Here is a 144,179-nt window from a genome sequence, read left to right as displayed (position 1 = left end):
ATAAACCCACATCCCACTACAGAAAATACATTAATACGATTATCATAATTATCAAATATTTAATTAATACAAAATAATTACCAATTAATAAAAAGTAATTGCCAATTAATAGAAATTAATTACCAATTAAAAATTAATTAACAATAAATTTAAAATCAATACCAATAAATGAAAAAAATTATTTACTTAATTACAATTAAATTACTTCCCACCCTATTCCCCTATAAACCCACAACCCGCTACAGAAAATAAATTTAGAAAATTAACATAATTAACAATTAATCAATTAATACAAATTAATTGGCAATTAATAAAAATGAATTACCAATTAAAAAATAACAATAAATTCAAAATGAATACCAATAAATAAATAAAAATATTTAATTAATTACAATTAAATTACTTCCCACCCTATTCCCCTATAAACCCACAACCCGCTACAGAATTAAATTACGCAAAAATTAAATAACATAAAATTCATTACTTAAAATACATTAAACATACATTACAAAAATTAATATACACTTTTCACACATATACTAACATACAAAACACTTTAAAAAAATTGATATTATTAAAAAATCGATATATTTAATGCCTATATTGTATACTTCGATATTTTGACTTCTATATTTTGAAAATCGATATTACTTACCTTAAATTCGATATTTTTAACCACTATATTGTGTCCATTCGATATTTTGTCCATTCTATATTTTTACTTCGATATTATGTCCATTCTATATTTTGGAATCAATATTATGACTGTTTACCGGTTTGTGCAAGCGGGGTTGCGGGCTTGTTGGGACATTTCTCCACATTCTCTGGGAGTGCCGTTATGTAACTGTTTTCTGGAACAAGGTGCACAAAATAATGGAGGAGGCTACGGGTATTGCTATTTTGCCTGAAGCCAGGCGCTGTTTGTTGAATGTGTGGGAGCCAACAGATTTCAATGCTGCGCCGATCCAGTGGGTGACCCTTGGAAATATGATCGCTAAAAGAGACATTGCGCAGCTGTGGGGGTCCCAGCGGCCACCTACAGTTGAAGCATGGAGGGAGAATATGAATTGGGCGATGTTTAAGGAGAAAACTGTTTATGTGGCCCGGGGGAGACCCCGGAAGTGGAACAAGATATGGGGTCCATGGACCAGTTACCGTGGTGACATTAGCACTCCCCCTGTGACAGCTAACTCTGATGTATCCTTCTCCCCTTCTCCCCACGTTCCTGCGGATGTAGCATCATAAAAACGCACTGACTTGTGTTTCCCCGTCTCCCCCTCATCCCATTGCCGATTGCATATGATTCTGTATACCTTGTGCCTCCCTTGATTGACTTGGTACTCTGTAAATGTTCCTTATTGCCTCGTTTGTTTATAATTTTTAATAAAAAGAAACTAAAAAAAAGAAACATAAAACAACAGACACATCCCATAAGGCAACATATTTAGGGCAAGGAGGTTTTCCCATCCGGATGCCTCTAAGTAACTTAGAAATCAAGGGATGTTCCCCAGCGGGTTTGCCATCAATGGAAATATGACCCGCGGAAATCGCAGAGCGAAAGTTGTTAACCGTTCTGTAGGCCAAACCAGAAGAAGCCATGGAGGCCAAAAAATTTATTATCAAAGCAAGATCTGCTGCAACGGGATCCACCGACCGTTGTGCGTACCAATCACACCAGCGTTTCAAACTTGACGCATAACGCTTGCGTGTGTTGGGGGCCCAAGCTTCACTGATAAATCGGGAAGCGTCCCCCGATAAACCTGGGATTTTCCAGCGTCCCCCGATATCCTCCATGCCACCAGATGGAGTTGACCCGATAGAACCAAAGGATGGGGTTCGTGAAGAGGGTCCAGCAACAAGTTCCATTTGGGAGGGAGAAGGAGCGGCGTCGAGCAGCTCATCTCCAGAAGAACTGGAAACCAGGCCTGAGCCCACCAAAGAGGAGTGATGAGAATGAGCTCCGAGTTGAACTGTCTCGCACGGGCCAGAACCCGTGGAATCATCACGAACGGCGGAAAAGCATAGCACAGGAGAGGAGGCCAAGACTGGAGAAACGCATCCGTGGCCAAGGCCTCCGGATCCGGACGTCAACTGTAGAAGCGGGGAACCTGAGCATTGAGGCGAGAGGCAAACAGGTCGAGGTGACAAGGTCCCCAAATCCTGGACAACATGCGAAAGATGCGAGGATGAAGCCTCCAATCGCTGTAGTCCCTCAGATGAAGAGAGTTCCAGTCCGCAATCCGATTGTCGCACCCTGGTAAGTACTCTGCAATAACAATGATCTGTCGTTGCAGACAAAGATGCCAGAAGTCTTTCGCAATCTCTGCCAGAAGTCTGGACTTGGTACCCCCCAGTTTGTTGACATAACGCACCGCCGAAATATTGTCCATTCTGAGAAGAGTGCAACAATTTGTCTTGTGCGGGGACAGACACCGAATCACGAAAGAGCCCGCTAGAAGCTCCAGGCAATTGATGTGAAGGGACAACTCTTCCCTAGACCAACGACCTCCCGTCGCCACCGGACCGCATCGGGCTCCCCAACCCCAAAGGCTGGCATTGGATTCGATCACTACATCCGGAGTCCTCCCGAACAGTGCACGGCCGTTCCAAGACTCCATGTGGTCCAGCCACCACAACATCTCTGCCCGGGCATCGTCCGAAAGAGGAATGTGATCTGAATACCGAAGACCCCTCTGCAAATGCTTGATCTTGAGGCGCTGCAGCGCATGATAATGTAACGGACCCGGAAAGATCGCTTGAATCGAAGAGGACAGAAGACCTACTATTCGAGCCACTGATCTCAAAGAAACAGTCTGATGAGCCAGGAACAATCTCAAGTCCCTCTTGATCGACCGGATCTTCTGACCGGGAAGGTGGAGCTGACAAGAGACCGAGTCTATCCGAAAGCCCAGGAAATCCATCGAGTGAGATGGAGTAAAGTCGGACTTCAGAGGATTCACCAGGAAACCCAGAGATTGCAATCGATCGATGGACCACTGTAAATGAGACTGAAGAAGAACGGGACACTGAGCCAAGAGAAGGATATCATCCAGATAGACAATCAAGCGGACCCCGCGTGACCGCAAAGACTCCATCACTGGACGAAGGAGCTTTGTGAAAAACCACGGAGCTGAAGAGAGGCCGAATGGAAGAACGGTGTACTCGTACCAAGTCCCGAGCCACTGAAACTGTAGATAACGATGATGAGGGGCAAATATCGGAACTAATAGATATGCATCCTTCAGGTCCAGGCGAACCATCCAGTCGCCCTCCTGAAGCAGGTCCCGCAGAAGATGGATACCTTCCATCTGGAAATGACGGTACACAACTCCACCATTGAACTCCTTTAAGTTGAGGACCAAACGAGACCCTCCCCCTTTTTCCTCGACGAGAAAAACATTGCTGACGAATCCATGAGGATGAGGGACCGTGGGGATGATGGCGCTCTTGGCCAGAAGAGAAGCGTTCTCCACTGAGATGACTTCCTGATCGTGTTGGGAAAAAACAAGAGGCCGAGGCCGATGATGTTGGTGAGGGCGAGCGTAAAACTCTATTTTGTACCCTTGCACCGTCTCTAACACCCAGGCATCTTTCGAGATCAATAGCCAATTGTGGAGAAAATACTGCAATCTGCCCCCCAGAATCACACCGGAAGCAAGAATCAAGCTCACCTGAGGTGGAGACATCTTGACGTCCTCCTTGGTTACCGTTGTAACCTCCTTTTCCATACTGTCCTCTGCCTTTTCTGGAAGGATAGAAGTTGGATTTACCGGAGGAGTAACCTTGACCACCCCTTTGGGACTTGTTTTCACGTTGAGGATTGGAATCTGAACCACGGCCGAACGAACGTCCCCTTCGTCCGGCCTTGGCAAAAACCGGGTGAAATGCCCGGCGTAGGTTGGATTGGGCTTTATCCAAACCGCTGAATGTAGATACAAATTTAGTAAGCTCCTTAAGGAAAGGAGAACCAAACAGCAAACCCTGGGCCAGAGGTCCCGACTCGGAAGATGCAAAGTCGGTGAGCTTAGGATCAAGCTTCATCAAGATAGAGCGACGACGCTCCGAAGACAGGGCACAGTTGGCATTGCCCAAGATACAAACAGCTCGTTGGGACCACCCCACCAATTCGTCTGGATCAATAGGGGTTCCAGAATCTTTGGCCCGAAAGGCCAAATCAAGAATTTTGGTGAGAGGACCAAGCAAATCCAATAACTTGTCCTGGCAGGACCGCCAGGAACGATCCAATCCTTTCTTCGGGTCCTTGGAATATTTTTTCATATAGGTAACCATAGTAGGGTCCACTTCAGGGGTGTTGGCAAGTTTGTCTGCGAGGTCCAGGCGAGGACACTCCGAGCGCAAACGCGCTTTCACCTCTGGTTCAAAGGGAAGGCGGATGTGGGATTGGACATACTCTGCCACCTCTGGGGAGGGTAACCAGGAAGAGGAATTGGGGTGAACAATATCTGAAGGGTCAAAATTAAGCAACTGGGGCGTAGAAGAGGCATCCACAAAATGGTCCTTGTGTGCCTTCTTAGAAGGAGGAGGCTTAGCAGGTTCCGAGGACGAAGTAGAAGAAGAAGACCCAGCAACAGAATCTGTAGGAGGAGAAGAATGGTCAGACGCAGCACGTTTTTTGGCCGAAGGTGCAGAAGACAAGGTTTTCGCCAATTTAACAAAATCGGAATGATGGGGAGTCTTGGGAGACTTTTTGCTGCGCTTAACAGAAGAGGGGGGCAACCACCCCTGTTGCGCAGCATATTCTGAAAGATGTCTCTTCAAAGGAGCTATGGCCTGGAACAGAGCCTGACCCATGAACTCATCAACAGAACCAGAAGGTTCCTCATCATCCTAGTAATATCCTTCCTCCTCATAGAGGTATCCCATGGCGACAAAAATACGCCAATTAGTGCCCACAGGAAGGAGAAAATAAGTATATATACAGCCAAGGCCAATTCAGGGGGAGTGGAACCCCAAGTGCAAGCCAGAAATACAGGTAAAACCTGTCAAGTAAATAAATAGTGGAGGGAGGGCTTGCACAGCAACAACAATATGCCACTCTAGGCAGAGCCTATGCGAATTTTACAACCCTCTAATTCTGTTATTAAAGGGCGTGAAGGAAACAAAAACGACAGGCAAAGGGGCACGCTTTGACAAGCAAGTCCAATATTCTTCCTGAGGCGAGCGCCGTAGAAGAAACAACGAGCTAGATAGAGCTCGCGTTAACAAGGCTGCCGCGCATGCGCGAACAGCCGCCTGCCGAAATGGGAGACGCGCAAGACACACGCGTGTCTTCCGAGCTCCTATCTCCCGCTCTACGGAAAACAAAGCAGACGCCGAGCAACACGCGTCTGTCGAGGGAGGTGCCACACGCTCCCCAAGCCACACCGGCAAGAGCCGGTAAACACTGCAAGGACGCGCTGAACGGGAGCGTGGAAGTACAGTAATGAACGCCGAAGCGGCGGAAGGCAATGAAATAAACACACAAAGCGGCAAAGCAGCACAATGAGCAGCGCACACAGCGGCAGAACAACAAGTGAATTAGCGCACAAAGCAGCAATAAAGACACTAAATAGCGGTAACAATAATGTAAAAAGGATTAAATGCACTTAACTGGCTGCGAAGCAGCAAGGAAAGAAGAGGTTGTGACCTCTATGACTTTATAATGTTATGTACTCTATGGTCACCCAGGGTTTCTGGGTAACGTAGTTCGTTTTTTCTTTACTGTGTGCTGATTGGCTGCTGTTTTTTTCAGTAAAGAAATCGAGAAAGCATAATCGGAGCCTCCGTCCTGACATAGAATTGACAGAACCTGTACAACGCATGCGCATTCATTCAAATGCGCTTTGGTCTGTTAAAGGAAAGGTTAAAAGGCACAGACAATGGGCGTAGCCTAAATCTGACACCCAGTAGCGAGAAACTCTATTACAAATGGTGTTGGGAAGCAGGAAAATAAATAAAGCAGATAGCTTTCTTTACAACTTTCAAGGAAAAGAAAAGAGAATTATCAGTCAAGTACAAGAACAAAAATAACAGGAGTAATAAAAGTATATCTGCAAGGAAACATTATATGCAGCGTTTTGCAAGCTGAGCACAACATGGCTAGTTCTAGTTCATTTCAACAGCCACATTTATTTTTTACAAACTCCTGGAAACACAACAATGAAATTGAAGAATTGGCATAGGTAATTTGAAAAGTATTTAAATAGCAATAGATGGAAAAAAATATGATCTGAAAGGAAAACAGCATTAATGTATGGGTTACTTGGAGTTGCGTGTCAAGATGTTTTTGACAATTTGCCAGAGTATGAGGCAGCAGCTGGTCAATTCGTACCATTAAATGAATATGAAGCAGCTGTAAAAAGGTTGGAGAAGCACTTCACGGAAGCACCAAGTGTGGTGGAAGACAGACATACGTTTTATATGAGAAAACAACATGAACATGAAACAGTTCATGGTGTCGGGTGAATTTGGAGACATGATGTACATTTATCTTGGGTATCAATTTGTATTTCATTGCTTTTCAAAAAAAGTACAGGAAAGAATTCTTGCATGCACAGACCGATTTTGAATGAAGTCATAGACATAGCGAAGGGAATCGAAAGATCTCTTATTTCAACAAAACTTTTGGCATCAGAAAAAACACTCGGAGTCAAGCAAGTGTATGTGCTGTACAAGAAAAGAAATATGAAATGAGAAGTGGGGGCCCATCTGTAGCTGCAGTTTCAGAACAAAACAAGTATGCCAAACCAGGTTATAAGAAAAATATAATGTTACAGGTGTGGTTTAAAAGTACATGTAGGACATTTTGCTGGTTGTCCAGCGCAAGGAAAGAAATGTGTGAAATCTCATACAATTGGGCATTTTGTGTGAGTTTGTAGAAATGCTAAAATGTATAACAAGGTTAAAGTAAATTCAATAGAAGAAATAAATAGAAGAAATGTGCTCTAACATAGTGCTTACAGTTGACAATAAGCAGGGTGGATTTAGAGGGCATCTAGGTATAGTGCAATCAAAAATACAGAAAAGTTTGAAACATGTTCATAAATTCAACATTAATCACCGACTATGGATCTCGAGTACTTATATACCAACATACCTCAACTTGGAGCCCTAAGAGTGATTGAAAAGATTCTTGAGGATGAAACAGAAGTCCAAAATTCCCTGTTCATTTTACAGTGTTTGAGAATCGTTCTCAGTAAAAACTTCTTTGAATTCGAAGGTGAATTCTACCAACATGTCAATGGAGTCAGCATGGGGCCAGCGTGTGCCCCCAGTGTGGCATGCCTCTATATTGGTCACTTCGAATCTTTAAACAGCTACAATGAATTGGCACCCTTCAGTGAAAATGTTTTTCTTTGGTCTCATTTCATAGACAACATTTTTTTAGGCAGTAAGGGTGACCAGGAAACATTAGAAGAATTCATCCTTTGGATTAACTTGGAAGATTCAAACCTGAAGTTTACTGCTCATATGAGCAATCAGAAATTGGAATTACTAGATGCCTGGTTTGAACAATCGCCCACCTGATCAACCTGCACTGGCTCCCCGTCAACAAGAGGATCACGTTCAGACTCCTCACCCACGCACACAAGGCTCTCCACGACACGGGCCCGAAGTACCTCAACAGCCGCCTCACTTTCTACACACCCACCCGCCAGCTCCGATCCGCCAGCCTCGCCCTCGCCTCCGCCCCACGTTTTCGGAAATCCACCGTCGGAGGTAGATCCTTCTCCTACCTGGCAGCCAAGACATGGAACTCCCTCCCCACTCACCCTGGGCTGACCCTGGACCATCTCTCCTTCAGGAAACAACTCAAGACCTGGCTGTTCGAGCAGAAACGACCCCACCCCTAAGCGCCTTGAGACCCTTGCAGGTGAGTAGCGCGCTATACAAATTTCATGATTGATTGCTTTATTGATAGTCACTAAGATCTCTCTTTCCGGGTCATATAGAACACCTTCAGTTTTGGATATAAAGTGTCCCGTGTCCTTAACAAACGATGGAAGTTTAGACACTAAAGGTTGAAGGAAGCGATCCACATATTTCGATAATGGTTCAGTGGCAGCCCCTATCATCAAGACAATAGGTCTCAGAAGGGGATTGGACTCATTTTTCTTAGTCTTGGGCACACCATAAATGATAGGTATTCTGGTGTGGCAGGGGGTGAGAAACTCTGCTTCTTTTTGGCAGATCTCGCCTCTATCATTAGCTGATTCAACTATCCTGAGTATTTTAGGTTCATGGTTAGATCTGATCTTCTTGTAATGGTTAGGTGTGCGGAGGAGGTCATGCATTTTGGTAGACTAAATGTCAGTATCAAATAAAACAATGCCTCCCCCTTTATCACACGGTTTGATGGTAAGAAGTTTATTATTCTTCAACTTATGAAGGGCCATGTTTTCCTCATTGGTGGTATTAAAAGGAAGGTTTATGGACACATTTGATGGCCTTTTGTACCCTACTGAGGACAGACTTCTCAAAAATTTCTACCATGTCTAGGCAAGGATTGAACCCAGACGGGGGTTTTAGACCAGATGCATTATTGTCATTATTGGTTTGATGATTTCTGCAAAGAATTTTCTCAATCTGATCCTGCGGAAGAACGCATAGAGGTCTGTCATAAGTTCGAACTTATTCAGGGTAGCCGATGGAATGAAAGAAAGTCCTTTAGATAGAAGGGTCTCAGTAGAGGCGTCCATAATGCAGGACAACAAGTTAAATACCGGAATGGACTCTACTTTCTCCAATATTGGTTGTTCCGCGTTCGAATGTACTTCTGTGGTTGTTCTGGACCTGCGTAAAAGCCCCTTTGTTGATGGCCCCTGTATCTGGGGGGATAATTGCCCGATCGGTTGCCTAAAAAATGGTTGCTAGTTGATGATGGTCTCTCAAAATCTTGTCTGGGTTGGTAATCTCTGGGAGAGGGGCCCTCACCCTCAGAATCAGGAGTATCTGGAAAGGTGGTGACCCTCCTGTTGCCCCAATTGCTATTATTGGGGGTGTCCTGATTGATACTGCTGGATGTATAGAAGTTCAGTAAGATAAGGGTATGTTTTCTCTTTCGAGAAGAGATGGATATCTTTTCTGAGTTTGTCCGTCTTTCTTTTTAGCAAATAATCACTAAAGGAGTCTAATTCCAGTGATATTTCTTCAAGTTTTTTCTTTCCCTCCTCTACGCTGTCACTTTGTTTAAGTTTTTCCTCAAGTTCCTGGATTTCCTTGTTTAATAAGTTAATAACTTCCCTGGCTGTTTCAATAATCAAAATCATCCAGTCCCTGGAACACCTATTGGAGATAAGTACCCATTTTTCCACAAACTGTCTGATTTCGACAAACAAGCCAGGGATGTTTCTCACGCTTAGGCCTATCGGGATAGTACCGACGTTAAGATATTCCAGCATGAACTTAGCATGCGACTCGGTACGTTTGGATTTCTTTTTTAAATTGAAAAGTTTTGTCCATTCATCGTTAAGTCCTTTAGATAGAACAAAGGGTTTCTCATTACCTGGGACTTGACCTAGAAGTCGGGCAAAGTCCTCGTCTGAGTAGCCAAATGTTTTGATACTTTCCATGGAGATGGAACAGCACTAAATGAGAACAAGAGGTGGAGAACAAAGAATCAAAATGGAGAAAAATAAAGAATAAAGAAAATAGAGAATTACAATACTACACAGATTAATAAGAAAAAAGGTAAGTGTGTATACAATGGTCACAAAACAATAGGGTAATAAACCCAAAAGGAAAGAATCCCCCACAGCTCAAGGCTGTGACAACAATTCCACTATAACAAGGGGGTCCCTGAGGTTTGATGGGGGCGGAGACGCAGGGGGATGGGGTAATTAAAAATACAGAAAAAATCTCCACCTGTATTGAATCAAAAAGGTGCTAAGGAGTTGCCAATAACTAACTCTCCCTCCCAGCGAGCACTGGCCTAACAACAAAGATAAAACGTGTTCATAAATTCAATATTAATCAAAATTTGTTTAGAAATCAGTTCATTGGTATTAATTGATACAATATAACAGAAAAAGATAAACATCCCCACAAATCAATCATTCAACCATTCAAAACAAACACACTCATCACTCAATCATTCGCATTCGTCCTGATCCTAGAGGATCCTATCATTCCAGCAGCAATTAAAACTGTTTTGAAAAAAGGAGGGAACCACAATAGTAAATAACAATCATAAGTAACAATAAATGTCCTGAATGGATATCAATTTATCGAGGTGTCTTAAAAATCGATCTTTCAGGATGTCTCTAGGGTTCATTCAGTACAGATTATAGAGTCCAACAAGCTGACATGGATATAAACAATATAAAGAAAACAATATAAAGAAAAAAGCAACAGTTTATACAGATATTTATATATGAGGTCACTCCAAGACTTATCTTTGTAGCGGTGCCGAGGCACGTTTCGGTGTATGACCTATTACAGGTCTCACCTTCCTCAGGGCGGATGTCTCCGTAGAGACAAGTGTGGGGTGTACCTAAAAACAATAATGGTTGGGATACAAATGAGAGAGGGTCATAAATACTCAGAGTTCAGTTATTTTAGTAGAAGGCCCGCACACAAGGTGCTAATTTATAATACAGGGTATAGGGGCTCAGCCAGGAGGGCCCTCTTAAAAGGCAATACTAAGAATAAAAAAGGGACCAAAGTACAATACACATGTAAGAAGGGGTGGAACATAGGTCAAAAGTGATAAACCTATCACCCACCAAAAGTGTGCAAAACACATATCTATTTCAAAAGGTGTACTGAAAAATGGTGAATTGAAGGAAATAGACAACAGTGTCTAGTAGAAAGAAAAACATTTCCCAGCAGAGAAACAAATAGAATAATCTGGAAACAGACATACATTTATGGATAGTTAAGGGGAAGGGGGGACAAACAAACAATATAGGTGTTAAATACCTTAGGGCAGATGCATAAAAGGCACAATAGCAAATTAAAGCTCAGTAGGCTAAAACACAACAAATCTGAAAAACACATAACAAACAGAATGGTTAAAAAAGGAGGAGGATTGATAACGGATAGAAGGAACGAACACTGTCGGAAGGAGGTAGAGAGAACAGTATCTTACTGCTCTGACGGATAGAGGTTCTGCAGATTAGAGAATGCAGGGTAGAAGCAGTATCCACAAGAAAAATGGGATGAATGCAGTTAACATCTGGGTAAGTGACAGATCAGGGTCGCCTGAATTGAAGGTTAAGGATAAGGTATATGGCTAAAAAGAAAAATGACAAATGTGCATGTATAAATAAATAAATAATCCACACAGAGTGAGGGGGCAGGACGTAAGTGGGCCAGCACTCAATTAGAGGGGTAAGTAAGCACATGACGGAAACAGAGAAAACTAAGGAATCTAATGTTTGAGGAAAAGAAAAAATTGAAAAGTCAAATGGGTAAAAAGATAAACTAAAAATACTGTCAATTGCTGAAATGTTCACCTTAGTATGGACGGGTGAAAGGACGCGACTCCAGGCATATAGAAAAAAGCACGCAATGCGCGAGGAAATGAGTGGCCCAGGGCCGCTGGGGAGTCTATGCGAAATCCTCAAAGCCCCAGGTTTTGAGTCTCCGGTCTAAGAGCGAATAAAGGAACAAACAATAGGGCGTAAGGACCAGAGCGAGAGATAACCCTGAAAAAGCAAAGCTGAAGGCGGACACTAAATGTTTTGAAGTCGGGAGCCGCTTACCTACTGATGAATCATCAGGCGTCTGGGGGCAACTGGATTCTATTGCAGGACCGGAGGCTTCAGATTATGCTTCTCAATCTTTACTGAAGCTCACAGCAGCCAATGAAAAGGCTTGCTTTTCATTGCATAAACGTTAAACAACTACACATCCCATCATGACTAGCACATAGGCACGCCCCCCCTAGTCCATAAGAGGCCTCTGCCTGCCGCCATCTTCCTCTTTCTTTGCTGCTCACAGCAAGAGTTAAGTGCACGTTGTTTCCTCCCTCTGCTGCTTAGCAAATGTTAATTTGATAACTACTTATGTTATTGATTTTTCCTTGATTTTTACTTAATTGGTGCTGATTGGACGAGTCCCTGGTTGGGCTATGGGCAAGGTATTGTTCATGCTAATTACCTGTCTGTTGGTTTGATCAGCGTATCGGGGGGTGTTCTGTGCACAAGCGCTAGCGTCGCAGCGGCGCCTAGCGACTTAAGATATCGATTCCTCAGTGGCTTTCAGAGCGCCTAGCGGGGCGAGGGAGCAGCGGTCGCTGACCGGGGGCAGACGGACACCGCATTATTCATTGTGAGCCTTGTTGTTTTGTCCCGGCTTCTCCCAGTTCGGGCGCGTCTCGCGCATGCGCATACAGCACCCCTAGTAGGCCGATGATGCGAGTAGGGTCCGGGTGGCTCTCGGCCGCAACGTGCGCCTAAACGCGCCGAAATTGGGCTACTTTTTAGTAGGATTTCAGTCGCGTTTGGGCTGCACGTCGCAGCGCGAATCCCTGACTGATTTTAATAGCGGTTTTTGCGTGATTGCATACCGGTGGTCCCTCTGCTCTGTTGAATCGCCTGAAAAGGTGGTAAAATATATTTGGCCAGTGTTTGAGTGGGCACACGCTCTCTGTATCTTTGATTTGGTCTGGGTCTCTGACCCCTGTGACTACAGCTTTGCTGAGGGGGTTGAACTTCTTTGAATTAAGTGTGCTATCAGGGCTGACCCCCCCCCCCTTGACCCTCCTTGTGGCTGGACAGTGTTCAGACGAACCTTGAGTGCTAACTTCACTGAAGTGCATTTTAGATCAACCACCCCTGCAATGTCGGAGTGGGAGCAATACAATGAAGAGTATGCTGAGTAGGAGGTATATGATGGATGGCAGGGAGCTGTCCTGGAGGACAATTTGGTCAACGCTTTGGACGCCTCTGTCCAGTCTTCGGTCAATAGGGCTATGGAGACTACAGTCCCACAGACAGTGCAGCAAGCCCTAGCCACAGCCCTTCGCCCTATCAGAAAACAATTGGAGGGCTTCGCCAAGAGGCATGGCTATGACAAGCCACAAAAGAAAAAAGCTGAAGCATCCACTTCTGGTCAACCTTCGGTTGATACTGCCACATGGCCTCATGCTCAGGCCCTAGCTACCTTACCAGACACGGCGGAACACTCTTATTCCGGCAGCAAGGCCAAAGCAAAGCGTAAAATCCATGCTGACACGGACACTGACACTGACACTGACACAGACACTACCACAGGCACAGACACGGATACTTCAGAGGAGCATCCTCCTCCAAAGAAGGCGAAGAAGGCGCAGGCGGATATTACTCCGGTTAATACACCTTTTACCTTCGATCCGTCTGAAATCAATCATGCACCCCAGGTCACAGGACTGGGTGCCACCACCGGCGGTGGCAGCATGTATCCATGACAACCTTAGACGGAGCTTCCCCAGGGAAGTGAGGAACCGTCTTAAGTCTGAATGCCCTCGCCCTGACATCCCGGACAGGGTAGCGGAAACACCAGAGATTGACGCAAGTCTCTTGACCTTCCTGAAGAAATTCTCGAAGGACCCCAAACGAGGTTTGGATAGGGCATGGACAGGATGCCAAGACAAAATGTTGGACGCAATCGGACCGTTGGCCAAAATTCTGGAGATGGCTCTAGCGGCCAAGGAGGCTTCCTCTCCTGTGGACCCGTACATGCTGGCCGGATGGACCCAGCGAGCCATCTGCTTTCTGGGCAACGCAAATTGTGCCATTTCATCGGAAAGGAGAAAATCACTACTCATGAAGATGGATAGTAATTTGACCGAGCTATTGGATGCTGAGCCAGGACCCCTAGCAGCGGCTCAATTGTTTGGAGACAAGTTTGTGAAGGACGTCTCCAAATATGTGGGGACTTTTACGGCTCTGGATAAAGCGCAGTCAGGCATTAAGAGAGCTCTCAGCCAAGGAGTTTTTAACAGGGCCGGACGGGGCGGGGCCGCTCATCGGGCCGTGGAGGTCCACAAGGCTCCCAAAGAGGCGACGTCGGCAGAGGCAGGAACGAGTATGATTCCACCCGTGGTGGGACCTTCTACCCCTCCCGTAGGAGGTTCAACAGGAGCCGTTATCAATCGAATAACAACAGGGAGAACTTCAAACACCAGCAGAACTCAGGTGAGAGTAGCAGATATTTATCTTCTTCCATTGGGGGGACGGACACAACACTGCCTGGCGCAGTGGCGGGAGCTTACACAGGACGCCTGGGTGTTACAAACAGTTCAAGGTTTTCACTTAGAGTTTTATTCTCGTCCTGTTCAATCAGGACTTCCTACAGGTCTCCATTTTTCCCAACAAGATCTCAGTTTTATAGACGAAGAGATCGCCGGGTTGCTGCAGAAACACGCGATAGCACCGGTTCATCAGGGTCCTCACGGTTTCTGCAGCAATATCTTTGTTATACAGAAGAAGGGAGGCGGAAACAGACTGGTTCTGAACCTCAGGGATTTCAACCAGTTTCTCACATACAATCACTTCAAGGTGGAGGGCATCCATCTTTTGACAGATCTAGGGACAGGTAGGAGACTGGATGGTCCGGCTGGACCTGAAGGACGCTTACCTCTCTGTTCCAATTTTTCCCCCGCATCCCAGATACCTCCAATTCCGGTGGAAAGACCAATGGTACGAATATTTGGTTCTGCCTTTCGGGCTCTCCTCGGCTCCTTGGTGCTTCACCAAGGTGATGAAGCCAGTGGTGGCATACCTCTGAGAACGGGGTATACGCCTCATAATCTATCTGGACGACATCCTAATAGTGGATCAGTGTCAGCAGACCCTCTTGCGACACCTCACTCTGACGACAACGTTGCTTCAGAATCTGGGCTTTGTAATCAACACCAGGAAATCGGTCATGGTACCCACTCAAGTGATAGACTTCCTAGGTTTCACGATCGACTCCATGACAGCGCAGCTATGCCTCCCGAAGGACAAGCTGAAGGACCTGAAGAAGGAAATCAGGAGACTGCTGAACAGTCAGACAGTTTCACTCAGGGTGATTGCCAGAGTGGTAGGAATATTGGCGTCATCAGTACAAGCGATATTCCCAGGCCCTCTACATTACAGGGCCCTGCAACAGTTAAAGATCAGACATCTGCAGAAGGGACTGTCGTATTCGGACAGTATCCCTCTCACACAAGAGGTGAGAACCAAACTGCAATGGTGGCTGGGTCACGTAGATGCCTGGAACGGCCGAGCTATCTTCGGCTCTCTCCCAGAAATAACAATAGAGTCGGATGCCAGCCGTTGGGGCTGGGGAGCTCCTTGCGGAGACATCTCCACAGGTGGCAGATGGTCTCCGGAGGAGCTTTCGCTTCATATAAATTGTCTAGAACTGCTCGCGTGGTCGTTCGCGGTGCGGACGTTGTCCCCGAGGCAGACATCTTGTTGTATCCTCCTGCGCTTGGACAATGTGTCAGCAGTGAGATACATCAACAAGTTGGGCGGCAGGAGGTCGTCGATGCTTGTGCAAATAGCCAAGGTCTTTTGGCATTACTGTCTAGAGAATCAGATATCGATAATTGCGGAATATCTACCGGGTCAGTCCAATCAGGTGGCGGACTGGAACTCGAGATACCTCAGGGACTACAGCAACTGGAAGTTGCTCCTGAGGGTGTTCCAATGGCTGCAGAGAATTTAGGGTCCGTTCAGGACGGACTTATTTGCCTCCAGACTAACGTATCAGGTATCCCGGTTCTTCAGCTGGAGACGGGATCCGGTGGTGCAGGCAACGGATGCATTTCTCCAGGATTGGTCGGAGGGGATGCAGTATGCCTTCCCCCCCCCTTCTTGCTGATCCCCAGAGCGATGTCTCAAGTGATCAGGCAACGGGCGGAAGTAGTCATGGTGACCCCATGGTGGACGTCACAATCATGGTTCCCCAAACTAATGCAGTGGAGTTGCGATCGTCCCAGACTCCTCACGGAATCTGAGACGCTATTGCTGGGCCCTCATCTGGAACAACATCCCTTGATAATGGAAGGCAGACTTCAGCTGATGGCTTGGAGGCTTTCAGGGAACAGTGGCACTTGCCAGGCGTTTCGAGCAGGACTTGCGCTTTCATCAAGCAGGCCTGGGCACCATCCACGCGGAAAAGATACTCTTCGGCCTGGAAGAATTGGGTGGATTGGTGCATGGAACGACATCTGGATCCCGTGGGGGCAGACTTACCCCACGTGCTGAATTTCTTATCGGATAAGGCTTCCGAGGGTTTGGCTTATAGATCGGTCAATAATTTTAGGTCAGCCATATCAGCAGGCCATGCTCAGCAGGATGGAAAACCGATAGGCATGCACCCAGTGGTGTGCAAATTGCTTAAAGGAATTAGGGTGGCTAACCCACCAAAGCCCAAATACACCGGGTTGTGGGATGTGTCTTTGGTTTTAGAGTTATTTAACAAGTGGCCGGTAAACTCTCTTTTATCCAGGAAGCAGTTGTCAGCTAAGTTAGCCATGTTGCTCTGCCTTTCGGCATGCAGGAGGTCGTCGGACGTGCGGGCGCTGGAGGTTACAGGTAGAGTATTTACTCCGGAAGGAGTTTCTTTTACCATTTCAGGACGCACCAAGACATTATCTTGTCATATTTCGTATAATGCTTTTCAAGAGAATGACAAGTTATGTGGTGTTAAATGTTTGAAAACTTATGAGGAATGTACAGCGGCTAATAGGCCGCAGGGCTGTTCTCAATTGTTGATTGCAATACAAAAGCCTTTTAAGGCGGTGGCAGCTGCCACCATTGCCAGATGACTTTGTTATGTCATGAAGGAAGCTGGTGTTGACGTCACCATTTTTGGTGCTCATTCAGTCAGAGGAGCCATGGCGTCAAAGTCATTTATGTTGGGTTCCAGTATACAAGATATCATGCGTAACGCAGATTGGTCATCAGAATCGACCTTCAAAATGTATTATTATAAGCCAGTGGGGGATATTACCTCTGTTGTTTTTAATAAGCGTTAAACAAGCATAATCTGAAGCCTCCGGTCCTGCAATAGAATCACAAATTTGCTAGCATTCGCGCCAAGAATTTGCAATTCTATTAAGGACACGGAGGCGAAGATTATCCCACCCGGCATGTTATGTATAAATGCTTGCCCACCCAGTGGTTATGGTGGTTACGGTCTCATATCCTTTATTGCAGGTTCAGATAAGAAAAATGACTGAACGATGACGTCTGCCAGGATATTACGCCTGAGAAGTTTATGTTCTTCCACGTTGGAGGAGTTACAAGGTTATCCAAGTTGTTGTTGGAGCTGTTCGCCTTAAAGAAAGAGGAAGATGGCGGCAGGCAGAGGCCTCTTATGGACTAGGGGGGCGTGCCTATGTGCTAGTCATGATGGGATGTGTAGTTGTTTAACGTTTTTGTAATGAAAAGCAAGCATTTTCATTGGCTGCTGTGAGCTTCAGAAAAGATTGAGAAGCATAATCCTCGCCTCCGTGTCCTTAATAGAATTGCAAATTCTTGGCGCGAAAGCTAGCAAATTTGTGATTCCATGGACAGAGTCCGACAGGGCGGACTTCCGGGAGGTTCAGGGGTTATAAGTACCACCTGACTCAGGGGATCCAATCAGGAGCGGAATCCCAGAGCCAACCGCGTTATCGTACATAGAATGGACGCCCAGGGGAAAAGGGATAGTCTGCAAACTCCAAGTGTAGACAAGATCATAAGGGATAGAGGAAAAGGAACAAAGTGTTCCAACAGGTAATCCACAATGGGGAGAAAGAAAAATAAAAACAAAAACAAAAAGAATCCAAGCCAAATTCGGAAGAATACTTAATGAGGCAAAGAGAATCAAGAGGTAACGATAAGCACTAGGAGACAAGAGGGGGAATAACACGTATGGAATAAGAGACCAAATGTATAAAAAAAAAAGGACATGAGACGGTGAGATGCTGTCTATATAAGAGAACACGTATCAGGTAATGCCTGGTAGAGCCCCATCACAGCAAGAGAATAAATTAGATATAGGTATCAGATAATGGCATTCTCCCATGGGCGGTTCTCATTGAGTCCCTCGTTTTTAGTGTTGAGGGTATAGATCCAAAAAACCTCTCTCTTCTTATGTATGGCTTGGGTGTCAGTCCCCTTATGGGCATGGACTCACTCCAGTATAGTCCATTGGAGGTCGGATTCATTGTGTTTGGTATCTAGCCAATGGTTAACTAGGGGGGCCGCTCGCTTGCCGGTCCTGATATTTGATTGGTTTTTGCACATGTGAAATCTACATTTCCTGCCAGTTTCTCCAATGTAGGCCAAACCGCAGGGGCAAAGAACGGCATAGATAACATTGGCCGTTCGACAGTTGGTAATTTCTTTAAGAGATATGGTGCGATTGTTGACAATAATCTGATCATTGACAATGGCATTGGAGCACAGTTGGCATGTACCGCATCTGTGAGGAGGTCCCTCACCCTCAGAATCAGTAGTATCTGACACTTCTGTTGCCCCAATTGCTATTATTGGGGGTGTCCTGAGTGATACTGCTGGACATATAGAAGTTCTCAGTAAGATAAGGGTATGTTTTCTCTTCCGAGAAGAGACGTATATCCTTTCTGAGTTTGTACGTCTTTCTTTTCAGCAAATAATCACTAAAGGAGTCTAATTCCAGTGAGATTTCTTCAGGTTTTTTCTTTCCCTCCTCTACGCTGTCACTTTGTTTGAGTTTTTCCTCAAGTTCCTGGATTTCTTTTTTAAAAATTTTTTAAATTATTTTTATTAAGAACAATAATAGGGCTTCTGATAGACAAGTGGTACATACAACATGAAAGGCAGTTCAATGTAAAAGGCAGTGTCAGTACAATTTGCAAAATATTCAAATAACATTGCCCCAATTCTATTGGCACGTTTCCTCATCTGGCCTCGTGGATCGCGCAGATGCCCCCTGTATTCATTCCAGGCACCCCAAATCTTATCCCATTTTCGGGGACAACCCCGGTGCAGGTATACCACTCTCTCTGCCAGCATGGCCGCATCTAAATCTGTGCACCAGTCTCTCAATGCGGGTACCTCCTCAGCGCCCCAGTATTTGGCGATATTTCGCTTGGCAAACATTATAACTAGCGTCACCCAGTCTTGAGCAGGGTGGATAAGGGCATTCGGGTCCCAGATGTTCAATAAACAACACTGTGGCTCAGGTAACACAGATGCATTCACTACCTGCGACAACGTCCTCATGACCTTAGCCCAGTATGCAGCGATCCGGGGGCATTGCCATATGGTATGGAAGAATGTTCCCTCCTCCCGTAGCCCCTTAGACAAAAGCGTTGTGTGGCGCGACCTATGGTGTGCAGAGTAGTCCTAGTGTAGTACACACGATAGAGTATTTTTAACTGTATCAGGCGGAGCCTAGAGGGTATGGCCACTTCTCTCGGGGAGGATAGTGCTGTCTGCCAGTCCGCCTCATCAAAGTCCCCCAAGTCTCCAGACCAACTGTGCCTTAATTTCAGGGTGGGCTCAGGCAAAATATTGACTAGCTTGGGATACGTAAAAGACGTTGCTTTTTTATGCATATGTTCAGTAAGTAGCCTGTCTTCCAATGGAGTTGATTCAGGCAAATCAGTATTTGGTGGGATAACCGACCGCAGGGCATGGCTGACCTGCAAATACCTAAATCTTTCAGTGGGCGCTAAGTTGTACTGGGTTTGAAGCTGGTCAAATGGTATGATTGCACCCCTCTTCCATAGGTCGCCTACCGTGGAGATTCCTATCAGGTCCCATTCTCTAAACCCTTTGCTATTGTGTAGTTTGCCCAGTCTGTGTGTGGCCCATAGTGGAGTCATTTGAGTAATTGTGTCCTTGCACTTGAGACGAGTCTGCGCAGAGTACCATATGCCCACTGTGTGTGCTGTTTGGTCAAGGAGGGACAATGTGCTCTTTTTGTCATATAGTACAGAAAGAATTCCAGCCTCCCCAATCTCATATCTGTCAGATTGGAATGCCGGTTCTGTTTGTGATGCATGCAGCCATTGATTTTTTATTTTTAAATGGGCAGCCCAGTAATACAACGGGATATCTGGGAGGGCAACGCCTCTGTCATACCAGCTCCTAATTAACTTGCCACTTGACATCCGTGCAGTCTTATTATCCCAAGGTAGACCTGAAACTAGGGTATCTATTTGTTTGAAATACTTTACAGGAACAGGGAACGGGGTGTTTTCCAATATATACAACAGTCGTGGAAGTGTCATCATCTTGTAAAGGGCCGCTTTACCCAGAAGCGTCAAAGGCAAGGTATGCCAGTGCTTTACATCAGACCCGAATCGCTCAAGGGGAGGCTCCAGATTTTTTAGGACAAAGACGCTAGGATTAGGCGTTACCCACACCCCCAAGTATTTAATAGACTCCTCCGTAACCCTTAGGGGGCATTCCGTCGGAAGTTGTAGAGGTGGACCCTTGAGGACAAATAAGATAGACTTAGACCAGTTAATGGTATAGTCAGACACCCATCCGCAAATCTCACAAATATTTAAGAGCACCATGATAGACCGCTTAGGGGAAGTTAAGTATAGAAGGATATCATCCGCATATAAGGAAATGCGGTCCTCCCACGTTGCGGTCCATGCAGTCCCATCAAATCCAGCCTGCCAATGGCTCCAATGCCAGAGCAAATATGAAAGGAGACAATGGACAGCCCTGGCGCGTGCCACGACCTAGCGCAAAGTCCCTAGAGATATGGCCATTGGCCACTACGTGAGCCAGGGGGCATGAGTATAATAATTTCATCTAGGCACAGAACTTGGGACCAAAACCCAGATGCTCGAGAACTGCGAACAAGTAAGTCCACTCCACCATGTCGAATGCCATTCGAGCATCCAAGGGAAGAATGACTGCTGGTTCTTGGAGACAGGGCATGCCTGCTACAGCCGCGTGGACTCTCCGCAGGTTAAGTGCAGTACTTCTATTGGGCATAAACCCGGATTGATCCGGATGGATTAGTGTTTCGAGGTGTGGGGTCAGTCAGGCAGCAATAATCTTAGCTAAAATCTTTGCTTCAACGTTACTGGATTTCTTTGTGTAATAAGTTAATTTCTTCCCTGGCGGTTTCAATAATCAAAATCATCCAGTCCCTGGAACACCTATTGGAGATAAGTGCCCATTTTTCCACTAACTGTCTGATTTCGACAAACAAGCCAGGGATGTTTCTCACGCTTAGGCCTATCGGGATAGTACCGGCGTTAAGATATTCCAGCACGAACTTAGCATGCGTTAAGTCCTTTAGATAGAACAAAGGGTTTCTCATTACCTGGGACTTGACCTAGAAGTCGGGCAAAGTCCTCGTCTGAGTAGCCAAATGTTTTGATACTTTCCATGGAGATGGAACAGCACTAAATGAGAACAAGAGGTAGAGAACAAAGAATCAAAATGGAGAAAAATAAAGAATAAAGAAAAAAGAGAATTACAATACTACACAGATTAATAAGAAAAAAGGTAAGTGTGTGTACAGTGGTCACAAAACGATAGGGTAATAAACCCAAAGGGAAAGAATTCCCCACAGCTCAAGGCTGTGACAACAATTCCACTATAACAAGGGGGCCCCTGAGGTTTGATGGGGGCGGAGACACAGGGGAATAGGGCAATCAAAAATACAGAAAAAATCTCCACCCGTATAGAATCAAAAAAGGCGCTAAGGAGTCACCAATAATTAACTCTCCCTCCCAGTGAGCACTGGCCTAAGAACAAAGATGAAACGTGTTCATAAATTCAACATTAATCAAAATTTATTTAGAAATCAGTTCATTGGTATTAATTGATACAATATAACAGAAAAAGATAAACATCCCCACAAAACAATCATTCAACCATTCAAAACAAACACACTCATCACTCAATCATTCTCATTTGTCCTGATCCTAGAGGATCCTATCATTCCAGCAGCAATTAAAACTGTTTTGAAAAAAGGAGGGAACCACAATAGTAAATAACAATCATAAGTAACAATAAATGTCCTGAATGGATATCAATTTATCGAGGTGCCTTAAAAATCGATCTTTCAGGATGTCTCCAGGGTTCATTCAGTACAGATTATAGAGTCCAACAAGCTGATATGAATATAAACAATATAAAGAAAAAAATATAAAGAAAAAAGCAACAGTTTATACTGATATATATATATATATATATATGTGGTCACTCCAAGAGTTTTCTTTGTAGTGGTGTTGACGCGCGTTTTGGTGCATGACCTATTACAGGTCTCATCTAGGTATAGTGCACATTGGAGATAAAGAATTAACTATTATGGTGGATTCAGGGTCACTCATTTCAATACTAGCAGATCAAACTTTGTATAGATTTTGGAAAAATATGAAACTAATTGAATCTGATGTTAATCCAAATGCGTTTGGAGAATTTGACATAGATATGTTAGGGTACTTCAATTACACTTTGGAATTTAAAGGACGCAGCATCTAAACCAAAATATATGTGGCGGTGCAAGGCAGGGACATTGTGGGATGGCAAAACCTTGGCAAACTTGGTATTTTGCTCAAACAAGGTACACAACAGCCAAATATATTGGGTTATTTACCTGTACTCAGTGTAGAAGAAGATGTTGAGAAAACGAGTGTTGAAGACATTTTTTGAAAATCATTCTAAGGTATTTTCCCAACATGTTGGGTGTGTAAAAAGGGTTTAAGCACCATAATAAATTAACGGACAATGCCATTCTGCTTACAAGTTCCATTATCAGTAACAGTAAGACACGAACTGAAAGAATTGTTGACTAAGTTATGCAAAGATGGTATTATTGAACTAAACGAATCTTCAGAATGGGTGTCAGCTGTAGTGATTGCTAAAAAAATTGAGAAATCAGATTATGTGCAGATTTAAGAACATTAAATAAGACTATTGTGATTGATTGTCAACCTTGCCAAAATACATGAAATGCTCAATTCCATCAGTGGATCATCATATTTTTCAATTATTGACTTGAAGTTTACATACCACCAAGTAAAGTTGATGGAAAGCTCAAAAGATTTGACAACTTTTGTACACCTTTTGGAGCTTTCCAGTATTTAAGGTTACCATTTGGATAGGCATGCACCGCCAGCGTTTTCCAAAAATTAATGGACCTTTTACTTAATGGTATGCAGGGGGTTCAGAGTTTTCAGGACAACATTATGATCCATGCTAAAAGTGTGAAGGAGCATAAGGAATTGTTGGATAAAGTTTTAAGTATCATCAAAAGCAGAGGTATGTCTGTGAGGAAAGCCAAGTGATTTTTTTTAAAACAGAGGTTGAGCATTTAGGACATAGTGTGTCATCAGCAGGCATTAAACTAAAGGATGATTTGGTTAAGGCAATCAGGGAAGCACATGTTCCCAAAACCAAAGAGGCTTTGAAGACATTTTTGGGGATGAGTGACTATTATGCTAGTTTCATACATGGAAATGCATTCCTTGTGGAACCATTAAGAAGGCTGCTCAAAAAAACTGAATATACATTAGAGAAAGATCAAGACAAAGCATTTTTGGAGGTTAAACAAGCTATTTTAAGGGCACGAGCACTTAGACCATACGATCCTAATGGAAGAAACATAATTACTGTTGATGCCAATGGTATTGGTTTAGAAGCAGTCTTTAGTCAGGTGGTCGACCGTAAAGAATATAGTAAAGCATTTATATCGGGAAATTAAAATGAAGTTGAGAAAATTTACAGCCCAATAGAAAGGGAAGTTTTGGCTAGTGTTTGGGCTGTTGAAAAATTGAAGAGCTATTTATGGGACAAAAGTTTTGAAATAGTAACTAACCACAAACCATTAATCTATATGTTTAACCGCATCGCTGCTGCGGCGATTTTTGTGCTGTGCGGCTTTTTTTAAAAAGCCGCGTTACATGACGAGCTCAGCTCGTCATCAGCACACGCCACCCGTGGCTGATGACGAGCTGAGCTCGTCATCAGCAGCGAAGGGGTTAATGGTTGTGGCAGAGGCACAGCTACTGCTTCATTCAGAATGATCAGGTTAATATCTAGACTACAAGAATACACTTTTGAGGTAAGGCATATAGCAGGAGGTTTGAATAGGAGGGCAGATTGGCTATCAAGAACAACAATTTTGGATGTTCATGAGGAAATTATTGCATTAGAAGGTAAATGTGTAGTTGCAGCTGTAGATGCCATTGATTACTGTGAAGGAATAATAACAGAATGAATGGAATGAAGCAATGAAAAAATACACTGTTTTGCAACAAGTTACTAAATATGTGATTAATGGTTGGCCACCTATTTGGAATTTAGACCAAACAATGAAAAGTTATATACAAGTAGCTGATGAACTGAGTATGGAGGGAGAAATACTGAAGAGGCGTGATATGTTTGTACCACCGTTCATCTTGAGAAAGAAATTAGTAAAATTAGCTCATCGTGGACATCCCAGTGCAACTGCTACCAAGAGATTGTTACAAAAACACTACTGGTGGCCTGGAATGGACTTGAATGTAGATGAAAATATTGACAAATGTGTTGAGTGTGTGAGATCGTAACACTGAAAGAAAATCGAGAAACAAAATATCGACCTGCCAAAATATTGTGGAAAAAATATAGAATGCCAGAATATCGACTTCCTATCTTCAAACAGGTAAGTACAAAAATATTGACTCCAAAATATTGTTGTAAAAAATATAGACAGTCAAAATATCTGATTTTTTAAATGTCTTAAAGGTAATTTAAAAGTAATATATTAAAAAATATAATTAATTTAAACATACTTAAAATACTTAAATAAACTTAATATTAATAAATAATTAATGTAACTTAAAACATTTTTTAAATAATTTTAATATATATATATATATATATATATATATATGTATTTTTTTTTTTGGTTTTGTTTTTTTGTCGGGGGTGCTGGGGGGTTTGGAAATAAAATAATTGAAAGATCACGACATCGGAGTGCTGGCCGTTTCTTTCCGACACCATTGTTTGGGAGTGTGTGACGATATATATATGTATATATATATATATATATATATCCAACACACAGGTAGCCCAACAAGTTGTCATGAATAAATGAAGGTGAACAAATTATCTGCCTGAGGCTACACTCTGTTTGGGGCTACCTGTGTGTTGGATAAGTAACGGCCGTTGCCCGGTCGTAGAGTGATGCCCACCGCTTGTCTGCAGGCCCCCATCGGCATCGACTCAGCGCTGGTGAAGAACGAGAGGCAGGCATGTCAGTGCCAGTACAGGGCTGGAGCTGGTGCGATGTTCGTACATGACACCTACAAAGCAGAACAGGCATCACAACAGGACAGTGCATCAACCCACATGGGTATTTAACTGAGTTTTAATTTACACGGAAAGGGAGAAGCAAACCCACTTGGGACAATAACGCGCACTACATCAACCAGAAGGCTGCAGGGCGGCCACGCCCACTGAGGCAGGTTGTGGACTATACAAGGTGCACAAGCAACGTTGCTTCCTTTTCCTGTCACCGCCACTGAAGAAGGGAACAAGGAATCCTGAAACGCGTTTGGCGAATGGAAATTAAGCTGATGCCCGTACTTGTTGGATTGTCTGCCAGCGAGCTGTCATGAATAAATGAAGGTGAACAAATTATCTGCCTGAGGCTACACTTTGTTTGGGGCTACCTGTGTGTTGGATAAGTAACGGCCGTTGCCCGGTCGTAGAGTGACGCCCACCGCTTGTCTGCGGGCCCGCATCGGCATCGACTCGGCGCTGGTGAAGAACGAGAGGCAGGCATGTCAGTGCCAGTACAGGGCTGGAGCTGGTGCGATGTTCGTACATGACACCTACAAAGCAGAACAGGCATCACATCAGGACAGTGCATCAACCCACATGGGTATTTAACTGAGTTTTAATTTACACAGAAAGGGAGAAGCAAACCCACTTGGGACAATAACGCGCACTACATCAACCAGAAGGCTGCAGGGCGGCCACGCCCACTGAGGCAGGTTGTGGACTATACAAGGTGAACAGGCAACGTTGCTTCCTTTTCCTGTCACCGCCACTGAAGAAGGGAACAAGGAATCCTGAAACGCGTTTGGCGAATGGAAATGAAGCTGATGCCCGTACTTGTTGGATTGTCTGCCAGCGAGTTGTCATGAATAAATGAAGGTGAACAAATTATCTGCCTGAGGCTACACTCTGTTTGGGGCTACCTGTGTGTTGGATAAGTAACGGCCGCTGCCCGGTCGTAGAGTGACGCCCATCGCTTATCTGCGGGCCCGCATCGGCATCGACTCGGCGCTGGTGAAGAACGAGAGGCAGGCATGTCAGTGCCAGTACAGGGCTGGAGCTGGTGCGATGTTCGTACATGACACCTACAAAGCAGAACAGGCATCACAACAGGACAGTGCATCAACCCACATGGGTATTTAACTGAGTTTTAATTTACACGGAAAGGGAGAAGCAAACCCACTTGGGACAATAACGCGCACTACATCAACCAAAAGGCTTTAGGGCGGCCACGCCCACTGAGGCAGGTTGTGGACTATACAAGGTGCACAAGCAACGTTGCTTCCTTTTCCTGTCACCGCCACTGAAGAAGGGAACAAGGAATCCTGAAACGCGTTTGGCGAATGGAAATGAAGCTGATGCCCGTACTTGTTGGATTGTCTGCCAGCGAGTTGTCATGAATAAATGAAGGTGAACAAATTATCTGCCTGAGGCTACACTCTGTTTGGGGCTACCTGTGTGTTGGATAAGTAACGGCCGTTGCCCGGTCGTAGAGTGACGCCCACCGCTTGTCTGCAGGCCCGCATCGGCATCGACTCGGCGCTGGTGAAGAACGAGAGGCAGGCATGTCAGTGCCAGTACAGGGCTGGAGCTGGTGCGATGTTTATACATGACACCTACAAAGCAGAACAGGCATCACAACAGGACAGTGCATCAACCCACATGGGTATTTAACTGAGTTTTAATTTACACGGAAAGGGAGAAGCAAACCCACTTGGGACAATAACGCGCACTACATCAACCAGAAGGCTTTAGGGCGGCCACGCCCACTGAGGCAGGTTGTGGACTATACAAGGTGCACAAGCAACGTTGCTTCCTTTTCCTGTCACCGCCACTGAAGAAGGGAACAAGGAATCCTGAAACGCGTTTGGCGAATGGAAATGAAGCTGATGCCCGTACTTGTTGGATTGTCTACCAGCGAGTTGTCATGAATAAATGAAGGTGAACAAATTATCTGCCTGAGGCTACACTCTGTTTGGGGCTACCTGTGTGTTGGTTATATATATATATATATATATATATATATATATATAGGATAGCGAGAGGGTTACATTTACTATTACCTCTCCAGTGAGTGCAACAGTAGAGAAAACATTGGATAGCGTAAGGGTAAAAATTACTATTCCCACTACAGAGAGTGCAACAGTAGGGAAAGCGTTGGATAGCAGGAGATTAAAAATTACTATTCCCACTCCAGTGACTGCAACAGTAGGGAAAGCATTGGATAGCGTAGGGGTAAAAATTACTATTCCCACTCCAATGAGTGCAACAGTAGGGAAAGCGTTGGATAGCGGGTGAGTAAACATTACTATTCCCACTACAGAGAGTGCAACAGTAGGGAAAGCATTGGATAGCGTAGGGGTAAAAATTACTATTTCCACTGCAGTGAGTGCAACAGTAGGGAAAGCGTTGGATAGCAGGAGATTAAAAATTACTATTCCCACTCCAGTGACTGCAACAGTAGGGAAAGCATTGGATAGCGTAGGGGTAAAAATTACTATTCCCACTCCAATGAGTGCAACAGTAGGGAAAGCGTTGGATAGCGGGTGAGTAAACATTACTATTCCCACTCCAATGAGTGCAACAGTAGGGAAAACGTTGATAGCGTAGTGGTAAAATTTACTATTCCCACTCCAGAGAGTGCAACAGTAGGGAAAGCATTGGATAGCGTAGGGGTAAAAATTACTATTCCCACTCCAGTGAGTGCAACAGTAGGGAAAGCGTTGGATAGCGTAGGGGTAAAAATTACTATTCCCACTCCAGTGAGTGCAACAGTAGGGAAAGCGCTGGATAACGTAGGGGTTAAAATTACTATTCCCACTCCAATGAGTGCAACAGTAGGGAAAGCGTTGGATAGCGTAGGGATACAAAATTACTATTCCCACTCCAATGAGTGCAACAGTAGGGAAAGTGTTGGATAGCCTAGAGGTAAAAAGTACTATTCCCACTCCAGTGAGTGCAACAGTAGGGAAAGTGTTGGATAGCGTAGGGGTTAAAATTACTATTCCCACTCCAGTGAGTGCAACAGTAGGGAAAGCGTTGGATAGCGTAGGGGTAAAAATTACTATTCCCACTCCAGAGAGTGCAACAGTAGGGAAAGCGTTGGATAGCGTAGAGGTAAAAATTACTATTCCCACTCCAGAGAGTGCAACAGTAGGGAAAGTTAATACTTCATATATGAATGAAAATTTATTAAATATTATTACCAATAAATATTTTTTTTTAATAATTAATAATTTGTTATAATAAATTAATTAATCAATTAAAAATACAAATAAAAAATAATTTAACAAAAATTACCTACTAATACAAAGTATTTAACAATTAACGATATATTAATTAACAATTACAAAATATTAATAAATTAATACAACAAAAACCAATACATAAATTAAACAATGTTATATTTTTATTAAATTACTTCCCAACCTATTCCGCTATAAACCCACAACCCACTATTGAAAAGAAATTAAAATAATTAACATAATTAACATTTAATCAATTAATTTAAATTAATTACCATTTATATTTTAATTACTTACCAATTATAAATTATTTAACAATGATTTACCAATTATATTTTAATTAATTACCAATTAATCAATTAATTAAAATTAATTACCAATTACATTTTAATTAATTACCAATTAATAATTATTTAAAAATTAAATCAAAATAAATCCCAATAAATAAATTAACATATTTAATTATTTTTATTTAAATTACTTCCCACCCTGTTCCCCTATAAACTCACAACCCGCTACAGAAAATAAAGTAATATAATTAACATAATTATCAATTAACCAATTAATTAAAATTAATTACCAATTTTATTTTAATTATTCACCAATTAATAATTAATCAACAATTAATTAAAAATGTATACTAATAAATAAATTAACATATTTAAATAATTATAATTAAATTACTTCCCACCCTATTCCCCTATAAACCCACAACCCACTACAGAAAATAAATCAATATAATTAACATAATTATCAATTATTCAATTAATTAAAATTAATTACCCATTTTATTTTAATTAATTACCAATTATTAAATAATTAACAATTAATTCAAAATAAATACCAATAAATAAATTAACATATTTAATTAATTATAATTAAATTACTTCCCACCCTATTCCCCTATAAACCCACAACCCCCTACTGATTTATATTAGGCAAAAAAAAATACCATATAATTAATTATTTAAAATAAATTATAAATTAAATATACACTTTTCACACATATAGTAACATAAAAAACACTTTTAAAAAATTGATATTAACTTACCTATAATTCGATATTTTTGTTGTCTATGTTCTGTCCATTCGATATTTTGTCCATTCTATATTTTGGAATCGATATTCTTGCTATTCTAGTCGATATTTTTGTAGTCTATATTCTGTCCAGTCGATATTGTGTCCATTCTATATTTTTGAATCGATATTAATGTAAATCGATAAGAAAAACTCGATATTTTGACTGTACTCCTGTGAGATCAGATAAAAACTGGAAAATCAGTAAAGAAGAAATGCCTTAGGTTACTATACCAGAGGTCCATGGTTAAAATTAGGCAAAGATTTTGTGGGATCTTTTCATGTTCTTAGTGAAAAGATGCGATATTTAATTGTACTCACAGACTATTACTCAAAATGCATACATTATGCGTTTCGTGCTTATATTACAACTGATGTGCTTATTGAACTTTTTATGGAGAATTTTTGCAGTAGAGGGAGTACTGAACATCATTGTATAGGACAATGGTACACAGCTTACATCAAGAAAAATGTTGGAGTATCTTACCAAGAATGGTATGAAAAAACCCCCACTATTGTATAGTCCATCTTCTAATGGTCTAGTAGAAAGAGTCAACAGGTATCTAAAGGAATGCATTCAGATGGCATTAGCGTCAAATTTAAGTGTATCAAAAAAAGATTTTGTAAGAAGGTTTCAAAGTATAACAATACACCACATTCTATTATTGAGCATACTCCATTGCGGGGAAGTGTGGCTCAATGGTTAGAGCGGCAGACCCTGATGCAGAGGTCTAGCCCGGGACCAGGGTTCAATTCCCCGCCTCGGCGGGTCTTCGGCTTAAAATTCCACGGACCTGATAATTCTTGCCTTGGTGCCTATTCTAATCATAGAGTCCCACTCTGCAACTCTGGGCAAACAGCTTGCTTAATCTCCACAACGCTAAGAATGCCATGCCTTCACCCTGGGGGTGCCCAGGAGTGGACGTCTCACAGGGAAAGCCAGGACGGGTTCCACAGCGGTATTCGTATAAGCGCCTTGAGACCCTTGCGGGTGAGTAGTGCGCTATACAAGTATTTACAATTTTACATTTTACTTGATGAGAGGGAGGGATGGTTGTAATTTATTGATCCCCCAAGTTAAGGAAACAATATCATTGTTTCAAAGAAATAAAAGATTTGGAGTCAAAAGCAAAGGACAAGTTGACACAAAAACAATTAAAAATTTGCTAACATTCGTGCCAAGAATTTTCAATTCTATTAAGGACAGGAGGCGAGGATTATGCTTTCTCTATTTCTTTACTGAGAAAAAACAGCAGCCAATCAGTACACAGTAAAGAAGAAAACTACAATACCCATGAGTACTCAGATAGCATAAATAGGATCACAGAGCTCATAACTTCCTCTTTCTTTGTCAATAACAGGTAAGTAATAAAGTCAAAAACGTAGAAGGAAAAACCAAGGATCCATGAAGAACATCCGGCCGCAGGACATCCACAAGGCAAGCAAACAGGCAAATCCAAGGACCAGAGGGACAAGCCACAGCAGCAGCCGCAGACGCCGGATCCAAAGCTCATTTGAGGTCGGAACCTGAAATAGTAAACAAAGTCGTAATATCTACACCCAAAACTTAACGAAGGCAAAAATCAAGAGAGGGCGGGACATATTGCATAAAACACTTCATAATAAAGACATAAGCAAGTCAGATCACAACAGTAGAATAATGCAATATCAATTAGAATAGCAAGGGTGGGATAATCCTCGCCTCCTGTCCTTACTAGAATTGAAAATTCTTGGCACGAATGTTAGCAAATATTTTATTCTATGGCAGGACGGAGGCTCTGATTATGCTTGTTCAAAGCTTATCCACCACAACAGATGCAACATCAACAATTGGTTTAAAATAAAAAGTCTTGAACACTGATTCAGAGGACCAATCCGCAGCCCTCATGATGTCATGAAGGCTAGCACCCATTGAAAAAGCCTTTGAAGCCATCGCTCCCCTAGCGGAGTGAGCACCAAACATGGCAACATCAATGCCCGCCTCCTGCATGAGCCAACGAAGCCAACGTGCCAGAGTTGCAGGAGAAACAGGCCTGAAAGGCTTCTGCAAAGCAATAAGAAGTTGACCCTGTAAATCATGTCTTAAAGTTGCAGTGCTTACCTCGTAATCCTTGATACACTGAACCATGCACAATTGAGGATTGTGAGGAAACGATGGATAAGAAACGGATGAGGTATTACATTTCGTCCGTCTAGAAATAACAAAAGTGACACCCTCCGGTGAAAAAGTGCGACGGGGGAGATCTAAAGCTCGCACATCAGAAACCCGTTTGCAAGAGATCAAACACAGAAGCATAGTCAGCTTGGCAGAAAGATGTTTATGGGTCAAGAAAGAATTGGAGGGCCAAGACGAAAGAAAACGCAAAACCACAGACACATCCCATAAGGCAACGTACTTGGGACAAGGAGGTTTTAACATCCTAATGCCCTTAAGCAATTTAGAAATCAAGGGATGTTCTCCCGCAGGTTTGCCTTCAATAGGAATATGACCTGCCGAAATGGCAGAACGGAAATTGTTCACAGTCCTATAAGCCAGACCCGAAGAGGCCAAAGAAGCCAAAAAATTACTAATCAGAGCTAGATCTGCTGAAACAGGATCCACTGACCGTTGTGTGCACCAAGCACACCAGCATTTCCAATTGGACGCATAACGCTTGCGTGTGTTGGGAGCCCAAGCTTCATTGATAAATCGGGTAGAGTCTCCCGATAATCCCGGGACTTGCCGGCGTCCCCTGAAATCCTCCAAGCCACCAACAGAAGTTGACCCGACAAAACCAGAGGGTGAGGATTGTGCAGAGGATCCAAAAGTAGGTTCCACCTGTGTGGAAGGATGAACGGCATCGAGCAACTCATCTACAGAAGAACTGGAAACCACGCCTGGGCCCTCCAAAGAGGGGTGATCAGAATGAGTTCCGACGAGAACTGACATACCCGGGCCAGAACCCGGGGAATCATCATGAATGGGGGAAACGCATAGCACAGAAACGGAGGCCAAGGCTGGAGAAAAGCATACGTCGCTGGATCCGAGCGCCAGCTGAAGAATTGGGGAAGCTGGGCGTTCAGACGAGAAGCGAACAGGTCCAGATGACAAGACCCCCAGATGAGAATCAATTTCCGAAAGACCCGAGGGTGAAGCCTCCAATCGCTGAAGTCGTGGAGATGTCGAGAATTCCAGTCCGCAATCTGATTGCAGGAACCCGGCAGGTATTCTGCAATAACTGTGATCCTGCGTTGCAGACACGGGTGCCAAAAATCTTTCGCAATCTCTGAAAGAAGCTTGGACTTGGTCCCCCCCAGTTTGTTCACATAACGAACTGCAGAAATGTTGTCCATCCTGAGAAGAATGCAGCAATTTTTCTGTTTGGGGGAAAGGCACCGAATCGCAAAGGAACCCGCTAGAAGTTCCAGACAATTGATATGTAATTCTTCTTCAATCAATGGGGGTGGGGAGAAGGAAATTAACGATCCAACCAGTTTCCTTTGGCTCAAATCTTTAAATCAGTGGGGGGTTGGATCACTTGTCCTGCCAACCTGGATTACTCAGGTATTCGGTACGTCCCTCTGTAAAAAACCCTCATACACTCGAGATGGAATCGTGGGTAGCGGTATATCTTGATTCTTCGCTGAATTTATCGAGTGTCTTCATAATCACAGGGTTCTTTGGTATGCAGCCTCCGCCCGGAGGTAGTCATCCAAGGTTACACCCTCCCTTAAACTGACACCCCCCTTTTTTCTACAGGCACAAAAATAGACCTCATAAGGAAGGGGACATAAAAGATCCCTTCTCACCTCCTCACCTGGTCCTGAAGAAAGCCCGACGATCACTTTGACGAATAAGGGCTGAAACATGTCGACCTTTTAACTCACGAAAATAGGTAGCGAAGAGAACCCTAATAATTCTCAGAAACACATACCAACGATATTTTCAACATCACTGGCTCGAACCCAGAATAATAAAATTCACGCTCTGGCTCTTCGAGTTATTTTAAATTCACCACTTTCACTAATCACTGGACACTACTGCACACAACCTTGGATGACTACCTCCGGGCGGAGGCTGCATACCAAAGAACCCTGTGATTATGCAGACACTCGATAAATTCAGCGGAGAATCAAGATATACCGCTACCCAAGATTCCATCTCGAGTGTATGAGGGTTTTTTACAGAGGGACATACCGAATACCTGAGTAATCCAGGTTGGCAGGACAAGAAATTGATATGTAATGACAGCTCCTCCTGCGACCAACGACCCCCCGTTGTCACTGAACCGGATCGGGCTCCCCAACCCCAAAGGCTGGCATCGGACTCGATCACAACATCGGGAGTCTTCCCGAACAGCGCCCGGCCGTTCCAAGACTCCATGTGGTCCAGCCACCACAACATCTCTGTGCGAGCATCCTCCGACAGGGGAACATGATCTGAATACCACAGACCCTTCTGTAGATGTCTGATCTTGAGGCGCTGAAGCGCCCGATAATGCAGAGGACCCGGAAAGATCGCCTGGATGGAAGAAGACAGGAGGCCTACAATGCGGGCCACCGATCGCAAGGAAGCAGTCTGTTTGGCAAGAAGGAGACGCAAGTCCCTCTTGATGGACCTGATTTTCTGTCCGGGAAGAAGGAGTTGGCATGAGACAGAGTCTATCCGAAAGCCCAGGAAATCCATCGACTGAGATGGAACAAAGTCGGATTTTTGAGGATTCACCAGGAAACCCAAAGATTGTAACAGATCGATGGACCATTGCAAATGAGAGCGGAGAAGGATGGGACACTGCGCCAAGAGAAGGACATCGTCCAAATAAACAATCAGACGGACTCCGCGAGATCTCAGAGATTCCATCACAGGACGTAGAAGCTTCGTGAAACACCACGGAGCTGAAGAAAGGCCAAAAGGAAGTACCTTGTACTCGTACCAATTTCCTATCCATTGAAATTGTAGATAACGACGATGAGGGGCAAAAATTGGCACCGAGAGATAAGCAACTTTGAGATCTAGACGAACCATCCAGTCGCCCTTTTGCAGCAAGTCTCGCAGAAGATGGATGCCCTCCATTTTGAAATGGCGGTAGACCACCCCGCCATTGAAATCCTTTAGATTGAGGACCAAACGAGACCCGCCCCCTTTTTTCTGTACGAGAAAGACATTGCTGACGAAACCTCTGGGATGAGGAGTCGTGGGCACAATGGCCCCTTTGGCCAGAAGAGAGGCGATCTCTGCGGAGATAACCTCTTGATCGTGTTGGGAAAAAACAAGAGGGTGCGGCCGAAGACGCTGGAGAGGGCGAGAGTAAAACTCTATCTTGAACCCTTGTACCGTCTCCAGCACCCAGGCATCTTTGGAGATCAATCGCCAATTGTGAAGAAAAGATTGCACTCTGCCCCCCAAAACCACATCTGAAGCGAGAATCAAGCTCACCTGAGGCGGAGTCTGGACGGCCTCCTTGGTTACCGTTGTAACCTCCTTTTCCGTAATTTCCTCTACCCTTCTTGGAGGGATAGAAAGTAGACTTGTTACTGGAATAGGTCTGATTTCTACGCTGGGACTTATTGCCTCGCTGCAAGGCTTGATCAGCTCCACGGCCGGACGAACGTCACCTTAGTTCGGCCCTTCCAAAAAGTGGACGAAAGGCTCTACGGAGTTTGGCTTGGGTCTTATCCAACCCACTGAAGGTGGAAACAAACTTTGTCAACTCTTTCAGAAAAGGAGCTCCGAAAAGCAAGCCTTGAGCATGGGGACCTGATTCAGAGGAGGCTAGGTCAGTCAACCTGGGGTCTAGCTTCATGAGGATAGAACGGCGTCGTTCTGAAGAAAGTGCGCAATTCGCATTGCCAAGAATGCAAACTGCGCGTTGGGACCACCCAACCAGCTCGTCGGGGTCAATTAATGCTCCTGACTCCTTGGCTCGGTAGGCCATATCCAGAATTTTAGTGAGAGGTCCCAACATATCCAAAAGTTTATCTTGACATGAACGCCAAGAACGATCCAAACCCTTAGTAGGATCCTTGGCATATTTCTTCATGTAGGTGATCATTGTCGGATCCATCCCAGGAGTAAGAGCTAGCTTGTTGGAAAGATCGGGACGAGGGCACTCAGAGCGCAAACGCGCCCGCACCTCCTTCTCAAAAGGGGTGCGAATATGGTCCTGAACATACTCTGCTACCTCAGGAGAGGGCAGCCATGAAGAAGAATTCGGATGGACTATATCCACAGGGTCAAAAGTCAAAACTTGAGTTGAAGGGGCATCCACAAAATGTTCTATTCTAACCTTTTTTGTAGGAGGCGGCTTCGCAGGTTCAGAAGAAGTGGATGATGAAGACTAACCGTCGTCTGAATCCGAAGAAGGAGAGTCACGTGGTGGAGCAGAACGTTTTCTAGCTGTCGGCGCAGAAGATAAAGACTTCGCCAACTTAACAAAGTCAGAACGATGTGGGTTTTTTGGCGACTTCCCACTGCGCCCAGAGGAAGGAGGCAACCAGCCCTGTTGGGCAGCATACTCAGACAAATGTTTCTTCAAAGGCGCAATCGCCTGAAACAATGCCTGACCCATGAAGTCATCCATGGAGGCAGACGGTTCCTCTTCATTGTAATACTCGTACCCATCATCATCATAATAGTCAGCCATAGCGTCAAAATTATAACAACAGTGCCCACTGTATGAAAGGAACGAATTCCAAATTATTTGAAAGGCCAAAGCCGAATTTTGGGGGAGTGGAACCCCTAATGCAAGCAAGAAAGTCAAACCTGACAAGCAAGGTACAATTTGTAGAAAGTGGAGGGAGGACTTGCACTAAAAACAAGTCAACCACTCTAGGCAGAGCCTATGCGACAATTTTACAACCCCTGTAATTCAATAAATCAAATAGGGGCATAGCTGGGCTCAAGCGGCAGGCAGAGAATAGGGCACGCCAATATAGAAGCTCCAAATTCTTCGAATGCCTCAGGGTATGACAAGCGCCTCAGAAATGCGCGTCGTCAGAAACCAAAACAACCGCTGACACGCATGCACGAACAGCAGCCAGCCGATAGGAGGGACGCGCGACACAAGCGCGTCTCTCCAGCCCCAGAAAATCTCCCGCTCTACTGAAACAAGGACGCGACTCCGCGCGTCCAGAAAAGAGAGGCGAACACACACGCTCTCACGGACAGCGGCCGAAACCGAAACCAAACACAGACGCGGAAGACAGCAGAAAGCAACACACCGCACGCGCCGCAAAAGAACGAAGCAAGCGCGAAAGAAAGCCAAATAAGCGCACAAAGCGTTGGCAATTACACAACAAAGCAGTACAGCAACAGTGAGTAAAAGAAGTAAATGCACTTAACTGGCTGCGAAGCAGCAAAGAAAGAGGAAGTTATGACCTCTGTGACCCTATTTATGCTATCTGAGTACTCATGGGTATTGTAGTTTTCTTCTTTACTGTGTACTGATTGGCTGCTGTTTTTTCTCAGTAAAGAAATAGAGAAAGCATAATCGGAGCCTCCGTCCTGCCATAGAATTTAAGGACAACATTTACCATGATAAAATGCACAGAACGAAAACCAAAATATGTTCTGTTGGTGATTGGGTCCTAATTAGAAAACCAATGAAAGTACGGAAAGGGAATTCTGTATATTATCCACCTAAACTGATCATTAGAATTTCTGATAGTGCAGTATTACTGAAAGAAAAAGGTTGGTGGAATAAGAGTGCTATTGTGTTGCTTAAACCTGGGCAGGAACTATTGTTTGATAACAAAGACACTGAAGAAGATGAACTTAATGTGCACAATTGTGTAAATACGTCTAATACTAAACGGTGTCAAAATGTTTAAAATGTATTGGATCAACAAAACAGAGATAGAACAATAGGTACATTGGGATGCGCATGAGCCCAGTGATGACGTACAAAATGAAAATGTGAATTCGTATTCACAGCACAGTAGAGATGTTAAATAACAAAAGGAAAATAGTGCTACCTGCTAAATGTAATGATTACATGTTGTACTAAAAGGTTGTTTAAGCAATATTGTTATTCACATTTCTGTCAGAAATTTTGTGAATGCTTAATTGCATTATTATTATTTATTTATTTTTAGCAAGGGTAAGGAGGTGTTGCATGGGGTAAGTATGAGCAGCTGATGGAAATTCGTAACATTGTACATCACAGTACCATGGAATGCTAGGCATGCATTCGAAGGGGTAGAATGTGTGGGACTAACGACCAAGAGGTTGGTGTTTATTTATTTATTTATTAATGCATTTTTATAAAGCGCGGACTTTACCCGAAAGTGTCAGAGCACTGTACAATAGAACCATTTACGTTACACGAGAGAACTGTTACAGGAATGGAACAAACAAAAATAGCATGTGTAGTTGGCTTGTGGGCCTTTATTTATACTTTGTGAACAAATGTATATTTCTGATAAGATTCGGTTTCCGAGCCATCATCTCGTCTCAAAATCAAGCACGACGCTGTCAGTTAAGTCCTTCTTCCTTGCCAGTAGCCGCCGCTAAATTGTAGTTTTATTTCTATGTCAAGCGTATGTCACGGCTTTACGGCACTTGCTCTCGCTTTACGGCTTGCTGTATAGCTCCCTTCGTGGCCGGGGCTCCTTCCCTCCTCCCTTTCTACGCTTCACCAAGATGGCCGCCGGGGTAAGAATACGGAGCTGAGGGCCTGGATTAGGGAATCGGTTGCCATCCGCCTCCGTGAAAGGGGCAGTGGGTTCAGAAAAGTGTGGCGGTCACTCAGGGTAGTACTGATAGAGTATTTAGATCAGGGGTCCCTCTGAAAGAGCAGGCAGACTGGAAGATTTGAGTTGTTTCTGGGCTGGGAAATCACAAGTTAAGCTTAGGGTCTATAATGTTGGGTAGGGTGCGCGAGACCACCGGTATACCGGAGGGCGCCTGGTCCTGGAGACCTTCTAGTTTGGTAGAATTTTAGTAAGTTTTCGCTTAGGAGATGGAGCCGAGCCATTCAATCTTTGAAGATTTCGTTCCGGAGCTCCAGAATGCATGCGTGAAAGTTAACATTTTCCGGTGGCTTGTAGATGAAGCCACATACACAATATATGGTAATGTGCTACACGCTGTGGTATCAAGTTGATGGACACCGGCACTTTAGGATACGATGGTTGTACACCGGTTCTTGAGGTGGCGTACCTTTAGTTGTTACTCCCCCCTTTTAAAAATAGTCCCTTTAAGCCAGTACTAGATTTTCCCAGTTACAGAGGACGCAGGAAAATTTAGTTAAACCTTTCTCAATATACTTGTAAGCTTGTAATTCCCAACGTGCTCAAGGGGATTGTTTGAAAAGACGGGACTGGCTGAAAGTAGCCATCATGACGTGGTGGTAGATCGCACCATCAGTAAATGTGTGTACACGTTTTCGTTTGTCAGCACGAGAAATGGAGCTCTGCGCTGTATCCTTTAAGAATATATATTGTCGCAAGGCGTTCAGCTGTGCTATTTGGCACCCCATATGTAGGGTGACTAGATTTAGTTTATTTTACCGTAAAGGACATAGCACACTAGTGAAACCAGGCGCTGTATGTAGCACACGGACATCCCAATAAAGGGAATTTAAAACTGCATAGCGGCCCTGGAAGATGAATAATTCAATATGTATTCTTAAATTGCATGTTTGTTTGTGCTTGTTTAGCGATATTGGTTGTGTTATGGATTGGACGACAGGTATGATGTGTGGGGTTGTTGAAAAACGTGGATGACCGATTTTGAGATTGAATGTTATGATGTGGTTGACAGCAGGGTGCTGATCGGTGTTGATTGTTGGCGTTTGTTTTGAAATGACCTGATTGAGTGGCATTAGGGTGCGGATTGTGATCAAGTGTGTTTGATTTAGTAAATTGGTTTGGAAGGAGAAGGAATTGGCTGTGGTGTAGGTATTAACTAGTGAACTACCAAGTACATTATTTGGGTAGACCTTGCTGTGTGGTCACTGGTCAAACTTCGTTCTCCTTATTTTTTACAGACTCTTTATACATACCCTGACAACTGGAGGGCATTCAAGGCCCTTATTGCTGCTCAGTACAGTGGCGCAAAGATAACTGTCAAGTCTGGGCCCCCCCAGTTCCAGTTCGGACAAACCAACAAGACCCCCGAGTTTTTGAAGAAGTTTCCTTTGGGAAAGGTGAGTGTTAAGTGTTGTCCTGTTTTCTGTTTGGTTGTTAAATATGTAAGTTTGAGAAGTGTAGCACAGTCGTTTGTTTCACCGAGTTACTTAAACAGTTATCCAATATTGACGCCCGGTATTTAAATAATGGTTTGAAAGTACTGGCCTGGTCAGGTTTTTGGCGCTGACTTTGTTCACAGCAATATCTCTGGATGCACAATACTCCTCACAAGTGCATGTGAATTGATTTATTAAAGCAATATGCCGTTTGAAGCTTTGTGGTGACGACGACAGCAGCAGAATTCGCAGTTGAATTCAGTAATTCAATAGGCTGTTAAATAGTTTGATCTTGTTTGTACACCTTCCAACTTGCCTGGATTGATGTCAGAGGATCTTAAGCTTAATTGCTTCCTAATTGCTGAGTAATGTTCGACTTAAGAAACCAACAGTACATACCAGAAAACCAATTTCTACCCCAGAGATCCGCATCTCAAAGTAAAGCTTGCCGGATCCAGGGCTTAGTGTCTGGGAGGGACATGGGGAAGCATGGATGGGCCATATAAAAAGTGGGTTTGTCCAGAGTCTCCCTTGTTTCTGAGAGCTGGGTCTGGGCATACCGGATGGCCTTGTATGGATGAGAGAGGCCTAACACACATACTGTCTGCTTCTGTTCTCTCGTTTTAACTATATTTGTAGAGGTTTAAAACTAGGGGCTGTATCTCTTCTTCCCTCTCCACCTTACCCTTTCTCTCTGTCCCTCCCCAAATATTACCCTCCTTACTCTCTGCTTTACCACTTACCTCACTATTCTCAACTTCTTCCCACCTACTGTCTCTCCATTTTATCTGCTCTTTTCCCTGCTGTGACCTTCTGGGATTGTTCCAGGTTTAGGACCATGTAGCGAAACTTATTCATTTCTTACATAGTCCTCTCTTTTTAACAATAACATTTAAACTGTGAACTTTTGTACACATTTGCATACACAACAATTTCTGATTTCGTTTCACTGAAACTAAATTCTTTACAGAACTAGTTTTGCACAAGATTACAATGTCTCTAACATAGTGTGCAAGGCCTTGTTAAGCACCATCTACAAATGTTGCCCTATCTTCATTCACTGGGCGTCAGAGCTATCTACATAGCCATAAAATTGTTAATCTATAACATACATCGCAAGGCTGCTTTCTATTATAAATAATGAGCCTCCCGATAGATGAGCAGAGGAGGCACTTCAGCTGACACCGAGGGTCCCTGCATGGTGGGATCTCACCACACAGTGGTCTGACATCTCATAAGGGGTGCCCAGTTCGTGACCAAGACAAGGTCCTTAATTCTCTCCCACCAGGGAATGGGGTTGGATCGTCCCTTGTGGGATTCTTGGCTCTACATTTACACACGCTCTAGGTACAGTTGGGTTTGCATAGTAGTACGCCAGATTACTACCCTGGTGTTGAAGAAATGAAGGGGGGGGAGAGACTTGTGGGGGCGTGGGTTGGATTCAAGTTATGACATGGAGGTGCGCTGTGGAGAGACCAGTTAGGTCCAGTAAAGCTCACAGGGAAAGGTCCTTGTTGAATCTAGACTGTAGGAAGTATGAAGTGTCCCATTCCTGGGAGACTGTCCTTGTGTAGGTGACGTACCTCTTCCTAGCTAAGGGCTTCATCTTCTGCTGCCTCAGTTTACGCATTGCCCTGTACTATGCTGCCACCGGTGGTGCAGAGGGGGCCTTCCATTGGAGAGTGGGTACCCTTTTGCCACGTCTGCGAAGCGTGTCCTCTCCTCATAGCACTTGTTATGCTTAAATATGCCTAAAGTAAAAGCCTCCTGTGTGAAAATGTCAGTGAGCGCAGTGACCTTGCAGTGCGTCCTGTATTGCCTGCCAGTATGTCACAAGGTCCTGGCAGAACCACAGCATGTGGTGGAGATCTGCTTCCACTGAGCCTCCTTGGGGGCAACGGAGACACTCTGTAGGGGGAAAGTAGTTGTGTGTGTGTGTGTGTGTGTGTGTGTGTGTGTCGGATAAGCTGTTTGAATGGTGCTGAATTGTATACTTCGAAGACTGGTGTTTCTAGAAATTGTTAAGGAAATGCCAAGGCTTGTTCCATTCACCACCCTCTCAGAGTTGTCCTCCCATTTGTCACAAGACCATTTGGGCAGTACTGGTGTGGTCTCACAGTGCCCTATAGATTCAAGTGACTGTCCCCCCCTCCCATGTGAGCAATGTTTGGAGAACAGTGTGTTGCAGGTTCTTCGTCCTGGGTGAACCAGAGAGCCTGATATGTTTTGCATATTTGCTGATAAGTGAGGAATTTGGACATCAGTCAGCTTGGAGTTGATCAAAGGAACTGAGGCGCTCATTGGGAAAAAGGTCACCAGTTATGACCAGAGATCGTTCCTACCTGCTTCGCAATTCTTTGATTAAGTATGGGCCAGGGATTCATAAGAGGCCTAGCAATAGAAATGTTGGTGCTTTTTTGGGGAATATTGCATGTGAGGAGGTGTACCCGTGCAATACATCTACGGGCCATTAGCACCTTCAAAGACCAAACTGATGGAGGTATGACTTTAGGAAGCTTCTAATCGTGGTTGGTGCTAAATGGCCCGGCCAGCGATTGTGTCCTGCCAGTGAGCCACCCATTGCAGCTGAGCTGCCAGGTAATAGGCATCGAATGACTGTGCACCAAGGCAGTCCCCTCCAGTTGGCATTTTCAGTTTCTTCAGGGTTATTCCGTGGTGTTTTTTTTCCCCAGATTAGATTCCCAAGTAACATATCCCGGTCTCAGAAAAAACCCTGTTGTGGGGGGTTCTCATTCAGGTTCGTATAGTTGTAGAGAACCCTGGGCAAGATCACCATTTTAAATAGTGCTGTCTTTCTTGTAGTAGCCAGCAGTCGGGGTGGTTTGCAAGTTGCCGTCCATAAGGTCTGTCAAGGAGTGATAGAGGCGAATGCCAAGGTACTGAACGGTGGTCTCCTGCTAAGTTAAGCGGGGTACTTCGCCCCAGGTGTATTTCCAGTGGAATTGAGCTGGGGCTGAATGGATATACAGAGGACTTTGCCCAGTTGACTCGGACCTGCTGCATTTGCAAAGGCACGGAGCGTATTGTTTGGTGAAGCGATCGATGCGGGCCATGGAGGACAGGAGCAAGTCATCAGCATGGAGGGATAGTGCATGCGCGCTGTCCCCAGGTAGATCCCCAGACCTGTCTTGCCACTCAGTCGGATGGTGAGCGGTTTCATTGCCATCGTGAACAGCAGGGACGACAAGGGTCAGCACCACTGCCAAATACATCATCCCACAAGAAAGGTTGGTGAAATAAGCCGACCTAAGCAGATTTGGGTGAAGGGCTTTGTCTAGTAACAGCGTAACCCACCCCCATTCGATCCAGTACTTGAAAAAGATAGTCACAGGTTAGCGAATTAAGCGCTTCCTCCAAGTCCAATAGCTAGAATGATGCGTGATGGAATCTCTCTTGTTTGATCCTAGGTGTGAAATAGGCACCTGATGTTATGAGAGGTGCTCTACCCTGGGACAAAGCAGTTTTGATCTGGATGAAGAGCTCTGGGAGAGTAAACATATCTGCTGGATAAAATATATACTGGGAGCTTGTAATCTGTTCCTAGTATGGCAATAGTCCACTGTGAAACAGGGTGCTAAGCTGTTGACAAATGTGCTATAGTACTCCATTGGCTATCCATCAAGGCCTGGGGTTTTGCTTTCGGCATGGTCCTGAATAATTGTTTGACATCTGTGGCTGTGATCACACGATGAAGGCTGTCTGAGCATCAGGAATCCTAGAAAGGGCACGATTTGACAGAACCGGCTCCACCATGTCCGCTGTTGCTTGGAGAGGTGCCTCTTATATGGCAGAGTTTTACCTGAGGAACGCCTGTAAGATTTTGTGTTGCGCATAAAGGTGACATTGGACTGTGAGGCGAGTTCCAGAGTGGGACTCTGGCGGCTTTCCGGATTAGCCTTGCAAGTGATCCAGCGGGTGTGCCAGGGATAAAATACTCCACACAATTCAATAGGGCCCTCACACATTTACCAAATTTTCATCACTTTTCCTGGGGCCCGCTGGGGGTCCAGTTTTATAATTCACTCGGTCGATTATTTACTTTCCTGTAGTCCTTGAAATTTTCTTAATCAAATATATAACCTAACTAATCTTTCACGAATCGACACACTTTCCTCTGGTCAATGGACCATTAGTTGGGTTAGTTGATGGTGATATTAACAGTTTTCTAACTAATTCATATATCTTAGTGATATAAACACAGACTCTGGGTAAGTTTCATAAGATTTATCTAAATTTCAGTCCTAAAGGTGAACGCTCTTTCAATACAAATTCACAGTGCAAACGCCATCATTTTCACATGGGAGAGATGAATGATTTAGCAGATACAGCCAAGGACACAAACTCATTCAATAAATCCATGCAAAGGAGTCGATAGATGAAGACGAGTTCAAAGGCAAAAATGCATTTGGAGACTGTAAGGCTGCAAGCAAAAGATCTAGTCTGGATGGGCCGTCCTAGAAGGAGACAGGCCGGTAACAAGGAGGGACTAAAAAGCCTCATTTACAACCAAAAGCCAGCGTTTACCATAAACGCTGACGCCAACCAATCAAAAACATGCATTTCACTCTAGTACAACAAATTAGATCACTGCATTGCAAGGCATTTATTAAGTGATAGTTCGTAAGGCTGAGTTTACAAACATTCATGCCCCCTACCACAATTATCTGTTAACTAAGAGGCAAGTCAGCTGTCGTATGCACCTTATGTGGCCTAGGAGCTTAAACATTGAGCAATATTATAGTTATTAAATAAAACTAGCGTTACCATAAACGATGGCTCCAACCAATCAAAAACATGGGCGGGTCTTCAACCCCCTCTTTTAAAACCTACCCTACTCCAATATGCCTTGCAGAGCGAACAGCACATGCGCGCTGCAACGCAGGTCTGCAAGACCTAAAAAGAGGCTCGCCGCTGGCAAGGATCTTGAGATGTGCTGGGAGAAGCGAGAATTATTGGATTTCCATTTGTCAGTCACCTTTTGACCTCCCGAAAGGAGTTACACTGCCCTTGTACTGCTTGGGTATGGCCAGGTTAGAACAGGACTATTTTCTCCTAAATTTTAAGGGTCTGGTAGCTCATAGAATAGCATCCTCGTCCATGAAGTGCAGAAGCTTGTCCAGCATGGGCCTTGGGATGGGGGCAGGGTGGGATGGCACACCCGGTACCTGGTGGATCTCTCCACAGAAGGAGGTGAAGTCCAAATTGGGGACGAAGGACCTAAAGCAGATTTTTAAAAAGGGCAGAGGGTCCCGGACTCCCATCTCATCTTGCAGGGCCAGGGCATTCTGCGTCCTCTACCCCCTCCAGCGTTCCCACAGTCTTGTAAGTCCAGGAGGGTACGCTGATTGTCGATAGCTAGTGGATACAGTGAGGCCAGAGTTTATCCCCTTTGTTGACTGTCCACAAGCTTCCGATGGTGAGTTTGCAGGGAGCTGAGCTTGGACTCCATAGATAACAAACTCTGCCAGCTCTGGGAGGTGCTACGCAATTCCCTGAAGTGGGGAATTTGGTATTGTAGATGGTGGGAGTCAGTCACTGCCTGCTTCGATGTCCGAGCTAACGACTTCAGCCTGCCCACGGTTCTGTCTTGGAGGCTTACAGGAAGCATGGGGCCAAAGCAACCCACGCTGCAAGAGTCAGTGTGCCAGTGGCGGTGGACAGGATGTGGGTGCCTTGTCTCTTGGTCCCCCTGGATCGCTGTGCAAGTTGGTGATGGGCCTTATCAGCGTGTCCTGAGACTGCTGGTCAGGTGGGTGAAGCAATGTAAGAATCGGGTCGTCTACGAATGATTTAGCACCGGAGGCCCCACGAACATGCGGTGCACTAAGGGCAATGGAGGCGGCTCCCTTCCGTCCGCGCTTCGGTCCCCAAGCGAGCAGCTCTACGCACCGGCCCCCCGAGAGAGGCCGGCTATCCCAGGCCAACCGAGGCTCCACGGCATTTGTAGTGTGATTTTCTCCACCTCACTATTTCTGAGGCCCTCGCTGCGTGGGTCTTGCAGGAGCAGTGGGAGAGAAAGGGAGACCTTGGCATCGCCGAGTTCGGGCCAATGATGTGACCGGCTGTGGCTTTCATTCCTCAGGGGACGATCCCCCTTGTAAGCAAGTAGTGCCTGGTTTCCCTACTACCAGGTCACACAGCTGCCACTTTGCTGCAACCGCCGCGCCTGGTCAGGATGCCAATTCCTCCCGAGGTCAATTCGATGCAGCACCTTGGTCTCTCTCCACGCTCGGACACAAGCAGCCCCTCTGTCTGTACTCGAGAGCTCCCGGGGTCACATCAATCTTTAAGTGCCCTCCCCAAAAGTCCAATAAGAAGAACCAGAGTTTTGAGATTTGTACGTTTTGGTGCAATTTTCACCTAAAATTTTAAAAGTGGTAATGGTAGTCAATGGTCGCAGTAGACTGAGACTTAGGCACAATTTGAGGCCAACCGTGGTGGAGCTGGTCAGATACACCAAGTGGGTTGGTCCTGATGAAGTCTGGAAATTGAAAAGTTTTATTTTTTAAAGGGGGGCTCGCTCACATTTTTGGGGGTAAAACATCCTCTCAGTGCAGGCGTCTGTGAAACTGTAGTCACTGCCATGGATATGAATTCCAGATACCTGAAGCTTTTGAAATTTCATTCTGAAATTTTTTAAAGTCCCACCTCACATGGGAGTTTGTTTTTTCGGTGCAGAGATCTCTGCGGGGGATAAAGCTAAAATGTAGTCTGATGCTGTGGAAGTGCTGGTTAGATTCTAACCTTGGTGGGGCACCCTACAGCTCTGGAGTGCTGAAGGAAAAGTTTTCTGAACTGTTATGGTGTCCAAACAACCATAGGAGCACATTTCTAAGGCCCCCAGGACTTTTGGGGAGGGCACTTGAAGACCGGAGGGTGTCAGTCAGAGACCAACTGCAAAGTTCATTCCTTATCCAATTGGAACTGGTCAACTGGGCCCTTCAGGGAAGGGCCTCTTGCAGTTTGTTGTGTCCCTGTAGCCACAGAAAGGTCAGCCACCTGACTCTGAGTCAATTTGTTTGACCTCTGCTCAAGATGGAGCAACTCTAGTCCTTCAGGGCTCCTCTGAGGCCACAAACAGCAAGTCCAATCCTTTATTGATCTTTCACTTGAGTAGACATTGTTCAGAGGAGGGTTCCATGGGGTGCCACATTGATTGCCACTAGCTAATGGGTGGGAGTGATTCCTGGGTGGGGTAAGAGTTGTCAGGTTTTGACCCAAGTTGTTCCTGTTTGCCTTACAGTAAACTGGCCCAAAATGGTGTTTGAGCAATTCCAAGGTAGCCCAAGTCTTCAGCCACATTAAACGTGTCCTCCCACATCTAACACCAAAATCCACTTTGAAACCGGCCCTGTACTCTGACAAAAATGAGACACAAGTTTAGTAAGACCAAGCAGGGACCTTCAGTAACCAAATAGAGAAACACAAGAATTATAATCTGATCCCTTTCAAGGGTGCAACATGTTTGTGCCTCAGTCTTTTCAGACCAGAGTTGACACTGGTGTGTCAACAGGAGTAGCAATCCTCACCCTGAATGTCTAGCTCAGCAAAGTCCTAACTGCCCATTGAATTTGACCTGACTATCAAAGTGGTCTGTTGTGTGGCTCCTGAGAAGGATTTAACACCTCATTAACCGCGGCATAAATTCCGCCGCGGTGCAGGTGATTTCTTGCGCGGGCGGGCCATGTCAGCCAACGGACGTGCGCAGCCCTACAGAGGTGGTGCTTGCGACGGCCGTAGCAAACTGGTTAAAGGCTAAGTGCTGAATGGGCAGCTGCTGGAGAGCTAGTGTAAACTAGCCTCCAAGAGCTTCAGGACTGGTAAATGTAACTTTCTGAAAGTAACTTTTCCTTAATACTTATCAATAATCCAAATTAAATTAATATGGATTTTTAGTATCTATTAAAATAATGGTTTAATTTTCCTTGCTAATCCTTCTAAGAAAGATAGCAGTACTTTTATTTCAAGCTGTACTTTGTTATTGTGTATACGACTGGCCTGCCTCGTTGAAGGTAACTTTTGGAGCCTATTCATTGTAGGGACATCGTGACATTTTCTGTGTGACCCGCTTTTAAAAAACCATGTAAGGAATAAGACCTACAAAGGGCATCAGTGTTTCATATTTAAAAGAGGTCTTTGCCTGTAAAAAAAGGTTCTTTTAACAAGTTGCACAGCAGCAGCAGGTTACTGGTAAGCCTGAAGCCATGTTTTGTAGGTCCACTCTGGCTTGCGCAATAGGTGCTGCAGTCCACAAGTGACATTTAATTTTCAAGCCAAAGGCTTATTTTCTAGACCATATAGTAGGAGCATATTGTCAAGTTAAATGTTTCAATTGGGTACAAGCCAATTTAGCTATGTTTAAAGGGGGTGCAAAGGTACTTAATTTCTGCTTAACACTGGTAAAGCGTTCAGAGTTCAAAAAGCAGCAAAATAGTTTCCTGAAAAAGGCAAAGTCTAGGGTGACCATGCAAAAAGGCCGATTTCCTACGCTCTGTCTCCTTTTTAGGTTTTGACTGGCGATGCGCTCGTAGTGCGCATGCGCCAAAAAACCTTATGATTTCTGTGTGGGGGTCGGGTATCTGCCCCAGTCTCCCATTGGCTAGCTCCATAAATGGAGGCTAGCCATTGGGAGACGGCTCTGTCCGTCCATCCCGGACCAGATTCGGGGGCGTTCCCGAGAATTTTTGGCTTTTGGCGACGTCACGCTACGTCAGCCAAAAGCCCTCGAACGCCCCCGAATCTGGTCCGGCATTGAGCTGGTACCCGCCTTCCTGCTCGCGTGGGCGTGGTCGCCTTTCCCGCCCCTCTCCCGCTCCTCTTCCATGCCGACCACGACCGCCGGAAGAAGTCCAGGTGAGTTTTTTTTTTTTTTTTTTTTTGCCTTATGTCCGTGTGTGTCTGTTCGCGCGCCCCCCCCCCCCCTCCCTCCCCCTCCGCTGTCAGTGTGTGGCCGTTCCCGCCCCCCTCCCGCTCTCCGTGCCTTTCCGCCCCCCCCCCCTCCGTTGCATTGTAAATGCTTGTTGTTGTTGTCTTCTTGTGACGAGTGTTTGCAATAGAGCTGTAACTTAAGTTGCAGCAACTTGTGTAGACGTGTAGGGGCTGTTTGGAGAAAATTGAATCAAGAGCAACTTGTTCGCCCCCCCCCCCCCCCCCCCCCAGTCAACCTCTATTTAACCCCGTTAATTGCTTACTTCCTCTCACAGCATATTATTTTGTACGTATTTTCGACTATAGGTAATCTCTCGGTTTGAGCTGTCAGCTGTTTGCTTTCTTCACGCTCATTTGCTGCACATTTTTTTTAAATGATGGGAGGATGTTATTAAGGTTCGAGTCAAGCGGAAGGTTGCGTAAAGACATGGGAATTCAAACGACAAGCACAATTAAAGTGAATGCACTAAAAAAATAACCTTGTGCTTCAAACGTAATTCTGCTGTCGCTTCCTTTATTTGACTTTATGAACCCAGCTTTAGTTTATACATTTCCAGTGGCTAGTGCTGCATTTGGCAGTGACTCTACCCTTCTGCATGTACATTACATATTTCGCGTTTTGCTAAATGTGCTATTACCACTAAGGGGCAATTACAACACTGTGAGCGAAAATTCAATGTAAGAGCAGCCCTACTGGCTGGCACGTTACAGGCTGGCACTGCTTCCTCCCCGTAGACCTAATCCAAGGAGTATCACTATCGTATTCCCAGCTCTCCCATGCAGCTATTCATTGCGGTATTCAGAAGATAGATGTGTGCACTCGCTATACGCAATGACACATCCATTCCCAGTTTTCTCATTAGCACAGGTCAGTCAGAGCTACTTCCATCTAGTGTTATTGTTAAGAAAGGCCACATCATGATATTTATTTACGTTCCCTCCTCTGTCCACAGTACTTGCAGTTTATTATCCCGTTTCTGGGTCTCACACAACTGCAAACTGCTGTTAACTCGGAATTCCTCACATTTTCTGCCTCTGACTTTACAGTTTCACTGGGGGAATTACTCGGGTTTCAATGACCCTAAATTGCCACGAAATTAACGTGTCCTCCAGACAAAGACAGCGCGAGGAAATTAGGCTCAAAGGCCCAGCAGGTGAGGAATGTTACACAGTTAGGTGATGTCTTGTTTTGTAGCCGTGGTTAAATGAACACAAGTGGGTGAAAATGGTAAACGTTAAATCACAGTGCCAGCCAAGGGCCTGTCCCACCAGCATCCGCCTCCTTCCCCTAGTTATGACTATTACATTGAAACAATTTTCGTTAATGTAAATCTTGAGAATTCTCGTGTTTTTAAAGTATTCTATTGTGCAAAGGTTTTCACGGGCATAGATCACACGATGTTTGCCTATTGTTTTTAATCTCAACATTGCACTACTTGTATGTTGACAATACCTTCTGTGTTTTTTGGCAAACACAAGGGCAACAGGGAAATCTTTCTCCGGCATATAGATTCCGAATATTTTTGTGCCAGTGGATTCTGTGGCACTGAATAACCAGTGAGGCTTGACATCCAGTTAAAACCATATATTTGTAATGAATAGCAGTTCGGTTCATTTGTAATGTACATAATTACAATTCAATATGAATTGCATTTTGCAGCGTGAACAATTGGTTCTACTATTGATCAATCATATTATCACCTCAGAGTGAGAGTCTGCCTGTTGTTGTTTTATAGCCAAAACTATACGCTGATCATTACAATAGTCATGTAGTAAAGTGAAATATTTTACCGGCACTACAATGCGGTATAGTGCAGAATGCAATATCATATTTCCAAAGGAGTATTAGCTTTGATGGTTCTATACAACAAATAACACACACCTTATAAAGAAAGCCATCTCCAGATGTTGCCCATGAAATTAGCACAATTGTTTCAAAATCCATCCACTTGGTGAACAAGTTTAGTATTTTGTTCCTAAATGTTTTAATTTCATTTTCTTCACCGTGAGAGAAAGGAGATCATGCATGATTAGAAAAATTTAGAGAGAATGTTACTTTATTACAAAGAAATACAAGCCGTGTGTGCTTTACTACATCCACAGAACAAAAATAATGCCCACAGGTTACCCATAGTCCAGGTTTTAACTTTTTGTTCTTCTGTAGCCGTCCAATTCCTTATGCTCAAAAAAGAAGTTTGGTTACATATGACCACATTCCCTCTATGGCTTTATTATATTCTATTGTTAGAAGTGCATGGAATGTCTGCCTGAACAGTGCATATATTTTTCATGATTAGAATATTTTTTGTGCTCTTGGATTTGTTAAAGATGAAGTGATGGGGTGTTGAGGTGGTGGTTTCCCAATGCTTGCATAAGCCAGAAATTCACAAACACCTGCCCTCGTACTAAAAGCATGACCGTGGCGTTTAATCAAGAGGCTATGATTGTTATGTTTCATTATTGGTAAGTTGTTATATTTTTGTAGTGGTGATTTTCATTACAATCCTGTGGCTCGATCTGCAAAAAGCAGGAGCAAAATCAGATTTCAAAAAACCTAATGCTTTAGATTTTTGTTTTGGTCAGTCCTGTTTGGTGCTAAAATGTGGAAATGATTAACATAAATAATGATACGTTCAAAACGTAGTAAACAAAAATAGGCCAGTGGGATGGTACACACCATAACCGTCCATACATAAAACAGTATCTTGTGACCCTGTTTTCGTTCCTCTGTTGCCTGCTTGTGACCCTGTTTTCGTGCCTCTGTTGCCTGCTTGTGACCCTGTTTACATGCCTCTGTTGCCTGCAATGTGTGGGGGCTCGCAGTGTGTGTGGGGGCTCGCAGTGTGTGTGGGGGGCTCTGTGTGGCTTTGTGTGTGGGGGGCTCTGTGTGGGTGTGTGTGTGTGGGGGGCTCTGTGTGTGGGGGGGGCTCTGTGTGGGTGTGTGTGGGGGGGGCTCTGTGTGGGTGTTTGTGTGTGGCATTTGCGAGAGATTAAGCTATTGGCATTGTAAAGGACAATGCCATTTATTTATGTTAAAAAAAAAAACATAAATAAAAATGTCAAGAGCAATGCCAATAGCTCTAACTTTAACAAAAGGCAAAACCATTGCATTGTAAATGCTTGTTCAGAAATGGAAGGTTGAATAAACAGATTTGAACTTGTGAAGCCACTGATTGTAGGATCAGCAAGTACTTTAGAGCAGTACATTATATCCGTGAAGGACCACAGGAGGAACAGCAGCACTATAATCCAGACTACGAGAAATATGGTATTGGGGAGAATCAAATTATGCAACAAGATTGACTAAATTATGCAGCGTAGTGTGAGATGGTATTACTTAATTTTGTCGCGATCATTTTTTTACAAGTTTATGCGGTCTTGAAAGAAAATTCAGCTCATTGGGTCTTGTTTAAAATGCAACTACAGCAAAAGGCAGCTGGAAGGTGACCAGTAAACCTTTGTGGAGGGCCTTCTACTGTGCAGCAACAGGTTGCTTCCTTTTTTTGCAACTTCTGCTCTGTTTTTAAAATGTTTTTTTTGTTAAAATCTGCAAATTGCGCTGCAGATGTATTGTCAAATGTTACAATTTCATAATTGCATATAAAGCGCTACGCCCGCAGTCGCATAATTGCAGTGGCCCTGACTATAATCTATTTCGGTCTATTCATGTGACAAAAAGAGAATTTGTTTGGAGGGGAGAAATGCATTCACACGACTGCCAAATACTGAAGTAATACGCTGAACCAGCCGAGTCGTATCCAACTAAACATTCTAAACTTCGATTGGGATCTGCCACCTGTCGGAAGTAGCGGCTGGCGGTCAGTAGGAAAACTGTGCAATATTTATTGCACCTGATGTATTCCAACTCTCCCGGAATCAGAATTTATCAGCTGCAATTATTGCTCGAAACCTGGGGTGTAATAGTGGGATTTTGGTGCCGATATTTACTTGTCTTTTTTTCACCCAGATCAGCGTAAATGGGTTAAACTTTGTTCCAGAGGAATGTAGAAGTGGACGAGCGCTGTGTCCCGGTAGCTTGTCTCCTTTCTGGTGAAGAATTGGCTTGGTAGTTTAGTCTGCCCTGTTCCCATGATGCACTGGGCCAGGGACAGACTGATTTGCATATAGCCAGGTTCTGAGCTGGGATGGGGCAGTGAGATAAATAACGGTGATGGATCAAGCCCTGATCTTTGGACTGGGTAAGAGTGGTCTGCTTAACTCAGACACTCTGTTCATCACCACCCCCTTTTCTAAATCGATCTAGGGCTTGGCATTCCAATCCCAGTTTGCCCGCTTGAAGGAATCTGCCCTGGTCACTTCGATCATTTCATGTGCTTCTTTTATCACAGCAACCAAACGCAGGCTGCAGCTCCCCTGTTTGCTCTTTAATGGCACTATACCACTGGAGTCCCAGCGTTTGGAAAATCGGTTTAGCTCCACTTCTGTCTGTCCCTGAGAAGTACATATTGTAGGGGTGGGCTGATTTGGTTTTGTATTGGTAGGTTCTTTATGGATTACTGTTAGCTGCCCATATCACTGGTGTCTGAGGAAAGAGGGAATGTATACGTTGCACCAGATTATGGGTTTGCTTTTGGACTGTGGTTGCTGCAGTGTTGTCCCAAATCAGACCCTCCAGGATTTCGCGATACCGCGAAATCGACACTTTTGTAAAAAGTCAGCGATTTTTACAAAAGTACCCAGGAATGCAGGGAAATATTTATGAGGGGTCATTAGGGCTTATGTAAATATCCCGAAAGCTGTGTTGCATTGGCAGGGGAACCTTTTTTAACATCTTGTTGTTCACTGTTTTTACTTACCCTTTTTGGCTGACACTTTGTTGGGAGACTGTTTTGGGGCTTTTGTGTTGCACAATTTTTCCCTCTTCCACAGTGTTAGCCAGGTAGAATAGCGAGAGTCCATCTTGGGGATAATATATCAAAACAGGTGCGCTCTAGTTTCTAGGCCTCACAATCCTGTGGAGGGTTTGCACACTATGAAAATTCCATCACAGTGTGGGCATGCAGTGGAGAAAATACACTATGCCATGTTTTTTGAAGGTGCACATTATGGAACAAGGATTGGGAGCTACTGATTGCGAAGCTTATTATCTGGCCTTCCTGCTACAATGGGGGTCCAGATGACTAGATTGGCGTGCCCTCGCATATATATCCTGAATGATGGGTAGAGATCATATCAGATACCTGCTCCTGTTTTCACTAACGAGGGTAATGAAGTAGATATAGCCTCCTAGTTAATGGAATGTAGCAATGAGGTGTTGGCACAGATGCGTATTTAAAATCAGAACCACCATCAGCTATGCTTCCGCTGTCAGACTAATTGCAATGATCTAAATTTGGACCTTGACACAGCTAGATTACCTATATCGGTGGCATGGGGTGGACTCGCTTAATATAGGGGATTGGTACAGGGAGGGTAAATTCCCATCTATGGAGCAGAGGATAGCGGAACAAAGGTTGCCACCTATGCAGTTCCTCACTTAAGGCAAATATGAAGGTCTAGCTCAGCGCTACAGACGAAGCTCCAAGACACAAAACGTTACTCCTCCTCTTCACTATGGGAAGTGGGAGCAAACTGGTCTCTTGGTTAAATATATCTCTGATCCACTTGCTTATACACAATATGCAATCAGCCAAGCCCCAATGGGAAGTGCGCACTGGCAAGGAACTCCCAATCAAAAATTTGGGAGACAGACAAGGGATTTTTTCAGAGAATCTCACACACTGTCAGGCTCAAGTATAATCAATATAATTGTCTACATGCAACATACCTATTTGATGCCTAGGTTACTGGATTTTGTAATGGGGGGGGGGGGGGGGACACACAAATGTACACAATGTAAAACTAGAGACGTTGACTTTGTGCACATGGTATTATACAGAAGAGACTTAACTGATTTCTGGGAGAAACTAGTGAATACACTAAACAGGACACGCAATAAGGAGATCTGTTGTATTCTTGAAAGTGTGTTTGCTGCGGATGCTCCCCAAACCTAAAGCACAAAGAGCAGGTTTATAGATTTATCTTTCACTCTGGCTAAACTGTGCACCACAATGCACTGGAAGGCAGATATTACACCGACATTTGATCTCCAGAAGAAAGACGTACACAAATGGGCTAATAATCCTATAATCCTGAAGAAAGAGGCGAGTAAAGGCAGCTGGAAATACAGTAAAAGGAGAAATGGGGACATACTGATATCATTTGAGTATCAGCTCAGGGCACATATAATGCACTTTCCCAATAAAAGAACAGTCAAGTTAGAACCGCAAACGAAAGGGCTACGGACAAGTTATGCTGACAACTAGAGCAGGGGCTACCAACAAGATAGAACAGGAGGCCAGGGGCTACAAACAAGATATATTGACACCTATGGCTGAGGCTAGGGACAAGATATGCTGTTATCCATGACATGGGCTTCGGACAAGATATGCTGACACCCACAGCTGGGGTTACGGACAAGATATGCTGACACCCAGGGAAAGGGCGATAGACAAGATAAGCTGACAAGGTAGAAAGCATAAGAGGATAAATGTAAATGTATAGGCATTTATATAGCGCACTACTTACCCGGAGGGTCCCAAGGTGCTTCGACCGCTGCGAAACCCTTCCTGGCTTCCCTGAGAGATGGTCCCTTAAAGGGTATCTCCAGGGTGAGACCAGGCATCCCCGGCGGTCTGGTGGGGCCGTTAGTGAAGATGAGGCAAGCTAATGCCCAGAGTTGCCGAGTGTGATCGCTGATCAGAGTGGGCACCCAGGCGAGAGAATTATCGAGTCCGCTGACCCTGGGGGCTACCAACAAGATAGGACAGGAGGCCAGGGGCTACAAACAAGATATATTGACACCCATGGCTGAGGCTAGGGACAAGATATGCTGTTATCCATGACATGGGCTTCGGACAAGATATGCTCAGACGCTATATGCAAAAATAATCCTTGCTGCATGACGTTTTACATACATAGTGAAAAGCTCAAGTAGACTGACAATAGTAGGACTGTTCTATGAATTTGTATAGCGCGCTACTCACCCGTTAGGGTCTCAAGGCGCTGGGAGGAGGGGGGAGTCACTACTGCTCGAAGAGCCAGGTCTTGAGTTGTTTCCTGAAGGAGAGATGGTCCTGGGTCATCCGTAGGGGGGTGGGGGGTGGGGGGGGGGGGGGGGGGGAGTTCATGTCTTGGCCGCCAAGTAGGAGAAGAATCTTCCGGCGGTGGCTTTGCGAATGCGTGGGACGGTGGCGAGGCTTGCGGATCGGAGCTGGCGGGTGGGTGTGTAGAATGTGAAGCGGCGGCTGAGGTATTTGGGGCCCATGTCGTGAAGAGCCTTGTGTGCGTGGGTGAGGAGTCTAAACGTGATCCTCTTGCTGACTGGGAGCCAGTGCAGGTCTTTCAGATGGGGAGAGATGTGGCTGTGACGGGGGATGTCCAGTATGAGTGAGCTTCAGTCTATCCAAAGAGTAAGGAATGGAATACATAAAATAGATTACAGATCCCAATCTCAAATAAGAAAAGAAAATTAACAAATGGAAAGAAAAGAAAGAACCGGCATTGCCCCAGATTTTCTGTTTATATCAATCTGAGACGGACTGCTTTTGGAACCTTCCGACTGCTATTCCATACTGCCCTGTCACGACACCTTTCATCTCCGTGACATCCTACCACCAGGCCATCTTTGTTGGGCTTCTCAGAACCTATACTAAAGTAAATGGAGGATTGAATTTCCAAGGGATAGCAGCCTTCACCTGTGGGCTGCTTCCTCTGTTCCATATCCCAGGTTGCCTATTTCAAAGCGTACTACTCTGCTAAAAACAGTTTCCATTGATTTAAGGCTGAGAATGAATGATTATGAGTAAAATAAAGTGCCTCAAAAATGCCGCTTAGTTTCCATATTTGTGCTGCTAAATTTTCGAATCCATGCCGCTATATCCTGGGGGGGGGGGGGGGGGTCTGTCAAATGGAGACAGTGCCTGGTTTGTCCACGTGCAGACGGGCTGCGTTTCTTACTTGGCTCCCCCTAAGGGAGTTGTCCAAGCACAGTAAATTTGATTCAGTCCTCTAGCGTAGTAGTTTAGCCTATTTGCTGATATTTGTGTTTCTTGCTGAGTGACAGTGTAGATTCTGACTACATTTTTTTTTTCCTTAGGTTCCGGCCTTCGAGGGAAATGACGGATTTTGTGTGTTTGAGAGTAACGCCATTGCTTACTATGGTAAGTCCTTTGCTCGGCAGTAATGATTGCGGTGAAAGCCTGTGCTCTAGTGTCCTTTTAACGCATGGCTACTCTGCCTTCTTCCTTCAGTCAGTAACGATGAGCTTCGCGGCATTAACCGGGAGGCAGCTGCCCAAGTCATCCAGTGGGTCAGCTTTGCCGACAGCGAGATCGTCCCTCCCGCAAGCACCTGGCTGTTCCCCACCTTTGGGATAATGCAGTACAACAAGCAGGTAGGGTGGGGTGCTGCTACTCTCTTGATCGTCTATCACCACAGCATCATACTCGCCCCTCAACAACCCTCTTCTCTCCCCCCCCCCCCCCCCCCCCTCTCTCCCTCCAGTGTTGCACTTGGTATTCATTTAGCTTGTTGTTGGTTTTTCCATACTCTCTGATTTCTCTTACAGGCCACGGAACATGCCAAGGAGGAGGTGAAGCGTGTGCTGAGCACCCTGGATGAACATCTTAGGACGCGCACATTCCTGGTGGGGGAGAGGGTCAGCCTGGCTGACATCTCGGTGGCGTGTGCGCTCCTCTGGCTCTACAAACAGGTGAGGACCTTGTCTTCGATCTCCTCCTTCCCTGCGTACCTTCTAGGGAGGGCCCAGGATCATGTGGTGGTGGGCAAGATTGCTTGCTGGAATGCGCAAAGGTTGACTGGTAATTCTGCTACCTTGTGTTGAGGGCATGAGATCATGCATAAATGTCTGAGGCTCTACTGTCAAGGCCCGGGAGAAGGCTTGACAATGTTTGCCTCTTATTATTTTACATTTTAAGTTAACCTGATCTCGGCCACTAATCAGCTCATTAATTCAGTGGCCAGTTGTGGTGGGTAGAGTATGGTGAGCCCTATGCCTTTAGAGACCCCTGCTGGTTTTTAGGGGTGTGCCAAATCGAGGGCTTTGCAACTTTGTGTACTTCATTTTATATTTTTAAGTTGTCTGCTTGGCGTGTAAAGATTGGAGCTATAAAATAAATCTCTGCACAGCAATTTGAAAATATTCCCCTTGATGCACTGGGCTGAGATCCCCCTGCACCCCCAACGCAGCTGACGCACCGCAACATTCCCCGCCAAAGTATCTACAATCTGTTCACAAAAGACCTTGTTTGTAGGGTGAAGTGTGTACTGGAAATGGAATCGATGTGGTGCAAGTATTGAGTTTTTCCTTTCCTGTGCTAGGCACTGCCATGGACAGTTCTTGAGTGGTGGAGGGTAACATTGCTCCAAATGTGCACTGAGGTGCCTGCAGCCCCCACCCCATTGAGCAATACAAAAAATGTGATGGGGCAGGAATAGTGCAGCCTGAATTGCAAGATCAGGTCCTCTCTGAAGATGAACAGAGTCCAGCCCAGACTGACAATGGCCTATATGGTCCTTGTCAGTAGTGTTGCTTTGTTACAGTAGTACAGTGAGCACTGGACCCATGTTTAGGCATAGCTGTCCTGACCAATCCCTGGTGCCGGAAATTAATTCAAGCATTTCTTCGATCACCTTGTTGCTTCGATTGGATACCCGAAGTGCGACAGGTATGCTCAGATTAGGACTCCTACGCTCACTGTACCAAATGTCTGAACCTGCACCCTACTGACAAGGCCCACGTGAGCCAAACGAAATGGGGGTTGCTTGTGTTGCCTTCTGAAGGTAGACTTGCTTCCCAGTTTGGGATGTTGTAGTCCCATGAGAAGCAGCGTGTCTTCTGATTTAGGTATGGCGACTGTTGGCTAAAGTGCCATGGTGGGTGGCGATCGCTCTGAACGCATTTCACTCATAACATTTGTGTGTTGCAGATGTTTGTCAGTGTTGTTTGAGGAATACAAAATAATCCCCCATCCACCTCCAGGCTGTATAGCAGACCGCTTTCTCTCCATTAAAAAGCGTGAGCCATTCTAGTATTTTAAAAGGGGGCCGTATAAATAATTAACTGTTGATTCCTTATCACTGTTTTGCGTTTTTTGGTACATATTTTGCAGTCAAATTGGACTACAGGTTAAGTACCATGCAGAAACAAGAGAGCCTGCATTTGAATGACACCTAGTCCATGTTTGTTTTATCTTGCTGAGAACCCTCCATTTTGTTTTAGGTCATCTACACTGCCCTGGTAAAACCTATTTGTCAATTGTTTACCTCTCACTCCAGGTCCTGGAACCATCTTTCCGACAGCCATACGTTAACACAAATCGTTGGTTTGAGACATGTGTAAACCAACCACAGTTCAAGAGCGTCCTTGGGGATGTGAAACTCTGTGAAAAGATGGCACAGTTTGATGGTGAGATTGGGTGATGGTGTTACAGTTGCATGGGTCCTATGTTCATAGGTTTGAGTTAGTAATGACATGCTAGCTCTGACTGCACAGGTGCACATAGTTGGCAAGCTGACCACTCGCAGGCAGTAGTAATAGAAGAATAGGGAAATGGGCAAGGGCAAAGTCAAATTGAGTTTTTTTTCCCCCCTTCAAGTCTTTTCAGCAGGGCCAGTGGAAGTATGGGTACGGTACTTTAAACAGCGTCTCCACAATAACAAGAGGCCTTTACGTTTGGCTTTTATCTTGTCACACTTGCTATGAGTTCCGTAACAGAGGTCTAGTGTCAGGCGATGTCTTTTGACAAACTTCTGCTTATTTACAATGATATTAGTGTTTAAAGTTTTTTTGTTGATTGCAAAATGAGAACTTTTTTTTTTTTAATGTCACCAAGTGACAATTCTTGCTGAAGTACAAGAAATTTGGAAGGAAATGCTACAGTATGTCAAATGTTTTCCAGCATACAACCTCTAAATACCCGTAAATAAACTTTGCAACTACTTCAGAATGTATCAGTAGCAACAAACATTTGAGATTATGTTTTTTTTTGTAACTGAGGTGTTATGGAAACAAATCCTTTAATGAGACCAAAACTTACCTAGACGTTGTACTTGCGTAATGCACAAATGATGCATAGGCGCAGACACTTTATTTCATCATGTTTGTGCACCACATAGGTCACACAGTAAAGCTGAGTTACTGATGGAAATTTAGTGGCCATTTCAATGGAAAATGTGCTTTATGTAAAAAGCTTTACCCTAATGCACTGTGCTTTATTCATTTATGTTGGAAAATGTGCGGCAAAATACACCACTGGGCATAAACTATTCACAAACCCTTCGGTTTCACGGATATAACATTGATCGCACACCCAGTTTGTAAATTGTTCCAGCACAACTACTTGTCAGCCGAACAGCATTTGGACCTCATTTTTGTATCCTTTAACATAGAGAACCAATGCTGTGGTACTCCTTTTAAAAAAAATAATAATAATAATTTTTAAGCTTCATCCAATGTTTTACATTTCCCTGGCAGCTAAGAAGTTCTCAGAAGCACAGCCCAAGAAGGAGGCCCCCAAAAAGGAAAAGGAGCCCAAGAAGGAAGAGAAAAAGGAAAAAAAGAAGGAAGAGAAGAAGCCTGCTGCTGAGGATGAGCCTGATGAGTGTGATGAGGTGCTAGCTTCAGAACCGAAGTCAAAGGACCCCTATGCCCACCTGCCAAAGAGGTGAGAGCGGCCATGCTAGCAGTGTTGGCTGATACTAGTATTGCACCCAGGGAAGAGTTGGCTTTGTGGAATGGGGGTGGGGGGGAGAGATATGATCTTTAATGGTTTATCGAAGAGCATTGTTTGCTGGGCCTGATTGAGGACTATGGTGGTCAGCAAGTGTGAGATGGGGAGAAGTGACTGACTTGGTTGGGAAAGCGAGCTTTCAGTGCTTTTACTGTAGGATGCTGGAGGGGTTTGAAACTCAGGCCTACTATAATGCAGTAAAGAACATGGATGTAAACCAGTGCTTGTTAGAAAAATGGCTTTCTACTTGTGAGGTTTGTAGCTGGATCAGGTAAAAATACGATTTTTAAACTTTTTATTTTATTTGTAAACATTAATAAAAAATGGTTTCTGACATGTTTGGTAGCAGTTACATCATACGTCTATGAACAAGTTCCCCCAGTCCCCCACTTGTCCATTCAGTCCCTTTCCGTCCACGCCCTTTCTTAGTCTGAGGTCAAATAAGATTTATACAGAATACGTGATAGTAGTTTGAGGTGCAAAGATACCTCCTATGTTAACCGCTTCTACACTAGGCAGTTCATTTTCTAGAATATTGGCCCAACTGCCCTGTTAGCCTAGGGTTAGCTATGCTCAGGTAGTCTCTTTTCAACAGACATGCCTCAATTTGTGGTCTTCCGCAGACTTGTCCTCTCTTGGGATTTGCTTTTGTGCAAGCCCTAGAACTGTAGATGCCGTGTTATCACATCTGCTACTGGTTTAAGCCGTTATCACCCGGGACAGCTGTTGGTTAACAAGTACAATAATGGCTAAAATCCTAAAAAGAATTTGGTCTTGAGAGAGTTGCTTAATTGACAGTATTTTGCTATTTGGTGTTTATTTTTGTTTCAAATCTTTCATTGTCCTTTTACCACCAGAAACTAAAAATAAAGGCCTTATCTTTAGTAATGCCAGAAACCGGTCCCCGGAAGCTTGTTTCCTTTCCAGTATAAGAATTAGCTTGGTAGTTTGGTCTGCCCTGTTCCCATGATGCACTGGGACAGGGACAGACTAATTTGCATGTAGCCAGGTTCTGAGCTGGGATGGTGCAGTGAGCTAAAAACCGGTGATGGATCAAGCCCTGATCTGTTGACTGGGTAGGGGTGTTCTACTTAATTCAGATACTCTTGTCCATCACCACCCCCCTTTTCTGAATCAATGCTTCAGGCAGCAGATACATGAGGTACATCTTGGTGTTAAATGTGAAGGCAGTCTGCTTCGAGGAGGATGAGATGGAAATCCGGCGGACCAATCAACTCTTTTCCCTGAAGAGCTGTCCTCAAACGTATCGGAGGGAGAAAACCAAAGTGGGGTATCCTTAGCGCCAAATCCTACAGGGCCCTGGACAAAACTCCCAAGGGCCTGAGTATAGCTCCCATCATAGCAAAAGTAGGCAATTAAACTCCACTCTGCAAATTGTCACCAGGTTGAGGCAGAGCCTACTCTAACTGGGGATTGTATTAAGCAGGCGGGCATAAACGTACAGCCTCTGGGTCACTGCTGACCTCTGCCTACAGTCCGCAAAAATACGAGGCTTTTAAGTAAAGCATGAACATAGTGAAGGGTGTCTAGCTACAACAGTTGTCCACTCACACCTTGACTGAAGGGTGCAGGGCGCTCTGTTTCAGAAGCACGGTCACCGCCAGAGGACCCCCACGATGCAGAAATTGGAGAAATCTTGGAGAAATCTTAAGACCCCCATCCTGGAAAAGCAGGTGTAGGAACTCTACAGTGGCATAAGCACCTCCTAATGCACCCATAGCCTGGCAAGATCACTGCAAAGCATCCCAGGTGCGCCTGACAACTATTGAGTCCCGAATTCCAAAGAAATTGAGTTAACCTTTGAGAAAGAGCAAGACTTGCATTCACAAAGGCATCCGAAGGACAAGGCTACAACCACCTACACCCAGGAAATCACCACTACCCTCCTCCACCGTAATGACACCTGTACTCTTTGCCCCTTTAATGTCACCAGTGTTTTCTGACGTCAGTGTATTGTTACTCGGACATTTTGGGAGCGTCCCCTTTATGACCCCTGAATGGGGAACAGTCCCAAGGATAATTATAGGCACTATGATCTACCCTGACCTGCACCTATTCTCTGCCAAGCCTTCCCCGCCAGGTTGATAACGTCACGTATCCGCTAAGCACAGCATACTTCTGCCAGATGACATAAAGGTGCAAGAGAAGAAATGTTATGTAACTAGCGTAATCCAGAAGTACACACATTACCCTGTTGTATTTAAAATTTCACAAACTTTTCAACCACTTATTCCCAGTCAAGAGATCAGTGTTTTTTAATCTTTCTTTTGCTCCTATGCTACCCCAGTTTGGATCCAGCTGAATGCAAATCATTTGTGGCCCTGCTTCTCATGGAAACAGTCCAGCCTGAACTGCCAGGCCATGTCCTCCTTGGACTGGAAATGAGCATCCTGGGACACGTTTCAGGGTATCACTCAGTTCTGTGACTGGGGTGGGTATTTGAAAAGTTTAATCGCTTTCCATTTTATTTTCTGATGTTGCTATGTGCACCCTAAGTGTCTAAGGGTATTCCCAGATGTGGGTCTCTTGCTCTCCGCCACTGGATTCAAGCTAGCTTGGCTGCTGAAAGGGGGATATCTTCCAGGATGCTTGTTTCCAGTCCAGGGAGGATCTGGCTTGGCAGTATGGGCTGGACTGTTCCCATGGGAGCAGGGTCAAGACTGATTTGCATATGGCTGGGTACAAATTGAGGTGATATGGCAAGCAAAATGATGGATTAAATACAGGTCTGTGACTTGCAGTAAGTGTTTGAAAAGTTTCATCACCAATAATGTGTTTTGTAAAGCGCACAGATACGTCCATAGACTTGTACCAGTGCTGAGGTTCAGTACCTCCTTTTTGAGCGTAAAAGCTAGAGAGCCAAGCTAGATGGAACGAACTAGCCATGTTTTCTTTTTTTCAGAAAGAGATCTAACTTGTGAATTCCACAATTTTTCAGTCTTAAAGCTAAACTAGCATCCTCATAAGCACGTTTTTCAAATCTAGGGATGAGTTGTTGCAAGTCTTTGGCTGATCTCAGATCTTTATGGGGAGTAGGCTGAGATCATAGGATGCAATTAGCTAGGACCTTTACCATTGAATTCTGTAGCAGTAGCAGAGAGCTTTAAAGGAAACTCGTTCTTTCAGAGGTAACCAGTGCAGTTTGGCTAAGGCAGGTGCTGATGAAGTGTCTAGTCAAATTCAGCAGTATGCATGGTGCCATGTTCTGTACCTGCTGGAGTTGCATAATACATGCTTGCGAGATTCCTAGATATAACACGTTGAAATAGTCCAGTCTAGATGTGACGAGGGACGGGACCATTGTTTTGCAGCATGAATCTTTTCTGGATTCACATGCTAGGCATTCCGCCATCTAGAGGTTGATTCCGGAACTGTTGTATTTGTCCTTGTGTTTTTAGGTCTCGCCTACGCAGCATGCAATTGCTGCTTAGTAGGGGACCTTTTGCCATCTCTCACTACTTTTGAATAAACGTGTGCACGTTTTGCATTGCTTCTTATTCCAATTTATGCACGTTGGGTGTTTTCCTTGCGGGAGCTAGCAGCAGCGCCATCTGCTTTTAGTTATCTTCAAAGCAGATGGTGCCGCTGCTCGTTCCTGCAAGGGAAACCGTGTGGGTGCCTGGTCCCCGTTAGCAAACATTTCCTGAACGAAGAATGCAGTGTTCTGAATCGGACTCTCACGCTCCAGGTTGTTGTCGTTTTCACTTTCTGGTTTTCCTCGACTGAGGTGGAAGGTGTGGAGTCAAGGTTGGTGAGTGTGCTGCGCTGTTCCGATGCCCATCCCATTGTACGCTTGTGGGCTGCTCTGTTGGCTTGTGCGCTCATCTCAAATGTTGCTCCACCTGACTGAGGCCAGGCGCTCTCTGCCCTCTCTGGGCTGAGCCACCTTTTGTGCAGGGCACCGTCTTAAGGCGAGGAGTCTGGAGCTGCACGTCAGTCCGGGAGCCCGGCTAGACTAGCACAGGAAACAAGGTCCCGAAACACAGGATGCTGCGGGACGGTTGCCCGTTGACAAGAGCCGCCTGTTGACTTTACACACCAGCCGAGCCTGTGCCTTGTCTGACTGAAATGTAAACATCCGACTCGCCCCTGTGACTTTATGGGCGGGTTGTATGAAAGAACGAGGCATCCTGATGCCCATGGTGACCATCTCAACGGCGACAGGCTATGGTGTAAGGCGTGAATATGAGAGATACTGCATACACTATTTTTTTTTTTCGACAAAAAATTATTGCTGCTTTATATGAAAGATTGGTACACTTTCTGTGAAATACTTTATATTTTGTGGATTTTGCACTTGAAGTCAGTTTTTAGTTATTACCTATTCAGTGCGTAAGCGCTGCTTATGAGGGGACCTTTTGCTAGCGACTTTATTTTGTGCATCTAGGGGGCTGAAGGATAGGTGTGCATTGGAAGATACTTATGCGGTTTTAAGTGTTTCTAAGTTTTAAAACTAGCATTTTGGGACCTTTTATAAGTGTTTAATTATGCAGCACAATACCCTTGGTGCAACAAACTGTTGCATGGCTAAACACTTATAATGTCCCAAAGGCGAGACCAATTTGCTATGCCAATGCTTGTTTCTCTTAGTTTGGACTTGGGCGTTGGAAGAGGTTCTAAAGTATCAACCCACCACGCTGTGAACCAAATAGAAAGTTGTATACAGAGGATGAGAACCTATTTTTTACAATCTGTATTACCCCCGTGCGCACTCGGTGTTTTGAAAATTATTTTCCAAAATTCTTTCAGCGTTCAGGTTGGTGCTGTATCTGTTGCGCGTCGTCAATCTGTGCCTTGAGAAAACAGTGATCTGGAGTGAGAAACAGATCCTCACAAGATACGCGCTCAGTATTACATGGAACTGGAGGTTCCTTCAAGTTTCATCTGATTGTAATCCAAATCATTACTCCATATTTATGATTTCAACGTTTTATTTTCATCTTTCAAATATTCATGATATTCATCTGATATTTTCTCAGCATTAAATTCATTTCTCAATCTTCCGGAAAAACCCAATGCATTTCTGGTCACAACAATGGACCCTTCCTCAGGGGTCTGTAAGGAAATCATACAGGACCAGGTTAGTAACCTAAATTGTATCTAATCTGCATTGTTCATGAGTTCACAACAACAATGGACCCTTCCTCAGGGGTCTGTAAGGAAATCATACAGGACCAGGTTAGTAACTTAAATTGTATCTAATCTGCTCTGCATTGTTCATGAGTTCACACACAACAATTTACTCTCTGCAATGAACATATGGTACACGAAAAACTCAAATATACACGACCTAAAACATGAGAGCTCTCCTTAAGTGGCATACCGCCCAACGTGAACTGATCGTTTTCTAATGAAGCAGAGCTCTAGCTCATATCGCAGCGATTATATAAACAAGTTATCGGCATATTTCATGAATTCAACACAATTACATGAGACCAGAATACAAGTCGTAATATGAGTCATTCAAATCGCATGCGTTAAAACGCAGAAGTGTGATATACAATTTACTGCAAGACTGAGAGCAGAGCTTCTCCGTGGACGCTTCGACGGCCATGATGGACAGCTTCACTAACATTATTAACCTATAGCTGACAAGAACCTTCACACGTGACACAGGTCACATGATATGGGTATAACTGCTTCAACGCGACAGCATTAATGAAGATGTTGTATATTACGGTAACCCCACCTGGATTAACAACATAAATCATCACAATGTAAACTTATATCCCAAAACTTCAAAGCAAGGATGTCATAGAAAAATAAAAAATAAAGATACAAAATGAAATATAACAGAATAAAACGAATAATTTCTTTCTGCATTTTTGTTAAAAAACGATTGTCTGTTGTATGCTGTTAACACTCTGTGGGAATAAAGCACACAATTATTAAAGTAGATTGGAATAAACGGTTTTCAAAAAAGTTCTCAGATGTAAAGAACAGTCCTGCTACCAATGTCTTCTGTGATTGTATGATATTATAAAAAGCAAGTATACTCAATCCTATCATTCATTCCAGCGGGCTGAAGAGAATTTAGTTTTTTGATCCCAAAAAACTCTGCTTGTAGTCTGTTTAGTGGGATCCATGTCTCCGCGCTGTTTTATCACCTCGAATCGTGCATCTCAATTGTGAAATCTGGTGACGGGCCTCTATCCAATGGTTCGCCACTGAAGATTTTGTATTTGAAAGTCTAATGTTACTTTTGTGCTCTGTAATACGCACTTTTAATTTCCGTTCCTTTTGGCCCACATATACTTTCCCACAGGGGCATTCAATTGCATATATAATGTTCTTGGTATCACATGTTGCCGAATGTTGCAATTCGATTTGATGACCTTTCGTGGATGTGTAAACTGATTGCCTACAATCATGTTACTGCAGTGAACGCAGTTTTGGCATTTAGACATTCCTCTGTATGTTCTTTTTTTCTTTGTTAGGGCAATTTAAAATTTCTTTAAGATTACTTGATCTTTGATATGCGAACATGATTCTTTCACTATATAACTCTTTCAGATCTGGTTCTCTTGAAATTAATGCCCAATGATGGTTCAAAATTCGTTTAATACATGTGGCTTCCGTGGAGTATTTCAATACACATACAGTTTTGTTCATGGTGCATGAAACGTTAGGCTCAAGTAACTTCTCCCTTGATTTGATTTTCACTCTTTCTAGAGATTCCTTCAGGATGGTTTCCGGATATCCTCTTATACGATATTTCTGAGTCTGTGTCTCTAATGATGTTGACAAATCACATTCATGAGTGGTTATACGTTTCAATCTGGTGAATTGTGATGTAGGAAGATGCTTTTTGAGTGGCTCTGGGTGAAAGCTTTGAAATAATAAACATGAATTTCGATCAGTGGGTTTCGTGTGAACCTTAGTGCTCAAAGAGCCACTCAAAAAGCATCTTCCCACATCACAATTCACCAGACACAGACTCAGAAATATCGTATAAGAGGATACCCGGAAACCATCCTGAAGGAATCTCTAGAAAGAGTGAAAATCAAATCAAGGGAGAAGTTACTTGAGCCTAACGTTTCATGCACCATGAACAAAACTGTATGTTTATTGAAATACTCCACGGAAGCCACACGTATTAAACTAATTTTGAACCATCATTGGGCATTAATTTCAAGAGAATCAGATCTGAAAGAGTTATATAGGGAAAGAATCACGTTCGCATATCAAAGATCACGTAAACTTAAAGAAATTTTAAATTGCCCTAACAAAGAAAAAAGAACATACAGAGGAATGTCTAAATGCAAAAACTGCGTTCACTGCAGTAACAGGATTGTAGGCAATCAGATTACACATCCCACAAAAGGTCATCAAATCGAATTGCAACATTCGGCAACATGCGATACCAAGAACATTATATATGCAATTAAATGTCCCTGTGGGAAAGTATATGTGGGCCAAACGGAACGGAAATTAAAAGTGCGTATTACAGAGCACAAGTAACATTAGACTTTCAAATACAAAATCTACAGTGGCAAACCATTGGATAGAGGCCCGTCACCAGATTTCACAATTGAGATGCACGATTCTCGAGGTGATAAAACAGCGCGGAGACATGGATCCCACTAAACGGAGACTACAAGCAGAGTTTTTTTGGATCAAAAAACTAAATTATCTTCAGCCCGCTGGAATGAATGATAGGATTGAGTATACTTGCTTTTTATAATATCATACAATCAGACGACATTGGTAGCAGGACTGTTCTTTACCTTTCTTGACTTTTTTGAAAACAGTTGATTCCAATCTACTTTAATAATTTTGTGTGCTTTATTCCCACGGAGTGTTAACAGCATACAACAGACACGATCGTTTTTTAACAAAAATGCAGAATTAAATTATTTGCTGTATTCTGTTATATTTCATTTTGTATCTTTATTTTTTATTTTTCCATGACATCCTTGCTTTGAAGTTTTGGGATATATGTTTACATTGTGGTGATTTATGTTAATCCAGGTGGGGTTACCGTAATATACAACATCTTCGTTAATACTGTCGCATTGAAGCCGTTATACCCATATCATGTGACGGGTGTCACGTGTGAAGGTCAGCTATTGGTTTATAATGTTAGTGAAGCTGTCCATCATGGCTGTCGAAGCGTCCACGGAGACGCCCTGCTCTCAGTCTTGCAGTAAATTGTATATCTCGCTCCTAGATCACACTTCTGTGTTTTAACGCATGCGATTTGAATGACGCATATATTACGATTTGTATTCTGGTCTCATGTAATTGTGTTGAATTCATGAAACATGCCGATAACTTGTTCATATAATCGCTGCCATATGAGCTAGAGTTCTGCTTCATTAGAAAACGATCAGTTCACGTTGGGCGGTATGCCACTTAAGGAGAGCTCTCATGTTTTATGTCGTGTATACTTGAGTTTTTCATGTGCCATATGTTTTCATTGCAGGAAGTAAATTGTTGTGTGTGAACTCATGAACAATGCAGGTTAGATTAGATACAATTTAGGTTACTAACCTGGTCCTGTGATTTCCTTACAGACCCCTGAGGAAGGGTCCATTGTTGTTGTGACCCGAAATGCATTGGGTTTTTCCGGAAGATTGAGAAGTGAATTTAATGCTGAGAAAATATCAGATGAATATCATGAATATTTGAAAGATGAAAATAAAACGTTGAAATCATATAAATATGGAGTAATGATTTACAATCAGATGAAACTTGAAGGAACCTCCAGTTCCATGTAACCTATTTTTTACCCCATATTAAGTCTGACACGGCTATGACTCATCCATACTGTTACCTATGTCAAGCATGAGCGAAGTCTTGCAGCAGAGTCTGCAGATTTTTGGGACAGAGTAACTGTCCGCGTATGAACCAGTAATGAAGCCATATCGCTCGACCATGTCCTCTAAGAGGCGCATATACAGATTACAAAGTGCCTGGCTCAGAGGAGCCCTGGGGCACCATCTGCTGCAGTGGAAGGGCCTTCGAGATAAAGGGTTTAAGAGCCACCTGGAAGGTGCTGTTCTGCAGAAAAGATGCCAATAATTCTAGAACCTTGATGCCAATTCCATAGTTTTACAACCTTTCTAATAAGAGGCCGTGGGACGCAGTATTAAACCAGGCGCTGTGCTCCAGCAGGAGCAACACAATCTTCTCTATCCCCAGCTTGGTGTGTAGATTCAGAAGCAAATAGAAGTGCTGATTCTGTACTGTGTGCGAAATCCTGACTGAGTCCCATGCAGGTCATTTGCTTCAATGAAAGAGGAAAGTTGATGCTTTACTTATTTTTCTGCTACCTTTTGAGGTAAAAGGGGGCAATAAGATAGGCCTAAAGTTCTCCAGCTTAGTTGCCTGCAGCATTGGCTCTTTGAGAAAGGGCACTATAGAAGCATGTTTCCATGCCTGAAGAACCTGTCCATTCCTAAAGGAATAGTTAAACCTATTTCACAGCACTGGAGCAATGCATGAAACTGCGTGCCAGGATCGCGCGCAGGGAGGGGGGGGAGGGGGAGGGGGTTGGGGTTGTTGTGTCGGAGAATTCCCGGCTTTGAGGCGGGGGACATTTCTGGCAGCCTCAGGAAATGTGGCATAGATAGCTGCCACCTTATTAAAGAAGAACTGTGCTTAAATCTTATACCTGTCTGCAGAAGGGGGTAGGGGAATTGCTGTCACTGCCGAAATACAAACCAAGTAGAAGTATGCGGGATGCATTCTCCACTGTATAAAATGTCCCTAAATAAAAATTGCATTGCGCAAACTTAATTTCCTGGTGGCAGCTTTTCAAGGTTGAACGATACTGGGTCTTGTTGCAGGGATCATAGTTGCCAAATGCGTTCTAGCAGTTTGCAGCCTTTCTTAAAGGTCGTTCTTCAATGAACCATTCAACCGAGGGTTTGTCTTTTGATCACTTGTCTAGTGGTTGGCACAATCTAATCTAGTGTGCCATTAATCCACTCTACTGCTCGGAAATAGGCACCTTTATGCTATGCTCCGGAACTGGGAAATTCTCTTATAGTACTTTTGTAAAAGCCTTGGCGGTCACTTTAGCCTATCTGCTGCTTTGGGTTGGCTGATTAGAAATGGCTGGGTGCACTGACAGACGAGTTAACCAACGCTTGGGGACTGCAAAATGAACAGTCCATATAAGCAGGATTAGTGGGGGACTGATCAGTTCTTTTATTCACTAAGTTAGTAAAAACAGGGTCCAAGTTGTGGCTCAATCTGAGGCTGGCATGTACCCGTTGCCTCAGTTGAAGTCCCTCTAAATCTGCTTCTAACATGCTAGATGTCAGGCAATATGTATCTTCAGCAATGAGATTCAGGTCACCAATAATGGTGAAATTAGGGCGTCAAAGGGCATACTCTGGTACTATGCTAACTAAGGAGGAACAGAATGCAGGACCGGGTGGCCAGTTGATCAAAAGCCCTGTTAAAATATGGTTGCCTGCGAGCGTGAGGTAGAAGATTGCTGCCCGCGATTGCAGTCTTGGAGGGTGTACAATGAAAAGAATTGTAATTTTTTTTTTTTACATTGCGATTCCAGCCTCCTCAACAGAGACCTGTCATCCAGCATGGCTACACCATTGTTAGGCTTAACACCGAGAATATCGGGGTTTGAACTTTCTGACAGGCAGGTTTCTGTTAGAAAAATGGTATTCTAAAATCGAACAATTCCAACGTATGCTTACCAAACTATCGGCGGTAGAAATGTGCAGGCGTGGGATCAGAAGGTGGTTCTTACCCCACGATTTTGTGCCCCAAAGGCATAAGAAGTTTGAAACCGCACTTACCGCAGCAAGTTAGGTTGTGTGAGGTCTAAAATTTCACAATGACTGAGGTTGCTGGAGCCAGAACCCTTGGTTCATTGGGAGAGTATTGTAATATGGCTGGTGTCAGACCGACAAGGGGGCCTGGCCCCTGGCGCTGTTCAACAGCAGACTGGCTCGCCATTGGCATCATTAATTAGCTTTCCTCAAAGTGGGGGTGGCTGCGCTGTGTGAGCTCTACAGCGGAGGGGGGGGGGGAGGGGTGTTCAACAAAACACAAACTGGGGCCCTGCTTCTTCTGAAGAGCTACTGGCGAAATTAAAAGCAAACATTAAATAATTGAGTGAGAAATGAGCACACAAAACAATTATAACAGCTGGTAGCCAACCTAAGATGGCTGACAATTTACCGGAGCCAGGCAACGCCAAACGTGCTCTAGTGCTTACAAGGAAAGGTAAAAAATAAAGTTGCTAAGCAACTAACATCAACCAAGGCAGATTGAGTACTCCTGGAAGTAGCAGGAACCTACAGCCAATGCCCAGCTACAATCATTGAATAGCCAGCCTCTAAAAGGGGGCGTAGCTAAAGCAGGGTAGCCAACAGCCCTGCTCCCCCTGAATGGCTTTTCAACCAGTTAAAAGAGTTATTGGCAACATTTAAAGCAAACCTAAATTGAGAAATGAACATACAAAATGATTAAAACAGCCAGTAGCCAACCAGCTGTTTTAATAGTTTTGTGTTAATTTCTCATTTATTTTGTTTGCTTTTAATTTCGCCATTAGGTCTTACCTGGTTGGGACGCCATCCAGGGGGAGCACGGCTGTTGGGCCCCAGCATGTCCATCATTTCATATTGTGATGGTATTTAAAATTTCTCCCAGGCCTAGTTCTGAAAGGCTACGGTAAAACAGGCCTTTTGTCCATTAGCATTCACACTTTACATAACCAGCATATTTGTAGAGCGGTAGTTCAATCCAGCGGAGTCACTTGGACCATTGACAGATGACTTCTGGTGGTTACCCAACTCGATGATACTCTTTTTATGGACTCTGAAGAATGAAAGGCTGAGTGGACCTGACAGAATTTGAACTGTGACCAGGAGGTCAACACAGATCCCTGGAGTGGATACAGGAGTTCAGTGAGCCACCAGATCTGGCATCAGCCCGACCTTACAGTCCTCTGACCTTATCGGGGAAACATAAGAAAGATCGAGCTACCTCTGTGCTGCCGGGGCTGTGGAATCTGATCATTTACCTAGGGCACTGATCATCCCTGGGTCCTCCTCTTGTCCATCTCTTATTTTACTGAGAAGGGGACCTGGTTCTCTGAAACCCATTTGCAGTCTCTACAACCATGGGTGTCTTGGGGTAAGCCTGAGAGAACGCCCTACTTAACTCTCTAAATGTGAGCTACCTATACGAAGGCTCTTCTCTGGGTGACCTGCATCATCTAACTGATCTTGGTCTCTGTCCCATCTCAAGACCCGGTTCGTTACAGCCTCGGGCACTTCACTAGCTCCAGCATTCAATTGTAGATGTCACAGGAGTTTTTGTTTTTGTTCGCATTTCAATTTTGTGCATAAAAGCATGCATACTACTGTTAAATGCAGACCCACATAAAGAAACTGAGAAAATTCAACTCTTAATTCTAAACCAATGTTCTGGTAAATACTGTCTAGACCACTGGTCTTCAACGTGTGGAGCATGGACCGCTAGGAAGGTGCCAACCCAACGACAAGACTTGCAGGCTTTCTTTTCTGTCTTTGGGGTATATCTTCCAAGGATGCCCAAAAACCAGTAAGAAGTCCAAAACTAGCTTAACCCACATAGTGGTGGTGCTATGTCACTGTGGGACTGGTTTTGGTGTTCTTTCATCTGGCAGTTGGGCTTGGTCCAAGATAGACTCATTGCGAAGATTGCTGTGGCTGAAGTTGAGGAGAGGCGGATGGTCTGATTAGTAAAGGAAAAAAACAAATTAAATTGTTTCTGCTGTGTAAAGTAGAGATCAACAGGGCAATGCATAAAGATTTGTTACTGTGAATGTACAGTAGTGCTGAAGAATCAGTTTCTTGGCAGACTGGGTCTACCCAAGCACCAGCTGCAGTACACAGATCTAGTGGGCTGTTGCTGGGAAGGGGGCAGAGTGGCAAGACTGGGGGGCAGCAACAGAATGGGCAAGGAGCAAGCTTTCGACCAGTATTGTACAGGATGCCGCAGGGTGAAAATCCCGATCACACAACCTGCGTAGCAATGGCAGCAGAGCAGGAGTGTCTTTTGCGGTCTGTCCCTGAAACCCAACTGCCCTTTTAACTGAAAGGGGGTTTTATCTCAGTTTGAAGACCTTTTGTATAGACTAAACACAAACAGTACGTTTTGTATTAATTTACTCCTGCTGCTAGCCTTTCCTGTGTATGCATCGTTTTCCTCGTTTGCACTACTTACCCGCATGAATCTACAATATGGGTTCTTGAGCAGCTAGGCATGAAATCATTGCCTTCTTGTGTTCCAAAATAAGGATCTTAGTAGACTTGAGCAGTTTGGAAATGGTGATTCTGGTGGGTTGGACTCCAAAAGCGCATGAAGCCTGTGTGACAACCAACATGAGTGCAGAGTTTCCGCTTTCAGCACTTGGGAGTTTAAGCTGCCTGGGTTCAGTGTGGACTGTGGTTGCACTGCCCTATGCTCTCCGCGTGCTTGGCAAAGTGTTCTGTCCTTGGAGTTGTGGACCCGAAGCTTTCCCAGTCCTGCTGCTATGATGGGGAAGCCGGCGAAGCCGTGCACTACACGGTCCAGGTGGGCATGGGCCTACTTTTCACCCAGAAGAGGCTGTTTGCTCGTATGGGGGAATCTGGTGAGGTTAGTTACTGGGAAGAAAACCTGACTGGGTAATGTAATTGCTGTACTTGTGGAGAAGTTTGTGCGTGGGTGGTTGAGGTGCTGTGTTGTGGTGAAGTCCAGCCCCTGCCATGGAAAATATGCATTTTGAGTAACCTCTGTACCTGCTCACGAGACTTACTGTGCCTTCCTTCCTCCAGCGCCTTCATCATGGACGAGTTCAAGAGGAAGTACTCTAATGAAGACACAGTGGCTGTAGCAATCCCATACTTCTGGGAACACTTCGACAAGGAGGGCTGGTCAATCTGGTATGGAGAGTACCGCTTCCCTGAGGAGCTAACACAGACCTTCATGAGCTGCAACCTCATCACAGGTAATGAGGTGGGATGTGGGTCTGCTTAGAGGCTCAGTCCTTGGTGTTGCTCTGCACTGCTTTTAAGGGCTGCCGCCCTTCTGAGTTCTACTCTCTTGTATGGGGTGCCTGACTCGTCTTAATTAAATCTAACAAAACGTGCCTCCACCTGCCTCAAAAGTAAAGCTTGGCTTGCCTGTTTTTTGTAGAATTGGGTTGGTTCGCAGGCATTCTTTAAATTATCCTGCCCCTTGTGGTTGGTTCTGGAATTATCCTTTAACCCTTTCGCTGCTGATGACGAGCTCAGCTATCAGCCACGGTGGTCGTGTGCGGATGACGAGCTGAGCTCGTCATCTAACGCGGCTTTTTAAAAATTGCCGCACACAGCGGGAAAAGCCGCCGCAGCGATGCGGTTACTGTCCTGACACTTGACTTGTAATTTCGGATTAAAAAAAGAAAAGAAAACTACCCTCTTTAGGGCTTTAGTGGGGTTCACAAACATTACGCAAGTGCACTTGAGATTTTATTACAATGCTGGTGATTAATTTTCAAACTCCGAGGCTACTGTGTGGCTTGAGTGAACTATTTGCCATTTTTTTTTATTTGGCAAAGAAATAGCGGTTTTGAAGTGGCGGCGTCCCTGTCGAGCCCAAGAATTTTAAATGGAGACCTTGGGCCCAAAGCGGTCCAGTTACTTGATCGCCTAGAACGCAGTTTTGAATAGCTGTCCTCGTTGTACCGGGACTGCAGTTTAACAAACCCCTGCATGCCTCGCATGTAGAAGATGGTGACCATGTAAACCTTTTGGGTTTGATCTGCAGAGCTTTCAGTTGGAACTTAAGAGCATCCGCACTAGCAGGGAATCTTAAGGCAATGTGGCAGAGACTCTACTTTTCGCCACTGGGGCTTTCCTACTGAAACCACCCCTGTTAAGTTTTTGGAAACAGCAGAGGGAAAATAATCTGCAGGATTTCCTTGTATTGAGCCAGTCTTACCAATTTGTAATGCAGCACATTCCGGGATTTGTGGGAAGAAACCAGCGGGAGAACATCTCCTTGAGCATGTATCGTGGTGTCGACGATGGCCGGCTCCTAGCTCGGATTCGTGGGAAATTGCCTAGGTGCAAGTCAGGGTATGTGGGAGCTGACCTTGTGTAATGTAGGGTCAGTGGGAGCTGACCTTGTGTAATGTAGGGTCAGTGGGAGTCAACCTAGGTGTAAGGTAGGGTTCGTGGGAGCAGACCTAGGTGTAAGGTAGGGTTCATAGGAGCTGGCTTTGCTTGGGGACTGGGTGTGAGTTCAGGTGCACTGCTCTTGCTCTGACCTGGGACTCTCTCCCTTAGTGACTCTGGGTAGAGCTGGTGGTTCAGAGGATTCTCTTGGGGCTACCGCCAGCATTACCTGAACCACCGTTCCACTGAGGTTTCTATTCCCTTTGTAGAGCTGTGGTTTACTGTCCTTGGCTAGTTCTAAACTGTGCTTCAGTGGATAACATCTTTTTTGGGTGAAACTGTTGCCAGAGTTTATCTAAGAAGCTTCTTGTGTTTTCTCCACTTTAATCTAACCTAGTTGTCTTTCTCCAGGAATGTTTCAGCGTCTGGATAAACTGCGCAAGACTGGCTTTGCCAGTGTCATACTCTCTGGAAGCAACAATGCCAGTACTATCTCTGGCATCTGGGTATTCCGCGGGCAGGACTTGGCTTTCACGGTAAGCTTTCCTGGTTTGTGTTTGAAGGACTGTTTATGTAATTGCCTGCTGGGAGTATGGTCTGAGACTGCAAGGGGCGTGTGTGGGCGCTGATTAGGTAGAGGTGAAATTCTTAATAACCACACAGTAGTGGGTCTGAACAAGTTGTAGGGTTTGTCATCCAGCTGGCCTTTTCTATTAATCTGTCTGTAGGCACGCATCTCTGATGTGTCGGTGGGTGGGAAGATGTAAATACATGGTACAAGTAGGACCTTGTGTTGTGGAAGATGTTCTGTAGTAGGGGATCTCTGTGTATAGTCATAATCTAGTGAATAGTCCCGCTCATGTGCGGGACTATGGAGCAATCAAAAATCTCTTAAGCTGTCTTTTTGTGCAGTCCTGCATAGACACTTAAGAGAGAATTTAAAGACAAATAATGCAGCCTATACCTATCGGGCTACACCGTCCAGTACTTCAACTAGATATTCCACCAAAATTAAATTCAGCACAGCCTGCCAAGTTTCTTTCATAGAAAAATGTCCCCTTTTACCAAGAAAGCCTCTGGCCCCATAGGCTGCCAATATGTCGCTCAAAAAGGATACTGTGCCTTTACGGAAACTTTCTAGAACTCTCAGTATCCCAGAATGCACAGCAGGTCCCCTCCACTTTCAGTTCTTTTTTCCGGCTCCTGCTAGCAGGACCTTGGGGCATTGAGCTCTCCCTTTTTAGGGTTTATTTAAACTTTTTTGCACTTTTAAAGTGTCAGTGTGTTCACTCTGCGTGTTTTTGTGCCTTCCTTAATTACTGGTGTTTTTCTGGTAATTCTGAGCCCTCATTTATCAAATATGCCTGCCTTATTTGATAAATGCCCAATACTACCTGGCAGAGTGGAGAAGAATTACTCTGGACAAGTGGGTGCTGAATATTTTTTGCAATGGATACAGTCTTCGGTTTATCAGCCCGCCTCCAGCAATTTCACCCGTTTGCTCGCAGTTATAGCTGCGCAAGCTCCAGGCGGAGGCAGATACCCTGTTAAGAAAGGGCGCTAGAAGACGTCGCTCTGTCTCAAAGGGGAAGAGGTCTTTACTCGCGGTTCTTTCTGGTACGCAAGAAAGACAAGAACGAGTGCAGGCCCATTCTTGATTTGATTTGCGACAAGCAAACGGATGGATTCGCAGGGAAAAGTTTTGCATGCTGTCTTTACATCAGATTTACCCTCCACTGCAAAGGGGAGACTGGCTGTGCGCGATAGATCTACAGGATGCATACTTCCATGTGCCCATTGCACAGAATGCATACTTCCATGTGCCCACTGCACAGAAACACCGGAAGTTCCTGCGATTCCAAGTTTGTGCCAATCACTATCAATACACAGTACTACCGTTCTGGCTGAAGTCTGCGCCCAGGACCTTTTTTAAAATGCATGGCAGTGGTAGCGGCACACCTGAGAAAGAACAAGGTGTTTGTCTACCCGTACCTGGACGATTGGTTGATCAAAGCATCCTCCTTCTCGGAAGCTCAAGCGCACTTCCAGAAGACGAACGTTCTCTTGAACAAGCTGGGGTTGCACATCAACATGTCGGTCTGTCCTGACTCCGGTCCAGTGCCTACAGTACTTGGGAGCCTCCATCAATACGCAGTCAGCAAGCGTGTCTCCTTCAGAGGAAAGCCATTTATCACTCCTTGGAGAGGCTCAGCCTCATATGACTGTTCAATCTCCAACAGTGAGGACGGTGTCTTCTCTGCTGGAGTCGATGGCCTCTTGTATCTTCCTCACGCCACACGCACGGCTACACATGAGACCGCTGCAGGAGTCTGGAGGATCAGTGGGACCAGAGGCGAGGGAACTGGGACGACAAGATACAACTGTCTCTGCGTGCTCTACAGTCTCTGAAATGGTGGTGTTCAGCGGAGAATCTCCTCAAGGGGGTTCCCTTCCACAAGGACATTCCCACTCAGACTTATCGCGACGGGTGCTTCTCTCCACAGCTGGGGAGCGCATTCCGGAGAGTTACAGATACAAGGAACGTAGTCCCCGACGGATTCCACGTATCATATCAATTTACTGGAACTCTGAGCTGTTCACTTGGCGTTGAAGGCCTTTCATCCGTCCTTTCAGACCAACTCCCTGCTTGTACAGACGGACAATATGACCACAATGTATTACCTCAACAAGCAGGGAGGTTTGAGATCGTGCACTCTCGCAGGAGGCGCAGGCGATCTGGCATTGGCTTCTAGCCAGAGGAATGACTATAACGGCTACCCATCTACCAGGTGTGCAGAATGTTCAGGCGGACGCACTGAGCAGACTGATTCAGGAAAACCACGAATGGGTCATAAACAACGAAGTACTCAGACTTTTTCACCAGGTGGAGCACTCCAGGCGTGGATCTGTTTGCCACGCCGATACCCGCAAATGCTGAGACTTCGCATCCAGGTATTACCAGCTGGGGGCGCTGGGGAATGCGCTTTGGATCAACTGGTCGAACAGCTTTCTGTACGCTTTTCCACCCATTCCCCCTATTCCGGCGGTGCTCATCAAGCTGTCCCAGTCCAGGGCGCGGATGATCCTTATTGCCCCGGAATGGCCCAGACAGTGGTGGTTCACGGACCTGCTTCACCGGTCTCTTCTTCCTCACATACGACTGCCGTGCCGGCCGGACCTTCTCACGAAGTTCGGTGGACAGATGGTACACCCCAACCTCTCGTCTTTGAGTTTGGCGGCATGGCTCCTGAAATACTGCAATATGGCCATTTGAATCTTCATGCAGATTGTATGGACATACTGAAGGAGATTAAGAGACCTTCCACTAGGACTTCTTATGCTTACAAGTGGAAGAGATTCTGCATCTGGTGCAAGTCCAAGAACTATGATCCGACGACATGTAAGGAAGATGTCATCCTGCCATACCTTTTTGCATTTGGCGCAGTCTGGCCTTAATTTTCAGTCCATTAAGGTCCATCTAGCTGCTCTGACTGCCTACAGGTAATGCCCTTCACAGACTTCCTTTTTCCAGATTCCAGTGATAAAGGATTTTTTGGAAGGCTTGAAGAAAGTGTTTCCTCCTGTTCGTCTTCCTTCGCCTTCATGGGAATTGAATGTGGTGCTGTTGAGACTGATGAAGGAACCTTTTGAACCTATTCATAAGGCTTCGCTACAGCACCTGTCCTGGAAGGCGGCGTTCCTCGTGGCCATTACATCGGCCCGCAGGGTGAGTATAATTCAGGCGTTGTGTTGCCAAGACCTTGTACTGTATTTCATGCTGCTATGGTTGTGATGTGTAATCACCCTAAATTTCTTCCTATGGTTATTTCTGATTTCCATGTTAACCAGACGATAACGTTGCCTACGTTCTTTCAGAATCCTTCCACTCCAGCGGAAATATCTCATTTCCTGGATGTCACAAGGGTGTTGAAGTTTTATCTGGATAAAACCAAGGATATTCGTAGGTCAGACCAATTGTTTATCAACTATGGGTCAGTCAGGACTGGTCTTGCTACCTCTAAACAGTCCATCTTGAGGTGGATTGTGTCCTGTATAAAATTGTGTTATCAAAAGGCTAATAAGACCTTAGGGGGTAATCCTAAGGCTCATTCCACCAGGGGCAAAGCGGCCACGACAGCTTTGCTCCGTAATATTCCCATTGCAGAGATCTGCAGGGCTGCCACTTGGAAGTCGGTCCATACCTTTGCTAAGCAATAGTGTCTGGACTCTGATGCCTAGGCAGATGCTCAGGTTGGGCAGGCTTCACGGCGAAATCTTTTCGCACAGTAGTGGTGTTGTATTTCTTCTTCTCCACCGCCGCTTTGGTGTTTGGGATGAGCTTGCCATTCTATTCACTAGATTATGACTATACACAGATCCCCTACTACAGAAGGAGTAGTTTCTTACCTGTAACTCCAGTTCTGAAGTAGGACTATCTCTGTTATAGTCATAAGCGCCCGCCCTCCTCCCCGGTGGAGAAAGATGTTCATGTACTGAATGCTACAGGTCTAGCTTTATACGCCTCCAAAAAGAAATAAAAGTGAAGGGGACCTGCTGTGCATTCTGGGATACTGAGAGTTCTAGAAAGTTTCCTTAAAGGCACAGTATCCCTTTTTGAGCCACATAATGGCAGCCTATGGGGCTTGTCTGTCCACCCCTTCCTCTCTATCATTCCAGAGCTTTCTTGGTAAAAGGGGAAGTTTTTCTATGAAGGAAACTTGGCAGGCTGTGCTGAATTTTATTTTGGTGGAATATCTAGGTAATGGACAGTGTAGCCTGATAGGTATATGCTGGACTGCACAAAAAGATAGTTTAAGAGATTATTTTTGATTGCTCCGAGGTCCCCGCACATGAGTGGGACTATTCACTAGATTATGACTATAACAGCGATACCCCTACTACAGAACTGGAGTTACAGGTAAGAAACTACTCCATCCTCTTTATAGTTCTGTTGTGGGGATGAATGTTCTCTGGATTCTGCTGCAAGTGTTTTTGTTCATGATTTTCTTGGTCACTCTTGCCACAATTTAAGATATTGTAGTTCAGATGGTTAGTGCACCAGCAGCACTGCTTGCATCTTATGCCTGTTTGTGCAAAAGGAATGCACTGTTGCTTACGAAGATGAGCAATTGTATGTAGCACTCGGGCGGAGCCTTTGCTGAAAAGTTGAGCTGCTCTGAAGAGTTAATACCTACATAAAGCAGATTGCTGAAAATATATTGATACTCTGCTAAAAACAAGTCTAAACTACTTTAAAATGATTTCCCTTACTTTAATCTACCTTCATTTTGCTCTTTGACGGTACAGGTCAGAGTATGAGGCTTCTTACTAAGATTTGCAGTGGGGCACTGTTAGAAATGGGATTTCTGGTTAGTGAAGGCTTGCGCCAAAGCAGGCTGAAACCACCACTCTAGTCAGTGCAAGGGAGTTACACGCCAAAGATAACCCCTGCTCACCCCCTTGGAAGCTTGGCCGGAGCAGTCTGGCTTATCCCGGAGGTCATGTGTAGAGCATTTGCACAACACGTGCACCGCAACCACATACTAGGCACACCACAAAAGGAACTCCACACAAGGTTCTATCAAAAATAGCCTTCGTATTATCATAAAACACATTAGAATAGTAATAACCCAATGTACACTGTGCCTACTAGCACTGGCCAATATTTACAGGGGATTATATACACATGACAGGGCCACTTGGACCACTGTCAGAACCAACACTTCATAAAGATAGTAAATGTAGAACATATAATAAGCATAGGACACAACCAGTAATTACTGGCAAACACTGTACTCGGCATCATCCTGTAACATAAATCATATTATGCACAGTATCCCATTTAGGCGTGAAATATATTCTGCGCCAACCTTGTAATCCTAAATATATTCGACCATAATTTAATAAGAATAACTCACGTGGGGAAATCTCACTAGCATAAACCACCGGAGAGAATAACTCAGACATACTCCGTATGCACATAACCACCTACCTACACCATATTTAGAGGCATATATCACAGTATAGAATAACTCTCACATAAATACAGTATACACAGCCTCCTAAGCACCACATTAGAGGCATAAATTAGGGTGCGTACATCAGAATACATGCATCACACTTCCATGCACCACAAATCACATTACGGCCTGGCGCACGATAAACCTAAGTCTCCCATGCCAACTGGCCTTCTCAAAGGGGCTAAAAGGCCCTGTGTCCAAAATGTCAGGGCAGCTGCCAATGCAGCAGAATCCATGTGCGCAATTGCGCAGACCTAAACGTTGCAGCTGGCACTAAGTGCTGCACAGTTGTGAAAGTACAGGGCTTAAAGGCAGGCACTCAATGGCACAGCTCCTTGGCTGCAGTGGCCCACAATAGCTATAGCAATGATTCTCGTAGGATGGCAAATGCGGGCACTCTGGGGTCACAGCTCCCCAGCTGCAGCGGACAACAATAGCGATAACCATGATTTTGGTACCACAGGCAAATGCGATAACAATGACTTTCAGCCTTCGTTCCCCGCAGTAGAACCAGGGGCTCTAGAATTCTCAAGAGGCCTCACCTGCGAGGAGAATTCCCCTCAAATGGAAATCTGGACGGCTGATGGGTGAAGTCTAATGTCCCTGAGACTTCAGCAGGAGGCAAGCTCAAATCAGGCCCTTGGGTAGTTGCTTGAGCAAGATGGATGAAAGTTTCAAAGTCCTTTCCCTCTAGTTACACAGACAGAGGTTCGTCTTGGCATCCAGAAGTAACACATTCTTCCTCCAGGAAAGAATTAATATAGCGCTCACAGGGCGCAGGGAGCCATAACTGCAAAAGTCCTCCGCAATCAAGGGGGCAATGCAGGGCCCAGGGAGGCAAGCCATCATGGCAATTCCTCCTGGGCCCCAGCAGGATCAGGATCAGGAACAGCACATCATCCTAGAAGAGCACCATGGAACTGAACAATTTCATGGGGTCACAGCCCCTTTACTTATACTACCAAAAGTCTTTGTTTTCAAAAGTCACAAGTCTCTGAACCCAGCCCGAACCAGTTCGGTGTGGTCCTGGAGCACTTTGTTTACAAGGCTGCATCCTGCCTTTGAGGAAGAGGGGGGTCTGCCATCAGACGCACAGTAGGAGGTGGAGCCATCATTCACCTTGCCAGGCACAGACCTGCGCAGATCAAATTGTCACCCCTTCCCATACTCTAACTGAAGATCTCTCTATTCAACCCACTTCTGGCTCAGCCTGCCTGGATCTCGATTTAACCCACATCTGGCTCAGCCTGCCCTGTCACTCCAAACAGACATGCAATTCACATCAGGCAGACACATAGCACACCGAAATACCAACTTCTAAAAGTGGTATTTCTCACAGTCCTAATAAATCTGCGCACACCTTTGCGCAGCATTAATTCTCATTTTATTCATACCAGACTTGACCATACTGCTACACTCATAACCGGAATTGCCACTGCCACACACTGAGCAGGGAACCCCTTATGCATTCCTAAGGGAGGGCAGGCCCCTCTCACTAAACGTACCACAGAGCGCACGCACTTTACACTGGACCACAGTGCTAAAGTGCCCAGAGGCCTAAAACCACTACCACTACACAGAGAAAAAGGCTGGGAGAAATGCAAAAAGTTTAGGGGTGAACCTGCAAATAGGGCCAATTCCAACAGGCGGACGTTTGGGTAGTTCTGAAGGGCTTGAAATTGATTTTTGACAGTCCCTTTAAATGTTTCCCCCAGGATTTTAGCAGTCACCCTGTACAGATCTCATAAAGGTGCGACAAGCTGATTTACTCAATCCTTTACTAGTCTTCCTTGTTCTCGTTTCAGGACAGTGTAGGCGTGGTTATTGTTGCCTCCACATATATTTATAGAGTCGGATCATCTTTGCCCGCTTGCCCGCTCACATTTTTCCCAGCTGAAGGTTATTTCTTATTAAGCAAGATTTTGTTTCATGCAATGACACAAACGAGACAGAGAATTTACTTGTTAATTAAATTGTCACACCTTTTCAAGATCTGTAACGAATGACTATAGAATTGCGAAGGAAGTTTAAGTGAAATCCACTAGAAGCCACGATCTCTCAAATGATTTGTGGCCCAGCCTGGGTTAACTTGTAATGCAGACTATACGGTAAGGCACTACCTGGCAAGCGATACCACTTGGTCCCGGTACCGAAAGAAGTAAAGTACTCTTGCACTGAATGGGCAAATCTTGACACCAGGTGCTTGATAATGGAGTTACTCTTTCCCAGTTAGTACATATTCTTGTGATACTGCTAATTTTCTGTCCTGTAGGCTATTTAAACAAATTTCTTTTACAATCTTGACAATCTTCTTTGGTTTACAGCTCAGTGAAGACTGGCAAATCGATTATGAGTCCTATACCTGGCGGAAGTTGGATGTGGACAGCGAAGAGTGCAAGACAATGGTGAAGGAATACTTCACGTGGGAGGGAGAGTTCAAGCACATCGGCAAGCCTTTTAACCAGGGCAAAATCTTCAAGTGAGACCACGTCTCGTAAGCTTGGTACATTCAGGAAGTGAAGGGAACCATTGCACCTGGCGGTAGTCTCACAACTCTACTCCACCACACAGCGTCCTACCACTCTGCCCAACGTGGACTATGCATAAATGGAGCCTATCACGTTTACAATTAACTGATCATGAGAAATAAAGAAAAGTGGCCTGTTTGTGCACGTGTACATTCATTGCTCTGCTCAGGGAGGGGCTGGGTATTTCTACAACGGGCTTGTGTATTGGCTGGGGCACTTATAAATGGAACTTATTTTGTGGTGCATTGCACCATCTTTCCTTTCCTGAAAATTGAACAATAAACTAAGTTGGCTTTGTTTCCAGTTTACCAGTTTCATTACCAAAAGCGTTGGTGGTTTATGTCAAATTTGGAATGATGTGTCCACCCCAAGGAAGTGTTCCATGGAAGCTTTCGTGTAGGTGTGACATTTCATGTCTCCTGGATCTCCATATTGATAAAAGCTTCTTTTGGATTAGGACTGTTAATATATTAAAGTAGACAGTTGTCTTGCTGTCATTTGTACTTGCTGTTGGTATTGCCTGTCGGTTGATATGTACAGTTCCTCAAGGGCCTAGGATTTCATGCAGACTAGCGTCTAGTTGGTGGGGGTGCAGCTGAGGAGCAATCTATTTTTTGCACTACTTGTTACATGGAGAGCAACTTTGGTAAGCCAAGTAGTCTACTGGAGAACACCATTGTGTGCTGACTAGAGTATATTGGGTGTCTGGTGTTGGAAAAGAGAGAACTGGCTGTGTGACCATTTGGTTTACTATTCTGTGTAGGCGATTGATGGCAATTTCTGTTCTATGGGATTGGTTGTTGCATTGTTTTAGTATGCAGTTGAGTTGTGTAGTAATCTGAAGTATCTATGAACCATTCATTTGTGTGAAGTTGAGGATTGCTCGACAAAAGTTTATCTAGGGTAGTTTTTTGTTGCTGTGTGAGTGATAAGTTATAGTTTTTGCTATTCATGTGGTGTTGCTGTTTTTTGTGAGCAGCCTATTTGATTTTGTTGAACAGTTAAGTGTTATTTCTCATTAATGATGTAGTGGTTGTAGAAGTCCGTGTTAAATGTTGACTCTATGCTATCCATATGAGCCCTGGCTCTTGGGTGAGATTGTGGCTTTTGCATATAGTATCTTTATTTTAGGTCTTGGTTTTGCAAGAGCAGACGTGGGTGATCGATGATGTACTTGGAATAAGTTTTGGTGCTGCCCTGTTCAACAATTATTAGTGTGTGTGTTCAATTTTTTAAAACTAGCTCCAGTCAGCCATTGCCTGGAGACTGCATCACAGCTCTCCTCTGCCCAGACTAGTATTTCTTGCTCAGCTGGTGCTCCTGGCTATTGGGGTCTATCTCGCCACCTGCAAAGCTTTTACATTGCGCTGCATCAAAGACTACTGTGCAAATATAGATCTCGGCGTTTGCTCCTTCTGGATCCCTCAATGTCCAATACCTTTTTGGGGTACTGTGACTCTTTAATTATTGACCAGATAGTGAGAGGAACCAGCAACCCATGCATTCATAAACATTTCTACCTAAAAATCCAGATCTCAAGGAAAAAGAAGCTATTGAGCATACTGTATATTGTGCAAGAGGAATGAAGTCCCTGCTAGACCGGCAAGTATGTGTGAACAAAAGTGGCGTGAAGAAAGAAGATAACAAGGTATCTGTCTAACAACTTCGTTATCTAAAGTATTTTCTGATTTCAAATTGAAATATTTCCAAAATATGATTACTGGACACTTTAAAGATAGATTTTTGTTGCAGGATGCTCTCTTTGCTGCAAGTGTGGCAAGAAAGGTTGTTTTATTTGTAGGTTTCCTTGAATACATGTACAAGAACCTGGGAGATAAATAAATTAGATTGGTTTTCCACCTTCTAATGTAAGGGATGTGCATCTTAGTTGTGAAATAAATCTGGATGGACGCGCAGTGAATGTTCTTGCGGACTCCTTAATATAGTGGAGCAGTGACCCTTTTCCTGAAAGATTTGTTAGAAGAAATGTCTACCATCTAGGTTTCTTTTATCAAATGGGAGGGTACATTAAAGATCCCATACCCTTGAAAGTATTTTGGTTAGTGATTTCTTTTAAAGTAAGGTCAAAAGTAGGCAACATTTATTAGAGAGAGGACCAGATGTGCTAGGTCTGGGTCACCAAAAAAATTGGGTCATAAATGCTTGAGCCTGATCCTGTCTTACTAACCGAGAGAAGATTGTCACTAAAGTGTCTGTAGTGTTTACAGAAAGACTAGGGTTTTTAAGAACCTTTAAGCACTGCAGTAAAAGTCATTCTAGTTGTATTGTAATATCCCCGTTGGTTACTAAGGACAATGGAAGTTCAAAGCACTTTCTAGAGAGCCATTTTTTCACTGCAATAGGTTTGTCTTCAGCTTATTACCAAGTAGTGCTGCACCCAGAATTGCATCCCTTTTTTTGGGCGATGCTGTTTGGGTTGACTTTGGTGGCAGTCATATTCCAACTGATAATTGCTAATATTCTGGATGGTCTTGAATGGCCTGTGTTTCCAAGAGGATATTCTGATATGGTTATCTTTTCGGAACACCATAAACTCGAGGGAAGTCCTGGGCAGGTTAAGTGAACTGTTAGGTTGCAGCACTCGCAAAAACATGACCCTTGTCTTTCCTATGTAGGTATCTCCAAGGAAGGAGTCAGACCTAAAGTAGACCCTGTAGAAGCTAAAAAGGAGGCAGCAACAAGAGGACATATTAAGTTGGGATCCTTTTTAGGATTGTCTGAGTACTATTGCAAGTTTGTGCCAAGGGAATGGCAACCGCTAGGAGTGCAAAGACGCTTTAAATAAAATGAAAAACTTTTTAGGGAACCAAAGATTGGGAGGTTTATTTCTGGACACCAAATACTTTCCACTGACGAAAGCTGCAACGGTTTGGGTGCAACCCTCAAGTTGTAGGTGGAGAAAGAGAAAATGTGCCTAGCGTTTCCTGACTGGAGCAGTTGTACATTATTCTGTCGTGGAACATTGGGCATTAGCATGCTTCTTGGCTAGTCAGCATTTTAAATTCGACTTGTGGGGCATTCAATTGTGGCACTTAAATTCATTGATTAAGGGGTGATTGGTTAACTCTAGGTTAGGAGTGCACCATAAGTTTTCAGGTGTTTTCTAGGATTGGGCGCTTTTAGCTTTAGAACGAAATGGACTTGGGGATGTAGCAGCTGACTGTCTTTCTATTTTACCTATGAACTGAATAGGCATGAAGGTGCGTGTTGGAGCTATTTATTTTTTCAAGAGTCTTTATTTAGATTTTCATTAATATGACTGCTTTGCAAGAAACTCAGCATTGAGAATTGGGCAAATGTTAACATTGCATTACTAAAAGTTGTTTTAACAATAAAAAATTACTGACTCAGGAGAACAAACGTTATTCTAGCATTTGCTAGAAACAGGTGATATGAACTGTAGGGGTTAAGGGAGTAGGAGCCTAGGGAACTGGGGCATTCTCTACTGTTGGACAGAATTATTTGGTGGTCCCGACTAAACCTTTTGCTGTCTGCAGCGTACTGGGTATTGCAATGTGGGGGCACCTTGTTCTGTGACCCCCGGTGTGTAGGTGGCACAAATAAGGAAATCTTAACAGGAAAAGAGGGATTGTTATAATGGTGGATCAGCGTGTAAGGCTATTGTCACACCCTCCATGATATCCTGTTCTTTGGCTATGGGGTACTTGCAGAGACCTGACTTCCTCTACGTAAGGCTGCTCGCTGCTCTCTGCCTCCATTGCCAGTTTTTAGGATGGCGTTGCTCCATGCCAGTTACTGATGATAGCCTGCTTGGCAGGGCATGGTCAGCGAAACATGTTACTTTTTAGGTTTCACCTGTATAGCTCTGGTGATATCTCTTGTAAACAAAAAACTTTAGGGTCTAGAGCCCACCCATTACTTATAATTGGTTGACTTTCACTTCACCTCCATTTTCTTGCTTCTCATTGGGCAGCGGCTTAGGTTCCCACTGTCTTCCTGTTTTTCGGCTGATCTGTGGAGCATGGACCAAGCACTACTTCTGTCCCTGTCCTTTCACGAAGCCCGGTGCTTTTGGGGCGTTCCATTTTTTGTATTGATTACTTTGTCGCACTCCTTAAGTCTCTTCTGCTCCAAGTCCTTGCTTGTACCGTCCCTTTACCTACACTGTTACCTCTGTTATTTTTCATTCTACCTGCTACCCCTCAACCCCCCCACCCTCTTTGTGCTTAACCCCTACCACCGCTGTTGGTAGAGTTGCAGATTTTTTTTTTGTGTGAACTCGACCCGAAGGTATTGGGGCACTTTACATACGTACCAGTTACATTACACAAGTTAACATTTATTTTTTGTAGGGAGATGAAGTGATTTACCCAGAATTACAGGACGTAAATCCGATGTAGATTCCCAGGTTCCAAAGTTAGCAGCTCTGACGGTTACGCATCACCCTCTTGCTTTTCTGTGCCCACAACCTTATTGGCAGTACTTCAGATGAGGAAATAAGAATTCTTTGTTTAGTTTGCTGTTGTAATAAAGCCTGCAACCTACAAGGCACAGTGAATGGTACTTGCAAAAAAAGACCACAGCCAAACAAACTATAATGGAGACTGTTTTGCTGCAGTATTGAATTACAAGCAGCCTAAACCTCTGTATATATGTCCCTTATTCAAAATGGAAAAATACTATTAAGCACACCCTCGTGCTCCTAAAAAGTCCCGAATTACGGGTCAATGCGGTGACCTTATTTCAAATCTCTAGAGCAAGCAATTATTCACTAATGTCAAACAATAGTGGCTAATCCGTGTTAAAAATACTAATGGAAAAGCAGAGTCCACATCGTTGATTTCTTCAATAGATGTAATTTTATTTTCTTGTGGTCGTAAATCCAAAAAATAAAACTGCCAGTGAGCCAACACGTTTCATCTGCCCTTAGACTTTGTCACGGCTTCAATACAAGATTGTACAGTACTATTGTATTTGCAAAGTATAAATTGTAACCTCAAGTAATGAAATCATATCTGCACTCAGACAAGCTACATCGAGACTAGTAGCTGATGAACAATAGGGTTTTTAACACAATTACACATAAAAAGTCACTCTTATAGTGCTATGGTTAATTAACTTTGGCGATGCGCCCTAACCAACATATTCATGATTATAAGCTATGTACATTTATTAAATTTATGTTAACCAAAACGTTGTTGTCACTAGCATCATAGACTGTGGAAAAGCTCTCAATCAAACCATAAAGATCCAGAAAAATTGATAAAAGATGCATTAAATGAGTACGTGTATTCAGTAAAAGCCCAAAAAGGATCATCAAGAAAGGCACACTGAGAAAAAACAACCGAAATTGCTTGAAAGAAAAGCTGTGAAAGACGCCCCAAATCCTATGGGGGCCTCCTAGCAGACTGTTACTGCCCTTTTTACTCCCAAAAATTTGAATGATTGAAAAAGACAAACACCCACCAAATGGCAAATAGACTCTTGATCAAAGTGTCCATCAAGCAGCAGGAAATGTCTCATAGCACTGCCACAGTGATAACTGCAACTGTACAAAATGGAAGAGGTAAATCTCCTGTCAACTAACTTATCAGGAATATACAACAACACTGTCGATCTTTTAAGCAGTGGGCATTAGTAGTCCCACTTGGTAAATAAAGACAATACTTCTCCAGAAGTATTTTCACATCTTGGGGTACCAAACCTAAATCTGTTTGCTGCAAAATAACACAAAACTAACATTTTGGCTCCGCAACCTAGTATCACTAGCCTAGGAAAGTACTCTTCAGACTGCCTGGGTGAGGATATTAACATACACCTTGTCCCTTCTACTTTTGTTGTCCTGGATGTACAGATCGCCTACGTGACCATGATCCTTCTTGTTCGAGCAGTTTCTTAGAGGCAGATCTGTGAACTGGATCTGTCCTCCGCCCATTAATATATAAAACGGCTAGCTCGTTTTGATTTGCTCAGCCAACATTTAGACAGTCTTAAATCGCAATCTTTCTGAACTCAGTTTAGCAATCTGGTATCCAAAATCTTAGAACCTGGGTATTTTTTTAAAATAAATGCGTTGGGGGACATATGAATGTTATGACTGCAGCACACCTCCCAACCACAACAGCATGCCATCTTGTCATATCAGAATGCATTGTCAACAACCTTAATGGTAACACAAGGTGTTGATACGCTTCGTGCAATTGTGTAAAAGGTTATCAATATTTTTAGGGTTTTCAACAATCTGGTTTAGTCCAGGATCAGCTTCTCAAAATGTGTCCCAACATCATCCAAAAATCATCAAGCAAGAAGCTAACCACTCAACTAACCAACACTGCACTCAAGGACTTGCTCCCTAGCAGTGAGGAGTTATCCAGTTTTGGGGTATCTTTCATAGATTCACATGCCTGAATCCTTCCCCCGTCGCAGAGGCGAGAGTCCCACGATAAATTACAAAAGTAGTGCCATAAGTAAATAATAGTTGTCGGCTAAAAGAAAAAAGCCTAAGGCTTAAATATTAATAGCCTATTTACATCCCTATAGTAAAAAGAACCGAAAGTTAGCTCCAGTCAGCTACCAGCACCCTCTAGAACACTCAGCAGAGGCACTTCTCAGATTTTCACAGCACGTCGTGTGTGAAGGGAGTCTCCCTGAGCTCTGCTCAGTTTCTTCAGCTATTACTACTTTTTGGATCATCCAAGATTATAGTTAATATCTCTGACCCTAATAAGGCAGTAATATGGCAGTGGCAGAAAACAAGGTAATAGACTACGAAATATGTCTAACCTTTTCCTCAAAACTGTCACGCTCTGAGAGATGAGGCTATTATTGGAACTACAGAGACTTAAATCTGTCACTTCTGATGAGTACAACGAGGATTTCTTCACCTCACAGGAGAGGTCAACAGGCGAGGTCACGCCAAGAGTATCCTGAGGGCGTGCAAAAAAGCCATAAAAAAAGACAACCTGAGTCTTGATAGGCACTTCTCACAGAGAGGCAATTGGAAAAAACGTTCTCAGAGGCAAATCCTACAACTCCCTTTTCGTCTACGACGGTCGTTGACGACTGCCTCATCTATGTCTGTCTACAACAGCCTCGTCTATGATGGTCTCATCTGCAATGGCATCATCGACAATGGCATTGCCTAGGACCGCCTCGTCTCAACAACCACCTCATCTACAATGGTCATCTACGACTGTCGTCTAGGACATCTTTATCAATGAGGCCCCATCTACGTATGGCCCAATCTACGAATGGCCTCATCCACGAATGGCCTCATCCACGGATAGCCATCATAGGAGTTGTTGAGGATGAAACTAATTTCGTCAACGAACAAAATTTTTCAAGCTAACAGCGAAAACATGAAAGACACATTTTTACAACTGGCATACCTTCTACACATCAAGGAAGCACAAGATAGTCGCGACTAAAGAAAGAAGCGAACTGCTCAAATTAAAACAAGTATTCACATCAATGGAACAAACTGTTTTGTTTAAACATTTTCCACCCAGTGTTTTGCAATTAAATTAATAATCATGAAAGATTGGCCATTACTTCAAATGGAGGATTTCAAAGGCATCTTTCAATCAAATCCTATTTTTGCATATCACCGAACCAAAAATCTCAAACCAATGCTAAACAGCAACCCACCAATTACTGGAAGTATCTACAGAGGGACTACTCCATGCCACAATTGTGAAAATTGTAACAGTATAATTAGGGGAAATTGTAACAGTATAATTCGTGGCAGTACACTCATGCACCCCACACAAGGTACTTCAATAAAGCTGAGGGTGAATGCGACGTGCAACACAAACTTTGTAGTATACCTACTCAAATGCCCATGTGGTTTACCATTTGTCTGTAAAACCGACCGAAAGATTAAGAGACATCTTGTCGAGCACAAGAGCAACATTAGGAACAAAAATCCTAAATCAACAGTAGCAATACATTTTGCTGAGAAATCGCACAATCCCAGCCAACTAAGGTGTATGATCCTGGAACAAGTTGAAATTAAAGGACGAGATAATACATTTCTTCTCCATCGTGAACTATTTTGGATCCATAAATTGAATGCGATACACCCTAAGGGACTTAATGAAAGATTGGACTTTAGCTGCCACTTATAAATTTGGTCCTGTACCAATTTAAGTAGAATGTTTTATGTGTTTTCCAACCAATATGATACTTTTCACCTAATATGATAATGTTTTCTGTGTAATTGCTAAATACCTGGCTTGTTATTTAGGTTGTACCAGCTGGAAATTGTTTGAGAGCACACACACAGACATCAATAGTGAATTCATACAGTATAGTATCTCTTCCATAGCTATGGAAGATTTAAACTCATGACGACAAACACATTTCAAGAAGTAACCTTAAATTAAGGGTAACTTCATCATAATCAAACACACCCATGTTTGTTCTATGATTAAGGATATCCATCTCATTTCCTTCAAATATCTCTGCTTTAATTAACCACAGCATCCGTACACCGGAAGTAATTGGCGCTCTGTTTACTAACAACGTTGCGTGCCAACCGGAAATAATAGACCAGATACCTGAAATTTAAACGCTGATTCGTCAGCTTCATGTCACACCTACGGACCCGTAACGGACGGTGAACGCCAAACTCCCACCTACGGAATAAGAGTACATCTTGAAAGCTTCACAGGTATGACGGCGTGAAGCGATGCACTCCACGACGAAGGGGAGCACTTATACCAAAAACGCGCAGCACCACGGGATACCTTTTTAAGAGGTGTATACTTTTCTGTCAACTAGTTTAAATTACACCGTAACCACACAATTCGAGATGCACTCACCACCCATTTGTTGTGATTCCGTTATATTAACAACCCAAAACGTTTAGGTTATGCTGTCCACAGCACCAAAAATTGAACAATACCCACTGTGCTCTTCAAAACCACCATAAATCACCATAATAATCACCTGTGGTCACTGCATAAGTGCACAAACCACATTTTCCGTTCTTTTTCCTAACTTATTAACACATAAAAACACGCATTACAGTAGATTGCTGATTTCAGTTTAATATATATATATTTTTTTATTGGCATTTATATATCTGAACAGTGACAGTCAATGTCAAACAAGTTTTACATAAATCTGTTACAAATATACCACATTACAACACTCCTCCGTCCGAGCATGCACATGTACATTATCACATATATTGTGTTTGCTATAACTGGCGTAGCTTACATTTGATCACTGGATTCGGCGAGGTAGGTAATCAGTAAATTCCAGTAGTCTCTCGGGCGCGACCTCAATGGCAATTCCTCCTCATATGTCTTCAGTGTCCTTGCAGTAGACCATATCTTGCAACCAATGTGTAACCTTTGGCACCTTTTTACTCCCCCCCCCCCCCCCCCCCCCCCCAATTCTATCTCTACTCCACGTTTTGCCATAAGTAGGGCTATCACACAAAATTTCCGTTTCATTGCACATATGCCTGGTAATAACCCCAATAAACATGTCCGTATGTTAGTCTGTCCGGGGTCTCCAAACCGATCCTGGAGGGCCAGATCCATGCCAGATTTTTGGGATATCCCCATTGAGATACATGTAGTAGTTTTAAAAATCTGGCATGGACCGGTTTTAGACTCTATGTGGTCGCCCATCATCTCTCCCAGCACGTGTGCCACTTTTATCCAATAGTCTGCTACCCCTGTACAATACCAAGCAAGGTGTATAAAATCTGCCTCTTCTGCTCCACATCTGAAATCTGTTCGTAGGCCAAACCTGTATAATCTCATTGGCGTATGGTACGTTTGATGTAGGTATTTTATGTGTATCATGCAAAGGTTACCGTTAGGTGTCAATAAACCTGTGATGCTACCTGTCGTGGACCACTCTTCCTCAGTTAGTGGAGTATCTAAACAATTGTTCCATTTTTGTAATGCCTTGTGTGCTGTGACCCCTATTTCGGCTTGCAATTCTACATACATTTTGGAAACTAGGTGCATAGGTTCGGGGGTTGTGAGTAGTAGTTGTAGCGTCTTCAACGTTTGCGGTTCAGCTGGATATTCCGGATATAGTGCTTTCATCGCCTTTTGCAACCTGACTTATGTAAATTTAAAAAGCATCGTTTGATTTTGTACATACGACCTATTCTCTATCGTCTTAAATACCCCTTCCTGATATAAGTCCCCCATCACACTGATTCCCACCTGTTGCAGTAGCTCCATCCCCACCTTTTCTTGTGTTACTGAAATATCCGGGTGATAATGAAGTTGTAAACTAGGGGCATAAAGTGGGAGCTTGTGTGCTTTTTGACCCATCATTCTCCACGCTGCATTAGTAGTGTATAGTGTTTGTCTTGTTTATGAACTGGGGGCCTTTTGTGTGTTGCGTCAAGCGGAATTGGCAATGCATCGCCTTCTTCAATTGCTACATGTGTGAGGAACGGAATTTTATGGTACCAGCAGTGCGCGTACTCTGCCTGGGTGCACAGATAATACAGGTAGAGGTCAGGAGCTTTAAATCCTCCGCACTGAAATGGCAAGGTCAGCCCACTTAGTTCAATTCAAGCTGCTTTCCCTGCCCATATTAGTTTCAGCACCATAGTTTTTAATCTACGAAACACCGCCATGGGGGGTTTAATTGGTATATTGTTGAATAAATATAGAAGTTTTGGCAGGACCACCATTTTCACTATTGCAAGTCGATCGGCCAGCGAGAGAGGGAGTTGGATCCATCTTTCTATTTTCTCTTCAAGGGCTGTGACTACTCTACCGTAGTTAGTACGTATAACTACTTCGGGGTCTCTGTGGAACCACACTCCTAAGTATTGAACGGGTTCGGTTTGCCACTCCAGCGGATAATCTGAATCAAATCGCTGTGTAGTGTCGGTTAGGGGTAGGACTATCTATTTAGCCCAATTGATTTTAAGGCCTGATTGTTGCCCAAATTTAATATATTCCCGCAGCAGCAGATTTAGGTTGTTTACTGGGTCTTGCACGTAGAGTAACATGTCATCAGCGTACATAGATAATTGGAGTGGTCTCTGGGGAAAACATATCTCTGAGTAGTGGTGTCCTTGCCTTATTTTACAGGCTAACTGCTCTGGGGCTATGGCAAATGGTAGGGGGGATAAGCGGCAACCCTGCCTTGTGCCTCTCTCAATGGGAATCGCCCCTGAGATGTATTTATTGAGTCTTATACGAACCGTGTAGAGTAAAGTCGCCCATTGGAGGAAGAGCGGGGGAAAACCCATTCTTTGTAATATTGTGTGCAGGTAAATCCAAGCTATGGTGTCAAACGCTTTAGCAGCATCTAACAATCGCAGCAGCCCTAGTATTGGGGGTCAGGTAGTGTTACATCGCAAATAACGTTCTGGTGTTGTGGGTTGTGGATCTGGTGGGAATAAAGCCTGATTGATGTCAGTACTAACCTGGTCATCAGGGGTTGGAGCCTGTTATCGAGTAGTTTGGATAAGATTTTAGTGTCCACATTTATTAATGATAAAGGTCTAAAAGAGTCAACATTCTGGGTTCTTGTCTGGCTTAAGCAGGGTCAAGATAATGGCTTCCCGTAATGTTTGTGGCAGTATCCTTTTCTCATGTGTATCTCCCAGCATTGCTACTATGTGCGGGGCTAACGGATCTACATAGGCCTTATAGAACTCGCCAGTATACCCGTCCGGACCAGGGGCTTTTCCATTGGGTAATGTCTTAATAACCTCTTCCACCGTTACTGGCAAGGAGAGGTATATGCCCTCTGTGTATCAGAAAGCCAAGCAAGTGCTATATCGTCGCAGTATAGTGCAATTTCTTCAGCAGTTGCAGTGGGTTCTGCTGTGTATAACTTCCCGTATGTGCGCATAAATTCCTCCAATATTCCCTGCGTATCATACCTTAGTTGACCCCCCTGGATCCCTGACTGCGTGTATCACTGGTGGTGGCTTTCTCGCACATATTCTGTCTGCCAACATTTTCCCTGGTCTACCTCCCTCGCCGTAGCTTCTCGCTTTTTGGCGTTTAGTGACGTAGCGAAGTTCCTCCTCTGCACTTACTTGAAACTCCGATATTTCTGCTCTAATTTCCGATAATAGGGAGAGTTTTTGTGTCTCATTGTACTCTAGTTCTAAAGCCTGTATTTAGGATTCTCGTTGAGACAATTCTTGACGTATATCTTTTAATATCCCCTTGCTTGTTCTTATACAAATCCCCCTTATGGACGCTTTGAAGGCTTCCCAAAGTAAACCAGGGTCGTCTGTGGTGGGTGCGTTTAGCTCAAAATATTCCATTATGGCTTTCCTAATCGTTTCTGTGTTTACGGGATCCAGGAGTGCCTTCCCATTGAATCTCCAACTAAATGAAGGGGTACATAATTAGGTAAGTTAAGTGTGAGCGACACTGGGTTATGGTCAGATAGTGTTTGTGGTAAATGTCATACAGACTCCACCCACAGTGATGCTTCTGAGGTCCCCAACCAGTAGTCTATTCTAGACCAACTGCTGTGTGCCGCTGTCTTATTTGTCGCCTCTAGCTTCATCGGATGTCTTTGTCTCCAGAGATCTATTAATTGTTTATCTAGCATAATGTTGTGCAGTTTTTTACGAGCACGTTTGTGCGTTTTCGCCGATGTTAATGAACGGTCGACCATGTCATTAAGTGCGATATTGAAATCTCCCCCCCCACAGTATTGGTACATGTGGGAGGTCGTTGATTTTTTGCCAGATTGCATGAAAAGTCTGGATCATCCGTGTTCGGTGCATAAATATTTAGCAGGTTTAGTCGCTGCCCTCTAAGTGTGCCTGACACTGCTACATAGCGTCCTTCTTTATTTATTTGTACCTGGTCTACTCTGAAGTTTAGGCCTTTACGGAAAAGCGTAAGGACCCCTCTCGAGTATGATGAAAATGCAGCCCCGTGAACCGATTCCGCCCATCTATGCCCTATGCGATGCGAAGATTTCGGGTCAATGTGTGTCTCTTGCACAAATGCAATATCTATATGATGTCTCGTGAGATATGCCGTTATCTGTCTTATCTTTTTCGGATTTTTGCGTCCTCTCACGTACCAGGTGATAAATCGTAATTTTCCTGACATTAACGTCTCAGCCATTTACCATCCCCCTCATATATCTGTTCGCTCTATTGTGCAGGGTACAACTTACATTACTTGTGAACAAACGCAGTACTATAGCAGTGATATATCCGCTTACTCTTCGGATTACGGCAGTGTTTCTCAAATGCAGCAGTTTAAAATAAACACCCCTATAACTCCCCTTCCACCCCCCTCCCACTTCAGCATCCCAACTATGCCAAAGACACTCCACTTTGGGTAAACACAACTTTTCATAACTGTGGCAGGGGAACACCCTAATGGGGGGTCCACCCGGGTCACACGACTTCATCCCACATGGTGGATGCAGACAGTTTTGCTTTAAATACTTAAGCACCAAAACTTCAATCTTTTATGTTTATACATTGTTCTAAACAGTTTAACTCCGCCTCTAACAGCAGGACTAGTGCATTTGTTTGTAACATGCCATGGCCCGTGATCTTCCATAACATCGAACGGCTGTCTTGCAAAGAGTTCACATTAACCCTTCTGAGGAGGCGACGCAGGTGCCTTATGGAACCGCTACTAGGCTCTATGGCAAAGAGGGGCACTGACACATGTATATGTTACTTAGAACCGCCTGCAGTCTACACGATCCATAGTTCTTTCCCAATATGCCCAGTACTCACGTGAAACTGTACAGACTTCAGTCGAGGTAGACTGATAGTCTCCCTTGTCGTGTTCTTATCTAGGACCCTAATTCCATATTCCCGATTTACGCCCTTGTGAGGTTATAATCAATTATGTCCTGACAAAGGCATAAGAATCAGATACATATTCAGTAATAGCCCATGCAATCCAAAGCACAGCATGGCTACTCCCATCAACTCCTAGAAAGCACAACGCGTTCTTTAAACAAACCAAGCCTCCAGCAGCCTGGGAAACCCCCCCCCTGCTTTTGTTTTGATTTGAACAAGAACTCCTGTAGTACTGCAAGAACTGTTAGTTCTTGGTGACGTCTTAAACCAACCTTACGTCAAACCCGGCACCTTTCAGGTATAAAATACCAACAGTCGCCTTAAGCAAAGACACAGTGGTTTGGAGCAGAGTGGCCATCTACTTGCTCGAGAGCCCAGCTGATGCGAGTGCCCCCGGAAGCCCCCCTCCTGTTTGACGCACTGAGAGAGACGCTGTCTTTTTTCTCCAGCCGAGAAAATCCGCTCCGGTGTTTCCAGCCTACCCTTGCAGGTTGCTGGGATATCGAGTCCTGAGGAAAGAGATACTAGACCTCCCACATTTTATTACCAAGATATGGAGCTGACTAAACCCTTAGGAGAATTCTTGATGCAGATTCTTGGCAAAATTATCTTAACCAACTTAACACTGCTACTTACCCCTTCCCACGTATTAGGCTTAGGTCAGGTACCCCGGGGTAGGCTTAGTTAGAAGCACCAGTTGAGCCTTTTAGCCAATGTATATATGTATGTGTATATTTTAACCATTTTAAAGTATCATATGGCTAAGAAACCATCAATGCTTTTACAGTATTATTTCATAATACTACTTTTACTGGTCGCACTTTACTTTAAGTATTGCAATTGTGGCAATTCATTTCTCTTGCATGGGAAGGAAGACTGCTCAATAAATAACACCTTTTTATTGAAAACGCCCGTCTCTCCATTTCTCTGCATTCTGATGAAACTAAGTATGCACTGCTGACTGAGTGAAATATTTGTCTATTGTTTTCACATGACTTTAGAGATATACTCTTATTCTGAGGGAGCAAAGTTGTCATGTTTATGCGGTTGTCGGAAACTGAATCCCTTCTTGTCTGAGCCAGGGAAGCTTCTCCCTCCCTCTTCATTCAGGAAAGTTTCCAGTGACATCTGAGCTAGCTGGCGCAAACCTAAATTAAGTTTAACATAGTCAGTAGAGACCTAGATGACCTCTGTCCTACGTTTACACTGCTGTTTGTTATTCCAATGCGCAGAGCCTATTGGGAAAATAGGAACTACACTACATGGCGCCCAACGTTTGGTAAGGCGATAATCTAACGCAAGACACTAGAGTAACTCAGTCGTGCTTTTTCACACAGAACCCTTTTCCCCTAAAAACTCCAATAGACTTCTGGAGTGGGTGAAAGGTTAATATCCGCCGGAACTTAGAAGGATGAGAATCCTATGTATTAGTTTTTGGTTTGATCAACGTTGAAGGATACAGTGTTCCAAAATATTGTGCACCTAATCTTTGTTTCCTTGAAACTCGATCTGCAACAGAGAACTTTCAGTCAGTTAAAATGTCAGAAAGTGATGACGAAAGGGAGCGAGCAAGAATAGCAGCTAGACTCTTAGAGGAAGACGCAAGTCTCCATGAAACCGACCCGGATGCTATACTCAATCCGGTCAATGTAAGAAGAACTATAACTATAAAACTTATAGAAAATGGACTGACACTGTGAGGTGGTACAGTCATATTCGTGATAGAGGCACATGAATATCGGCAGACAGAGGTATTCTATTCATGGATACACTTTCCAGCAGCACACGCTACGACAAGACTTCCACTATTACAAAATAGAGGAACCTCCGGATGAATACACTCCTTTCGAGGAGATTGAAATTCCACTAAAATAACAAGAGCACCTGCTCTGGTTTAAAGGCTCCCTAAAACATAATAATCACATCACCAGGCTCGGTCCACTAGGTAGACCAGAAGAAACGGGGCCGGTCCTATGCAACTATGCAACACACCCAGACTACGAAATAATGTCAAGGGAACAACTCCTAGTTAAACTAAAAGAATTAACAAAGGCATATAGGGAATTAGTTCAAGTGGCAAGGGATGATATAAAGAACCTCCAGAAACTGAAGGAAACCGATATAGCAGCCCAACCATTGGAACTTGCCAGAATCATAGAAAAATTCTATGAAGAGCTAGGAAGAGATAGTTTGGGTGGGAAACCGATAAAACCCTAACTAACAGAAAATCCTGAAAAAACATTTATTAAATATAATTTAAAAACTCCAAAAAAGAGCTGGGAAGGTAATAAACAAACCATTCCCAGGGAAAAACGTTTCCAGTCCAGAGGAAGGTCTCCTCAGCGTAGAGAGAGATCTCCAGGCCGAGAAGCCAAGTCTCCCCAAAGGGAACCCTCTGAAAAAAGATACAACCTTAGAGATGGGGATAAAATAAGAAAACCAGACAGATATCAAGATGTTGATACAAGTCCCTCTCGATCCTTCTCACTGAATCTTTCTCGATCTTCCTCACAGAAATCGGAAAGAAGAGGACGGTCAGAACACAGAGAAGAGCACATCAAGTCCAAAGACAAGGAACCTGCTCATCAAAGTAAAAAATTACAATTTCCCAGAAAGAAGGTAGCAAGTATTAAGATTAAACATGCCGAGAATTCTGAGGACACAGCTGAAAAACGGAGAGTGAGCTCAGACAATGCTAGACAGCGGAGCAGAAGTGACCATAGATCACAAGACCCTGATGAATCTTCTGAAGACAGTGGACAGTGGTTAGAACTGCTGTAGCCAAAGAAAGCGCCCTAGCCCAAGGCAAGAGAATAACTGTTTTTTCAGCAGAATCAGCCCTTGAGGCGTTAACAAGTCCACGTAACCTGGTTAAAGGAGTATTAGATCCAGAATGGATAGAATGGGAAACTTCTTTGGCTACAAAAGATGTTAAATACTATTTTGACCCAAAACTGAAAAAACTAGATGATCTAATACATGAACGGGAATATCCTCTGCCAGCTGAAATTCTGCCTCTAGAAAAATATACCTGCGTAATCTATATGGACAGATTCGCACAACACTTTGATGTAGAAAATAAATCCTATGATGTAGCGTGCGCGATAGAGGTCGCTGGCGCTCTGGTAGATTCAAACCAATGATTACCAAAATGGAATCACTCAGGAAATGTTCAGCTCAGCGAGCTGAAATAAGAACCTTAAAGATGGCGCTTGAAAATGCTGATCGCGAATTCCCCACACTAATAGTGTGCGATTCATATTCCTGCGTCAAATCCTATAACAGTGACATGCAGACATGGATCAAAAACTGTTACAAAGATGACACAGGTGCCACAATAAAGCATAAAAGGCTTTGGGAACAGGTACTTCTTTTACAGAAAGAACTACAAAATACTCATGTGATACACGCATTGAGTCATCGACGTGATGGCGTTCACGTTGCAGGGAATTCATTGGCTAACACAGCCATAGCGGAAGCGGCTCGCCCGGCTTCCGTAGCCACTCAAAAGCTCTCAGAAAAACACATAGATGGGGAAACCATGCTAGCGGTAAAAGCCTCATTAAAAGGCGATTATTCAGCATTACCTCTCCTCTATCCACTCAGTAATACATACATAATTGACGCAAACTCTGTTCCGTTTGCTCGAATCCCTGGAGTGGGGGATAGGGTAATTCCAAACACGAACAGGAGAATCTTCTTACTACAAGAAGCACATATGGGGTTGGGTCTGAAGGAACCAAGAAATCCTGAATTCTTTGATGGACCTACAATCAGAATACTGGTGGCCGGGAATGAGCGTAGATACCTACTATTTTGCAAAAAATTGCGAGAACTGCAACAGAGATCGCAGTTGTGAACCGGTCCAGCCTGTAGCCCAGATACCATTACTAGAAAGATTCAGGCTATCTTTAACGCAGAAATCCAGTAGGAGAAATGCGTCCCGATAATAATTAAGACAGAAATCACTTAAAATGTAGACCACCACACTAGGCTGACGCCAGAACTTTTATAAAAGATTTGCGAGTCTTTATCGGCACATACGCAATTGGCATGCTGCATTCTGATCAGGGTCCCGCGTTTAGCTCTCAAGCTTACAAAGAGGCCATGAACAGTATGGGCATCGCATTGCGATATTCTAATCCCATCCCATCCATCCTGAGGGAAATGCGGTTGTGGTAAGAAAAAACCGGGACATAAAGCAATCTATAACGGCGAGGGTATTAGGTTCAGGTGATGGGTGGGTCAAATATTTAACAAGTGTCCAACGTAGTCTTAATAATCTGCCAAGAAACTCTCTAAAATGTCTCACTCCATACGAACTATTGTTCGGAACTAGAATGCTTATTCAGGATAGTCACACTTCAGTGGTAGAAGAAAAAAGCTTTGATATCAAAGATAGTTTGGCTGTTTTACAGGATCTAAATGAAAAAAGAAATAACGGGAGTAACAAAGTTGAAACAACAGTCGACATCCACTGAAGAACAAGCATTTACAATGCAATGGTTTCGCCTTTGGAAAATTTAGAGCTATTGGCATTGCAAATGACAATTTGTATTCATGTGTTTGTTTTGAAAACAGATAAATAAATGGTATTGTTATTTACATTGCCATTAGCTTAATCTCTCGCAAATGTGAGACCTATTGTACCCTGCGGATGAGCTCAGCAGACAGCAATTACTACCACACACCCAGAGCCAGACACACACACACAGCCACACACACAGCCACACACACAGCCACACACACAGCCACACACACAGCCACACACACACACACACCCACACACACACACACCCACCCACACCCACCCACACACACACACACCCACACCCACACCCACCCACACACACCCACACACACCCACCCACACACACACACAGCCACAAACACAAACCCAGAGCCACACCCCCCCCCCCAGAGCCACACACACACACACCCAGAGCCACACACACCCAGAGCCACACACACCCACCCACCCAGAGCCACACACACCCACCCACCCAGAGCCACACACAAACCCACCCACCCAGAGCCACACACAAACCCACCCACCCACCCAGAGCCACACACACCCACCCACCCAGAGCCACACACACCCACCCACCCAGAGCCACACACACACTCTCAGGAGAGCAAGCACAGCGAGGGGGCAGGGAACTAAAAGTAAAATACTAAAAATAAAATATTCCTTTCTCTCTGGGATTCCGCTGCCTGCAACATGGTTCTCTGATTTGTTTGGCTGGGATTATGAACTTTAAAAGAAACACATATTGCCCAATGTATCCGGTCAGTTGGAACCCGTACCTTGTGTTACCTTTGAAGGTCAGCAGAACCAGCTGGCAGTATATGATGGCAGGACCAATGAAGGTCTTGTAAGCAAACAACTGTCTGGCAATCTGAACTTTCTGCATAGCAGGGAATTTGAGCAAATATTGAGAAACTAAACAAATGGCTTAGGCAGGTATGCAGGGATGAAAGAGCTGCCATAAGCAGAGATGTGTTTTGGTTGGACAGTGCTTTGGACCAGGTAAAGAGCCTTATGGAAAATGCAGTGGGCAATTGTGAGCCAATGAGGTAAAGACATAATGGACAGATGCAGACCAAATGGCCTTTGCATGGTGAGCTTGTGAACACCCCAGCCCTGAGTACACTAATCCAGTGTTGCTAATGTGAGGTGCCGGACCAGTCTTGTGACCTAGAGAGGCGCAACAATTGTGCCCTCAATATGAACTACAGGCCCGGTCATAGGTGCATCACGTATAACTGTGATGGCAGAGTGCTGTGTTTTAGGATTATAGTCTGGCCAGATCTTTTTCTCTGTCTCACCGAGAGCGTAATCTACTGACCCCTCTAGGGGGTGGTGTGGTATGTGTGTGAGAGAACTGTATGGTAACAAAGCTCTATTTCTGTGTGTAAGTATAAATAATGAAGCCAGTGGAATCCATTTTGGATGATCCTGGACAATATGAGTTGAAAGTTAAAATAAATACACTTTAAAAAATTCGTTTTGCAAAATAAAAAATAGCTATTGAATAGCATTTCCCAATTTTGATCAGGAGTCTTCTTTTGGTTGAGAATTGAGTGTCTTAGAACAGAGTATCAGTATTGGCATTTTCGTTCTGTTGTCCTGGTTAAGCAAGGCACAGTTCTCAAATGCAGTCTGCTTTTTGTGGGTACTGCTCACGTTGGAGACAATCTGGTCGTCTTGCCCTGGACAGTCTATTCACCTGCAGGGGCAGTAACACCCCTTCTATCTCTCACCAGTCGGGCTTCTTAACATCAGGCAGACCCTCAGCTCGTTCACCAAAATGTGAAGCCTTCAGGTGATGTCCAGGGCTTTGAAAGGGGTGTGGCCTAAGAAGCAAAACTAGAACTAGTTCCAAGAAGCATAGCGAACATATATAAGGGCATGGCTTAAAACAGGTGAACTAAAATCCTGTATTTATATTTGTGTGCCACTCTGTGAGTTTTCTGTTACTGCATCCAAACATATCGCACATCAACAGGTACTGTGAGAAACCTTCACTACCTTCATCCTCCTCTCATCGTTGCCCATTATAACTACCCACTCACAACCTGAGCTCACACATACACCTAGAGGAAGCGTAATTCACAGTACACACTATATAAGAGCAATGAGCTGCATGAGAAAAATAACAAACATATTCTGGATACAGCAAACACTCTTAAAAGGATGCAGGATTAAATACAATATATGAAATGTTCAAATGAACTGCATCTCTTGCATGAATTACCTTAACAGGATTTACACTCATTGTTCAGAAATTGATCAGTGTTTTCCCCTGTAAACTAAAGGCATGAATATAGGGTCAGCTAGGGGTCCATTTCAGGGTCAAGTTTGTAATTACTGCCAGGTCTGAGACATTTGGGTCGTCAACCCATTTAAAGCCCCGACTTTACCTCATTCTGTACCAGAGTTCTTGCATCTCTAAAGCATTCCTTGACTGTACAGCCACTCTAATCTTCGACAGTAAAGCACTTTATGATATTACATTCCAGCCAATGAGCACTGCAGCTGTGTACAAGAAGGCTGTTAGACCTCCATGTTAAACTCTGGTTAAACATAAGAGAATTGTCTGAGGTGGGTGTTGGAAAAAAAGACAAATTGCAACGTAATTTATTGTAACACGGCCAGAATTATACCATGTGACCAATAGATGACAACTGGTGCCTTAAAATGATGCACATCAGTGGAATGGTGATCGCGCGTCAAGAAAATAATATGTAATACGTAATGTGGAAACTTAGATGGAGATAAGCAGCGGCCATTCAACATTGACTGCGCGCAGCTAGTAATTCCACTACTCCGAGCACCAGGTAAACCACTCCGTTTCTCTCTCGAAAAAACAAGAGGGCCAGTGAGCTTCTGGAAACAATTGGGATAGGCAGTGTGCGCTTTATAAACAAAATGGGCATGAACAAACATAAAAGGGTCCCCTCTGCGCAGCCTTCATGGCCCACTTTTGCCCTTGTCCGTTTGGAAGGTTATAAATATATAATCTGTTTTTTTTTGGGAAGGCGGGGGTTTTGTGTAATGTTTGTTCTGTTCTCAGTAAATCACCTCAGGTGCGAGGCTTTTCACAACCCAGACACAAATGCTGGATTGTGATGGTTACCGTCCACTCACACAATCAAACACAGCATGACTGCCCCCGGGCCTGCAGGCACACTGGCCCCTCATAAATACCGCGAGAGGTGGGGGCGAGAAGGTTACAGTAAAGACCGCAGACACATGGGCTGTCCGGCCACACGCAAATTCATTTATGAGCCCAAAGAAGTACATGGAAGACAGGTTTCGACTTTTCACGAGCATCCGAATACCTCAGGGGATGGCTTTGTGCAACACAATCTCCGCGGCCGCACGAACCTCCTCACGGAAGGGTATTAGTATGACCCATTAAAATGTACGTCTCTAGTTAAAAACATCGATGGATATTAAAGTGCTGCCACATGCGTACTTATATATAAGTCTACAAAATTTGTTCTTGGAAGGCCAAAAAGAAGTCAGTGCTAAGCTGCATTCTTAGCAACAAGCTCCGCGTGGCCAAACACACGCCGGCACCCAGAGATTCTCACGGACAGCGGGAGGGGGGGTGGGCAGGCAACATAAGACGAGACAAGTAAAAGACTAGAGGGAAAGGCACGGACAGCGACGGACAGTCGGATGACGGGCAGGCAAACAATTAGACGAATAACATAGTAAACAGTCAGACAAGTAAACAACTATACAGATAAGCATGCAAACGGTGAGATACCCGGCAGGTAAACAAACACTTGAGAGGAAAAATAAAAACAACAAACAACAAGGAAGTATCAACTTGCGAAGAAGCAGCCTCCAGGGGAGAACTCTCCGACCGCCTCCAAGACGAACGGAACCACGCCCAGGGAAAAAATCGCGGGAACGCCCCCGAATCTGGTCCGGCCTTGACGGACAGATCCGGCTCCCAATGGCTAGCCTCCATTTATGGAGCTAGCCAATGGGAGCCGGGGGATGTTCCTGAAGCCCATATGGTAAACAATAGATTTCGCCTGCGCCGAAAAGCTGCGCAGAGCGCAGCCTTCGGCAGGCGAAACCTAAAAACCGCCTGTCCCAGCAAGACCTGTCTGGATTCCTAAGATTGGGGATCTGGTCAGAGAAAAGATCGCGGTAAAGAAGGAATTTGGGCCTTCATACAGAAAAGCAGTACCTGTCTTCGCTATCAACGGAACAAGATCAGTAATACTACCGCCCCTTGCTGGTAAAAAGGAGAACCGAGTTGTATCCATCGACCTGGTAAAACCACAATCATGTGGCCAATAATAAGTAGTAGGCCCAGTGGACTCCCAAGAAATAGCAGAATACCAAAGTTTGCTATAATCCAAGAGGCTCTTGCTGAGAGATTAATCAAATTGGAGAAATCAGTAATGAATAAAAAAGGACTGTGAAATAAGGCCATGGAACTAGTGCCTCTTGAAACCCATATAATACCAATTCGTCAAAAAACACCAATCTACAATGATGTGGCCTCAGACTATTCTAATGAAACAAAGAAAAATGCAAAAGCAAATGAAAATCCGGAAGCAATTCCTACAATTGATAGAACTGCATTAGGCTATTTTATCAACTTCGACAATTTCTCTGAAGACCCAAGCGAACATGAAGAAACGCCTCCAACACAAAGTTTCAAAAACAAAGTAATTGAACTTTTCCACAAACTAAAAAAGACTTCCCTAATTTCACCATGGATTGAATTTTGGATTGTGTTAGGTGTACTTTTCCTCCTGCTTTGGCACATCATGGTTATATGTTTGGGAAGATTCATTGAAGGAAAATGTAGTACAATGGACACAGCAAGTCAGAACATCAACTTGGTCCTAAAGCCACACACATCTTCTCACATCGAGAAAAGAGAACTGTCATCAGTGAACATCACAGCCATTCCAATACCCGGTGGGGTAGCATGGGACAGAACTGATTATGACATTTTGGGCCCGGTCGAGCTTTTAAAGTATCCCCACCAGCTCAAGATTTTATTAAGTGATTTTGTGACACCTAATACCTTCTCTGATGATTGGGACTTTGAAAACATTAATAATATGATGTCAGATTTAGTAATGTCAGCCAATTTACAGAACAAGATTACTTGCAAGGTTCATCCAATTATGAAGAGCTTTATTGCTACAACCCTTATGGTGATCACTACTTGCATAAAAGTGTTCAGCCTAGAAATGTTTTATCTTTTAACCAGTGGGAGCACTGTCCTACTCCACCAAAAGGCAGTCCAAAAAAGTTTTCTGATAAATTCCAATACTTCTCAGGGCATAATAACAGTGACCCAAAAACGTTTTATTTTAAAATATCAAATAGAACAGGAATGAAAACAATGTTGACAAATACTAAATTGATTTATTCAGAAAAATGTTATGACAAAATGTCTACATTAGGTTTCGAAATTTGGAAAAACACCATTGAAACAAAAACAATCTGGGGTTCCAAAGATTGGCAAGTAAAAGGCCTAGAAGCACTTTTTAGGGCCTGCATGATCCCAGAACAAATTATTTTCTTGAATGACACAATTCAACAAACTACTTGTCTTGGCCTTGCTAAGATAAAAGACATGAACACACCGTCTATTCAAAACCCATGCCCGATAGTGATAGCACTACTGATGTGGAGATAGACGTTTCTAATATTTTATACCAAAACAGAACACATACTGATTGGAAAAAGTGGTTGATCTGGCCAACAGACACGAATAACTGTCAAGATAGATTCCTGAACAAAACACAGGGGTTCAAAATGACCAGACCCTAGATATTCCCAGAGACAACATCCAGGGATAGTTACAACATACAGTGTAGGGAAACTATGCCTAGAATGGCTACAGAAATCCACACTGGCTGAAATTAAGCAACACTTGACTTTACTTAAAGTCGATGCTGACTTGCGTGATTTCATAATGGGACCAGGCAAACAGCGTCAAAAACATTTCATAGCGGCCGGTATATATGCTGCATACAACGAAGCATGGAAAATAATGCAAATTGAGACAGCAGAAAAAATACGAGAAATTGATCGTATAAATTTGGAAAAATCACTTTCTGTTGTGGACAATGGGCTAACAATTCTGTCTTCCAGAATATATTCACTGGACAGTATTGTATTGTCTGCCTTTGACATAATAGAGCAGGATTTACTAATGCTACAGCATGGTCAGTCTCAATTACGTTCTATTGTACAGCTTGGATGGACGTTGCAAAATCTGCGTTCAGGCTACGTACCATGGCGTTTAATCAACACAACGTCATTATTCGGTATCTTTAACCTTACTGATAAACAAATCAGTTTGGCACAACAAGGAGCAAATTATAAAAACCTGAGCATTGAAAAACTTGAGAGATTACCATTGACAATGTCAGAAAGACCTGTCATTGAATGGATAATACATGGAACGATTACAATTCCAATAACAACTTTCCAGTTTAATTACTGTCAAGAGTATATACCAGCAGGCTAGTATGAAAGGTTGGGTAAAGAATACATCAAATCAACCTGGGATTTACCTTATACACACAGATGTTAGGGTATTCATTTGCATGGAGCCTGCGAAGGGTCTTCAAACAACCTTTCATGTCACCTGCATGGCACGCCTGCAAAACAGAGAGAGACATTTTTTAGACCACTTTCTAATGGTAGTTACATTTTAACAAGTGACCACAGCTGTTGTGGCATGCTGCCAGGAAAAGCCTATCTGACAACTGTAACTTCCAGGGCCATTTGCTGTATGCAAGTATTGTATCCACACAGCAATCCAGATATGGGGGCTGCGTTATGGCCTCGGTTTAATATCTCTTCTATTCGAATTGATACTTTAAGCAGAATGAAGTCTATTCTTTTACAAACAACTATGCCTCTAACGTCATCAAAAGAAACGTATGAACTGCAAGTTCCAAGGACGACAGCAGAGATACATACCCTTTTATCAACAAATTGCCAAATCTTAAACATGTCTGATACCAGTGGCATCGCACATGTATTTAAGACAATTTTTTCGGGACTGTTAACACCATTCGAAACAGTTCTGGGCATCTTTCCGAATTTTGTCCATTCTGTCTTTGGCGGCCTACCCTTAATCTCTGGGCTCGTGGCAGGAATTTTATTTTTGCTTCTTCTGCACCGATATGGCAAGCCAATCCACAGGCAAGACTCTAGCAACAATGGAAGAAACGATCCTAGCAATACGATACCGTATCACTAAGGTCTTCGGATTGGCCCGGCTAAGAGATCTGAGTACAACCTGGTTTCTTTCATTCAGACCGATCTGGCAAAATTGCATCATACCTGTGCTTCGATGTCTGCTATGCGGAGAAGAATGTGTGTTGGACATCTGTCTTACACTACAATCAGCAGTACCAATGGATATCGATACTTTGCTAGGTCCTGTAACGACTCATGCATCGTGTTGTCCCCAGCGGCTACCGATTCTGATGACTGCATTCGTTGAGACTTCCCCACTATGAATAGGTGGCGGCGAAGTACGAGAGGAAAGCAGTACCAAACAGGTACAGCCTTCTGTGAACATTGCTGATCCAACCATCGATGATAGCAATCACGCAGAGAACTGCACAGTGGCAGTATTTTCAAACTTGGTCGAACTTTCACCTGAAGCGGTAGACCAATTTTTTGCAGGTCTGTCTGAAATAATGTTCTCTCCAATCAACGAGAATAACTCCTAAATAAAAACAATGAGCACACAGCGTTCCCTGAACTCTGAATTCGGCCTTCAGTTTTTTTTTTAAACAAAGCTACAGAAAATATTTGGAACTTTTCCCCTGAAAAAGAAATTATTTTGCCCATACTTTCAAAATATTTACCTTTTTTTTGGCACATGGTACTCTGCTTAAAGTAGAACTATTCTTAGAGAACAGAGCTTCTATTTTAGGATACTAGAGACAATATTTTACCTCAGCCTCTAGCAGATATACAGCAATTTGTATAAATATGTGATGAAATGGTCTCGACCTTCTTTACTGTATTTAGAGCCATTTCATGTGTAATTTTCGCAATTCGTTCAGCTGATATATATATGCATTTATCTGAATGATAACACTGCTTGAAAAGCGTACAGTACAAATACTCATTTCTGTGTATTTACCGTTTACCATTTCAAATGCGAAATATGTATTTTGGGGTGGGTCAGAAAAAACACATGCACCTTTGAATGTTTAATATTGCTTAGTTTTAGTAATGATGGACATCAATTCGTTGAGTGGGTGTCTTGTTCTTATCTAGGACCCTAATTCGATATTCCCGATTTATGCCCTTGTGAGGTTATAATCAATAATGTCCTGACAAAGGCATAAGAATCAGATTCATATTCAGTAATAGCCCATGCAATCCAAAGCACAGCATGGCTACTCCCATCGACTCCTAGAAAGCACAACGCGTTCTTTAAACAAACCAAGCCTCCAGCAGCCCGGGAAACCCCCCCCTGCTTTTGTTTTGATTTGAAACTGTATTATCTGAAGCAAAGGTCGCTCATCACCAAGAGCCGGTGTGGGCATATATTTCTTCGTTCATTGCGTGGGGGCCCTGAGCTTTCTATGGATGCGAGCGCTGCAAATCACTTAAACGGAGACAGAAAGGCTAGGCCCTATCTCTGCAGACGGGTTCTGTTTACCTTCTTCACCAGGCAGGAATGTGATTCTGTAGAGCAAGCAGATAACTGTTATGCACAATACTGTCTTGGCACCCCGGGCTGGGCCCCTCTCGGTTTAGCCAAAAATATGTGAGGGGTCAGGGATACGTAGCTGCAGCCCTGAGAGTGTCTGGAGGCATGAAATCTCAATTCGGGGGCTGGCTGACTGAGCCACAAAAATGGAGAAATGGGTTCTTCGCGATATATTAAAAGTGCACAATGCAAACACATGGGCCTCAGTGCAAAATTAACGTTTTTTTTATGGAAGACTTGGTGACTGGCATCCTCATGTGGGACGTAAATGCAGAGGCATCATTATTGCAGGCCATAGAGGGAAAATGCATGGGTGACATGCACGTACACTAAACGTTGGGGTACACGCAGGGGACATATTGGCCATGTAAGATTTCTTTTTCCTCAGAAGTCCTGCAAGAACTGTTAGTTCTTGGTGACCTCTTATGTCCAACCTTACGTCAAACCCGGCACCTTTCAGGTATAAAATACCAACAGTTGCCTTAAGCAAAGACACAGTGGTCTGGAGCAGAGCGGCCATCTACTTGCCCGAGAGCCCAGCTGATGCGAGTGCTCGCGGAAGCCGCCCCTCCTGTTTGACGCACTGAGAGAGACGCTGTCTTTTTCTCCAGCCAAGAAAATCCAGCTCCGGTGTTTCCAGCCTACCCTTGCAGGTTGCTGGGATATAGAGTCCTGAGGAAAGAGATACCAGACCTCCCACATTCTATTACCACGGTACGGAGCAGACTAAATCCTTAGGAGAATTCTTGATGCAGATTCTTGATGCAGATTCTTGGCAAAATTATCTTAACCAACTTAACTTAACACTGCTACTTACTTATCCCTTCCCACGTATTAGGCTTAGGTCAGGTACACCGGGGTAGGCTTAGTTAGAAGCACCAGTTGAGCCTTTTAGCCAATGTATATATGTATGTATATATTTTAACCATTTTAAAGTATCATATGGCTAAGAAACCGTATCAATGCTTTTACAGTATTATTTCATAATACTACTTTTACTGTACGCACTTTACTTTACTTTAAGTATTGCAATTGTGGCAATTCATTTCTCTTGCATGAGAAGCAAGACTGCTCAATAAATAACACCTTTTTATTGAAAACGCCCGTCTCTCCATTTCTCTGCATTCTGATGAAACTAAGTATGCACTGCTGACTGAGTGAAATATTTGTCTATTGTTTTCACACGCCTCTAGAGATATACTCTTATTCTGAGGGAGCAAAGTTGTCATGTTTATGCGGTTGTCGGAAACTGAATCCCTTCTTTTCTGAGCCAGGGAAGGTTCTCCCTCCCTCTTCATTCAGGAAAGTTTCCAGTGACCTCTGAGCTAGCTGGCGCAAACCTGAATTAAGTTTAACATAGTCAGTAGAGACCTAGATGACCTCAGTCCTACGTCTACACTGCTGTTTATGTTATTCCAATGCGCAGAGCCTATTGGGAAAATAGGAACTACACTACACCCTTTAAGGTATCTGTTGGGCCAATGACAACGCATACCACTGTAGGTGACAGTCACTGAGCCCAATTGCAGAGTGCCAAAAATGTTTCATCCAACCGTTGTCCGGCTGGAGCCTGTGGGTGGTATGAAAACATGTCGTCGTAGCTGCCAGGGCGCAAGTTGTTTCTGTACTTTCACACACGTGGTCAGTCCGACTCTTGATGTTGGTCGAACGGCCTTTGGTCTCGCCGTCGTTGGGCTAGTTTTTTGATGAAATCCTGCCCTTCTTTCGGTGTCTGACATATGACGCTTTTACCATCTTTTAAGATCTTCAGTCGGGCAGGGTAAAGCATCGCATATTCAATTCCAAGTTCTCTGAGTTTTTGTTTCGCAGGAACAAATTCTCTTCGGGCTACTTGGACATTCATAGTGCAGTCGGGATAGAACTCCAGTTTGTTGCCCTGGTAGTCGATTGACTTCTTCTCCCTGGCCAGTTTCAGTACTGTATCCCTATCCCTGTAGTTTAGGAGACGGGCAACTATCGGTCGTGGAGTTGCCCCCGGCTTCAGTCTTGGCGCCAGGGATCTATGGGCCCGTTCCACTATGAACATATTTGACAAGTGTTCTGATCCAAAGACACTCCGTATCAGGTCTTCCACATAATTCTCCATCTTACCAGTGTTTGTCGTCTCCGGAAGTCCGGTGATTCGCACGCTATTTCGACGGGATCTCGCTTCTAAATCTTCTGCCTTGTTCTTGATAACTTCAAGGAGCTTATCCATTTCAAAGTATTTTTGGGTGGTAGTACGGGATTCATCCTCCACTGCTGATAAGCGGGTTTCAGCTTCCACGAAACGTTCGCCATGTTTGTCTAATTTCGCCGCCATGTTTTCTACTCTTTGCGTTATTGAGTCCAATTTGCCATGCACAGCTTGTAAACTTTGGTGAATAGCTTTGAGGCTTGTTCCATAGCATTAGCCGGTAGTGTGTCGTCATCCTGCTCGGCATCTGGTGGAGGAATAGTCCCTTTCGCAGCCTTTTTGGCATCGAATGTGAGTTTTGACTGCAGTTTCTCTGGCTTAACCATATTCAGACCCTCCAGGATTTTGCGATTTGCAAAAAAATCGCGAAATCGGCAGTTTTGTAAAAATGCCGCGATTTTTACAAAACTGCCCGCGAAATTTGGAATATGTGATCCAGATACATGGCGCTGATATTTCAAATGTGAGGAAATATTTTGATTGTTAATTTGTAGATCTTCTTTCCGTAATAGTGTTTCCTTAGTAAAAAATACATTTGCATCGCTATCAATCTTCTATTGAAATGTTAAATGAGTCCTCTTTTTTCCACCGAGCCCTCGAACAAGCTAAAATGCATTACACAGTATATCGCCATCAAGTGGTTATTTAAAGAATTACGCTGCAGATCATTCTGCAGAGAAACTAGAGTCTGTTCATCCATGTTTCAAATAACATTTACAGCTATGGATTTAGGAATGAAACCACAGCCACAGACTACATGAGCAAAGGCGTACGTATACCCACATTTTAAAAATGCATGGCAGTGAAAGCATATGAAGTAGACTGAGCTATGGAGACATTACTAAATAACAGGGCCTTCATTTAAATGGATAATAACTGAAATCAGTAAGCACAAACTTATTTAGAAGTTAATATAGTACCCCTATCAGCCTTTAACAATGCAATCTTGCTGTAATTATCAAAGTAAATAAAAGGTGTCGTTATTGCCTACATAACTGGCACTCATTTTGAAAACATGAGCAGGATGAAAAGCTGGGTTATCCTCAATAAGATTTGAATCTTTGAACTTGACACTGCCTACAGATTTCTAGGGTCGGATTGCGATAAAAGTTGGTCCTAGTATGCAAAAATGTGGCCCTGGCTTCGCACCTGCCAAGGGTAGCACCATTCATCTCTAGACACGTCCCTGCCTCATATTCTACAAAATGTGAACTGTATTTAAAGAACACTTCAAAGACATTAGGTAATGTCATGAGCAGGAGGGCATGAGTCCATCCTAAAGCTGCAAGCCTATTTCAAAGAGGAATACTCTTCTAAAAGAGTTTCCATTGATTTCAGGCTGAAAATGAATGATTATGAGTAAAATAAAGTGCCGCAAAATGCCGCTAAATTTCCACATTTGTGCTGCTAAATTTCCATATTTGTGCCGCTAAATTCCCTAATCCATGCTGCAATATACTGGGGGGTCTGATATGTCTGTTGCGTAATGACACCCTGTACGCGAGCGTGGGAGCGTTAGTCATTTTTTAATAGCTCACTAGTATGACCTCTGTTGTTCACACTCTCCTCTCTCTGCTTAGGTGTTAATGTCCATGCTGCAGCCCGGTTTCAACTATGTCCAGTCACCGAGCCAAGCAGTGGGATATACCGACTGGTCACGCTACTTGCGCAGATGAAGGGTTTATGCGGTGAGAAGAATGCGCCACCTCCACCCTCTGCTTGTGATCCTAATTGTGCTTTATCTTCATAGGAAAGTCGTGCACCTTCGTTGTTCGCTGTGGAGGACTCTCAGCGCCCGCCGCACAACTTTCCCCCAGAGTTCGTGCTACGTTACAAGGGCGCCGCCATCTTGTTTACCGAGTTCAGGATTTGCACGCAATATAGCCCCGTTTACCCAGGTTACCTCTACTGGCCGATGCAACAGTGCGGCTCCTGTCCTGTCTGCCGTGGGAGTTGTAGGTCCCGTTATATTGGTCACCAATCCGATGGTCAATACTCCCAGGACTTCCGATCGCCCTCTTTTGCTTTCCTGTGGGCGCCGCCATCTTGTTGTTCTCCTCTTCGTGGTCCCACGGCATCTCTGTCTAGCGTTTCGTGGGGAAGAATATCTTCCTCTTAGTCAACTATCCCCATAGTGAGAGCCTGATGTTCCGACCGCCGTAGCTAATTCTCATTTTCTGCTCATTAGTCGCTATTGTCGCCGATTCTGTGACCTGGCCGGCGGAGCTGACTCAAGAGACAGCCATTCCGCTGTGCGCCCTCTAGCGCCCCCAGTTTAATATATATTATTTACTTCTGTTTTAGTGTAGACCCCCTGATGAAGAGCAGGTCCCGAAATGCATAAGGGCATTAAATACCCTATGATGAAGGCATGTAAATAATGTGGATATGATAAAAAGAAATTTGGCATGAAAAAGAAAAATGATGATGCACGATAATATGGACTATGTACAACATTTGAAAATCTTTGAACTCTTTGAAGAATAAATTGAGTTTAAACACTGCAACAAATTGGTGAAAGGCGATTCCTTTCGCTGAGAGTGTCTGTAGATTGACCTCATCCCGTTGAATAAGGCTGTGCTTGTATTTAGATTATAAACGTGCCCAAGGACAGAAGGCGAGCATCTACGGACCCAAACCTAAGATTACCGCTACAAGTTGCTTCGCAAACACACAGTTCGAAAGAAATTACCATATATATATTATTCATCGTAGGATTGCCTCACCTATGATTGCCTCATCTATGAATGGCCTCACCTATGATTGCCTCATCTACGGATGGCCTCACCTATGATTGCCTCACCTACGGATGGCCTCACCTATGAATGCCTCATCTATGATGATATTGTCTGACAGCCTCCTCTATGATGGGGGTTCATGATGGTCCTCTATGACGACTGCCTCGTCTGCGATAAAATTGCCTACATAACCATGTCTACGACGGTCTAGTCTACGATGAGATAGTCTACGATGGCCTCATCTATGACTGCATCCTGTACATAATTTAATGCAGCGGGCAGCAGCTAGATTTCAACTGCCAGTTACATTCGAACAGACAGAATGTTTCCTTCATGATTTCAAGGAAGAGCCCAGGAAGATCACGAGAGCGTTACCTATAATAGACTACATCTGAAGGGTTTAAGATCATGAAGACTCCTGCATCTATTCCAGCAGTGCTTACGCTCATAGAAAAGAAATACCTTACACCTGCTAACAGCCCATCCTGTCTGATTGGCCACCCTCGGCCAGATTCAGGCATTTCACAGGCTGCCCAACAGTGATCTAAAAATCCACAACGCCTGACAAGGAAGGACGTCGTCTGGACCTTTAAAGGGAAAAAAAATTCTCTATCATGGCAGCGGCCTCTATTAGAGCTGCCAATTCTCTAGCCTTAATTGGCCGTTCTGACCGTCAAATGTGGTCAGACATGGCGAGTCTCATTGACCTCATTCCGGAGGACCGAAGGCAGGAAGCAAGAAAGATTCTGTTGGAAGGAGAACGTGCCGCATCGGAAACTATAGATTGCTTGGACATCGTGAACACCAACTTCTGTCAGCTAGCAGGGGCTGCAGTGCTTAGACGCCAGGGATGGCTTAAAGCCACTAATTTCAGACCCGAGGTGCAAACAAAGATCTAGACATGGCCTATGATGGAGAGTCTTTGTTTGGTAAACATAGTGATGAGACCCTCTTAGATATAAAAACTGACACTGATATTGCACGATCATTAGGCACCCTTCACGCACGGATCTTTCAGAGGAGCGTGAGGACGTGGTTTTTAATCAAGAGGAGGATACCAAAACCAACAGAATAGGCAGTATCAATCCCAGTATGCCAATCCTTAAAGCCAGACATCAAACCATCAATAGTCTATGATTAGTTTCTCCCGTCAGACTGCTCAAAAGATCACAGAATCAAGGCCGAGACACTAACAAGAAGCAGGGCGCCAACCATTTTACCCTCCTTAGACGTGGGCGCGAAAATTTCAGCTTTTGTTCATAAGTGGAAGGAATTTTCATCTGAACAATGGGTTCAGGCCACACCCTGAAATTCATCAAACAGCCACCTACTACTCTGCCTAGTGGTCCCCCCTTGTCTTCACAAGATTTTGAGTTGTTTAAACAAAGGAGATTTTATGGCTTCTCTGGATATGGAAGACTCTTATTTCCACATACCTATCCACCCCCAACATCGCAAATATCTTAGCTTTCAAATGGCTGGCACCCATGATCAGTTTAAAGTGCTCCAGTTTGGGCTGAAATCGGTACCAGGAATCTTCATGAAGTGCTTAGCACCAGTGGCAGCAGCATCTCGAGGAATAGAAGTATTCCCTTATCTAGACGATTGGCTGCTCAAAAGTCCTTCAGAACACGAAACCAAGGTTGCCACAGCGTAATGCATCCATCTCTTCTCTGGGGCGGACTCTCAACGAGCGCAAATCAGTTACTGTTAGAAGGTGGTTCTGACACTATGGGCCGCCCAGATTTTTTGCTTTTTGAGCACCTAATTGTGGAGCTTTTACTGTGGGGGAGCCCCATAATCTGGGACTCACCCACAGTGAACTCATAATGAAGCAGACTGCATGGAGATTTTACTGGTGTCCCCCTGGCTTGACTAGGCCGCTGCGCAGCAGCTGGAGTATGGGGCACCGTGCTGGTTACATGCAGACCCGGGTGTACATGCGTGTGCACACGTGTAGGAGGTGCGCAGGAGAGATTCCTAGCGTGCGCAGTCCAGGAGCAGCTACAGAGTGAATGGTGTGGCAGGACTTATGCAGAATTGGGTGGTGACATGGAATAGGCTTTATACCCTGGGAAGGAACATGCCAGGGAAAGTCAGTGTATTTTACCGTGTTTTCACTTTGTTATTCCCCTATAGGGATGTGGGGCCCATGGCTAAAATGACTTCCACAAAGCCTACAGATTCCAGACTTGCACTAAAGTCCATTGTAGAGTAGGTGAAAATAAGTATTCTGCAGAGTCCAAAGTTATATTTGTACTGCTTTTGGGTCATACAGAACTGTCATATTTCTCTGAGCCAGCCATGACCAGACCCAGGCTGAGTGTTGACCTCAGCTGGATGGATTGATAACCTTTCTTCCACAAGCTAGGGCCTCCTCTCCACAAAGAAGATGGGTGGGGCTACAGGCTCATCCATTAGCAGCTGTCACTGGGTGCCAGGCACCAGGCTGCACCAAGAAGGAAAGAGTTGGGTTTCAGAGGCCATGTGGCCAGAGACACTGGACAACTCCATTTTGAACAAACTCAGAGGCTGGACAAGAAGGAGGGAGCAGGGGCAGGGAAGTGATGTGTCGCTGTTTGATAGGACCCACAGAGACTTTCTGCCAGCCCCCTACTCAACTTTTAAAAAGTACTTGCACAGGAAGAGAAGCTCTCTCTGGGGTGTGGTCTGCGGAGGCGAAAGGTACTGGAGCCTGGTGCAATGGGCAGTTGGAAGGAGGACACCCCTGACTGCCCCCCAGGCCCCTAACAGCACCAGAAGAAGAGCCCTGGACCGGTGCGCAGAAGAAGAGGCCTCTGCACAGGGAGAAGAGAGGCGCAGGAGGAGAGCCAGGCGAAAGGCTGGCGCAGGGAGCCAGTGCAGACCGCTCTCTGCAGAATGCACCCTCTTGGACACCCGGGGGGTGAAGGAGAATGCTCTCAGTGGCTGGGGGCACCGCCAGGAGCAAGAAGACATGAAAATGGGGCAGATCGGACCTCCAGGGGCTGAGATATGGCCCCCAAAAGGTGAGAGATCTTTGACTTGTGGCCCCCTGATGGCGAAGCGCTTGAGGCTCCGCCGCCGGTCCAGAAGAGGCCCTTAGGGTGGGCCAGGTTCCGGGGACTGCCCTCCAACGTGGAGAGCCTGCGGGGGTCCCGGGTGGGACTGGGGCCCCGGACAAGGAAGGAGGAGCCAGGGGCCCGGGTGGGACCGGGCCCCGACCAAAGCACGGAGCGGCTGGGTGTGGGCTCCCCGCGTCGCATACCCTTACCTGGGGGTCCGGGTGGGACCGGGCCCCCCACCGAGGCCCCAGAAAGCGGCAGGAGCTTGAAGCGCCCCATGATGCCTTGCAAGGCATGAGGAATGGATTGTTTTTTGGCGTTTTGGTGGCCCCCAGAGGAGAGGGGTCACCCTTGAGTGTGAAAAGGTGCTGGGGGGAGCTGCTGGAGCAGCGCAGTATCACCCCCAGCACAAAGCTAAGTCCCTCCCTAAGTTTCTTGAGGATTTAAAAAGAATAACCCCTCAACTCTCAGCGAAGACTGCATTACCTCCTAGGCTGGAACTTTTGTTCTACAGCTGGGGGTTCATTGAGAAGGGCGTCAAAGATTGAAGGGCTGAGTTGGAGATGTCTCGAGAAGGGCATCCCCTGGAGGTGAAATGGCGTAATTGCACTGAAATGCATTTATTAATGGTTATTTCTTTTAGAGGGACTGATGTTCAATGTGAAGTACTGGTTGTAGGAAGGTGGATACCTGACTATGGTTGCCCCCAACTTTTTGCCTGGTGTTTTGCTGGTTTTCCGACTTAGTTGACCTGGGGCCCTGCCAATCAGGACCCCAGGCCTACTGCTCTCTCTCTAAAATGGATTCCATGTACCCTAGGTACATTTCCAATTGGTACTGGGCCACCTTATCAGACCCTGTCACTCAGGGCATAGATGTACCCAGGGCCTACCAGGGGCTGAAGCATGTATTATGCCACCCCTGGATGGCCATCTAAATCTGACACAACTGGCTGCACGACAGCTGGGACAAGGTGGTGTAATCACCCTTTGCTATAGATATAGTATACCTATATCTAACCCTAAAAATGGACACACAGATTCCTATCAGTCACTCCTATGGCAGGCCTTGACAATCCTGAAGGCAGGGTGCTTGGAATCGTGTGAGATGGTGCTCTGGCATGCGCTGAGCCCGTTTGCAGCTTGCGGAACCAAGTCCTAATAGCTGTTCCATGATAACGCATACCATATACTCTTAAGCGCATTATAACCCTCGTGGTTAAATGCTATCTCTGGTATTGCTTTATCAAAACATGTCGAGTAAGGTGTCATACGAATCAGGATGCTGACCCCTCACCAATGCTGGCGACGGGGTTATCATTCCACCCTTCTAGAGGGACACGACATGTACGTAACTGTGAACCCCGGTTAAAGTTAACTGAAGCCTCAGCTCCACAAAATGGATGCTGCCACCACAGACACGAGTCTGACCTCCTGCTGCTGGGAGTCCTTCCAGCGAGGAGAGCTTGGACAAAGGGTTTCCTGTCCGGGGCGGTGCTCGCACCATCCCAGACAGGGTTTTGTGTATCCTGGGTAGGCAGGGCTTTACAGGAAGGTGACTGCGGAGTGGCACCCCGGTGCTCACTACGCATCTGCCGGCTAGAACCAGTTCCAGGGGCACACCAGCCCCTGACCTGGGGAAAGTCCGGCATGGGAGAGGGGTGTAACCACCCCCCTTCCTGGTCCCACCCCTAGGGCAGGACCTAGTCGCGTACCCACCCCTTTCTTTAGGATAAAGGCAGGAGCGGGGACCCTTCCAAATTAGATCATCTTTGAATCAAGAATACTTTCTACGAAAGGACTTCGAGACTCTTCTCAAGATTTCTCCCTTGTGGCTAAGGAGTAGTCACCCTGCATCCGCAGGCACCATCTAAGAACTCTGCGGTTTGCTGCAAGTCCTTCCTCAGGAATCCGACTGCCCAGCTCGACGAGAACCGGCTTCCCTGGCACCTCTGACCTCTACCCACGTCGTCAGCTCAGCTGAGATCCGTGGGTGCGACGAGACCTCGAGGGACCGGCCATCATCAAAACCTGCACGATTTCTTAAACCAGCACGACCGCCGAGGGATCCTCTGGTGAGTGCTCTGGGGTCCGAGAAGCCCCGACCCTGAGCAGCTCCAGCATCGAAGTGCAGCCTCTCAGCATCTCCACGATCTGCGTGGGGCCCTTCTGCTCTTTGCTGTTCAGCACGTTGTCTGATCACTAGCCGCTGGCTTGTGACCTCCTTGACGACACCCGACAACCAACGCTGCTGGTCTGGTTGCTCCAGACTGGCCTTTGCTCCCTTCTGCGAGAGGAGCACCCCGGACCCTCCTGGTCCACTCAAGACGCCATTTTAGGCCCACCACGTGGCCCTGAAATTTGCCAAGGCTTGTTGCCCCAATCCTGGGCCCAACGACGCCGACAGCATCAACCTTCGTGGGACAGCTCGCACCTCCATCCTGGTCGCCGACAACGCCTCCTGGTCCGTGAGACTGCAGAGCCTAGCGTCGCCCACTCACCTAGTCGAGGTGACGATCATCCGGTGCCTTCCTGGTACCGTCTGACTACTGGCTAGTAGTACGAACTTGGTCCCCTCTGCTTTCAGGTGTCATCCATCTCTGATCCAGGCTGGATCTCCACGAACTATTTCCACTGGTCGCCGGCCAGCAACTCCTTCCTTCCGGCTCCTGGCTCGTCAGCGAAGACTCCCGACGCCTGTAAAATCTTGTGCAGCCGCAGCCCTTGGGGCTAGGTAACTTCGGCATTTCGGTGCCCGCATAGCCTCCTTACTTAAGGGTCCCGAGTCCCTATCGCTTCCGACTTGCCTAATCGGGTCCGCCCGAGACCACTAAACTTTCCGTGCCCTCGGGCACATGTATTGATTGTGCACTTGAAGTATTTTCCTAAGAGTTTTTGTTCTGTGCTTAGTACCCTGTCCTCATAAAGAGTACAGGGCTGTTGTGATTCTAATAAATACACTGTTTATTTTCATAACACTTGTGTGGTGTCCTTTCACTCGGTGTTCAAGGGGTATGTGATGGTATAACAGCTGGCTTAACACGCCCTCTAGAGTTTAGCCCGAAGACTGCTCGTATCCACGCTACTAGGATAGCTGGTCTAAGGTTGACTTACAACCAATCACCATAAGGGTCGTTTGGACCGATGCATAGTGATCACTAGAATAGTGAGCACTGCATATCGGGCCAACTTCTCACATTGGTGAGCAGCGGTTGGGATTTGAGCTTGCTGTTGTTTTACCACGCGTGTCCTAAGAATATCTTGTGAAAGATCGCATAAGTACTCCAGGTACATATAACTTAGCTTAGAATACTCTGAGTTCTACTGAACCAGCTGTTGTAGCTCCTCAAGGCTTAGCACACCTTGGCTACAACTCCTAGCAAGGGATCAGTAGGTATACATATAGTGTAGGTAGGTGCATCACTTACACCACACTAGAAGCAGCATGTCAGACAAAGGAGGAAACTCTGAGTCTCCCCTTGTGTCAGTCGACCATCCACAGGTCATGTCCAGATATGCTACACTTAGCTTCCAAGAGATGCGACAGATCGGTACATCTCGGAAGCTAAAACAGGGTGCAAACCCTACCATTCCGTTTCTGATTGGTCTCTTGGAGACTTATGATGCTAGGAGGGCTGGTAACACAGACCCTTCTCATCCAGATGGGAATATGCCCCCCCTCGAGGGAACCGCAGGTGACCCTGACCTTATCCATCTCTCCGCAGAAGGTGAAGAGGAGGATGAGGATCTAGAGCCATCTGAGGACGAGGCAGACAAAGGTCCAGTAGTAGTTAGCCAGCTAACTAGGGACAACTTAAGCCGGCACGAGAATGGTACTAGGAGACCCCTGGGGCCCCTCTCAGGCCAGCTTAACATTGGGAATGGACGAGTTAGGTCTCTGTCGAGAGGCTCTAATAGATCCGTTCGAACCAATGGCTCTCGAGGCTCTTCTCAAAGAGGGATGACATCCCCTCAGAGGAGAGTGTACGAAGCTAAAGTGCGGGAAGTCAATCTGAGAATTGAAAGGGAAGAACTTGCCCTGGCCAAAGAAAGACTCGCCTTTGCTAGAGAGCAAGAATTGAGTGGGAAAAACCCCACTGGTGGCAGCATTCCCCCAAGGGAAAACAGGAGTTTAGACACTAGGCACCTGAGTAAGATAGTGCCCCCCTTTAAGCAAGGGGACGATATCCACAAATGGATTACTGCTTTGGAGAGGGCCTGCACTGTACAGTGCGTCCCCCAGAGTCAGTGGGCAGCTATCTTGTGGCTCTCCTTTGAAGGTAAAGGTAGAGATAAGCTCCTCACTACTAGAGCAGAGGATGCTAACGATTACCAGGTCCTGAAGAACACACTGATTGATGGGTTCGGCCTAACCACTGAGCAGTACAGGTTGCTGTTCAGGGATACCCAGAAAACTCAGTCTCAGGACTGGTCTGATTTTGTCGATTGTGCCACTAAGGCTTTTGAAGGCTGGCTACTGGGAAGTAAGGTTACTGATTTTAAAGGATTATACAATCTAATTATGAGAGAGCAAATCTTAAGTAATTGTCAGAACCAGTTATTACACCAACACCTGGTAGACTCTGATCTGACCTCTCCACAAGAATTGGGTAAGAGGGCAGACAAATGGGTCAGAACCAGGGTCAGGCCTAAGAACCAGGGTGGTGACCAAAAGAAGGAATCAACCAAGCCTCAAGAGAAGGGTGGGAATAAATCTTCTGATCAAACCACAGGGCCCCAAAATTCCTCTGAAAAGGGTGGGTCCCAAACTTCTCCCAAAACCCAAAAGAAACCTTATTGTCATACCTGCAAACAGGTAGGCCATTACAAAAGTGACAGTAGTTGTCCCCAGGCCAACAACAATACGGAGAACATACCCCCAAATAAAGCTTCCCAGCCTCCTGTTACTACTAGTAGTAATCCCCCAGGTGGTGGGAGTGCCCCCAAGAATCTGGGTGCATTTTCTTTGGGAGTGCCTGGGGACTCTGGCCTAACCAGGTCCCCTGACTTAGATACTCTTGTCTGTGAGACTGGCATGGGGTTTGTCAACTTCACAGCCTGTCCCAACACTTTGGGCAGGTACAGACAGGAGCCCCTCATCAATGGTTCAAAAGTTGAGGCCTACAGAGACACAGGGGCTAGCATCACCATGTTGGCTGAGAGCCTATTCCCCTCAAGGCAACCTATGCCTGGTGCCACATACCAGGTAGTGAACATTGATGGAGTGCAGAGAGATCATCCCATAGCAGTGGTAAATCTCAGCTGGGGAGGTGTCACTGGTCACAAGAGAGTGGCAGTGTCACCAAACTTGCCTGTAGATTGCCTACTGGGGAATGATTTAGAGACCTCAGCCTGGGCTGAGGTAGAGCAAGAAACCCATTTTAAAATGGTAAACCTCCATGGTAAGGTTAGTGGGGCAGTGATAGCCACAGCCCCAGCCCCAGTCCCAGATGTCCCCCCTGAACAGGTCAGGAGGGCTGTGCCAGTCACAGCCCTATCCCAGAAAGATGCCTTTCCTGAACAGGTTGCCAAGGCTGTGATGGTCACAGCCCATACCCAAACTGAGTCCCTTCCTGAAAAAGTTGGTGGAGTTGTGATGGCCACAGCTCAAACTCAGACAGATAACAGTGTTGTGAAGCCTGAAACTATGGATCACTCCACTCAGACAGAGAGCATTGAGGAGGAAGAAAAGTCTTCCCCCTCCCAGACACTAGGGGAGAGCCAGCCTCCTCAGGGAACTGACTCTACCCCTGGTGAAGGAACTGCCCCAGAGGTAGTCAGGCCTAGCCTGGCAGAGCCCCTGATGACAGTGGAACCTTCCCAGGTGGGACCCAGTCTGGAGCAGGTAGCCTGCCCCTCTCTACCCTGCCTCAGTCAGCCCAGGGCTGTAGAGGTCAGGGAGGCCAGTGGTGGACCCCAAAGGGCCCCCTGTCCAAAAGAACTACCCAATCAGCAGATTAGGATCACTGAAGCTAGTAGTCCTAGCCAAGTGAAAATAAAACACACTCCTGAGGGATCCCCCTTAAACTTAGTTAGGGAACTCCCACAGCTGGACACTGCTGGGCACAGCCAAACCTGGGGCCTAAAAACCCCGAACCTGACCTGTCCCTCCAGTAAGCCAAACAGAGGGACTCAGCCTCCAGCTTTAGGTAGCCAGAGGTTGACCCTGAGAGCTCATAGCAACTCAGTACTGGAAAGAAAGGCACATATGGTGGATTGTGATTGGAGGAAGTTGAGCCCAACAGTAGTGGAGTCTCACTTCAGTACTCCATTCCCCCACCAGCCTCTTACTTTGCCAAAGCACACCACAGGTAGTGATTCCCTATGGTGGAGACCCTCAGATACCCTTAGGGTGAGGGGTTGCTTAGTGGACCATGATACAGGGGGTAACCATGTCAGTGCATGTACCACCTCATATGGCCACTCAGGCAATATAGGCTTACCTGGTCAAGGATAGCCTTATCTCCTTTCGTTTGGGGGGGGGGGTTGTGTAGGAAGGTGGATACCTGACTATGGTTGCCCCCAACTTTTTGCCTGGTGTTTTGGCTGGTTTTCCGACTTAGTTGACCTGGGGCCCTGCCAATCAGGACCCCAGGCCTACTGCTCTCTCTCTAAAATGGATTCCATGTACCCTAGGTACATTTCCAATTGGTACTGGGCCACCTTATCAGACCCTGTCACTCAGGGCATAGATGTACCCAGGGCCTACCAGGGGCTGAAACATGTATTATGCCACCCCTGGATGGCCATCTAAATCTGACACAACTGGCTGCACGACAGCTGGGGCAAGGTGGTGTAATCACCCTTTGCTATAGATATAGTATACCTATATCTAACCCTAAAAATGGACACACAGATTCCTATCAGTCACTCCTATGGCAGGCCTTGACAATCCTGAAGGCAGGGTGCTTGGAATCGTGTGAGATGGTGCTCTGGCATGAGCTGAGCCCGTTTGCATCTTGCGGAACCAAGTCCTAATAGCTGTTCCATGATAACGCATACCATATACTCTTAAGCGCATTATAACCCTCGTGGTTAAATGCTATCTCTGGTATTGCTTTATCAAAACATGTCGAGTAAGGTGTCATACGAATCGGGATGCTGACCCCTCATCAATGCTGGCGACGGGGTTATCATTCCACCCTTCTAAAGGGACACGACATGTACGTAACTGTGAACCCCGGTTAAAGTTAACTGAAGCCTCAGCTCCACAAAATGGACGCTGCCACCACAGACACGAGTCTGACCTCCTGCTGCTGGGAGTCCTTCCAGCGAGGAGAGCTTGGACAAAGGGTTTCCTGTCCGGGGCGGTGCTCGCACCATCCCAGACAGGGTTTTGTGTATCCTGGGTAGGCAGGGCTTTACAGGAAGGTGACTGCGGAGTGGCACCCCGGTGCTCACTACGCATCTGCCGGCTAGAACCAGTTCCAGGGGCACACCAGCCCCTGACCTGGGGAAAGTCCGGCATGGGAGAGGGGTGTAACCACCCCCCTTCCTGGTCCCACCCCTAGGGCAGGACCTAGTCGCGTACCCACCCCTTTCTTTAGGATAAAGGCAGGAGCGGGGACCCTTCCAAATTAGATCATCTTTGAATCAAGAATACTTTCTACGAAAGGACTTCGAGACTCTTCTCAAGATTTCTCCCTTGTGGCTAAGGAGTAGTCACCCTGCATCCGCAGGCACCATCTAAGAACTCTGCGGTTTGCTGCAAGTCCTTCCTCAGGAATCCGACTGCCCAGCTCGACGAGAACCGGCTTCCCTGGCACCTCTGACCTCTACCCACGTCGTCAGCTCAGCTGAGATCCGTGGGTGCGACGAGACCTCGAGGGACCGGCCATCATCAAAACCTGCACGATTTCTTAAACCAGCACGACCGCCGAGGGATCCTCTGGTGAGTGCTCTGGGGTCCGAGAAGCCCCGACCCTGAGCAGCTCCAGCATCGAAGTGCAGCCTCCCAGCATCTCCACGATCTGCGTGGGGCCCTTCTGCTCTTTGCTGTTCAGCACGTTGTCTGATCACTAGCCGCTGGCTTGTGACCTCCTTGACGACACCCGACAACCAACGCTGCTGGTCTGGTTGCTCCAGACTGGCCTTTGCTCCCTTCTGCGAGAGGAGCACCCCGGACCCTCCTGGTCCACTCAAGACGCCATTTTAGGCCCACCACGTGGCCCTGAAATTTGCCAAGGCTTGTTGCCCCAATCCTGGGCCCAACGACGCCGACAGCATCAACCTTCGTGGGACAGCTCGCACCTCCATCCTGGTCGCCGACAACGCCTCCTGGTCCGTGAGACTGCAGAGCCTAGCTTCGCCCACTCACCTAGTCGAGGTGACGATCATCCGGTGCCTTCCTGGTACCGTCTGACTACTGGCTAGTAGTACGAACTTGGTCCCCTCTGCTTTCAGGTGTCATCCATCTCTGATCCAGGCTGGATCTCCACGAACTATTTCCACTGGTCGCCGGCCAGCAGCTCCTTCCTTCCGGCTCCTGGCTCGTCAGCGAAGACTCCCGACGCCTGTAAAGACTTGTGCAGCCGCAGCCCTTGGGGCTAGGTAACTTCAGCATTTCGGTGCCCGCATAGCCTCCTTACTTAAGGGTCCCGAGTCCCTATCGCTTCCGACTTGCCTAATCGGGTCCGCCCGAGACCACTAAACTTTCCGTGCCCTCGGGCACTTGTATTGATTGTGCACTTGAAGTATTTTCCTAAGAGTTTTTGTTCTGTGCTTAGTACCCTGTCCTCATAAAGAGTACAGGGCTGTTGTGATTCTAATAAATACACTGTTTATTTTCATAACACTTGTGTGGTGTCCTTTCACTCGGTGTTCAAGGGGTATGTGATGGTATAACAGCTGGCTTAACACGCCCTCTAGAGTTTAGCCCGAAGACTGCTCGTATCCACGCTACTAGGATAGCTGGTCTAAGGTTGACTTACAACCAATCACCATAAGGGTCGTTTGGACCGATGCATAGTGATCACTAGAATAGTGAGCACTGCATATCGGGCCAACTTCTCACACTGGTGTAAGGTGATGTCACAAGCAAAGTGGATTTAAGTGGCTAGACACTCCTGCTAGGGTGTCTGACGGTATTTACACTTAATCCTGTGATCATCTGTGATGCCTTTAGGGGCTGTAATTGCAATGCATTTTTATTGATATCCAAATGTGCTGAGTACTGTCATTCTAAAGTGTGCGTAAACATGTAGTCTTGCTGCTGCGCTTAGATGAAGACCCCAGACTGTTAGCCCTTAAGATGTAGAGGGGTATAATTTAGGATCAGTAGGAGATGCTTGGTCAGGGTCATATGTCACCAAGGCAGGTGTATCCCTGTTTAATGCTTGTTGAGGTAATGGGGGGGGTCGCCGCTGGGGTGGTGCCTGTGCGCATGGCCCTCGCTCCAGGTTAAGACCAATTCACTGCATTGGGTGCAAGATGATGTGCATACGTGGGAGTGGTGGTACTAGACCCCACCCCCCCTGCGGGAGGGGTGGAGATGTTATGCAATGTCACAAAGTAATTCCAACAGCTTATGTATATTTGTAAATTGGTGTATAGTATTGAGTGGTGTGTGTGTTTAATAAATGTACTCTTACTTTTATAAAGCAAAGTACAGACTGGACAATCAATTATTGAGTGTTATTTTTTGCACACCTGCAAATGGCGATTACTAGCCCACACCACCTCCCTTGAGTAAGCCTCAGACTGCTCTGCAACTCTACCCTCTGAGAGTCAGGCGCTGCCCTAGGGTGTTTGGTTCCCAGTGCAGGACAAATGTGTCATGTTATTTGTGCAGGCCTCACAGATGCTGCCTCGTTTTCCAACAGTTACGTACTCCAAGTCATGTCTTTTCTCGGAGCAAGGTTAGACACGGTCCAGTGCAAAGCATTCTTGTCACACGGCCGCCAGCTGCGTCTTCAAAAACTGGCAAGGTTAATTTAAAAAAGGTCCGTTTCAGTCTGAATGTTTGCTTCGCTCCTAAGGATGTGCTCTTCAGAGATGCATCTCATAACCTTGGCACGGCTCAAAATGAGACCTCTTCAGGAGGAGCTGCAACTTCAATGGCAACAAGCCATCTGTTAGTTCGACAATACCATCAAGGTCTCGCCGCGCATGATAACTTCTCTACATTGGTGGTCGCAGACAGATAATCTAACCCAGGGTCTTGCGTTCATACAGACCATTACAGATTTCGTTTTAAAGACTGATGCCTCCATGAAAGGATGGGGAGGTCATCTGCAGGTTTTGCAGATTCAAGGAAGATGGTCTCAAATACAAAAACCGCAGATCAACAGGCTGGAGTTCGTGCCATTTTTCTGTCTCTCCAAGCATTCCTCCCGAGGATTGCGAGTTCCTCTGTGCTAGTCCGGACCGACAATACCATCAGCATGTATTATATCAACAAACAAGGAGGAACAAATTCAGCTACGCTCTCGGAGGAGGCTCAGAATTTGTGGGAATGGGTCACATTCCAGAAGATAGCCCTGAGAGCCGAACACGTCGGGGTTCTCCACAATACCCTGGCAGACACTGAGCACGTCTCAGTCGAACTGTCCTGAGTGTAAGCTGAAACAGGAACAGGCTAACACAGTGTTCCAAGCTTGGGACAAACCAGCACTGGGTCTATTCGCAACGAGAGAGAACAAGAAATGCCGATATTATGCTAGCAGGTTCCTTCAAGAGGGATCAAGAGGGAATCCCCTGTCCTTGTGATGGTCAGGGATTTGTGTGTACGCTTTTCCCCCAATACCATTGATTCCGAAGGTGCTCCACAAGATGAAGCTGGAAGGTTGCTGTCTAATTCTGATTCCACCCTGTTGGCCAAGATAATATTGGTTCCAGTAACTTTTACTATTGTCAAGACAAGCCCATTCGCCTACTGCAGATGCCTACGATGTCAAGGGACGGAGGCCAAGTGGTTCATCCGGACCCACAGTCACTGCACTTGCACGCATGGCTCCTGATTTCTTAGAGTTCAAGGACCTCAACATTTCACAGGACTGTTGTGAAATATTGGTCAAATCTCGTGCCCAAAGCACAATCAAGACTTATTTCCTCAAATGGAAGCGATTTTGCTGTTGGTGTGAGGCGAATAATATTCACCCAATTCAAGCTCCTGCAGAACAAGTTCTCCCTTATCTGCTTTCTCTAGCCAAGCCTGGGTTTTTTTCATCTGTCAAAGTACATCTTGCTGCTCTTTCCAGATTCAGGAAATGTGCAAAACTACACTCTCTGCTCGTCTTCACTTGTCAAACAATTTATGAAAGGACTTTTCCGAGCCTTCCCTCCAGTGCAAGCACCCCCTCCAGAGTGGAAACTCAACACCGTGCTGGCGCAGTTAATGAAGCATCCATTTGAGCCGATCCATAAAGCTGATCTCAAATTCCTCACTTGGAAGATTGCCCATTTACTGGCTCTTACCTCGGCAAGAAGGGTTAGTGAAATCCAAGCTTTCACTATAAAGGAACCCTTTTTAGGTTTTGCCTGGCGAAAGCTGCGCAGGCGAAAACCTAATGAGAACTGTAGTGTGGGTTTGGGTCGGCCCTCGTCATTCATTGGCTGGCTCCATAAATGGAGCCTAGCCTTTGGACGAGGGGCCTGTCCGTCAATGCCGGACCAGATTCGGGGGCGTTCCCGAGATTCTTTGGCTTTTGCCGACGTCAGCCGAAAGCCGGGAACGCCCCCGATTCTGGTCCGGCATTGCCGGGACCTGCCTTTGCTGACGTGTCGGGTTTCTTTGTTTGTGGCGGAACAAATTGCAGGTAAGCGATGGTGTCTTTTGTAATATAAATGACTGTCCCTTTTGAATGCCCCAGCCGAAATGTTTGTTGACGTATTTTTTTTTGTTGTTCTCTGCAGGTATTTGGCGACGGCACGGTGGGGGTAACAATTTCCGGTCGGGATCCTTGGCTCGCTGTCTGTCTCCGTCTCCGTGGTACAAGGGATTTCTTGCAGGTAAGCGATGGTGTCTTTTGTAATATAAATGACTGTCCCTTTCGAATGCCCCAGCCGAAATGTTTGTTGACTTATTTTTTTTTGTTGTTCTCTGCAGGTATTTGGCGACGGCACGGTGGGGGTAACAATTTCCGGTCGGGATCCTTGGCTCGCTGTCTGTCTCCGTCTCCGTGGTACAAGGGATTTCAGGTACGCGATTTACATTTTCATGTAATAGTTATTTGGTTTACAAGTGTGCCTATTTGTTTTATATATTTTGCGACTGTTCTCTCTAATGTTTCCGTGTCGGGTCTCCTCCGTGGCGTGACGACTTGCAGGTAAGCGATGGTATGTTTTGTAATAGTGTTTTCGTGTCGGGTACGCAATTTACATTTTCATGTAATACTTATTTTGTTTACAAGTGTTTAGCCTATTTGTTTTATATATTTTGCGCCTGTTCTCTCTAGTGTTTCCGTGTCGGGTCTCCTCCGTGGCGTGACGACTTGCAGGTAAGCGATGGTGTGTTTTGTAATTTACATTTTTATGTCATTGTAATTTCTTTTATATGTGTTCAGCCTATTTTGGTTATATTGTAATGTATTTATTTTTTGGGCCTGTTCTCTCTAGTGTTTTTGTGTCGTGTCTCCTTCGTGGCGTGACGACTTGCAGGTAAGCGATGGTGTGTTTTGTAATTAATAAATGACTGTCCCTTTTGAATGACTGGGAGTTTTTGTAACTTTGAAAAGCGTTTTTTTGAATTAATTTATCTAACTTTCTTTGCAGGTATTTTTCGGCGGCGCGACGTGGTAACGATTTCCGGGCGTGGTAACGATTTCCGGTCGCCATTTTGTCTTGGGATTCTTGGCTCGATCGCTGTCTGTCTCCGTGGTACGATGGATTTCAGGTACGCGATTTACATTTGTATGTAATAGTTATTTGGTTTACAAGTGTGCCTATTTGTTTTATATATTTTGCGACTGTTCTCTCTAGTGTTTCCGTGTCGGGTCTCCTCCGTGGCGTGACGACTTGCAGGTAAGCAATGGTGTGTTTTGTAATAGTGTTTTCGTGTCGGGTACGCAATTTACATTTTCATGTAATACTTATTTTGTTTACAAGTGTTTAGCCTATTTGTTTTATATATTTTGCGCCTGTTCTCTCTAGTGTTTCCGTGTCGGGTCTCCTCCGTGGCGTGACGACTTGCAGGTAAGCGATGGTGTGTTTTGTAATTTACATTTTTATGTCATTGTAATTTCTTTTATATGTGTTCAGCCTATTTTGGTTATATTGTAATGTATTTATTTTTTGGGCCTGTTCTCTCCAGTGTTTTTGTGTTGTGTCTCCTTCGTGGCGTGACGACTTGCAGGTAAGCGATGGTGTGTTTTGTAATTAATAAATGACTGTCCCTTTTGAATGACTGGGAGTTTTTGTAACTTTGAAAAGCGTTTTTTTGAATTAATTTATCTAACTTTCTTTGCAGGTATTTTTCGGCGGCGCGGCGTGGTAACGATTTCCGGGCGTGGTAACGATTTCCGGTCGCCATTTTGTCTTGGGATTCTTGGCTCGATCGCTGTCTGTCTCCGTGGTACGATGGATTTCAGGTACGCGATTTACATTTGTATGTAATAGTTATTTGGTTTACAAGTGTGCCTATTTGTTTTATATATTTTGCGACTGTTCTCTCTAGTGTTTCCGTGTCGGGTCTCCTCCGTGGCGTGACGACTTGCAGGTAAGCGATGGTGTGTTTTGTAATAGTGTTTTCGTGTCGGGTACGCAATTTACATTTTCATGTAATACTTATTTTGTTTACAAGTGTTTAGCCTATTTGTTTTATATATTTTGCGCCTGTTCTCTCTAGTGTTTCCGTGTCGGGTCTCCTCCGTGGCGTGACGACTTGCAGGTAAGCGATGGTGTGTTTTGTAATTTACATTTTTATGTCATTGTAATTTCTTTTATATGTGTTCAGCCTATTTTGGTTATATTGTAATGTATTTATTTTTTGGGCCTGTTCTCTCTAGTGTTTTTGTGTCGGGTCTCCTTCGTGGCGTGACGACTTGCAGGTAAGCGATGGTGTGTTTTGTAATTAATAAATGACTGTCCCTTTTGAATGACTGGGAGTTTTTGTAACTTTGAAAAGCGTTTTTTTGAATTAATATATCTAACTTTCTTTGCAGGTATTTGTCGGCGGCGCGGCGTGGTAACGATTTCCGGTCGCCATTTTGTCTTGGGATTCTTGGCTCGCTCGCTGTCTGTCTCCGTGGTACGAGGGATTTCAGGTACGCGATTTACATTTTTATGTAATTGTAATTTCTTTTATATGTGTTCAGCCTATTTTGTTTATATTGTAATGTATTTATGTTTTGGGCCTGTTCTCTCTAGTGTTTTTGTGTCGGGTCTCCTTCGTGGCGTGACGACTTGCAGGTAAGCGATGGTGTGTTTTGTAATTAATAAATGACTGTCCCTTTTGAATGCCTGGGAGTTTTTTTTAACTTTGAAAAGCGTTTTTTTGAATTAATTTATCTAACTTTCTTTGCAGGTATTTTTCGGCGGCGCGGCGTGGTAACGATTTCCGGGCGTGGTAACGATTTCCGGTCGCCATTTTGTCTTGGGATTCTTGGCTCGATCGCTGTCTGTCTCCTTGGTACGATGGATTTCAGGTATGCGATTTACATTTGTATGTAATTGTAATTTCTTTTATATGTGTTCAGCCTATTTTGTTTATATTGTAATGTATTTATTTTTTGGGCCTGTTCTCTCTAGTGTTTTTGTGTCGGGTCTCCTTCGTGGCGTGACGACTTGCAGGTAAGCAATGGTGTGTTTTGTAATTAATAAATGACTGTCCCTTTTGAATGCCTGGGGTTTTTTTTAACTTTGAAAAGGGATTTTGGAATTAATTTATCTAACTTTCTTTGCAGGTATTTGTCGGCGGCGCGGCGTGGTAACGATTTCCGGTCGCCATTTTGTCTTGGGATTCTTGGCTCGCTCGCTGTCTGTCTCCGTGGTACGAGGGATTTCAGGTACGCGATTTACATTTAATTGTAATTTCATTTATATGTGTTCAGCCTATTTTGTTTATATTGTAATGTATTTATTTTTTGGGCCTGTTCTCTCTAGTGTTTTTGTGTCGGGTCTCCTTCGTGGCGTGACGACTTGCAGGTAAGCGATGGTGTGTTTTGTAATTAATAAATGACTGTCCCTTTTGAATGACTGGGAGTTTTTGTAACTTTGAAAAGCGTTTTTTTGAATTAATTTATCTAACTTTCTTTGCAGGTATTTTTCGGCGGGGCGGCGTGGTAACGATTTCCGGGCGTGGTAACGATTTCCGGTCGCCATTTTGTCTTGGGATTCTTGGCTCGATCGCTGTCTGTCTCCGTGGTACGATGGATTTCAGGTACGCGATTTACATTTGTATGTAATTGTAATTTCTTTTATGTGTTGGAGTTTTTGTAACTTTGGGAAGGGTTTTTTGAATTAATATATCTAACTTTCTTTGCAGGTATTTGTCGGCTGCGCGGCGTGGTAACGATTTCCGGTCGCCATTTTGTCTTGGGATTCTTGGCTCGCTCGCTGTCTGTCTCCGTGGTACGAGGGATTTCAGGTACGCGATTTACATTTTTATGTAATTGTAATTTTTTTTATATGTGTTCAGCCTATTTTGTTTATATTGTAATGTATTTATTTTTTGGGCCTGTTCTCTCTAGTGTTTTTGTGTCGGGTCTCCTTCGTGGCGTGACGACTTGCAGGTAAGCGTTGGTGTGTTTTGTAATAGTGTTTTCGTGTCGGGTACGCAATTTACATTTTCATGTAATACTTATTTGGTTTACAAGTGTTTAGCCTATTTGTTTTATATATTTTGCGCCTGTTCTCTCTAGTGTTTCCGTGTCTGGTCTCCTCCGTGGCGTGACGACTTTCAGGTAAGCGATGGTGTGTTTTGTAACAAATGACTGTCCCTTTTCAATGCCCGGGAGTTTTTTAACTTGGAAAAGGTATTTTTGAGTTTATTTATCTTCCTTTCTTTGCAGGAATTGGGCGGCGGCGGCGTGGTAACGATTTCCGGTCGGCATTTTGTCTTGGGATCTTTGGCTGTCTGTCTCCGTCTCCGTGGTACAAGGGATTTCAGGTACGCGATTTAAATAGTAATGTAATTAGTATTTCTTTTACAGGTGTTCAGGCTTTTTGGTTTATATTCTTTTAATATGTTTCTTTTTTGGGCTGTTCTCTCTAGTGTTTCCGTGTAGCCTGCCGTGACGTGTCGGGTTTCCTTCTCCGTGGCCGAACGACTTTCAGGTAAGCGCTGTGGTCATGTATTAGTGCGACTCGGTGTAGATAGATTGGAATGTAATTTGTATTTTTCTTACAGGTGTTGTAGATTGTAACGTAACAGGTGTTCAGGCTATTTGGTTTATGTTCTTCTAATGTTTCTTTTTTGGCCTGTTCTCTCTAGTGTTTCCGTGTCGGGTCTCATCCGTGGCGTGACGACTTGCAGGTAAGCGATGTGTTTTGTAACTAAAAAATTACTGTCACTTTGGAATACCCGGAGTGTTTTTTTACGTTTGAAAAGTAATTTCTGACTTCATTTATTTTCCTTTATTTGCAGGAATCTGGCGGCGGCGCGGTGGGGGTAACTATTTCCGTTCGCCATTTTGTTTTGTCATCTTTGACTCGCTGTCTCCGTCTCCGTGGTGCAAGGACTTTCAGGTAGGTGATTTTGTTTTTTTTCCAAAGTAATAAGTGTGGCTCATGTATTTTTGTTCGCCATTTTGTCTGGTGATCTTGGCGTGACTATTCAGGTAAGTGCGACTCGTAGTACATACTTTGTAATGTAATTACTGTTTTGTTACAGGTAACTTCATGCTCCTTTGTTTATAATCTTGGAATATATTTTTGTTTTGCAGCTCTCTCGTGTTTCCTTTATATGTTCGGACGTGGCCTCCGTGCGCTTTGTTCGTGGTGCAAGTAAGCTATTTAACTTGTTCGATATTAATCTCTCTTTTCGGCTTCTTTTTTAGGTACTTTCGTATCGCCTCAGCTGCTTGGTGCCTTTGCTCGTGTCTTTTGTGATCTTTGGCTCGCTGTCTCCATGGTGCAAGGCCTTTCATGTAAGCGATTGAATCGATTTTGTCTTTTGTAAAATAAAACTGTTTTGTTTCTTTGAATGCTCTATATTTTTTAATACATCTATTTTCTTTTCGTTGCAGGTATTTGACGGATGGGTGGCACTCGTATTTCTATTATGCTTACTTTAATAGCTATTTTATATCGTGTGCTTTCTGTGTAGGGAATTTTTGCAAACAGCTATCGTGTTTTTCTACTTTAACAAAATGATATTCACCAGCACTTTTTTTTATTTGCAGGCAGCGGGGCGCCAACTCGTCTACCACCAAGCTTTGATATTCAAGATAGGCAAAAGTCGCACGTAGCCACTAAGTACTCTAACGAGTCACAACATCCACAACCTTTTCATTCGGCCAGACAGCCTCCTATCGGCAATTTACATATGTCGAGACAGCAACATCCTAAACAACATCTCACCTACATGTTCTTAACAACAAACTTTTCAAGTCTTTTGTTATTTAATGAACTAACTGCGTTTTTTGTCTTCCACAGTATGTAAAGGACTACAGCCACGGAAAGAAACATTTCTTCGAGCGAGCTCAGAAGGTATACTTCGAGACAGCGGACTGGAGCCTCTCTAGAATTTTCGAGCGATCTCAGGAGGTATACTTCGAGACAGCGGACTGGAGCCTCTCTAGATAAACTGTAAGTTACTTGCCTTTCTGTGAAAGTAATTTGTCCTTTTGAGCAGCGGTATTACGAGCACATTTTTCAGTTTTATACGCGCAAACCAAGCAGTAATAATATGAATCACTTTAGATTTAAATTGTGTTGCCTATACGTTTGGCCAATTTCACCATGTTTTTGTTTAATGCGTTTGAGTTCTTTTTGGTACATCGCCAATAGGTACATTTACGATATAAATGTTTGCGCATGTCTACTTTATTCATGGACTTTGCAAATTCAAACAAATGCTTACATTGTAAGGCCTTTCTGTTTATTCAAATTCGCCATTATGTACATTTTGGATGCCTTGTTTGTGCGATGCCAGATTTTATTTAATATGCTGCAATCGTGGGGCTGAGAGTTAGCTGAGCACAAGCATTTATTTGTCGCAACACTAGATTTAGTTAGAGCATGAAGGCCCGTTACATTTACTGAGAGCATAAAGAACCGTTAGGATAAGGTGATACCCGATGACTTTCAGTGCAAAGTTATACATCGGCAAACTGCATTTAGGATGAAAATGTTTGCGCATGTAAGTTTAGGCCTTTCTGTGAAAGTAATTTGTCCTTTTGAGCAGCGGTATTACGAGCACATTTTTCTGTTTTATACGCGCAAAGCAGTAATAATACGTATCACTTTAGATTTAAATTGTGTTGCCTATACATTTGGCCAATTTCACCATGTTTTTGTTTAATGCGTTTGAGTTCTTTTTGGTACATCGCCAATAGGTACATTTACGATATAAATGTTTGCGCATGTCTACTTTATTCATGGACTTTGCAAATTCGAACAAATGCTTACTTTGTAAGGCCTTTCTGTTTAATCCAATTCGTCATTATGTACATTTTGGATGCCTTGTTTGTGCGATGCCAGATTTTATTTAATATGCTCAAATCGTAGGGCTGAGAGTTAGCTGAGCACAAGCATGTGTTTGTCGCAACACTAGATTTAGTCAGAGCATGAAGGCCCGTTACATTTACTGAGAGCATAAAGAACCGTTAGGATAAGGTGAGACCCGACGACTTTCAGTGCAAAGTTATACATCGGAAAACTGTGCATTTAGGATGAAAATGTTTGCGCATGTAAGTTTAGGCCTTTCTGTGAAAGTAATCTGTTCTTTTGAGCAGCGGTATTACGAGCACATTTTTCTGTTTTATACGCGCAAACAAAGCAGTAATAATACGTATCACTTTAGATTTAAATTGTCTTGCATATACATTTGGCCAATTTCACCATGTTTTTGTTTAATGCCTTTGAGTTCTTTTTGATACATCGCCAATAGGTACATTTACGATATAAATGTTTGCAAACTGTGCATTTAGGATGAAAATGTTTGCGCATGTAAGTATGCCTTTCTGTGAAACTAATTTGCAGTAAGAATACGTATCACTTTACAATTAAATTGTGTTGCATATACATTTGGCCAATTTCACCATGTTTTTGTTTAATGCCTTTCAGTTCTTTAGGTAAGACTAATCTTTCACACACACACACATATATATATATATATATATATATATATATATATATATATATATATATATATATATATATATATATATATATATGTTTAGTTACAACTTTAGTTCACAAACTGCTTTGCACGATGCGAGAAATTAAATAAAACACTGACAACATTCCTTGTTTTATTTTCACTACGTGCATGCGCGGATTTCTATATTTTTAAAGGCACATACAAACCAGTAACGTGACGCAAATAATTGCCATACTATTACATTAGAACACATTAATCGCTAATACGCAAAGCTTTAGCTAAGATTCAATTTGCACAGTTTGCATGAGAAAATCACTGCTTGTTTTGCCTGCACTCATAATATTTTGCTAATGCTATATTTGTTTTATAGGGTCAAAAAGTAGACGTTTGTTGCAACTGACCCATCGACTACACATATTTGAAATTCGTTATATAAACACGGTATGTTAATACTTTATTTATTTTACTTAATACATTTCTTTTTTTAATAATTGCTGTCTGTACTAGGCATTCTTTGCTGTATAGTTATACACAAAATTTCGCTCATAAAGCACATCTTACGCGTTTGTACGTGAAAGCTGCACTGGTGAAGTTGTAGTCAGCAGAGAAGGAAAACTTATAACCAACACTTTTTTTACAGGTCCCTGTAGGAAATGCTTAGAAACTCATTTACCACACGCAATATACATAGATCTCCTTCTTTCCTGCCTTCCCTTTCAATTTCTTTCTTGCCTTTCCTTATGTCTCTCTCCTGCATTTACTCTGCATCTCCCTCACAATTTGACATTCACTGTCCTTTCTTTCACTCTCGCACTATTCTTCTCTCCTTTTCTCCTACTTTCTCTTTCCTTTGCTCTCCCTCTCTCCTGCATCCTCTCTCTTCTGCCCTCACCCTATATCTTCATCCCCATCTTCTTTACAGGTCCCTGCAGCAAATGCTTACATACTAAGCTAGCACACGCAACATACATACATCTCCCTCTCTTGACTTCCATTTCAATTTTGCATTCTTGCCTTTCTTTAACTCTCTTTTGCATTTACTCTGCATCTCCTTCCCCATTTTGCCATCAGTCTTTCTCTTTAATTTACTCCTGCTCTATTCTTCCCTCACTATTACACCTTTCTTTCTTCTCCTCTACCTCTTTTTTCATCCCCTCTCTTATAACTTCTCTCTCCTGTCTTCCCATCTTCTTTCCTTCTATCATGCACGCTTTTTCTTTTACTCCCTCACTCTATTCTCATATATCTCCTTCTTTCCTGCCTTCTCTTTCAATTTCTTTCTTGCCTTTCCTTATCTCTCTCTCCTGCATTTACTCTGCATCTCCCTCACAAATTTACATTCACTGTCCTTCTTTCTTTCACTCTCGCACTATTCTTCTCTCCTTTTCTCCTACTTTCTCTTTCCTTTGCTCTCCCTCTCTCCTGCATCCTCTCTCTTCTACCCTCACCCTATATCTTCATCCCCATCTTCTTTACAGGTCTGTGCAGCAAATGCTTACATACTAAGCTAGCACATGCAACATACATACATCTCCCTCTCTTGACTTCCATTTCAAATTTGCATTCTTGCCTTTCTTTATCTCTTTTGCATTTACTCTGCATCTCCTTCCCCATTTTGCCATCAGTCTTTCTTTTATTTACTCCTGCTCTATTCTTCCCTCACTATTACACCTACTTTCTTTCTTTCTTCTCCTCTCCCTCTTTTTTTCATCCCCTCTCTTATACCTTCTCTCTCCTGTCTTTTAATCTTCTTTCCTTCTATCATGCACACTTTTTCTTTTACTCCCTCTCTATTCAGCTCTCACTTTTACTCATCCTTTCCTTCTCTCTCCTGCTCTCTATTTCTTGCGTCCTCCCCCTTCTGCTTGCTATCTCCCTCCTTATCTATTATGCTTATCTCTTCTACCTTCTCTTTTCCTATTCCTTCTATCTTTATTTCTATCACCCTCTTGATATCTTAACCTTTTGCCCCTCTCTTCTTCCATACACTTTCCACCACTCTCCTTCTTTCTCTCCTCCTTATATCTCGCTCTTTTGTATTCCTTCTTTATTTCTCTCAATTTTGCCCACTCTATCCATCTTACCTTCACACTCTTGTGCTTTTCTTCTTTATCTACCCTTTTTCACATTCTTTTGTCACAATCTGGTTCCTCCCGTTCTCTCTCTTGCACTCTCTCTTCCTTTTTTCAATTACTTCTTTATCGCTCTCCTCTATATCTCTCTCCTTTCTGCTCTCTCTCTTCCCTCTCTCTCCTGACCCCTATTCCAGCTGCTCTCTCTCCTTCCTTCTTGCTCCCTCTCTATTATGCTTCTCTCTTTATCTCCCTCTCCTTTCTGCTTTTTTCCCTTGGCCATCGCTCTCCCTCTTGTCCCTCTTCCAATTGCTCCCTTAATTCTTTCTTGCTCATGTTTATCCTCCCTTTACCTTCTGCCTTCTCTCTCTCTCTCTCTCCCTTTTGCCCTCTCTCTTAGTTTCACTGTCTATCTCCTTCCCTATCTAGTTCTCACTTTCCATCTTGCACTCGTTTTTTGGCCTTTGACTCCATTCTGCACTCTTTTCACCCTTTCTATGTTCTCTCTCATGATCTCCATTTATCTTGCATCCTCTCTACTTCCTTATCTATCATACTTCTATTTCCTGCACTCTCTTCCTTCTTTATCTTTGTCGTCTTTTCACCTCTTTGCGTTCTCTCCTTATCAAGCTTCTCTTTCACTTGCACTCTTCCTCATCCTTTCTTTATCTTTCTCCTTTTTTATTTTCACTCCTTTTCTTTTTGCCTATCCTCCCCTCTTTCTTTCCATCTCTCTCTTCTTCCTGACCTCTATCTCTTTCTACCTTGCTACTTTATAGTCTTTACTACTATACTAGTTACTCTATAATACATAGTGCTTCTAATTCTCTATTTACAAATTCTAATATACTTCACACAAATGTCCTCACTCTTTTCAATCTTTTGCTAACAGTATATTTTACTTTTACAGGACAAAAAATTTGCCATTTGGTGCAACTGCCCCATCGAAGACACATCTTTCAAATTCGTTCATTCAACACGGTACGTTCATACTTAAAACTTATTTTACTTTAGACATTTTTTTGGGTAGTACTTTCTGTCTGTACTGGGCATTCTTTGCTGGATAGTTATACACAAAGTTTGCCTCATAAACAACATTTAATTTAGTTTGGAGATGAAAGCTGCACTGGTGAGGTCGTAATCAGGAGAGAGGTCAAAGCTAAAGGAAAACTTATAACTAAGACTTTGTTCACAGGTCCCTGCACACACCCTATATCTTCCTCCACATCCTGCAGCAAATGCTTAGATACTGAGACAGCACATGCAACATACATACATCTCCCTCTCTTGCCTTCCCTTTCAATTTTGCATTCTTGCCTTACCTCTCTCTTGCATTTACTCTGCATCTCCTTCATGATTTTGCCAGCAGTCTTTCTATTTTATTTAATCCTGCTCTATTCTTCCCTCACTTTCTCCTACTTTCCTTCTTTCTTTTCCTCTCCCTCTTTTGCATCCCTTCTCTTCTACACTCTCTCTCCTGTATTCCCATCTTCTCTTTCCTTCTATCATGCACTTTCTTTTACTCACTCACTCTATTCTGCTCTCACTTTTACTCCTCCTTACCTTCTCTCTCATGCTCTTTCTATCTTGCGTCTCGGCTTGCTCTCTCCCTACTTATCTATTATGCTTATCTTTCATGCCTTCTCTTTACCTATTCCTTATATCTTTATCTCTCTCTCCCTCTTGCTCCCTTTACCTTTCGCCCCTCTCTAATTCTTGCATACCCCTTCCATCTCTCTCCTTTTTTCTCTACTTCCTAGATCTCGCTATCTCTCTTGAATTCATTCTTTATCTCTCTATTTCCTGCGTCCTTTCTCCCTTCTGCTTGCTCTCTCCCTCCTTTTCTATCATGCTTATCTCTCCTGCCCTCTCTTTTCCTATTCCTTCTATCTTTATCTCTCTCCCTCTTGCTCTCTTACCTTTTGCCCCTCTCTTCTTCTTGCATACCCTTTCCATCTCTCTCCTTTCTTTCTCTCCTCCTTATGTCGCTATCTTGTATTCCTTCTTTATTTCTCTTTATTTTGCCCACTCCATCCTACATTCACACTCTTGTGCTTTTCTTCATCTACCCTCTCTCACCTTCTTTCTTCCATCACAATCTGTTTCCTCCCGTTCTCTTTATCGCTCTCCTATATATCTCTCTCCTTTCTGCTCTCTCCTCCTTCTCCCTCCTGCCCCCTATTCCAACTGCTCTCTCTTTCCTTCTTGCTCCCACTCGATCATGCTTCTCTTTTTATCTCCCTCCGTTCTGCTCTTTTCTCTTTGCCATCAATCTCCCTCTTGCCCCCTCTTCCAACTGCTCCCTTCTTACTTGTTTCTTGCTCATGCCCTCCCTCCCACCCTCCCTTTATCTCCTGCCTTTTCTCTCTCTCTCTCCCTTGCTCTCCCTTTTGCCCTCTCTCTTACTTTCACTTTCTATCTCCTTCCCTATCTTGTTCTCCATTTCCATCTTGCACTCCTTCTCTTTCTTGCCCTCTGACTCCATTCTGCACTCTCTTCTCTCTCCTTTTTGCTCTCTTTCTTCTCCCTCCTGCCCCCTATTCCATCTGCTCTCTCTCCTTCCTTCTTCCTCCCTCTCTATCATGATTCTTTTTTTATCTCCCTGCTGCTATTTTCCCTTTGCCATCACTCTCCCTCTTGCCCCCTCTTCCAACTGCTCCCTTCTTAATTCTTTCTTGCTCATGCACACCCTCCCTTTAACTCCTGCTTTCTCTCTCTTTCTTGCTCTTCCTTTTGCACTCTGTGAGTTTCACTCTCTATCTCCTTCCCTATCTTGTTCTGCCTTTCCATCTTGCACTCCTTCTATTTTTTGCCCTCTGCCTCCATTCTGCAGTCTTTTCCCCCTTTCTACGTTCTCTCTCATGATCTCCATTTATCTTGCATCCTCTCTACTTCCTTATCTATCATACTTCTATCTCCTGCACTCTCTTCCTCTTTCTTCCTTATCTTTCTCTATCTTCTTTTCACCTCCTCTCTGCGTCCTCCGTTCTTTCTTTTGCACTCTCTCTTCCTTTTTTTTAATTACTTCTTTATTCTTTCTTCTCTATATATCTCTCCTTTCTGCTCTCTTCCTTCTTCTTCCTGCCCCCTATTCCATCTGCTCTCTCCTTTCTTCTTGCTCCTTTTCTATCTATCATGCTTCTCTGTCCTGCACTCTCCTTTTTCTTTTATCTTTTCCTCTTTCTAATACTCTCCGTGTTCCTCTTCCTCCCTATCTATCATTCTTCTCTCTATCTCCTTTATGCTTTCTTTTCTCTCCACCGTCCCTCTCTCCTGCACCCTCTTCCATCTGCTCTCTCTCCCTCCCTCCTTCTTGCTCATGCCCTACTTCTTACTCTTCCTTTACCTTCTGCCTTCCTCCTCTTTCTTCTTACTCCTGCGTCTTATCTCCTTCCTGCCTTCACTCTCCATCTCTGTCCTCATCTTGTCTTCTCTTTCTATCTTGCACTCTTTGGCTCACTGTCTCAGTCTCCATGGTGCAAGGACCCCCATAGAGAGAGATGTAGATGGAGGGCAGTAAGAATAGAGCAGTTGGAAGAGGGGGCAAGAGGAAGAGTGATGGCAAAGGGAAAAAAAAGCAGAAAGGAGAGGGAGATAAAGAATAAGGATAGATAAGGCAAGAGAGAGAGAGTATGCAGAGAGTGAGCAAGAGAAAAAACAGATAAAAGAGAGAAAGTTAAAAGGATAAAAGAGGGAGCAAGTGCAAGAGAGAAGAATAGTACATAGGGAGGAAGAGAAAGGGAAGACAAAAAGAAAAGTAAGGGTAGAATGAAGTCAAAAATTCCGTTTCAAACTTAAAAAAAATTCCGGTCATTCAA

General features: G+C 44.4%; 1 protein-coding gene across 1 annotated transcript; it reads left to right on the top strand.

Moving 5' to 3' along the window:
* The first annotated feature begins 38,108 nt into the window (after positions 1-38,108).
* Positions 38,109-84,413, top strand: LOC147691896 (elongation factor 1-gamma-B-like). The gene is made up of 10 exons (XM_086938169.1): positions 38,109-38,141; positions 39,478-39,636; positions 56,783-56,846; positions 56,937-57,079; positions 57,254-57,397; positions 58,984-59,113; positions 60,182-60,371; positions 74,237-74,409; positions 75,971-76,095; positions 83,904-84,413. Exons 1-10 carry the CDS (start codon positions 38,130-38,132, stop codon positions 84,060-84,062), a joined length of 1,299 nt encoding a protein of 432 aa, XP_086794295.1. The 5' UTR covers positions 38,109-38,129; the 3' UTR covers positions 84,063-84,413.
* Positions 84,414-144,179: the final 59,766 nt, after the last annotated feature.

This window comes from Lissotriton vulgaris, chromosome 9, assembly GCF_964263255.1.
Source record: "Lissotriton vulgaris chromosome 9, aLisVul1.2, whole genome shotgun sequence".
Taxonomy (NCBI): Eukaryota; Metazoa; Chordata; class Amphibia; order Caudata; family Salamandridae; genus Lissotriton; species Lissotriton vulgaris.
The sequence above is the reverse complement of the archived record's forward strand: the minus strand, read 5'-3'. Positions and strand labels throughout refer to the sequence as shown.

Excerpts from the sequence above, each read along its gene's own strand:
- LOC147691896 (XM_086938169.1), top strand. Across the intron at positions 56,847-56,936 it reads TAACGCCATTGCTTACTATG|TCAGTAACGATGAGCTTCGC; the intron begins GTAAGTCCTTTG and ends TTCTTCCTTCAG. Across the intron at positions 59,114-60,181 it reads AAAGATGGCACAGTTTGATG|CTAAGAAGTTCTCAGAAGCA; the intron begins GTGAGATTGGGT and ends TTTCCCTGGCAG.